At 43.5% G+C, this 111,911-nt stretch overlaps 6 protein-coding genes across 10 annotated transcripts; 3 read left to right on the top strand and 3 right to left on the bottom strand.

Annotated features, from left to right (window-relative positions):
• The first annotated feature begins 6,107 nt into the window (after positions 1–6,107).
• Positions 6,108–14,411, top strand: slc18b1 (solute carrier family 18 member B1). The gene is made up of 13 exons (XM_056295426.1): positions 6,108–6,224; positions 7,034–7,129; positions 7,224–7,297; positions 9,078–9,225; positions 9,473–9,629; positions 9,759–9,895; positions 10,816–10,917; positions 11,298–11,389; positions 11,530–11,625; positions 11,731–11,805; positions 12,514–12,607; positions 14,141–14,190; positions 14,354–14,411. The coding sequence occupies exons 1-13, from the start codon at positions 6,126–6,128 to the stop codon at positions 14,409–14,411; spliced, it is 1,278 nt and encodes a 425-aa protein (XP_056151401.1). The 5' UTR covers positions 6,108–6,125.
• Positions 14,412–16,559: 2,148 nt separating this feature from the next.
• ahi1 (Abelson helper integration site 1) lies at positions 16,560–38,115 on the bottom strand. Its single transcript, XM_056295425.1, has 27 exons — positions 38,047–38,115; positions 37,802–37,875; positions 37,590–37,717; positions 35,075–35,661; positions 34,862–34,944; positions 34,586–34,772; positions 34,064–34,256; positions 33,606–33,701; positions 33,301–33,486; positions 31,649–31,801; positions 30,683–30,815; positions 29,945–30,068; positions 27,115–27,344; positions 26,692–26,798; positions 25,560–25,678; positions 24,803–24,933; positions 24,575–24,715; positions 24,083–24,270; positions 23,937–23,982; positions 23,728–23,780; positions 23,098–23,215; positions 18,676–18,734; positions 18,293–18,358; positions 18,035–18,197; positions 17,155–17,240; positions 16,922–17,001; positions 16,560–16,740 (listed from the first exon to the last, which is right to left on the bottom strand). The coding sequence occupies exons 2-27, from the start codon at positions 37,815–37,817 to the stop codon at positions 16,560–16,562; spliced, it is 3,654 nt and encodes a 1,217-aa protein (XP_056151400.1). The 5' UTR covers positions 37,818–37,875; positions 38,047–38,115.
• A 1,349-nt stretch (positions 38,116–39,464) lies between these two features.
• LOC130126058 (uncharacterized) lies at positions 39,465–44,647 on the top strand. The gene is made up of 13 exons (XM_056295424.1): positions 39,465–39,681; positions 40,055–40,174; positions 40,849–40,968; positions 41,445–41,564; positions 42,390–42,509; positions 42,709–42,917; positions 43,018–43,063; positions 43,164–43,300; positions 43,390–43,521; positions 43,632–43,746; positions 43,929–44,063; positions 44,171–44,296; positions 44,472–44,647. The coding sequence occupies exons 1-13, from the start codon at positions 39,465–39,467 to the stop codon at positions 44,645–44,647; spliced, it is 1,773 nt and encodes a 590-aa protein (XP_056151399.1).
• An 857-nt stretch (positions 44,648–45,504) lies between these two features.
• On the bottom strand, positions 45,505–52,723 carry map7a (microtubule-associated protein 7a). Its single transcript, XM_056295422.1, has 15 exons — positions 52,591–52,723; positions 51,661–51,771; positions 51,384–51,458; positions 51,114–51,277; positions 50,866–50,968; positions 50,561–50,677; positions 50,097–50,248; positions 49,269–49,426; positions 48,906–49,144; positions 48,021–48,198; positions 47,455–47,623; positions 46,857–46,961; positions 46,562–46,612; positions 46,166–46,394; positions 45,505–45,761 (listed from the first exon to the last, which is right to left on the bottom strand). The coding sequence occupies exons 1-15, from the start codon at positions 52,715–52,717 to the stop codon at positions 45,751–45,753; spliced, it is 1,989 nt and encodes a 662-aa protein (XP_056151397.1). The 5' UTR covers positions 52,718–52,723; the 3' UTR covers positions 45,505–45,750.
• An 844-nt stretch (positions 52,724–53,567) lies between these two features.
• Positions 53,568–58,231, bottom strand: LOC130126398 (pre-mRNA-splicing regulator WTAP-like). Of its 4 annotated transcripts, XM_056295892.1 has the most exons (8): positions 58,126–58,231; positions 57,621–57,669; positions 57,362–57,417; positions 57,195–57,253; positions 56,941–57,068; positions 56,633–56,811; positions 54,927–55,081; positions 53,568–54,575 (listed from the first exon to the last, which is right to left on the bottom strand). In XM_056295892.1, exons 2-8 carry the CDS (start codon positions 57,648–57,650, stop codon positions 54,061–54,063), a joined length of 1,122 nt encoding a protein of 373 aa, XP_056151867.1. In that variant the 5' UTR covers positions 57,651–57,669; positions 58,126–58,231; the 3' UTR covers positions 53,568–54,060. The 4 variants fall into 4 exon arrangements, with proteins under 4 accessions (XP_056151867.1, XP_056151868.1, XP_056151869.1 ...); XM_056295893.1 differs by lacking the exons at positions 57,621–57,669; positions 58,126–58,231 and having other exon boundaries at positions 56,941–57,046; positions 57,362–57,401; XM_056295895.1 differs by lacking the exons at positions 53,568–54,575; positions 54,927–55,081 and having other exon boundaries at positions 56,271–56,811.
• A 10,643-nt stretch (positions 58,232–68,874) lies between these two features.
• Positions 68,875–107,552, top strand: LOC130126142 (otoferlin-like). Of its 2 annotated transcripts, none has more exons than XM_056295515.1 (41): positions 68,875–68,920; positions 70,049–70,175; positions 71,121–71,175; positions 71,367–71,498; positions 72,190–72,252; positions 72,372–72,456; positions 72,551–72,710; positions 72,892–73,078; positions 74,456–74,642; positions 74,981–75,204; positions 77,223–77,331; positions 77,659–77,842; positions 78,690–78,810; positions 86,014–86,114; positions 86,220–86,310; positions 86,398–86,514; positions 87,241–87,393; positions 87,516–87,705; positions 88,555–88,679; positions 89,552–89,686; positions 91,224–91,385; positions 91,514–91,633; positions 92,661–92,822; positions 93,132–93,294; positions 93,478–93,551; positions 93,834–93,866; positions 93,983–94,117; positions 94,371–94,437; positions 97,178–97,266; positions 98,895–99,032; positions 99,168–99,305; positions 99,525–99,652; positions 99,749–99,919; positions 100,760–100,920; positions 101,542–101,684; positions 101,807–101,895; positions 102,920–103,018; positions 103,225–103,466; positions 103,766–103,944; positions 106,464–106,564; positions 107,372–107,552. In XM_056295515.1, exons 1-41 carry the CDS (start codon positions 68,875–68,877, stop codon positions 107,550–107,552), a joined length of 5,367 nt encoding a protein of 1,788 aa, XP_056151490.1. The 2 variants fall into 2 exon arrangements, with proteins under 2 accessions (XP_056151490.1, XP_056151489.1); XM_056295514.1 differs by having other exon boundaries at positions 94,371–94,443; positions 97,148–97,266.
• Positions 107,553–111,911: the final 4,359 nt, after the last annotated feature.

Genomic DNA, 111,911 nt, shown 5'->3' with positions numbered 1-111,911 from the left:
ATAGAGCAGTGTTTCTCAACCGGGGGTCCGCGGACCCCTAGTGGTCCGTGGTGTAATTGCAAGGGGTCCGTGAAAATAAAATATCTTTAAAAAAAGATCCTATGACATTTATAGAAATAGGATTATTTTACTCAAATGTGACTGAGACCTTTATCTACCTAAACTATAAAGGGTAACAGGACTTTTTTCTCTAATTACATCTGTTTCACAAGTGTAATTTATTGTATTTTAATAAGAGATCTCGCTCCCGTTTGCATTGTTAAAAGTTACTGCATAAAAATTCTGTTGTTACATATATCTGAAAGTTACTGAATACATATTCTGTTTTGTTAACTATATATAAGTTACAACTGAAAGCTCTTATTTTTGCCCCAAAGAGTGAATAAATGCTATAATGCAATTTAAAATGCAGTTTCTACTGTTTCTATCAAATTGCAACCCCCCTCCCCCAAGATCAGGTGGAGGGGTCCTCAGGGTAGATCAAAAATACGCAGGGGGTCAAGGACCCCAAAAAGGTTGAGAACCACTGAAATAGAGGATGCCCATATCATGTGTTTCAGTAGGGCAAGCATTTTGTGATGCTTAGTCCAATGTTATAAAAACGCATCAGTGAATGCGTTTATCTATGCTCGAGACAAAATAATGTTTGTTTGTTTGTTTGTTTGTTTGTTTGTTTGTTTGTTTTTGTTAGCCTACTTTACACTGGTCCCAAAAAGGGTCTTCGGGCCCCCAGCTTGAGATTTAAGAAGTGAAATTAAACATTTAAAAAGTAATAAGGTTAAAATTTAGGGTACATGCAGAGCACTTGCAAAACAGCCATTGAATGAAATGTTTATATGACAGTCATGAAAGAGACATTTATAAAGTATACTGAAGCAGATCTAATTCCTTACTGACATGTCAAGATAATCATTGGAATAAAAAGTTACTATGCTTTCAACAGATATGGCAAAAACAAATTATTAGAATTAGTGCTAATCACACCAAAAGGAAAGGCCACGTCAAGCCTTTGGTGGCAATCCTAAGTGACACATTTTCCGCTTTCAAATTGATTATGAAACAAGGATTACATAATGTGAGTTAAATGCATGTTTTTGATTTATTTCAACTCTTTATATTTATATTTGCATGTTTTTTGTTTTGAAAGGAAATTACACAGGGATCTCACATTGTGATTAGATTAATTTTCAGCAGTAAATCACACATTTTTTTGATTCACCAAAAAAAAAAAAAAACAGATGGGGGATTTAATCTGTGGTGAGTTCGCTCTATATTATTATTGGGCCAGTTTAACATTATAAAAACACAGCAGTTAACTTTTTTCCTTTAATCAAATAAAAGAATCTGAAGCACACTCATCAACATGCCACTTAGATATGTTCATTCGTGAAACTGGAATTTTTGGAACATGTGAAGTTTTTCATTGTTTCACTGTGCCCAGGAGGCACCTGAGAAAATGTAGCTTGGTTGCCTTTGGGGCAACCATGAGCAGACCCTTCACTGGGGGTCAAAGTGATCTCAGGCTGCTGGAAAGGGTCATCATGGGATCAGAAATACATTTGTACCCCACCCCATGGAATTATACCTCATTTTGAAGATTATGACCTCATAACTTGAATCAAGTTCTCTCACAATTGACCATGATTGGAGGGCACAGGTGCCTAGGAATGAATCAGAAGGACCTTTCAGGCATGTGTAGAAGGCTAATGGCCATTCTAAAACATACCCTACCATGCAGCATCTTGTTTTAAAGATTTCACCCTTAGGAATTCCATTATAAGGCTTCTCTTGGGATAATTCTCCACTGATTGAGGCAGGCAAGAGTTTCTGGCCTATTTCCAACCGCTCGTCCTGAGTCACATCAACCTCAGAACTGGAAGGGCAAAGTACTCTGCATCAACACCACTTGCAAGAATCTCCATCCCAAGGGCCTCCAGCTCCTCTGTGTCCCCGGTCTCAGTGGATCTGATGCATCATCATACCCATATGCCAAGGGGAAGCTCACTGCATTGAAAATCCTGCTGAATGCTGACTTTCTGGGCCTCTATACAGCCTTGAGTGAGGTAAATGCAACTCAGGATGAGCTGATGGAGGTGGGCAAGAACGTCTTCTGTGACTTGTATAGCTGTGGCTCGTTCATATGTTTGTTTGTTTTTTCGTCATGTTTTTTTAACGTAATTCTTTCATTCAAAAGCCTTTGGATGGCTCTTTTGGTCATTTAGGAATGATCGGGTATGCTGGATGTGCTGCTGTGGATGGTAGTTATAACTATCTTTTTTTATTATTTCTTCAAATAAGCTACAGTGCACAAAGTTACAGAGGAAAAAAACAGTTCAAAGAGTTATTAATAAGTTATTACAGCTAAACAGCACTAGGCAGAAGATCATTAAAGTAAATACATCACATAGAGTGCATTAGTTGAGAGATTTCAAAGCTTTGTTATTTTTGGAGGGGGAAATTGTTTTAATGCATTGTTCGGTTTCAATACGACAGTGGTGAACCATGACCCTGGACCCTGGACCTTCAGTAGGACCACATGTGGCAATAAAAAAAAAAACATAGCAATAAAGATAATAGCCAGAGTTCTCTCACACGGAAGTTCAGCATATTAAAGGTTTCTTTGCCCTAACTGGCTTCACAACACACAAAACCTTATAATCCAGCTTCTAGTATACCCCTCTGGCCAGTCGTTTACAAACACACTAAGCAGACGTCAGAAAAAGTTGCATAATTTCGAGATAGAATAAAAATAGGGAAAACCAGCTGATTATTGAAAAAAGCTGGTAACTCATCAAATGAAGATCACTTGAAAACAAAGTCCATCCTGCGACCCTGTTTAACAAAGTGTGCAATTGCTGATCGTGCAGTTTGTCCTTTGGCTTAACTCCATAAGAAGTTCTTTCTCAACTGAGATTAAAGTCAAGGCTGACAGACGAGCCTGTCCAGTGCTGTTTCTTGTGTACGTTTTTATCCTTTTCCGTGCTGAGAATGTTCTCTCCGCAGAAGCTGTGGACACAGGGATGGTTAAGACCAGACAAGTGAGAAGGTGGAGTTGGGCCATACTTTGGTCAGTCCCTTTTGCTGGAGAAAGTGGAGGAGATCAGAAGGGCTCTGTCCTTTGAAGTCAGACATAGCGTACATTACACCTCAGTCTTCACATGGGATATGTTGAAGTGCCACCCATAACTTTCCTCCTGACTGCAGAGAGCCATATTGGAGAAGCTCTGCCTATATGCAGTAAACTGCTGTGGGTCTAGTAGTGCAAGAAACAAGAGTCTCTTGTGGTCTTTGAACCTGTCCCTCACCTGTGTTTGCAGGTTGTTCCTTATTCCACTGTGTAGTTGTTGGTAATGAGTGCGCACGTCATACTGCACTCCAGCCTGCCACCTTCTGGGTACTCCAGTCTCACCAACTGTTTCCTCATGGAAGCACACCTTCTTCCTCTCAATGACGTCACAAAAGTCACTAATCCTCTTCAAACAAAACTGCATGTCCAACACTTAAGTCTGCAGAATGTCAAACAGTACATCTGGGAGTGCAGAGATGGGGTTGAAGGCAGCCAGAAGGAAACGGAACTCAAAGCTGGACATAAGGTTGATATACCCATCTGCTCAGCAAACGCTGTCAGCATCAAAGTCCTCGGGATGATCTACAATGTGCTCAAACACCTCTCATAGCTCTCCTCTCCCCTTGTACACTGTGTTGACCAAGCGAGATGAATACGTCCACCATGTTGGGGCAACTCTGGGTAGTCAGTGCTGGTATATGTCATCCAATAATTTTGTGCATTTAGGTGATCTTGAGAAAAACGCTGCCAGGCCACTGAGGGGGGTACTGCAGGAGTATGGGGTACCGGGGAAGTTGCTACAAGCCGTCCGGTCCTTGTATATTCAAAGTGAGAGCTGTGTCTGCATTCTCAGCACAAAGCCAAACATGTTTTCAGTGGGTGTCGGACTCCACCAAGGTTGTCCCTTTTATCTGAATCTGTTTGTGATATTCATGGACAGCTGTGATGGCCTGGCGGCCTGTCCAGGGTGTCTCCCCACCTGCCGCCCAATGCCTGCTGGGATAGGCTCCACCATCCCCGCGACCCTGAGACCAGGATAAGGGGTTCAGATAATGGATGGATGGTTCTCTACTGGAAAATGGTGGACTGCTCCCTCCAGCTTGGGGATGAATTGTTGCCTCAAATGAAGGAGTTCAAGTGTCTCAGGGTCTTGTTCACAATTGAGGGTAGGATGGAGCAGGAAATTCACAGGCGGCTTGGTGCAGCATCAGCAGTAATGTGGATGTTGTACCAGACCATTGTGGTGAAGAGGGAGCTGAGCCAGGAGGCAAAGCTCTCAATTTACCAGTCAATCTTCATTCCAACCCTAACCTATGGTCATGAGCTTTGGATAGTGACCAAAAGGGTGAGGTCGCAGATACAAGTGGCTGAAATGAGTTTCCTCCATAGGGTGTCTGGGCTCAGCCTTAGAGATAGGGTGAGGAGCTCAGACATCCAGAGGGGGCTTGGAGTAGAGCTGCTGCTCCTTCACGTCGAAAGGAGCCAGTTAGGGTGGTTCGGGCATCTGGTTAGGATGCCTCCTGGGCGCCTTCCTTTAAAGGTTTTCCGGGCACGTCCAACAGGGAGGAGACCCCAGGGTAGACCCAGAACTCGCTGGAGGGACTACATGTCCAATCTGGCCTGGGAAAGCCTTGTGATCCCCCAGGAGGAGTTGGAGGGACGTCTGGAGTGCCCTACTTAGCTTGCTGCCACCGCAACCCGACCCCGGAGAAGCGGCTGATAATGAGATGAGATCTTTGAATTTGAATTGCTCAACTTGAATAACTGCATTATAAACTGAATTTGAATCACATAATTTGTGAACTGAATTCCAATAAACTTGAAACTGAATGTAATATTATCAAATTGAATTCGTTTGCTCTGAAACTATTTGATCCTCACTGAAAAATACTGTAACGTGCATGGATAACTGGACACGCTGGCTGCTAGTTGGCGGGTCTGACCCTTTAGTCGAGCGGTTAGCGACGTCTGCTGTGGTGCGGGCGACACAGGTTCGCTTCCCGGCCGCGGCAGTTCCTGTAGTTGCGTTGTCCCCCGAGTTCGCTACAACACAGTTGAATGTCCAGTGAGAATGAGGATCAAAGTTAAGTCCAGACGTTTTGCGACCATTTTTTTTTCAAGGTGCGAGTGATTTTTTTCAAGAATGTAGCGTATTGAATACGCTATATTCGTAGGGCAGCTTACCAGATCAACGTAAACCTCCCCTTACCCAAGGGGACCGTCTCTTAAGACAATTTTTCGGAAACCACGTGATCACCGTACAGCCCACACGCGTTGTTTTGCTTTCTCCACAAACCGCGCCCTGCTGTAGCAACAGTTGAAATCGGGGTTAACGTTAGCTACTGGTAAAGTTTAGGCATACGTTTAGGCAGTGATTAGCGTTACAACCGTTTATAACAGCTTGGCACTTGATTCAACTCCTTTGGATAACCATGACCTGGATGAATGAGAACGTTCACAGACAGCTTGGCTAAAGCCGTCTAATCACGTGGTTTCCGGGAGAACGTCCACACCGACTCTTCGGGGGTGGAGTTGAAACTCAGCGTTGTGTACACGCCCTCCATGTGTCTCTGCTGCGGACACTCCACGACTCCGGTGTCTGATCTGCGTGATTGGTGACATTTGTCATAAATACGTTTCCTGTCTTATTATGACTCTGAGAACGTGAGTCTCTTCTGTTAGTACCGGGATTTGCGCTTTGAATAATCGAGAGCGAAAACATTTTTAAAACTTTTGACTTCAGAAATGGATCCGCACGTTGATCCTCAGCAGACAGGTTGGTAACGTTTGTTTGTTAACGTGATGATTAATCAGTAATGTTACAAAAGGTAAACATTTACTTTGCCCTACAACAACACATCTTAAGGAGCTTGCCATTGCTTTTTGATATGTTTATTAGCTTTGGAGAAAAAAGTGATTTCTTCATATCAGCCCTTGACAGTTTTTGTTTAAATGGCCAGTCTTTATATATATATATATATATATACATGTATATTTTCTAAATATGAATTAAGCTGGGAGCAGTACTCCAGATGATGCAACAAGTCCTCTTCCAAGGATGTCACGACACCAGATCCTCACATTGATATCAATGGCATCTGTCAACTTCAGTTCAATGATCTGCTATTCAATATTAGGGCCGTTTTTCCCAAATGAGGTAAGTTATGTGAAGCAATTTCGTTTATTTGTGTCGTCATTGCTTTGTCTACGTTGCACTGGTGTGGTCTTTCCTATAGGTCAGAAGTTAGAACAAGGCACTGACGAGGAACAGGGATAAGTTTACAATTCCCACACGGTCCAGCCGAGTTATAGATTTAGCTAAGAAGTCATGGTATTGTACAATGTTTTGAAAAAAAAACGTGCAGCAAATGGCGATTTTGATGTAACCCATCACTAATTCTGTTTAAAAAATATCTAATTGGAAGTGCTATATAAATTAATTGTTATTATTATTATGTAACACATGGAAAGTGATAGTGGATAACTACCCCCCTCCACACACACACACACACACACGCACAATACACTGCAATAGTTTGTTTTGTATGAGGGAGGAAAAAACCTAACCAACAAGTCTGAAGACCTTTGCAGTGATGGTCATCGGCCCATCAGATCCTTCAAAGTTGATAGACTGCATTTCTTAATTTGCCCCTAACTTTCCAGTGCTTCTATTTGTTTCCTTTTGGCCATTTAGGATACACACACAAAATAAAATCTCCTTACGTGAGAGACATTCACTTGACATGTCATTCATATGAGAATTGTTTGAGGGGTGTGCCTGGCATTTGTTTTTTGTTTTTTTGTTTGTTTGTTTTTTTGATGGGTGTGACTTGGTTCAGTTCAACTGCTGCAAGTCATGGCAGTCATTCAGTGTTCATTTTTCATCTGTGCAGTGAAAAATCATTGTGCAAAATCAGTTTTGTTCCTTCAACCTAATGTCTATTCCATTTTTACTCCAATACGCAGGCATTAAAAAAAGGAGCCAGCCAGACTGTTGTCGGTCTCATTTTTGGCTGCTATGCAATTTGCCACTTAATTGGTTCATTGATTATGGGGAAATATGTAAGTATGTGTCACTGCTGCGAGTCAGACCATCTCATGTGTAGTGTGACTCGTTGCACAGTCATGCTTGACTCATGCTCTGTCTTCACCCCAGATTGTCCAGATTGGCACAAAATTCATGCTTATTGCAGGCTTATTTGTGTCATCGGGCTGCACTATTCTTTTCGGGTAAGTCCATGTTACACGCCAACATGCAGTGTGAATAATGATGGCCACACTAACTTTACTGGCACCCCCCATTTTGAATTAACCACTTGTTTATTAGACCAGTAATGATGTATTTCATCATTAATCATGTTGTGGAAAAGCCCAGTTGAAAAATTATTTAAGAGACTGTGGTAATTACAGAGTAAAGCCTTTAGGCTTGAAGCACTGAGGATGAACATTGAGTCTGTCACCATGGAGAAACTTGTGTTTGCCCAACAATTTGTTTGTTAAGGTTTGTGGCTGATAGAGCAAAGGTGCATCTTCAACACTATTTGCTGAAATTTTGTATCAGAAAAAAAGCATACTGTTAGTGACGAGTAATACAGCACTCCTTAAGTTCTTAAAAATACCAGAGGAAATATTTCCCTGGTTATGTGGCAGTAGTAAGCCAAGTAACGCAAATGGGATAGGAGACCCCAAAATGACAATTCTGTCACTATCTATTCCCCCTCATACCAGAAGGAACCCAGGTGACAAGCAAAGGTCCCAGCAGCTTTCTGCCAAATAATTGCAGTGGATGGTGGCCAGTTTGTTCGACACCAACAAAAAAGAAAAAGAAAAAGAAAAAAGAGAAACGTACTCCAAAAGGCTTGTGCAGTACAATCCAAGTCTTCCCAAGCCAGCCAGTAGACTTTGTGAGTCCTTTGCTTTCAAAACGAACTTCTCGCGGGCACGTTCAAGTTCAGAGCTGTTCAAACAAAGATGTTCTCGCATGAAACAGATGTTCCTGTGAGAACACGAGAAGTTGATCACGTTGATCACAGCCCAGTGGTTAGCGCTGTCACCTCACAGCAAGAAGGCCCTGGGTTCAAACCCCGGGGTTGTCCAACCTTGGGGATCATCCCAGGTCGTCCTCTGTGTGGAGTTTGCATGTTCTCCCCATGTCTGCGGTGGGTTTTCCCTGGGTGATCCGGTTTCCTCCCACAGTCCAAAGACATGCATGCATGGCAAGATGAACTGGAGTTGGTACCCGGGTGCTGTATGGCAGCTGCCCACTGCTCCTAGCTACACAGCTAGGATGGGTTAAATGCAGAGAAAACATTTCCCCATGGGGATTAATAAAGTAATAAAAAAAAAGGCACCTGCTATCAGATGACCTTTATTGTATCTCACTCTTAAAAAACATTGACATGGGCATCCGGGTGGAGTGACAGTCTATTCTGTTGACCACCAACACAGGGATCGGCGGTTCGAATCCCCGTGTTACCTCCGGCTTGGTCGGGTGTCCCTACAGACACAATTGGCCGTGTCTGCGGGTGGGGAGCCGGATGTGGGTATGTATTCCGGTCGCTGCACTAGCGCCTCCTCTGGTTGGTTGGGACGCCTGTTCGGGGGGGAGGGGGAACTGGGGGAAATAGCGTGATCCTCCCACACGCTACATCCTGCTGGTGAAACTCCTCACTGTCAGGTGAAAAGAAGCGAGTGACAACTCCACATGTATCGGAGGAGACATGTGGTAGTCTGCAGCCCATCCCCCAGATTGGCAGAGGGGGTGGAGCAGCGACCGGGACAGCTCGGAAGGGTGGAGTAATTGGCTGGGTGCAATTGGGGGAGAAAAAGGAGGGGAAATCCAAAAAAAAGATCAACTCTTTGGTTGTACTATAATTCTATGTTTATGATTTTCTATGGTAAGAAATTATCATCAAAACAGCCCCAAACTTTTTTAAATTAATTTTGCTTAGGACATATATTTATATGACGTAAGCGCTTGTCTTCTCTCTTTTTCTTTTTTTTTTTACAGATTACTCGACAGAGCGCCTGCAGGAAGGGTTTTTGTTACTCTCTGCTTTGTAATCAGGTCGGTCGACGCTGTTGGTTTTGCTGGGGCGATGACTTCCTCTTTTGCAGTGTCTGCAAAAGTATTTCCAAACAATATAGCGACTGTTATGGTGAGTGTAGCGAAGGCTTGTCTGAATGGCATCTTGTTTAGACATTAGAATCATGTGCCAACACAAATGCATTACTCGCTGGGCTGTTTTGCTGACGCTTTCCTCCTAAAGTGAGGGAAAAGTATAAAATAGCTGCACAGTTATTGGTTTGTTGCGGCGACAGGAATGCTCAAATTCTCAAAGAAAATTGCCCGTCGGCTTGTATGTTTGAAAATGCACATTTCAAGTGTTGCATTTTCCCCCACAGGGCAGTTTGGAGATTTTTGCGGGTCTGGGTCTTATTCTGGGGCCACCGATCGGAGGCTGGTTGTACCAGTCCTTTGGATATGAGATCCCATTTATGGTTCTTGGATGCTTACTTTTGATTATGGTCCCTTTCAACATATTTATTTTACCCAGCTTTGGTAAGAGATTTCAGCAATGGATTTTGTTCATTTTGATTATATATGGGACTCTTTCTGGGATTGTGGCTGCACTGTAGCTAGGCGACTACACTGGACTAATTGGGAATGTGCTTGTTTGTCTATTCTCAGATGCCGAGCCCTCCAAGGACTCATTCCTCCGACTGCTCAGGCAAGTGAAAATCATCCTTATCTGCTTCGTCATCTTCACCCTGAGTGCGGGACTTGGCTTTCTGGATGCCACATTGTCCATATTTGCTGTTGAAAAGGTAATGACATCTCCTCGGAAATGTGAGAACGGCCTCCCGGAAAACCCATTTAGTCCCTCTGTTGTTGTGTTGGTTTGTAGTTTCTTGAAATAATGGTCACCCCTCATATTTACCTTCCCCCAAGCCCAAACCAAACCTCTCATTCCACTGTCTTGATACATGCTCCATAATCGAGGTCAGTAAATCCCAGAAAGTTGAATCAGTTCATCTGGACACGTTTATTGACAGAAACGTTTCATCACTCATCTAAGTGACCTCTTCAGTCTCAACAGAATGCAGGTATCCCCACCCTTATAAACAATACAGTGGCATAAGGACCGAACTAAACAGACACCAGCCAAGAGGACGGCACAACACGAGAGCGCTAACGCGTCAGGCCAGGACTCCACAGTCTACACCCGTCTACAGGTCAGTGGCCACTCTTTCAAGGATGAGGATGTGCACATCCTTGATAGGGAGGAACGCTGGTTTGAACAGGGTGTCAAAGAGGCCATCTATGTGAAGAGAGAACAACCATCCCTGAGCCGGGGGGTGGGGGTGGCTAAGAGTACATCTGTCGCCATCTTACAATGCTGTGCTTGCAACCATTCTCCAACCCTCTGTGAATAGTACAAATGGCCACTGAAACTCTAGTTAATGGTCATGCCTGTTTGCATATGAAACTGGTCGTTGGCTGCGGTCGTTATGCAACTGTGCTGTTTATAAGTGTGGGGATACCTGCAGTCAGTTTAGACTGAAGAGGTCACTTAGATGAGTGATGGAACGTATGTCAACAAACGTTGTGACCAAATGAACTGATTCAACTTTCCAGGCATTCATTCCGCTGTGAAAGGCTAGTATACCGAGTGTTAAAAAAACCCCCAAAAAACCCCATTACTTGTTAATTAGAAAAAAAATGATGCTTCTTTCCTTGATTTTAGTTTAATCTGTCCTCTGGCTTTGTGGGACTCATCCTTCTTGGTTTGTCATTGCCTTACTGTCTGGCATCACCGCTTCTTGGATTTATCACAGATAAATTTCCTGTAAGTATGAAATTAGATTTAGACGATCAGTTTGAGTGATTATGTCAGAAATAAGTCCTAAATGTTGCACATTCAACCATTAATACCGGATTTCTGTTGTGTGCACAGAGGTACCTATTGTTTCCTTAATCCTTCCCTCCCTAGTCCAACTTGATATTTGTAGACATGTAGTCTCAGCTTCCTAGACACTTTTCCTTCGATATTCTTACACATTCGTAGCCTTCCTATGTTGAAATGTTGCATTATATCTCTTGTGTTTTTACTGTGAGGATTCCACCAAGATTAATTCCTTTCCATGGGTAAATGTGCTGTTGGATAATCAAACCTCAATGTACTTGGCACAATATCCACGGTAATGTTTCCATGCTGGTGCTCAACAGGCTGCCAGGAGATGGTTCATAGTGCTCGGAGGCATCGCCGCAGCGATGGGATTTTTTTTCATTGGCCCTATACCTATTCTTCACATCCAGAGGTAACCAAGGGGTGTTATGTTCATGTTGCCTCTGGAGTTTAAAGAGTCACAGAATTCGTACCTTTGTTAATGATGATGATGATGACTTCCCCTCATTTTCCCAGTAAGAACTTTTTTTTGCTGTGCTTCACTGCCCTTAGTCAGCTGTGGATGATGGTCTTAATGCTCAGCGTGATCGGGTTTTCTCTAGGCATGACTGCAATCCCCACCTTTCCAGAGATCCTCACCTGTGCATAGTGAGTGAACAAATACACTGTGTTCAAGATCAAGTATAATGGGGATATTATGCGGGATACTCAAATGACAATATAAATAGAAACTGTTTTTTTCTTGCACAATAGTGAACAAGGATTCAGTGAGGGACTGAGTACTCTTGGAATGGTGTCTGGATTGTTTGGAGCAGTTTGGTCCCTCGGGTAAGTCCTTACTGACTCTCGGGGATGGGGATCTACATCCACACACAACATGGGTTCTTGTTGCTGTCAGGGTATCATATGCTCACTCCCTCCACTGCCGCTGTTGTCTACTCTTTAGAAGCAGAGTAAAGACACCACACCCTGCATCCACCAGTAACAACAGCAGCTGACTGATACCAGAATTCACCAGCCACTTGCACTACTTAACAAAGCCAAATTTCAATACGATCTGGACCTGCGATGATACAAGATATCAAAGTGGATGGCAAAGTGGGCATGCCCAGCAGCGATCCGAGTTTGCCAATATTTAGCTGGTATTTTTTTCCCACCATTTCTGGAAACAAGTCAGCCTAGCGAGCTCGACCAGTCTTTCGAGTCAATCACATCGATCTGTCTTCAGATTAAGCCTGAACCGCAACTTATTGAGAGCGATTTGAAAAAGGTAGGAAATCGTACAATTTTGTGTTTAAAATTACGCTGAGTAAAATGACAACTACGTAGACCATGCAAGCACCCTCCAAAGCTGTGATTGGACAGTCAAATTCTTGGAAATCACTCTCAATGAGAGAACGGCAAGAGCCAATCACAGATCATAACAAAGTGATCAACTTGAAATTTTGGTCTGGTCTGCGAGGCAAATGAGCAAGTATAAGAGTTGGCTTAATGTTGTGAAATTTGGATTCTAATTTACTTTAATGATCTGTTAAGGATGTTCTATGGCCCGACTGTGGGCGGGCTCATCACACAACATCTGAGCTTTGAGTGGGCAGCTACAATCCAAGGAGGCTTGGGGGGCTTTGCTGTAAGTATCAGTTGTTCAGGTATTTACTGTGCGTATTACTTTAGTGTTTCCCTCAGCATCTTTCTAACAGTGGGTGAGGTTGGTGGGGTGTCACTGGGAAGGAACGTGGTTGAAATTCCTTCCTCTACTCTGTTTCATTATCATACTAGACTACCGTCAAACTTCCCTGAGCCGGATGTGGGTATGTGTCCTGGTCGCGGCACTAGCGCCTCCTAGCGCCCACACAAGGGTTAGTGCAGGTCAAGACGCCTATTTGGGGGGAGGGGGAACTGGGGGGAATAGCGTGATCCTCCCACATGCTACATCCCCCTGGTGAAACTCCTCACTGTCAGGTGAAAAGAAGCGGCTGACGACTCCACATGTATTGGAGGAGCCATGTGGTAGCCTGCAGCCCTCCACGGATCGGCAGAGGGGGTGGAGTAGCGACCGGGACAGTTCGAAAGAGCTGGGCAATTGGCTGGACACAATTGGGGAGAAAAAAAAAGGGGGGGACAAACCTTCCCTGAGCTCTGTTACACCACGCTTGCATTAGTCTTTTTTATTGTGGTTAAATTATGTTCTTTAAAAAACATGCGGTATGAAAATACTAGTCTTGCCAAAAAGTTGGAAGTCTCTACTGTGTGGAATGTAAAGCAGTCTTTATGGGAAACGAATACTGAATTTGAAACATAACATGTGGTTGTCACTGTGTTAAAAGCCATCCACCGCCATCCGATGAACACAAAAACATACCAGACAGTGAGTGACATCTGTGCTTTCAGCAGTGCTGCAGCTCTCCTGCAGGGATTCATCCCGAGACTGAATCACATTTCATGGACAAAATGTTAAACAGTCAGAGAGCTACAGATTCTTCTTCTGAAACCCTGTAACTCTATGGTGCAGTAAAACAAACTTCTGCTGCACATCTGATTTCCTTTTCATCAAAAAGGAAAACATTAATTTTCACATTTCAGTGTTGATGGGGAGATTGGTGGGTGGTCCACTCACTAATGGCTGGAGGAAATGCTGATTACTGGGAATGTCATCCAGTCACAAGGGGCCACGTGTCAGAATGTGAAGCGATGACATTTTCGATGATGTTATTATATTGCCTTTTCAAAAACTTGTGATTTGAATTGAATCGTTACATTCAGTGGTATCAGTTGTATAATCTGTCATCATGAATCACTGGCCAATTATAAACTCATGGGTCCTCGTGCAAAGAGTTAGCATGTGGTCATAAGGTCTAAATTTTGAAGTCTTTGTCATTTTCCCCACATCACAGATGCTATTCTTACGCTACGGCATGGAAATTGTCAGGTTTTCTCAATGCGCCTGGGTCTGAAGTGAACAATTTACAAATCCAAGTATATTACCTTAGTCACCTTTACTGTGACTGCTTGGTAAAGGCCAGCAGGAGAACCAGCTCTGATTCATGTCCAGCAGTAACAGACATGAAACTCCTGGAGCAATGCAGTACCTGTGTAACAGAAATGCAATAACTCCCGGTGAAAGTTTGACAGATGTGCAACTCATTCCTCATCCTCTCAACAGGCTTTCCTTCTTGGTTTGCATTATCGCTGCCAAGGACCTCAACGGCCAAGGTAAGGACTCTTCCTCCAGAGGAACCCATTTCCAGAAATCACATATGCAGATTACCAGTAGATTATCGAGGGATATTTGCCTTTTTTTATTGTCTGAATCTAAGAACATGCTGGATGTGACATTAATCGGACATAATACTAACCTTTTTTTTTTTAACTTAAGAATTGTTCAGGAAAATGGGATGCGACATTCAGATGAAACAACTCCTCTACTGGAATAACTGAAATCATCAACGAAACGACGTCACTTTTGGATGCCATAACAAACAAAGGCCTAGTGTGTGTGTGTGTGTGTGTGTGTGTGTGTGTGATAGAACTAGGAGTGGAAATTAAATTTTAACTGTACATAATAGGTAAAAAATTATCTATTTATGCAACTATCATTCATGTAATTCCATATGAAAGGCAAGGATTTTTAACATGTTTTCTGTTTGTTTTATTGTTGTTTGCTTTATGTAATAATCTTCTGAATGTACGGCGATCAGCCAAAACTTTAAAACCACTGACAGGTAAGTGAGCAACCCTGATTATGTCGTTACAGTGGCACCTGTCAAGGGGTGGGATATATTAGGCAGCAAGTGAACAGTCAGTTCTTGAGGTTGATGTGTTGGAAGCAGGAAAAATGGGCATGCATAAGGGTCTGAGCGACTTTAACAAGGGCCAAATTGTGATGGCTAGACGACTGGGTCAGAGCATCTCCAAAATGGCAAGTCTTGTGGGGTGTTCCCAGTATGCAGTGATCAGTACCTACAAAAAGTGGTCCAAGGAAGGTCAACCGGTGAACCAGTAACAAGAACATGGGCGCCCAAGGCTCATTGACGCATTTGGGGAGCGAAGGCTAGCCTGTCTGGTCCAATCCCACGCAAGAGCTACTGCAGCTCAAATTGCTGAAAAAGTTCATGTTGGCTATGATAGACAGGTGTCAGAACACACGGTGCATCACAGCTTGCCGCGTATGGGGCTGTGTAGCCGCAGCCGGTCAGAGTGCCCATGATGACCCCTGTCCACCACTGAAAGCACCTACCATGGGCATGTGAGTGTCAGAACTGGACCATGGAGCAATGGAAGAAGGTGGCCTGGTCTGATGGATCACGTTTTCTTTTACATCAGGTGGACGGCTGGGTGCGTGTGCGTTGTTTACCTGGGTAAGAGGTGACACCAGGATGCACTATGGGAAAAACATTGTTGCAGACCAAGTACTTCAAGGCAAGGGTATTCCCTTATGGCACTGGCCTCAGTTGGTTTTAATGTTTTGGCTGATCGGTGTAATTTTAGATAAGAACAATCCACTTAACAGATTTGTTGTATTTTTAGTAGATATTGCCTTATTAACCGCAACAACAGTAAGGCAAAGAGGTTGACTGGTTTAACCTCTGTGGTTACTCTAAAGTTGTGTATTCGCAGGCGAGTATTTCGCATTTTCATATCGTTTATTCGTCATGTCCCCGGTGTGTAAAGGCCTTAAATCCTATAACCCTATGGAGATGTATCGCAGGGATCTGAGAAAGGCTTGTTTAAAAAAATACTAAAATGATTATAAAGGGAGGGCATATTGTTCATTCATATTTTACACTTTTTTGGCATTTAGCTGCCACTCTTATCTGGAGCAGCTTTCAGATTTTGGGAACAAGTGACCAACACATCATTGATTTTTTTTCTATCCTGTGAGGTAATTTGCATGAAGTGACACCTTGTTGGACAAATCCTACACTACAATACTGTACATACCTCCACAACTGTCTCTGGAAGCTGTAGAGCAACAGACCAACAACACAAATGGCAGCTAGCAAATTAATATATATGGTATGATAACACTAGATTTTTTTTAATCGAACTCACATTCTGTAATATTTATATCGTTTTCAGGAAATTGAGCTTACAACCTTTTCTAATCTTTTACAAATATATATTTATATATACTATGATAAAAATATCATGTTAGAGAAACACTTCATCTACATATCCAAGAATGAATGTATGTAAGTAGGTTAAAATAAATACATATCCAAGAATGAATGTATGTAAGTAGGTTAAAATAAATACATATCCAAGAATGAATGTATGTAAGTAGGTTAAAATAAATAATCTTGAAACATACAAAAATCCCCAGAAATGTTGTGATTCTGTGTAAGAACAAGACAAAATTACTTTTTATAGTACATACCAGTAACTGATAAATTCTGCATGGAAAACACATCTCAACTCTTCAAGGCATTTTATATTTATGTATGTGCATATACTTATATATCTCTACAGACACACATACATATACAAAAAACAACAAATGAGTCTGCTGTCCTTACAAGGGAATGTAGCGCGATGGCACTGAGGCTGCACACAAGTCATGTCAGTGTGTGGTGATGCTTAGTCTATGCATCAGGCTCAAAGCCGCTGTTGGCCCAACCAGCTGGTCTCCTTGGGAGGGGCCTCTCTGTTAACCTGGCTCTCCTCCTTGTGCTGGATTTCCCTGAAGCATCTTGATCTGAAGATGTGACCTGAGGTGGCGAGGGCGGTGCCCTGAGCTTTTTAACTCTCTTCTTCCTTTTTGCCCTTTTGGACACAGACAAACAAACAGGGATCTCAACATGTCTGTAGACAAGAACTTGTGGACTAATATACAGGGTTTAACAGTGTGCATTAACCAGCTATTTTCAGTGTTTGGGAGTGGAATTGGATAAGTACATCATGAGTTCAGAACACATCAAAGCAATAATGAAAGAGCGACCCTTACTTGGCATCACCCGACTCAGTGTCAGTGTCTTGCTCAGAAAGAAACCGAAGTTCCCCCGAGGAACTAATGGCAGCAGAAACCTTGAAGAAAAACAAGAGGTAGTACAAAATAAATAAATAAATTGATAACATAAAGGATGGACATGCTTCAGGTAAGCCAAAATATCACACGTAGAACGTTTTTAAAAGGGTTCACAAATCCACAGGGATGGTTAGATCGATATTACTCCTCACCCTGGTGGGTGTCGACCTTTCAGCCATTCCCTCAGACAAGGCAGCATGTGTCTCAGTGGGGTGAGCCAGCTCTTCATTGAAATCCCCTATAACGAGAAAATTCATTAGCATCTAGCGCCAGATTCAGTATGTTCATACCCAGTATCCAGTGGGGTAGAGGGTTAATGCAAATTAGAAAATATTTACCACCACACAGGATATTACCATCCTATGCACCCTCCCTTTTTTTGGGGGGGGGGGTTCCCATGAAATTAAAAATGTACTTTCATTCTTGTTATCTCTTTTATCTGTATTTAATTTACATGTATTTATTAATATATTCTAGAAATTCAAACAAAAACATTCTATTTTTTTGTTAAGAAGAATAATATTTCTCTTCTTGACAAATACAATTTTTTTTGTGACATGATTCTGAACCTGCAGCCGTAGACTAACAAATAAATTCAATGAATGGGAGCAAGCTTGAGAGAAGACAAGTGATCCTATACCACCAAACAGAAGCTAGCTCATAGCATATTGCTATCCTTGTTCTTCTAAATTGGCATTATTGGCTGTTAGCCAAATCCAACTCCCTCCGCTCAAAAAAAAAAAATCCCACCCTACTATTCCATTTTATTTGGATATTTGTCAAATCATGGAAGTTTGCAGTACTCTAAATGCCATTTCATGGGACCTTTAAAGAACAGATGGCGAGACAATTCTATCCCCTCTCTTCTATTCACTCCATTTGTTCTTCAAAAAAATCCCTTCTACCTTTCTTCTTATCAATGATTCTTTCCTAAGCAGCTCTCTCTTACCCGGTAATTTCATGGTGACAGGATTTTTGGTGGTCTGGGAAATCAAGTTAACATCTCAGTCCCAATAAAAGACATTCACTCACTCTCTTCTGCCACGTAAGTAGCTGGAAAGTAGCCCTGCTGTCCATTGGCCAGGTGTCCAAACCACCAGCTGTCATTGTCTTTGTACAGCACACGAATGACATCACCGCGGTGTATGGTCAGTTCATCGGACCGGTTGGCACTGTAGTCATAGAGTGAGACAACCTGAGAGAGGAGCAGAAAGGCACAATCATTGAGCAGGGGCAAGGAAGAGACTGTCTGTGATTAGGCGAGGGTGGTACAGTACAGTGGGTACGTACCGTTTGTTGAACTTGGTCAGAATCTGTCTGTATTCGGCTGGCAGGAGAGACAAGCTCAGCGAGGCTCTGATGTGACAAAAGACACATTTGTCAAGTTGAAGCAACAAGTGACACCACTGGTAAACATTCACATTAATAGGAGATGCTTCAGTTCAAAGTGCCTTGCTACCGGGGTGGCCCTCCATAAGAATCGGGCTCCTGACCCTGGTATAGTTAGTGCCACTTCCACCCAATAAGCAAAACAATGAGTATTAGCAGCTGGCGTCCGTATAATTAGTACAGTAATGTTGCTGACATCTAACAACCACTGAAAGGAACAAAACACAAAGGATTCTACACCTAAGAAGTGCTCAACATTTATTCAACTGTTGCAGCAGCCTTACCGTCTGTAAGTGGAGAGATGGAGTTCCTTTCAGGCGATGTCCCACTGGACTGAAACCACCTGAAAGCAAAGTAAAAAACATATTTTTTCAATTTTTTTCCTGACAAAACATTATCGTGTTGACTAACATACAGATCACAACACCCATCTGCACTGATCACCTACAGACACAAGTGAAGATTACAAGAGGTCCATCTTTGTCCCTGTGAACGGTTCATCCATTATCCTAACCGCTTATCCTGCTCTCAGGGTCGTGGGGATGCTGGAGCCTATCCCAGCAGTCACTAGGTGGCAGGTGGGGAGACACCCTGGACAGGCCATCACAGGGCCCACACACACACATATTCACACCTAGGGACAATTTAGTATGACCCGATTCACCTGACCTGCATGTCTTTGGACTGTGGGAGGAAACCAGAGCACCTGGAGGAAACCCATGCAGACACAGGGAGAACATGTAAACTCCACACAGAGGACGACCCGGGACAACCCCTAAGGTTGGACTACCCTGGGGCTCGAACCCAGGACCTTCTTGCTGTGAGGCGACTGTGCTAACCACTGCGCCACCATGCCGCCAAAGCATACATAAGCATGTACACCTGTGAACAGTGTACATGCTTATCGAGATTCTTGAAGGGTAATTCCAGTATTTCTAAACCTGGGCCCTAATTTTCCATCATTTGTGGTCTAAATGACTAATAGGAACAAATTGTTTGGTAAATGGTCCAGTATTGAGCGAGAATGCTTCATTCGGCAGCCATGAAACAGGATGCAATGGGTGCAATTGTGCCCGTCAAAGTACGTCCACTAAAAGTGCTTGTTTTTGCCACTGACAGTTTCAGATTGTTAGTATAGGTTTTTTGACAACATTATGGAAAGGATCCCTACAGAGACAGACCTTTTTCTTTACATTTAGCTTCTTCTGGTCTCTGTTGTTAAAATCCCTTTTACTGCTGCTACTTATTTGCAGGGTGTGGTTTCGAATGTTTACAAAAGAAATCACGCCAAATCTTATCAGAGCAGACCATTCATTTGAGGTAGCACACCCTGAGACACAGAGGAACTGCTAGCAATAATTTATTTATGAAGTCATGGCTGGTTTCAACAATGTGGATGAGGCATTTGAATTTGATGGCCACCCGAATTTATTTCAGCCAGAGTACATGGATGACAAGCTCCTAGAAAGTGAAGAGAGGATGAGGAGAGAGAGAGAGAGGCAACAGGCAGAGGAGGGGGAACTAGTTGCTGCAAGGCCACGAAGCGTAGCTTCTCCTTTATTTTATATTTCCTCTTTCTATTCCTTGTTTTTTTTATTATTTTTTATAATGAGCGGAAGGGAAAGGAAGAATTTCATTGTACAAGGAAAATGTATTCTTTCTTTTTTTTTTGGTAATTTTTTGGATTTTTTTCTCTCTTTATCTCCCCAATTGTATCCGGCCAATTACCCCACTCTTCCAAGCTGTTCTGGTCGCTGCTCCACCCCCTCTGCCGATCCAGGGAGGGCTGCAGACTAACACGTCTCCTCCAATACATGTGGAGTCGCCAGCTGTTTCTTTTCACCTGACAGAGAGGAGTTTCACCAGGGGGACATAGCGTGTGGGAGGATCACGCTTATTCCCCCCCCCCCAAACAGTTGCCCCAACCAAACAGAGGAGGCACTAGTGCAGCAACCAGGACACATACCCACATCCGGCTTCCCACCTGTAGACACAGCCAATTGTGTATGTAGGGACGCCCGACCAAGCTGGTGGTAACACGGGGATTCGAACCGGCAATCCTCATGTTGGTAGGCAACGGAATAGACCACAATGCTACCCGGACACCCACCGGAAACTTGTTTTTAACTGTGCATATAACAATTAAGGCTTTGACTTGACTTGAGTTTCACTGTGGACATTATTAGAACAGACTATGCATAGGGACTCATTGAATAACTACCATCATCATCATTCATCACCAGTATCTCTATGAGATCTCCTAATGTATATGATATGCAAATGTGGGCATAAAAATGGTCTTATAGGTCATATAATAGGTAAGCATAAATATGACATTTTTACACCACGCACACACACATTGGCAACAGTACACCGATAATGTCAGCTTGTAGATATCACTTGTTCCATAATTATGAATGTCAACTGCTGAAAAGGGGAAATGAATCTATATAGACATTTTATAATCAGTCATGACTCAGTTGATATTTTGTACATACTTATTGAGTGATTGTTTTTGCCATTATCCTGCCATGCTTTCATGTGTACTGATGCCAGGTCAACACAATGACTTTAGCTAATATCATTGCCTCCACTCCATCTGCAGCAGGTCTCTCCCCTCTTGGAACAGCATTGTTCTTCAGGAAAAAGTGCTTCGGTATAGGATTTCTTCTCTTCTTTAGCTGGCAGTGGTCATCCCGGTCAAAACGGTCACTGCAGATCCGATGGTCTGCAAGGCGCAATGTACGAACAGGAGTGTTTGGATCCATCTGTAGCACAACTAGTCACAACTTCGGTGTGTCCCTATCCAACAAAGGTAGTCTATGAAAGTTGCGCGAAGTGTAACGTTGAATTCTTTTGGCACAATTTGGAAACACGCAAAAACGAACCATTGTTTGTTTGTTTGTTTATCTTTTAAATAACACTAAGCTACACTTTCTGTACTCCAACACAACAAAATCTTCCCGGCACTCCTCTCTCCTACTATCACTCACGTTTCCAGCATTGTCTTCATGCAACAACTCACCCAGGGCTCCGGACTAACTTTTTTAACCACCTTCCCGGAACCATCCCAAAAACTAATTTGAACCATCCCAAAGTCAGTGTAACTGTCCCAGATTCTAAATGTTGTCTTTTTGCTTTGTTATTGTCATCTATAATGGTTACTTGCATAAAAACCCACTATTCAGTTGATTAGGAAATGATTGTATTTTTATTTAAATAATTGCTTTGATTAAAAAAAATCTGGACGTTAGTAGTTTAAATTATAGAATAGAATACTCTTTATTAGTCATTTTGTGCATACATACAAATGAAATTTACTCTGCATTTAACCCATCCTAGCTGTGTAGCTAGGAGCAGTGGGCAGCAACCGTGCAGCACCCGGGGACCAACTCCAATTATTTCTTACTATTGGCTTAGTCAGGGCACAGACAGGAGTATTAACCCTAACGTGGATGTCTTTTTGATGGTGGGAGGAAACCAGAGTGCCCGGAGGAAACCCACGCAGACACAGGCAGAACATGCAAACTCCACACAGAAAGGATCTGGGATGGCCTGGGGTTCGAACCCAGTGACACAACAGCCCTAACCCCTGGGCCACCATGCTGCCCCATTATTATGTATTATAAGCTGCTTAGAATTAGTGTTAGGAAGTTAAACAGGTTACAAACCCCTCTCTAATATCGCTTTTATATTGCTGTGAAAACATCAACAAATTTCTCCTGACAGCTGTATTTATCTTTCTTCGCAAAAAAAAAATTTTTCAAGAACATTTGAACACATCATAATAAGGTAATAATTTACCTTTGCCCAATACTCACTTTTACTGAAAAGACCTTAAAGCATCATAATGCACTGCTAAAAATACACGCCTAGTTGATTTTTGACAGAAGCCACGTGCACAGAGGAGATTGAGCCCGGCAGAAAGTCAGACACAGGAACAGCATAGAGCATCAAGTCAAATGAGAAGACGTGCTCTATTGTAGTCAGAGCTCGGTTCAGTTTGTCATATGCTAAGCGATAGTTTAAAACAAATAAATAAATAAGAAATTATACATAAAAGCCCTTTCGTTCCAGAGGTGTCCCAAGGAAGATCTGTTCATCCCAAACATATTTTCGTTTGTCCCTGGGATGACGGGACATCGTTAGTCTTGAGCCATGAGATTTCAGAGCGAGACTGCTCCTTGAGCTAGTCTTCTGTTACGGGTTAGACACAAGTCTATTTCTGTAGGGGTCCTTTCCATAATGTTGTCAGACACTTACAATAACAATCTGAGCCTGTCAGTAACAAAAACAAGCACTTTTAGTGGATGTACTTTGACGGGTGCAATTGCCACATTGCAGCCTGTTTTGCGGCTGCCAGCTGAAGCGTTCTAACTCAGTACTGGACCAATTCCAAAAAATGCTGTCCCTATTAAGTCATTTAAACCTCAAATGATGGAAAAGTACCCCCAGGTTTAAAAATACCAGAATTACCCTTTAACCACGATACAGAGGCTGGGAATGTTAAGTCTCCCTAAATCCCTGCAGTGCTTTGTTACTGGACTTCTCTGCAAGTTCGGCCCTACGTGAACTTTTTCTAAACGCATTTGTATAAACCAACTTAATTTCTCCATAAATATTTGACCTCCTACCCCTTTGGCCTGGAGTAGGTCCATTCACAAGCAAACGGCAAACAACATGTGATTAACTGTAGAGCAACTCACGGTTTTGGGTGCTCATGGCTGCCTGAGGAATTAACTGCTCTGCCAGGGAAGCTGAGATCTGCATCTTAGCGTGGGGCGACAGGAGAGATGGAGGAGGCAACGAGGCATTCAGTTCCGTCTGAAAAAGGGATGACTCAAAGTTGCATACCCATAATTTCCATTTAATTATTAATACCATATCCAGTCCATCTTGTCTTGCCTCGAAACAGGTTTTTCATAGTCAGACTTTACCTCTGTCTCTATTGCTCAGTTTGAAGTAGGGACCGAAATTAAGTAAGAGATTTCAAATGATGACATTAATAGCAAACAGTTTAATGGTAAAAGGTGTACCCCTATAACAAAATGGCACGAGTTTACATTTAGATAAGACTAGATGAATTTTAAAGATTCACATGATTAAATCAAATTGTTAATTGTTGCAGGAAAATATTAAAAGAAACAAAATTTAGATGATGGGATTATATAAAATGACAAGTGCAAATAGTGCATAGTGTTTGAGCATATCAGTCAATATGAATATCATGTATATTCAATATCTACTAGTGATTCGCTGAAATGGCCCACATTTGTGAAGAGTTGTGTTTGGAAAAAAAAAAGAAGAAAAAAAAAGGTCACATTTCAAATACTCACCGTGCCAGAGTCCAACGTCAGGCTCCTCCCAGTGTGACTCATGCCCACTTTGCCTAAGAATCAGAAACACAAAAGACTTGGCATGTCTTGTCAAGAGTAAGAGAGCACCACAGAAGAGCACAAATACAGCCTAACCCATACATGATACAGCATACTGTTCTCATGGCAACACTAACAGAGCAGTAAGAAAACTTTTCAAAAGCTCATACCTTGCTCATACATATATCCAGGAATTGAAGAACGCCGATATGGCTCCTAAAACACAGGTTGACAGGGTTAGTACTTTTTATTCCTGAGTGACATTCAGATTTTAAACTGTTATTGACGTCCAGTGGACCCTAAGGTGAGTATTTACAAGAACTGAGTCCAGCTTCTCTTTGACACGCTGCATTTTGAGCGCCAGTCTTGTTGCTTGGGCATACTGATCCATGGCCAAGGATGTGTTGTTGAGAACTGCAGGTTCAGACAGATCTCTGAGGGGTTTGGTGTCCTCAGAGGCAGACTGGCTCACTCCTCTTATGCTCTGCACCTCCAGCTGGGAAACTGTGTAGAATAATTTGACACTAAGTCATAGATAAACAATATATAATATAGTTATGGTGATTTCAATGCCTGTTTATGACTAAAAACTGTCTCTGAGTAAAAACAAACAGAAAACGCAGACAATTACTTTTAGTGTGGAAGGTAACACTGAAAACAATCCTCCAGACTTATCTTGAATTACAACTGTGCTTTTAATTTCAAGGAAATAAACAAGGCTAAGGGGCATTTTGTTTGACTTGACAGAAAAAAATATCACTCACTGCTTGAAATATCAGTTTTATGGCCTAGAAAATTAAGAGCTAACCTTTGCGGTCATAAAGGTACACATGAATAGGCTGGCTCTGACCAAAGGCACAGAAAGCCACCATATTCTCATGTGGGTGAAATGCCACACCGCGGAGAGCTGTGGGGTAACACAGTTCTGAGTAGACCGCCACCTGGTCACCTGAGAAAACCATCCACAATACAGTTAAAACCGTTCGAGAGCAGACCGCTTACAACAAGCTGCTCTATCGGCACATGATGTCCTCACCAGTCTCAACGTTCCAGACATAGGCCATCCCATCCTCGCTGCCAGAGAATATGAAGTTCCCACAGGGAGTGAACGTGCTATAGATCCTCTCCCTGTAGTTTGTGGCCCCTGTATACTTCTTTACTGCTAGTCTGAATGACATGCAAAACAGTCCAATGAGATGTTACATACCTTCACTCCAACAACAAAAAAAAAATTCTTAGAGGTTTTTTCATTTTCATTTTCAAATTCTATATTCTTTTACATTTTGTGGATACATCTGAAAATTTTTGGTTGTGTTCAATATTTCTAGGAGCATTTTCATTACCTAACAATGGCTCTGTAATAAGACGAAGCTTGGTCACACCACTATAGCTAAAGATGATTCTTTGTTACTCAACTATCTTACTATGTATGACCTGAAACTGGGTTTTCAATGTCAGAAATTTGTTATTATATATGTAATTATATGTGCACTCCTTGTTGTAAAGAATGCAAACATGCAATATATTCCTGATAAACAAGGCAGATTAAGGGATATCCTGGGGGCTACATCAGTTGGGCACATGCCACAATGGCCCAGACCTCAGCAGAGCAACCAGCAAACAATCCAGCCAAAGATGTTTGTTGCCTGTCCTCTACCCTCTCTTCATCTTATCATTCCTGTCACTCTCCATTTTCCTTCCCAACTGGGGCAAAATTGCCCAAAATATTCTTGAAAAAAAGGACCACAACAACAACAACAACAAATGTAGAAGAAAAACAAAATGATAATCACATTCTCAAATCCATCACCCTCAGGACGCTGTCCTTGGCATGGATGAGCAGGCGACGGCCGTTCGGATGGATCTCCAACATGTTGATGGGGATACTTCTGAGGTCACTCTCCTCAATTTCCTTACAGGCGAGAATGCATACAACATAATGATTTGCCAAGTCCGAATGTTACCTTTATTTTACAATTATTACCAATCCTTTTTTTTGTTGCAAAAAACAAGTTACATTTATTTCAAACCCATCTGTAACAACTGATTGGAAAAGTTTTCATTTATTTATTTATTCATTTTCACTCCACCCTTACTACATTGATGAACCATAATATCAAAACATGCAAGAACTGCTTTTCCGTTCAACCTTCACTGATATACTCAAATCCTGCTGTGAAGTGCCTCCTGTGCAGTTGAAATCCTTAGCGTCTGCCTCGCTTATCTCTCATCAACCTGCACTGTACGCAATGTAACTCCTTAAACACTAATCTTATGATTATACTGAGGTAGAAATAACCTCATGAAATATAATATTAATCTGGACTCCAGAAAAAAATTTTTTTTTTAGCTGTTTCAATACAATGATATCACACATCTGTTTGCTAGAGGAACTACGTCTCACAGATGCAGAATATTGAAAATTTACAGCCAGATGGATTAGCCAGATTTATCAACATTAATATCGATATCGTGATATGAGACTTGATATTGTCTGGTATTTTGGATATCTTAATATCATGATCTGACGTTAATTTTATTTTGTCCTGGTTTTAAAGGCTGCAAGATGACATTTTCTGAACTTATCAAACTGTTGTAGCTGTTCTATTATTTGCCTTTACCTGCTTGGTCATCCACATTACTAATGACTGTTTATCAAAAATCTCTTGTGTTTAAATATCTTTTGAAAATATAGATAGAGATATGTGGTAGGGCTGTGACAGACCAGTAGGCATGTCACAGTTTATTTCCTTCCATTGTCTTTACACTGCTTGTTTGATTCTTTTTTTATTTTTTTCACTTAATGAAATTTCTTCCAATTTCTGAATTGGAAAAAAAGATTCCCAACCTATGGTATTCACATGTAGAGTAAAAGTTTGGAAAATTGGGAGGAATACACTTTTTCCCTGAGAATTTCTCCCTTACCTTTTCTATAACCCAGTGTTGACATGGCTGCCGCTGCTTACTGGTGTTCACCAAGGTTTTCCACACAACAATTAGACCAGTGTTGTCCGCAGAGAACATTCTCCTTCCTATGTGAGATATTAAAGGCAAGATGGTGAACACCTTGCATCAGAATGTAAAGCTGAATATACAAAATCAACAGATTAGGAAGAGTTCATTTCAGAAAGAATATTTTTACATTACGCAAGCAAAAAACATCATTACATGCCTCAATATTTAAATGATACTGATTTGTTAGCCAAGGAATTAAATTTACCTATTGCCCTTTGTAAAAATGGCACAATTTTGTTTAATGTTTTAACTTTCAATCAGTGACAGCAGGCATCATTTACTGTCTTATTAGCAGGTATGTCACATCATCATCAGACTTGGCCAACACTACACCTTCTGAGTCAAAACATATTGTGTTGATGAAGCTGTTGTGGCCCTCCAACTCCTGAAGCAGCTGGCCATTGACGTCGTCAACATCCAGCCTCCATACCCGCACCAGGCGGTCGTAGCCCCCCGTCACCACCAGGCTCTGGGCCGCGGGATGGTACTGGGCACAGTACACAAACGTAGGATGCGGGAGCACCTTCTGGGCTATACCCAGAAGCCTGTCCACATCCCATACCCTGTGGAGGAAAGCCAGAACCTATTATGTATTCCATGGCGAGTAACAGAACAAGATCAACACTTTTCACATGAAAAAAAAAGAAGAAAAGAAATGCTGCAGCTATGATAAATAGTTGCAGTTTGTTGCAGATTATCAACACTGGCTGTGTATGCTTAATCACTGGTACCAAACAGAGCGAAATACAGGGTGCCTGCAGGTACCAAAGAGGTAAATCTAATATTTTTTAAGACCTTTTAAGACTAAATAAGAGGGAATTCAAGACCAATTTCCATGCTGGCAGGTACAAGTAGTAGTAGTAGTAGTAGTAGTAATAGTAGTACTACAAGATAAAGACCACCCATACACAACCACACAAATAAAAAAACACATATAGAAACGGGAGTAAAAGGTGAGCAGATGAAGTACAAAAGTTACAATATAAGTGAAAAAAAGAGAGAAACAGGAATGGTTGGAGATGTGCTGATGCTACTTGTACTTTACAGAGTTGAGCAGTGAAATGGCAGAGGGTATGAAGGAGAATTTATATCTGTTAGTTTGATGGTTGTGTGAGGCAGGAACCAGAGGGCAGAATCTTAAATTCTAAGTGCAGGGGGTGGGTAATGTCAGATATAATGGACTCTGCTTTCTTTAACAACCGTTTGCTTTACAATTCAGACAGACTTTTCTGCTGAGTGCGAATAATTTTGCTACTGACTTTCGTCACCCTTGTTCATGAGTTCTTCTGTTTGAGGTTGAGAAATGCATACCAATAGATATAAGAAAAAGTGAAAACTGACTCAAAAGATTTATAAAACAATGTCATCGGGGATCTGTCAACCTGGAAATTGGCTAGCTTCCTCAGACAAAAAAAAAGAAAAAAAGACCTTGCCGGCTTTTCTTACACAGCATAACTGTATGTCTATCAAAGGTCATCTTATTGTCAATTATAATGCCCAAATACTTGTAAGACTCAGCAACCTCAACCTTGTCCATTAATTACAGTGTTTGAAGGAGTTGGGTAGAGACGTCTGAAATCAATGCACACGTCCTTGGTTTTTGTCACATTCAATTATATAAAGGCTTCTTTATACCAATTCAAAAAGTAGATTATAGCAGGACCGTGAGACATTTCATCATTCTTCAGCAGAATCATTATAACTGTATCATTTGCAACCTTCACAATGTGACGGTTGTCAAACTAACTATGACAGTCATTGTGTACATAATATAGTATAAAAGAGGAGAGAGGACGCATTCTTGGAGGGAGCCAGTTGATGTTCTAGACCATCCAGAGAGATGTTCATTTACTCTCACTCTCTGAGTTCTATTAGTGAGGAGGTCCAAAATCCAGCCCACAATGTTAAGAGCCCAACCCAAAGCACTCGGTAAGCTTTTGCACCAGCAGTGGGGTTGTACAGTGTTGAAACCAGATATAAAGGCCACAAACAACAATCTAGCATGGTTTTTACCACCCTTTAAGTGCTTGCATATGAAGTTGAGTAGAATTATACCCTTTTCACACTGGCCGAAAACCTGCAAAAAAACCTGCTAATGTTCACCTTTGGTCAATGTAAAAAGGCGGATGTTAGCGGGTTTATTTTGGCCAGTGTGAAAGGGGTATTATAGTAGCATCCTGCAGCCCCGTTGGTTCGATATGCAAATTATAGAGGGTCAAGGGGATGTTCAGTCCTCCCCAGTAGTTCTTTTTTTATTGAGTAGGGGCAATTCTAGGATGGGGGTTTTTTTCTTAACATGGTGGGCACAAAGAAGCCATAATTTTTTGAGAGTGGTCAACTTAATGTCTTGTACATATTTGTTCTAGCATATTCTGCTCCATAAATATTACATTGGTGAAAATTTATTTATTTCCCAAATTGTATCTGGCCAATTACCCCACTCTTCCGAGCCATCCCGGTAAAGTTGTAAAGGTAGGAACTGTATATTTGGTTCAGTGCAGAGGTAGGTATTAGATAGAAAATGGAAGGTTTAGATGCAGACCCTTCTAGTTTCCGTCAGGTCAGGCAGCAATTTCCTTCTTAATAGGTTCCTTTAGGTCAGATACTAATGCAAGTGATACCCTTTTCCCCCTCAGTGCTTTGTACAGGTAAATGTAAGCGTTTGCTTAAATTTATCTCTACAGGTTAGGTATGACAGGTAATTGAAGGGAATTGGGATAATCTATAAAAGGTATTTTCCGCACCAAGTAACTGTAGCAGGCAAGTACAGGTTCTGCGTAGAAGAAAGGATTAGGCTTAGGGTTTTACAGGCTATCAAACATTCTGACTCTGCTTCAGAAGAATTTGATTAATACTGATAAAAATAAACAAAATTGTAAAATTTTAATGTAAAAATTAAGACCATAAATTGAAATTTAAGCCAATTTAATGACTTTTAAGACATAATATTTGTGAGATTGTATTTATGACATTTAACCGCAGACACCTGGTAAAAATATTAGAGGAGTACTAACTCCCCCTAGAGGCGGTAAAAATACCAACTGTTCCTGGAGCTCAAACACTGAGTTTGACAACTTATAATACAGCATTGTATTCAAATTACTATAAACTTCACTGATTCATTTGCCTGATACATATTGATATATACCTGATGTATATTTACCTGACAGTGCCGTCAGAGGAGGCGGACAAAAGGCTATGGTCATCTCTGGACCAGCAGAGATCATACACAATACTGAGATGGCCACTAAAGGCAGCCAAAACCTTGCCGGAGGGGATCTCATACACTGAAACAGCAAAAGACCACAGTGTTATTTCTAGGAATCATTTTTTCAATCCTCACATACATTTTGGGTGTTGCACACTACTGTGGTCCATCACCTGTGCTATTTATTACTGCTATTCATTCTCCACAAGTTGGAGGTCCTTGGTGTAATCTTCCCGATAACAGTAATACATGTTGTGATTGCTTAACAGCACTGATTGGAACAACCTTCTCCGTAAACTGCCGACAAAAACCTCGCTCCCCAGATATCTACATTCAACAACACAAGTGCTTGGCTTGCTGTGTTTTTGTTGTTGTATCAATGCTCCATGTACCAAATGACTTGGCACGAATTTGCAGACTGGAGAAATTTTCAGTGATCACACTGAATGAAATCTACTGAATTCTTTTGAAAATGACAGACATCAACAAACATACTGGTTAACTGCTGCTTTTTTTAAGAGCTTGTTTGTTTAGGTTGCTTGTATTTTGTTTTTATTCATATGGCTAAATGATAGACATCTAGATCCAAGTAGAATACACTCAGTGCCTTTAATTAGTGGGGATCTTCTGCCGAGTTTGCCTAGTGGGGGGTGCAGACAGTGAAAGCAGGTGCACCAATAAGGTGTTGCTTACCTACAACAGGGAAAGCATCTCTGTCAGCACAAGCAGCAGCAAGCACAGTCCCAGCGTGAGAGAAGCGCAAGGTGAAACAGCCCATCTGACCGCCCCGGAACGACAGTACAGGCTTGTTGGGAATCCGGCAGATCTTCAGACATAAAAATGCCACGTTAGATTTCATGTATGTATGCCTACAACCTGGTTAAATATCATTTGTTAATACTCTTAGCTAGTTTTAGCCCACTTAAGAGCCTGAGTAGCTGGGTTTGCAAATTGGAAAAAAATACAAAGTTAAGAGAATCACAGGAAACTGAAGTCAGTTTAGTTTTCTGTTTAACAATAGATGGGACTCTTTCTGAATTTTCCTGATGTACTAAACCCCTCCCTTCTAGTAGTTCAAGTTGATTTAAACAAACAGTAAGAATTATTTATAATACTATTTTCTGCAGATGTTTGTGTTCAGAAAATCCCAAATTACAGCGTTTGCTAGCTTGTAATGCAAAAATGCATGGAACTCAAGAGTCAAGGCCATTTGAACATTTACCTCTATTCAGTAATTCCTTTTTCAAAGAGCCTTTCATTGAGCTTCACTTGATACTATCAGAATATTAACCAATCATCAGTTGAAGTCATTTTAAGAAACACGGCAAATAGTGTGAAAAAGATCTAAATTGTTAACAACACAGTGAGACCATATGACTCCTAGAATATAAGGCTTGATGCAGTACTGCTAGACTGGGCTCATAGCACAGCTGGTTTTCCACTCTGCCAGGTGTTCAGTTACATTCTCCTGCTGTCTAAAGTATTCCAGCCCCCAATCAGAGAGGTTTTAGACCTAGAACAACAGATGAATTTGCATCTAATTGCATTTAAACCAACGTACTGGGCAACCCCGAGGACCAGACTGAGAACCACTGGGCTAAATTAAGGCAAGACTACACAAAAAAAAATGTTTAAAAGTTTTAATTCTACAGTACAAACCTGACCAGGCACCCTGCTCCATTTTAGGACAGAGGGTTTGCTCTCTAGAGGCTGTGACAAGCTTCTCTTGGTGACCTCACTCTGGAGTTCACTGTAGGAGGTGCTCCCCCGCTCCTCCTGCAGTGCCATCATGGAGCGCATACTGGGGTCCACCTGCCAACAAAAACCAAAGCATATAATAAAGAGCCTACTGGCAACTTGATATTATTTACATTAAGACACCTACATGGCAGAAATTAATATCACCTCTACCATTTTATCCGCAGTAAAAACCATTCACTTAGTATTTTATTCATTGGCTAGAAGGAGAAAAACAAGCATGGAAAAAGATAATCTGGAATACACTTGAAAATGAAGTACTAAATAGTGGGCAGCATTTAAAACAGCATTCATCAGTTCTACAATATTCACAATTAGGGTTGGGTACCGAATTCGATACTTTTAAGGGTACTGACCAAATTCTGTCGGTACTACCGATTCATGTTCGATCATCCATCCATTCATTATCCCAACTGCTTATCCCGCTCTCAGGGTTGCGGAGATGCTGGAGCCTATCCCAGCAGTCATTGGGCAGCAGGCCGGGAGACACCCTGGACAGGCTAGCAGGCTATCACAGGGCCGACACACACACACACACCTAGGGACAATTTAGTACTGCTGATTCACCTGACCTACATGTCCTTGGATTGTGGGAGGAAACCAGAGCCCTCGGAGAAAACCCACGCAGATACGGGGAGAACATGCAAACTCCACAAAGAGGATGACCCGGGACGACCCCCACGGTTGGACTAACCCGGGGCTTGAACCCAGGACCTTCTTGCTGTGAGGCAACCACGCTAACCACTGCACCACTGTGCCGCCTCATGTTAGATCAATCGGTGCCAAATTTCGATACCTTGAGAGCAGGTTGTGTTGTGAATTATAATAAATATGAATAAGATTCCTTAAGAGCCTTTCGAAAAATCCCTCCTAGTTTACTGCTTGTTGCAAGTAAACATCTGGGTGACAGAGTATACGTTAGAAAGAAATAGAGAGAGCAAGACTGATACCCCTCCCCTTAACCTACAGCTTTTTCAAGTCCAATACAATGAGGCAATGGTGAGCCGAAAATGGTCGTACTTGACACAGACAACGCTCGCTGCAATATTTGTGATGCAAAATGCAAAGCTGACTTATTTTTCCCACGACACCGGCACCATGGGCTATGCGTCACAAATTGTGGTCACTCACTCCTGGACGACCTGAGAGGGACAGTTAGTACGTGCGCTTGTTAGTCTTCAAAATTCCTCAGATTAATCATAATCTAACTAAAACGGAAGGAGTCTCTGTCTGTCGGTCCTTCCATTCTCTCGACAACCATTCATCTGATCAACTTTACACATGGCGGGTACACTGTGGGTCTGGACAGTTTTGTGCTTGTTTACTTATTTTTTACTACTGAAATTACATTCTTATCATTACAGAGAGAGTAAAGTACCAATAAAGGTACCGTTGGGTACCGGTACCCAAATTCCAGGTACTGGTACCCATATTGGTTCAAATGTGAACGGTACCCAGCACTATTCACCATATTGTCATCAATCAGTAATTAATCTAATTACTGATAATAATGCCCGAAACACTAAAATACAACATACAGACAACAAACTTACATGCTCAGGTAGTTTGATGCCCTTCACTGTAATGTAAAGGGTGGATGCATATTTGTTTCGAGGGTATCTCCTCCACCAGTCAACTACTTCGATTGTTTTAGGTTGCCTCTTTGCCCGGGCTGGGGGGGAAAAGAGCTGAAGGCGTAGTTTACTGTCGATGTTCAGCATACCATTAGTGCCTACAAGCTGAAGGAGACAGGATGAAATTAAAATCAGCAAAAGGTTATTTTTAAGGAGACAGAATTAAATTAAAACGAGCATTAGGATTTTTTTTTTTATTTCAATGGCAAACCCAAATTCAGTACCTTAAGGAATGCCCATGCTATTTTTCTGAAGCCCCGCTCATGCTTGTCGACAGCAACATTGGCTCTCGCTTCTTCCATGGTCATGAAATCCAGCACCTATGGGACAGAATTAAATTAAAACCTTCTTTGCTTTGCTAAAACCTGCTTCATAAATAGACCGTTGTTATGAGTGTATTGGTTACCCAAGAGTTTGCAATGCAAAATTAAAATTTGAAGACTGGTTGCGATGTCCAGACAGTCTGTGAATTGCTAAAACTTGCCCATTCCTCAAAAAGTACTACCGAGTTGCCCCTGAGCAAGATTATTAGCTCTCAACTATTCCAGTGGGGCTGGTTAGTAGACAAGAGCAGAGGAGTTTGGTACTAGGGGACTTCTGGGTAAGACTGTGTATATGAATCATTTGAATATGAAGCAGAGAGTTGAACATGAGCACATACATAAGCAAAATATACTTTTACCTCAAAAAAGAGTATAACCCTGGGGCTTTCATCGTCATTCTGAAGGAAATAACCAAAGCGCTCATTGAAGATTATCTGCTCCCCCCACTCAGGAACTGTTGATTTATTTTTCTTGAAGTCAAAAGGCTGAGTCATGATGGGAAGAATATGGTCAACATTCTCCTGCTCATAAAACGATGAAACTGGTCTGTGGCTGAAAAACAGAAGGACGCGGCCAATCTCACAAAATTAGAAAATTTTCAGTCATTGCACATGCAGATAAAACATTGTTTGGATTGTATCACTACAGCAGTGGTCCACCACTGCATCAACAACATCACAGCTGTTGTCAGATATCACAGCACATCATCAATCAAAAATACAAGAAAGCGTGAACCTACATTTGGAAATTTTGCCTTGCTGTCTATGTGAGCAAATAAAAAAATTTTGCTTAGCAACCTTAACCTGGACAGACACGGCACCCTGTATTTTATCAGCAGAAGCATACTGCATTTTAGTAGGGTGGAGACTATTCATCCTCACCTGTCCTCTTTCCTCACATACTGCCCTGTCGTCTCATTGACCACATGAATCTTCAACATGGGGTGTGATATCAACAGGTCAGTCTTGAGACGGTCTGTCCTGTGAATGTACACTCCGAGCACTAGGCTGTCATCAAAAACAGGTTTCTGTGGTGTTTCTGCTTCCTGTTCACGCTCCTCCTTCATGACTAAAACAGGAACATAAGATATGAAAATCAATCACCACCAACACCATATGTGGGTCTTATGGCTTTTTATGTGACAGAGTCCTTATTACCTTGCTTTCTTTTCTTCTTCTTTCCTTTGGATTCAGCTTTATTTTCTGTGTCACCAACGTGTTCCATACTTTCATCTTGATCCCTGGCGGTATAAAAGGGATTAGATCTCTCTCCCACCTCTTCATGTTATGTACAAATATGGCTATATCAAATAAATGGACTGTGAAATCAAATCAAAATAAATCCAACATTGTACATGCAAGTGTATGTACCTAATTTCAGACTCTGTATTCACTGATTTAAGCTTCTTCTTTTTCTTCTTTCCCATGTCATTATTCAACAAGATTTCTTGGCGGGTAGCATTCAAGTCAGATTTTTTGACCATCTTCTTCACAGTTCTTTCCTCCTGCTGTTCAATCTGCTGCTGGTATTCATGCAACAGCTCATCCTCAGCATCTGCCACCTGCCTCTCCACCTCCTCCTCCACATCCCCTTTCCGCCTCCCCTTCTTAATTCTCTTCTTTGGTTCCTTTCCAGTAGCCCCGTCTGGCTCAAAGGAGATCTCTGACTTGGATGCCTCTGCATCGTCAGCACTATCATTCTGAATGTAGCTTGGTGTGTCCTCCTGCACAGGCAGAGAAGGAAGTTCCCTTTTACCCTTCCGCTTGCCTTTGGATGGCTGAACCTCCTCCTGGTTCCCATGACTACTGATGTTAAACTTCTCTGCTAGTTCCTGTTCCCTTCTCCTGTTCTTAGTGAAGCGAGGGCTTCCCTGTTCATGGTGGTATGTATTCTGGAGGATGGTCTCATCTTCCTCGGTGTCTTTCTCGAGGTTGAGATTTCTGCGTAGTGTCTGTAGCTGGAAGAGACAGGGTACATGAAGTGGCGACAAAAATACTTGCAAAGTTTAATGTTGGTTCATGTGAGTGTGCAGAAGACTTTGTGGTGCGCAGATTTATTTTACCTATTTTATCATACTACAAAGCTCCAAAAGACAAGGTTACATCAAACAACAGGCAAAAATGTGAGGGTGGGGCTAAGATGTTAGCCTAACAGGTTGCAATTTACACGCTCTTGCACCAAGACTTTCAAAATATATGAAAAAAGCTACGTTTTGATTTTTGAATTCATTTTATGCAAGTCGTTGACACTGGGTTCGGCTGCAATGGTCATAAATGTGAGCTTTCATCTCTCTTGGCTGTGGAAATTAAAAAAGCTAATTCAACCTGTGCGCTGGTTAGTGGCAGCCATGACTACAAAGACGTGGGGGAAGCAGAAGCCTTCTGCCTCACTGTAGAGCAATTCCCGTCACTGCCAGTGACTCCAATTAAGTCTCCAGCTGCAAAGAAAAAGTCTTCGGAGCTGAAAACTCTTTTCTCAGTGAGATCTTTTCTCAACTTGCCAACCTACAAGGCTTGTTAATGGCAGATCTGATAAGATAGAAAGCAAGATCGTGGCCCTATCTGACAAGGTGGAGATTGTTTCTGCTGACCTCAAAGCAGTCACTGAAAAGGTAACTAGCCTTGAGCAATGTTTTCATTTAACTAGTCTGTCTGTATTTGGATGTACTTATTTTTGTGTTCATTACTTTTATTTTAATTATATTTAACTTTTTTCTTTCTATTTCTTATATGTCTGTAACCCCCCCTGGCATTTTATTCAAATTAATATATATCGTTCTTTAGTGTATTCAACAAAGTTTTAAAAAAACGGGGAGGGGGGGCAAAATGTCTGTTAATGTTACACTGCTTGCTGCAAAACTTCATACATCAAAGAACGTTATTGTATGGCTTTTTTCAAGCTGTTAGAGTCCTCTTGTACATTGATTCATCTTGAATATGTTTTGCCTAGTAGTGTTGATTTGAATAAAATGGCAAATTTCAGGACTGATATACAGAAATATACAGTCCACACACTGCTCGTTACGCTTCAGTTGGGTGCTTACTGATATGCCAACATTTGCAAAACATTGATGTATCATTAAATCCCCATATGGGATCATACAAGTTATTCATTTCTCCTCCACCTGCCTATATTAGTATGATACACAACTGACCTTTACTACTTTCTAAGATCACTATGGTATATTATGATGAAAAAGACGAGACAAAGCAAAATTTAACTTGTATTGAAATGCAGCTAAGTGAAACATATTTATGAATGATTCCCATTAATCATGTGAAAAGAAGTCTAACATTTTGAAAACGATTGTTTAGGAATATGTTAGGCAATCTTCACAGATAGCAAAATTGCTGTGGCCCGGACCCATCCTACACTGACACTTTCATCCGGCCCACATACTGCGTGGGATGGCACTTGGGCGGTCCACTTCTGTTTGCCAGATCTGGGCCAGAACCAAGCCATAGCAATGCCGCATGTGCCACATATTTGCAAAAGGTGGCCCATATTTGTTTTATGATATTTAGGCCATATTCACCATTTACCACACAGGCCACTTCAGGGTCACATCCAGATTACATGATGTCGAGAGCGCCGCATCTTTGCCAAAAAAGGCCCACATTTGATTAGGCATATTTGGGCCATATTTGCTATTATACATGCGGACCACTTCAGGCTCACATCCATTTTGTCAGGGCCAGAAGAAGGCCATCAGTGTCACATCATTGCCTGAAGTGGCCCACATCGGGATGCTATCTGGGTTGAATGAAGGTTGGAAAGGAGTTCAAAGTGACGTTCTACCCCATACGAAAACCAAACGATTTATTTACATATTTGAAATAATTCATTCATTCATTCATTCGAATAGCTAATGTTAGAGCAACATACCACAATGCTCTCCTGAGGTTCAGAGGTCTTCTTTTTCAACTTATTTTTCTTCTCTGATGGAGGGTCTGTGTATTTCTTGAGGACCTCATTGAATCTGTCCCTGGTCTTTGCCCGGGCTTCACTCTCACCTGAAAATTGTGTTTAAAAAGCAGCTTAACAGTAAGCAATCAGCAAAAATATGCGCGTGCAGTTGTCTGTGGCAACGAATTTACCTGCCGGCATTCTCATACACCGAAATGTCTTTCATTCTGTGAACTTGACACTCGGCCAATGAGTTGTTTTCATGCTAAACAAACATAAATAAAATGAGATATGAGTTACTGTAAAACAAAACAATGTCCAAGCAGTAAGATATTTAGTGTGCTGGAGAGCTATGTGATAACTGGTTCAACATGAAGACACAAAAATATTATCTTCTGAATCGTCTTCCTTAGCTGAGGCTGAAAACAAAACGTACCTAGCGTTAGATTAGATAGAAACGGACGGTCACGCAGGGTAACGTAAACCGGCTGGCTAACGACAGCTAGCTAATTACAGTTTTATCATATTTACGTATTTAACCTTAAGTTCAGGATGCACGTGTGCTCTAACAAATGCTTTATATTTGTGAATTAAGCTTAAAAAAATATATCTCGAAACAAACTGTGTCCTGCAACTTTGCTACCCCGCCTGCAGCGATTGGAATTTACTCCAAACCATGGCTGCCACGGTCTCCAAGACAACAATAACCATGTAAGCGGAAGTAGAAGGGAGGGAACGGCCTTAGTTTTCCCACCCGCATTTCGCGCAGGACCCACCCTATTCTGCATTTGATTGGCTAATACTCGTTGCCTCTTTGGTTAGATTGGCTAAGGTTAGGGTGGGGTTAGGGTTAGTCAATCAGAAGCAGATTAGGGGCAATTCTACGCCAAATGCGGGTGGGAAAACATAACGCAAGCGTATGCTTTACCTTCTTCTTCTTCTTCTTCTGCGTTTCTTCTTTTTCTTCAGATTATAGGCGGTCCACCTTTATAGTACATTACCGCCACCTACTGGGATGTAGTGTAGAGACTCAGAGCCCAAGGTAGCTTCTTTTAAAAAAAACATAAATTCCATGACTCCAGCATCCCCGCGAACCTGAGAGCAGGATAAGCGATTTGGATGATGGATGGATGGATGGACATAAACTCTACTCACTAATCCCACCTCCCTCAAAAAAAATAAAAAGATAAAAAACGTGCTCTACTACCTCTCACTGGCTTCAACTGTAATAGACTCCGTAGATTAATTTGTTTAATTCCGTTTTCTCTTCAGTTTTCCTTCCAACGTCCCTCTCTCACTCGTGTCACACTGCAATAATACATGTTACCCTGTTTCCATTTCCTGGCATCTCCCCGTATTGTGTTTCCCTATCAAGTGTGGTGTTGGGTTTAAACCTGACCATTTCGTAGCCTGCTGTTATCTTCTCTCGGCCTCTAACTCTCCCTCTGCACGTCGTGTCGAAATCTCCTCACCCAGGTCCCGGGACGTGTGACGTGGGTTATACAGTCACGTAACTCTAAATTACTTTGCAAAGACGCATCTGTAAAAATGCAATCTCGTCCAACGCAATGTAGCGACGCGCATCAAGCGTTAAGCAATGCCCATGAATTCATTTTCAGCTTTGACTTTTAATCTGCATGATTTGCTTGACTTGGATTTTTTTTTGTTGCGACGATTTATACTTGTATTCATAATTTCAAAACCCGTTTCAAAGGTGTAATATCAATCACGCAAAACAAATCGGGATTTGGTTGTAACGTGACGCGTCAGGTGCGCGTGTCTTTGTACAGGTGCGCGTGTCTTTGTACAGGTGCGCGGCCGTCAGGTTCCTTTGTCCAACCGAAAGCTGCAGACATGGCTTCTGGGCTGTGTGAGGGATGTGCCCGCATGCTCGCAGCCTTCACGGTTCATCTGAGGAAAGTAAGCGCAGAGTTCGAGCAAAAAATAAAAGACTTTGTCAGAGAGCTAAGCCGATGTCCCTGTTTGAGGACGACTACTTCGAAGGGTTTCAAGAGGAGGAAGGAGAGAAAAACCTCACATGAGTTGTCCTTATTGCACCACTTGTACACGGGTAGGGCAAGTATTCATGGCTATTTCCTTTCTGACCTCGAAGTGAGATGTGGTGGAGGGCATGGGGACCTATACTCAATTTATCAATTTCTTCGTGAAATTTAAATGTGAAACGTTCACCCCCTTTGCATGAAGATCCAAATTGGCTCAGAGTTTAAAGTACCTTTTAAGGGTAATGTATGCAATATTATACATTTAATGGTTAGACTCAGAAAATGGTTAGACTCAAAAAACCTCATGGTGATTGCTTAAGAGGTTATGAAAAAAATTCCCAACAAGAGGAATAGAACTAATAGTTTGACCTGCCAGCAGCATTTGTTGTAAACTGGGGCATATTTCTTAATTTCAAAATGTCATTATGTTTCTGTTCTTAGATCACAAAACCCCCATGCTCAGTCAAGAATGTCTGCAGGAGCTGAAAACCCTTGCAGCCTCAGAAAGCAGTGATCTACAAAAAGCTGCAGCCTTGTATTGTTTGTATGTTAGTCACCATTGTGAGTAATTTAAAAAAGTTTTTTTTAATGAATTCCCACAAACTGGGTGACGGTGATAACCTAATGACCAGGGACATGTAGAATGTGACTGTATTCTTTATAGCACAGGTCTCGTCATTGTTGTGCACTATTGTAGTGGTATGCCCTGCTAATGGTTATGACCAGCATTCATGCGCATATTTACCACAAGCATACAAAACCATGGATTCCACCCTTTGTGGTTGTGCATGCTTAAATAAGTTAGCACTGTGTAAAAAGCTTTTGCAGAATCACTCAACATGCATTATGCAACATGCATTTTAACTTGTTGACCATAGTTTGCAGCACATGAAAAAGGGTTCTGCTGTTTTCCTGTTTCTCCAAAGCCACATCACTGTAAGGATAAGCTCACTGACGGCTTTGACCAGTATTATGCAAATTTCAGACCACATACTTTTCCCAAGGGTGAAGATTAATGAATTCTCTTGCAGTGTATGCTTGGTTGACTCTAATGGAAAAGATATGTGACAGATTTGAAACCAACATCAGTTGATTGTCATCAACAATGTCGCCTGGGCCTGTCCATTCGGTTGGCCATGATAGCTGTTTGATGAGGCTTCACTGTGGCCAGTAGATGAAACATATTTTTTTATCTATCTATTTGTCTACATTTCATTTCCTGTTTGCTTTCACAGTGGAATTGCCTTTACCTGCTGCCTTCATGGATCCATTCATGGCCTTGCTTCTCTCAACCAATCTGGATGTACAAAAAACTCTCTCTTTTTCCTTAGTCAATCTACTAATCAAGAATAATGGTAAGAATCTTTAGGTAGCTCTGTAGTACCTGTACCTATATTTATTTCTGTTTCTATTCATATGTCTGTCTGTCGCTATTTCTCAGCATTTCTCCATTCCTACTGTCTGCACCAGGTACTGCACATGCCAACATTAGAAAACAAGTGTATTTGCATTGAGATGAAAGTACATAAGGAACGCTTTTCTTCTTTCTAGTTGCACTCTCTTTGGTAGCATCGGTGTTTAAGCTGCCAAGCATTTAAAAAGGTCCCTTTGAACCATTTCCTCCTCTTTTATTCTTCTCTTTCCTTCTTGACTAAAGACAATTGAATATGAGAAGGTACTACTATGTCACAGCTTTCACTTAAAATCGTCTAGTCAGTCCGTTTCATGAAAAGAGAAGGTAAAAAACAGGTCGTGCTAATATTCTGTGTACTCTTTTTTATGATGTGCATAGAAAAAGATCGATGCGTTTGTTTTTTTTTGTTTTTTTCAGTGTGTAAAGAGCGAGTGTTGGAGATGGGGATGCTGATGCCCATACTGGAGATCTTCCAGTCTGGGGACTCCGCTGCTCAGTGTCATGCCTGTGCATGTGTCGCCATCTTGGCCTCTACAGGTTCGGTCAGGCGTATGAAGTTTCTTTAAAATGCTAAATCCTGCCATGCTTTTTCCTGCTAACTGATGACCCATTTTTCTGTTCAAAAGCACAAATGATGAAAAAACAACCAGCTAAAAGGAATGGTAGGTGGGACATAAAAGAAAGCAAAATTGGGGAAAAACTTTTAATTGGGGCGGGGGGGGGGGGGGTCCAGGTAGCGTCGCAGTCTATTCCGTTGCCTACTAACATGGACCACCAGTTCAAATCCCTGTGCTACCTCCGGCTTGAGGGTGGGAAGCCGGATATCGGTATGTGTCCTGGTTGTTGCACTAGCGCCTCCTCTGGTCGGTCAGGGCGCCTGTTCAGGGAGTATGGGGAACTGGGGGGAATAGCGTTATCCTCTCACGTGCTACGTCCCCCTGGCGAAACTCCTCACTGTCAGGTGAAAAGAAGCGGCCAGCGACTCCACGTGTATCGGAGGAGGCATCCCCAGACCAGCAGAGGGGGTGGCGCAGTGACCGGGACGGCTCGGAAGAGCGGGGTAATTGGACGGGTGCAATTGGGGAGAAAACGCAGGGGGGCAAAAAACATGAAATTGGACAAAAATAATGTTGTATATTTGATGTACCTCATCTGATGCCTCACTACTTTTTCACTACTCAGGTTTTGCGTATCAGTCTGTATTAGGGCAATTTTCTGGGTATTTTCTTCTCAGTTATGGATAACAAACCAAACAGACATCTAGTAAAAGGGGAAAAAAAGGAAAAAAACAAGTGGTCTTTATGTGATCAAAGCAACATTGTGGAGGCAACCCCACGGGTACAGTTTTTGTCCTTTTTACAGAGTCTAACAGAGAGGCCGTTGTGTCAGATGCTCTGATACCGCTGTTGGCCTTGGCCAAGTCCTATGATCCTCAAGACCAACAAAATGCAGCGTGGGCCCTGTTAAATCTCACCCAATCAGGTAGGTTTTGTTTTGATGCTTGTTTAACGTTGTCACCAACAATGCGGTACTTTGTGTTTGCCTGCTAGCGCCTGAGCTTAACTTTAAACGTTGTTCACGTGTTCGTCAGAATCATTGGCGTTTTATTCATTTGTCTGAGAATGACACGTGAGTATACAAACACGTTGAAATGTCATGTTGTTTTGCCCCCCCCCCCCAGACTGTTCAACAAGAGTCTTGTGTGAAGTCGGAGCGATTCCAGTCTTGGTGCTTCTGCTGCAGTCCTCCCATCCTAAGGTCCAGTTTTACAGCTGCTCTGCTCTGTGCAACATTGCTGCCCTGCAGGAGCATCATCACAAGTTGCTTAGCATCGGGGATCATTTTCTGTTGAAGTCTCTGTTGACTCTTATGTCCTCTTCTGTGCAAAAGGTAATAGTGACCTTCAGGTACACCAGCAGCCCGTTTTTGAGGTAGCAAAGTACATTTTCAAGTTGGTCAAAATTCCCTTTTTTTTCAATTTCCATTGCAGAACTCATCCCAAGCATGCAGATGCCTTCAAATCCTCTCCAAAAGTGGTAATTAGAACAACTGTGACAGGATTAGACTTGATTAGTGTGGGGGGGGATCTGTGTTATTATTATTATTTTTTTATTATCATTATTTTTGTATCTGTAGTTCAAATCCAAGCAAAGCTTATGGTGTTGGACTGGGCGCTGCCACTGAAAGCACTGCTGCTGAGCTCCTCCACAATCGCGGGGCCGGAGTCGGCAATGAAGCTGCTGTCTACGTTGTCTGCGCACCCAGCAAATAACGTGAGACTCGCCAAAACTTTGCCCAAAGTCAGAAGGAGAACCGTTTCAGACAGTTTTGTTAAAGGCATGCTTTGTGTTTTTACCTGCAGGAGGTCCTGGTGGTTGAGGGGATGTTAGAGGTGACGGGGGAGCTGCTCCACCATCACCGCCCCAGCTCTGATGTCATCACACATGGCTGCAACACAATCAGCAACTTGTGCGACTCCCGGTTGGGTCAGGAGGTAGGAGAATGCCACAAGCCATGATATTTCACCATAGCAGTCTATTCTCATTTTCATTTTCTTGGCTAACCAGTCAACTCGGGACTGAATTGTTCTGTTCTGCGGTGTAGGCTGTGCTGGAAAGTCGGTGTTTATCGGGTCTTCTCCAGACTCTTGTATCTTCCATCACCTCAGAGGACACCTTGCTGTGTGTCACATCGTGTCTATGTCATCTGATGACATCGGGTGAGCGACCTGGGCGTATGAATTGAAAGTGAGCCGTTAACAATTGTTGGGGAACATGGTTCGTCTTTAATGAACGAGGACCTCCAGAAAACTTAAACATCGATATGCGGCCTCGTCTTGCTTCATTTATAGAAACTTGAAGAGTTGGCTACCAACTCATCACAAGTTGCTTACTGTTTCAGATAAATTTCAGTCTTATTTGTCAACAATAATAACATCGGAACAAGTTCTTCGCCTGGTGGAGTTGTCTGGAAAAAATGGAAACCTCAAGCTTTCATACAGCTCAGCTGCCATCATAAGCAAACTGGAAATGGATGGTAATATAATTTCCAAGTTACCCCCCCATGTCACTCATTTAGTCGCAATTAAAACTGTGCATAATGTATTTGACTCATCCATATGCTAATGTGACCGCTTCTCCAAGGGCAAATCATCCAGTTACTGAGAAGTCACTTCACCGCTGTGTCAGAATACCTGCTGATGTTTCTCAAACACCAGGAAGTGACATTCCAGCAGCTGGCCATCACCACGTTAGGCAGCCTCATGAAAGGTTTGTACTGTGCCCGTCTGGAGCTGCAGCTGCGTTGATCTCAGCCAGTTGAAACGACTGCAGCTCTTCCACTTGTCTGAACTTGGTAGCGCTAACTCTTCAATTTGGGTTTAGTCAGCCATGTCCAACTGAGAGTTGCCAACCCGGTGTGTGCTATGCGGCTTAAACCCTGCAGATGGAGACTTTCTAGCCCTACTGGCTGGCTGTGAGCTGGAGAGACAGCTTTCCAGGGTGCATGCGCAGACGGAGGAAACACGACGGCTGCTGCAAATGATAGCGCCTTTCTCCATCTTCCCTGGATCCGAGTCTAACACAGTACAGATACTGAGAGATCTGCGTACTGTGAACTGAACTGTGGCAGGTGTTTATACTTTTTACATTGCATGAGTGAGTATCTAATGTGCATTATATTTGATTTTTTTTTTAACAGGTCTCTATGCAGTCTCATCTTGTTTTTTAAGTCACTATAGTCAAAATGACTGTGGAGGCAGATATGGTGCTTAATATCAAGTTTAATCAAAGATGGCATACTGTATATTTCAAGTTTTAAAATTGTTCAACAAGTTACACGCTTGATTTACACAGATTTATTATTTCATACAGAAAAAGTGTGTAGCGTGAAGGTAAAACTATTAGCTATATTTAAACTAGAAGATTAGGACATACAAGTTGTGACCAATCATTACGTTTGTTTTTCTACTTTTTTTTTATCCCAATAAACTGTTTTAAACCCTATATTTGAGATTCGCTTTATAAAATGATTGCAGTTTCAAAGAAACCAACTGTCAACACGATAAATAAAGGCTTTGTGCATGGTATTCTCTAACGACAACACACACACACAACATGGAAAACAAGGTCTTTGGGAACTAAGCTCTGTAGCAGCGTTCACATATTTGATTTCAACACTCGACAAAATCAAGGAGAATAAGACAGGAGGTGAACTTTCACCAACACCCTAAATGCTGGCTTTAAAACCTAACACTTGTGCAAAAAGCCACAAAAACTCACTTAATTCTGCAGTATCCCAAGTAAGGAAGGAAAAGTGCATGAATAGCAGCACTGTCACGAGAAATCGAGAATAAGCTAAAGCATATGGCTGATGTGAATTGGTGCTATTGTTATAGTCATATGCATTGAGACAACTCTTCCCACAATCAATACTGTGTACTGGCAGCAACCTACACTAGTCATTTGACTGTCTTAAATCTACTGTACATTTCTGACTCTAGCTGTGCTGAATGAAGTATACTGCAACTTGGTGTAGATATTTGTGGCACTGCTAAAGCAGAAAAAGGTAAGCAAATATCGATATCCTACCTAGAAGTCAAGGATTAAATAGTTATTATACATGCGCTTTCGAAGTGCAGGGCAGGAAAGTCGGTCTTCTGCAGTAATTCCTGTTTCCCAAGGAAATACCAGCTCCTTCAGAGGTTTGCCTGCTTTCAAGGTGCTCAGATGACTTCTGAAGAAAGCGAAACAGGAAGAGAAGAGATATCAAACGAAGTATTTTAAAGCAAATAAGGAGATGAACACAACTTTAACACGTTTCATATCTATAATAGCTTTCATTCGTGTCAAGATCAATGCTCCATAAAAGCACGAGACAAACTTTATAGTCTACCAACCACTGTGGCGAAGGTATTCCAAAACCACCCGTGTGTTTCACTATCTTAGCAGGCGAATAGGATTTTTTAAAATAGAAAATCGACCTCCATAAAATGGCTGATTACCTGCCAGCTTGGGTGATGGAGCAGAAATTACAGACAAGAGCAAAAATTGACATGACCACATTTCGCCCAGTGGCTTGTGTTAATTTCCCACCCGGAGCACCATAGTTGTTGCGGTGATCCGCTGGGTGCTTCTCACCTGCTCGTTGGTGTGTCTGAATCTCCTCCAGGCCTGCAAGAGCTCTGAGGGACCTGCGCTCCTTGAAGGCCACAACAGGAACCATGTCCTCCACGCCGTTCAACCCCAGCTGAGAAGGTTTGGACCCCACCAGGAGTTTATCAGCCTCCTCTATGGCACCATTCTGCGCAGGCTCAGTGTTTTCCTTTGGCTCGGTTTCCTTTGGCAGGATCCTCACTGGCACAGACTTCTGGGGAAAAAAAAAACCACAAAAAAAAAAACCCCAAAACATTCATAATTCCCTGAAACTTATCAAGGCTATGGTTTTCACACTTTGGATTTACTGATGTGTGATGTGCATGAGAAGTGCTCCAGGGTAAAGTACACTGTTTTTTCAAACAGAGTCATCAATCTCACCCTATCCGTGGGATCAGACCTCCTTGTTCGCCGCATGATCTCCTCAAGTCGCTAGAAAAACGAAACAAAACCAATAATCTTATAGAGATGGACTTCACTAACTGGCTTTGCAATCATCATTTAACAGCAACATACGGAAACCGGGACAGAATATCTGCATTACAGCTCTCTATGGTCCCATACTGCCTAGGATTCATGCTGGCCAGATTTAGCTTGTTTTGGACAATTAGAACCAGTCCTCTTTGCATATTGTAATTTATCACTGAAATTCTCTTTCTTCTCAAACACTCGTCACCTTTTTCCTTGCTTGGCGCTCCGCCTCCTCTTTCTGGACGAGCAGCTCCCTCTCTTGCTTCATTTGTTCTTCCTTCTCCCTTTCTTTGGCCTGCTCCTCATCTCTCTGTGTAAAGGAGAGATGGGCAAAAAAGAAAATTTAACAGGAATGTAAAACAACTAAATAAATAAAACAAGAAAAAACAATGAAATTGTATGCACTCATTATCGATTCGTTTTTCGATGAATCGATTCATCATTTAGTCCATAAAATGTTCATTCAATATCTATAATCTTATGATTTGGAGAAATCAAGTAAATCTAAGTATTTGTAAAGTTGTCAACAACAAATATTTGGCATTTTTACTTGATAAATGACTAAAACTATTAATTCATCCATCCATCCAAGCAGCTTATCCAAATTTAGGTCACGGGATGCTGGAGCCTATCCCAGCAGTCATTGGGCGGCAGTCATTGGGCAATTAATCAATTATCAAAATTACAATCGACCTTCTGTTGATTGACTAACTGATCAATCGACTAGCTGTTTCAGCGCTAACTGCAGCTCTCCATTCATCTTCAGCTGTGTGGTTAACTGAACCCGTGCTTGCGTCACTCACCTGTTTCTGAAGGAGCGCAGCCTCCCTCATGGCCTGAGCTCGCTCTTCCTCAGCTCGTCTCTGCTCCTCTTCCTCCCTCCTCCTCTTCTCCTCTACCAGACGCTGAGCCTCGGCCTCTAACCGCTCTTGCTCCTCCACCCTCCTGCGCTCCAATTCCTCGCGACTCCGCCTGGACACAAGACACGCGAGGTCCCGTCAGAGGAATCTTTCCACTTCTGAGATAGTGCGGTTCGGGTAACAAGTAACTCCCGACTCTGATCCTTGAGGACCCAAAGTACTGCTGGTTTTCTATTCTGACAGATAGTTTACTGTGTTCACCTGTTGTGTCAGGTATTCCAGACATCTAAACAGGTAGACGTAATGACCTAACTGCTAGAACAGAAAACCAGCAGTGCAGGAGGTTTGCTGAAGACTGGATTGAAAATCAATGCCGTAGCCTTTGGCACAGAACTCGGTTCACAAAATAAGCCAGTTGTCTAACATTCATATCTTTCATAATATCAATCCCAGCAGACTGGTCAGCCTCTCCCAACCTTTCTGCCTCCTCTCTCTGCAGGCGTTCCTGCGCCTCTTTCTCCTCTCTCTGCAGGCGTTCTTGCTCCTCTTTCTCCCGCTGTAGGCGGGCCTGTCTCCTCTTCTCAGCCAGGAGACGTGAGGCCTCCTCTGGGTCTGTCGTCCCAGCTGAGGGCCTGTTGGTGGCAACTGGAGACTGGCGAGCGGCAGGGGCAGGTATCTGGAAGGAGCCTGAGGAGGGATCATATCGACATCAACTGTGGTACACACAAACAACGGTACAAAACCAACACCTCGAGTGCTGCACATTAGTTCTGGGCGATATGGAAAATACTATTACACACTATCAGTATATATCACAATATCTGCTTATATTTACATATTTAAAATCTAACGAGTTCATCACATCAAAATGTTTGGTATTGTAAAGTATATATAGTATAAAGTATACACTTTACTCATTCAGTCTATTTTCACACTTGTACTTAATTGTATTGTATATAGCTTACTTTTACTTGTACATTATATAGCAACTGCACATTGTATATATGCTCAGATACTTTTTAACTTTTTTGAATTGTATTGTATTTTTGCTGTATTTATATTTATTTATTATCATTCAAAAAAATCTTTTCACTGCTTATTGTACTTGTACATGAAGTATGTGACAAACAAAGCTTTGAATCCTTGAATCTTGAGTAATATCAAACCAAAAACAAATTTTCAAATACTCCCTCAAATATTTCAGACCTCATCTGAAGTTAGGTAGTAGATTCTCACAATCACTAATTTAAACAACAAAATTATGTTTGATATTGTCACAATATCCCAGTTTCATGTCGATACAATACCTTTTAAAGACAATTAACACTGATTTACTGCCAGGTCCTACTGCACATCCTATTTCCCAGATAAATGTTTGGTCTTTGGTCACTTACTTCTGTTTGGCTCTGTTCTGGTGACAGTTTCCCTATGAGAGCCCGCTGAGCCCGGGCGTGGAGTCTGTGTCGGGCTCGTGTCCTTCGTCTCAACTCTCCGAACTTTGGATGGCAGCGTCCTGGAGGGGCTGGCAGCGACTGGGGAGGGGTCACGGCAACAAGCAGGGGGCTCCTCAGGGACTGATGGGAGTTCCAGTTGCAGAGGTGTGGCATGCCGGCTGACTGGTTTTCTAGGAGTCCTTCAAACAAATCAGGTTAACTTGGGTTTATTTTTTTGTCCAAATAGTGGTTATTAAAACTGAATATGGATGTTTGACACAAACACACATGCAAACACCAAAATGAAGAGGTGTGCTTTCGCACCGTTCTGGTGAGGGGGGCCCCGTTCTGCTCTGGGTTTTTTGAGCTGGTTTCACTCTAGCGTTGGTGATGGGGGATTTACTGTTAATTTTGTTCTTGGTGGTGGTGGTGGTGTTTTTCTTGTTGACATTACTGCCGTCTTGCCGTTTTCCTGGTTTAGTCTGGATGGGAAAAAAAGAATAAAGGGAAGAAAAAGTGTGCAGAACTACTCCTCTATGTCAGTTTTGCAACACTTTTGGGTCTGACAATCAGACTAGAAAGGGTTCCCCCCCCCTCATTTCTCCCCAATTGTATACTTGGCCAATTACCCTATTATTCGAGCGGTCCTGGTCGCTGCTCCACCCCCCGCCCCCCCCCCCCCGCCGATCCGGGGAGGGCTGCAGACTACCATATGCCCCCTTTGATAAATGTGGAGTCGCCAGCCGCTTCTTTTCACTTGACACCAGGGGCACATAGCGCGTGGGAGGATCACGCTATTCCTCCCAGATCCCCCTCCCCCCTGAACAGGCGCCCCGACCAACCAGAGGCACTAGTGCAGCAACCAGGACACACACCCACATCCGACTTCCCACCCGCAGACATGGCCAATTGTGTCTGTAGGGACATCCGACCAAGCCGGAGGTAACACAGGGATTCGAACTAATGAGGCAATGGAATAGACTTCCACGCTACCCAGACGCCTCCGAGAGAGGGTTTTCAAGTGGGGAACCAAGGAGGAACCACTACAGTGTTAAAAATTGTCATCGTTGTTGATTCAATTGTCATTATCATCTCTAGTGTGTGAGAGCAGTATTGTGATGGTAGAAGACCCAAGGTAGCAGCTGGATTTACCTGAGACAGACTGATACTTCTGTGGCTGCTGTTGCTGGGGCTGGGAGAGGCAGAAGTCCTGTGATGAGCTGGACCAGGGTGATGCTGAGGTTTGTGAGGGGTGGTGGTATTCATGGAGTGACATGAAACTGAACGGCGACAAACATGGACAACTGAGCCAGTGTTTGAGCCATTTATTGTGAGAGAACGGAGAAATGCGTACAAATGGCGATGGACAGGATGTAAATGGAAAGGTGGAAAGGATGTAAATAGCGGGTAATGATTAAGCAGAGAGGAAAAAGGGTTAGAAATCAAAGCGCTGTATTCCAACGGCCTGGAGGTGTCAACTGTTGGAGCCATATTTGTTTGAATTGTGTGTTGCATTTGCATTAGAGGACAAGGTAGTTGCAGATTGCACTGAAACTCTGATCAGCCATGTAAAACAAGTGGGGACATACGGATTACATCAAGATGGAAGGAAGTACCTTCTTCTCCTGAATAACAAGCAGCACTCTTGCTCCTGGCCAAATAAGAGCAGGTGGGGGTTAGGAGGCGACTGACCAAATTCTTCTCCCATGTGGTCAGTGGTAAGCGGCGTGGAACTAGCATTTTAATCAGTTTAAAGAGCAAGATGAAGCACAAACAGCTTAAATAAAACCAGTCAACAGTGCTTGTGTTAAGACATGTTGGGTAGAGCAAAGCTAAGCGGGGTGTCAAGGGTTTACAGAGACGAAAAAGAAAGTTAAGGGCAGTTAAACGACTGGAAACCTGTCTCTCCATCCATCCTTACCATTGTTCTTGGCTGGCTTCCTTCCTCTTGCATTCTGAAGGAGGCCCTGCAGAGCCCTCTCGCTCTTCTCCTGGGTCTTGCGCACTGCCAATTCATATCGCTCCTTGATTCGGAGAAAAACAAACCTCAGTGATGCTACGGCTTGGTCCCCGTCATGGGAAACACTCGTGAAATTGTGGGCCTCACTGTAAACAAATTGTTTGTTTTGTTGGATTCCTTTTCTAACGTTACGAGCCATCCCAACTCACTATCTCCTCCTCGAGTTTTTGTTTGCGCTTCTGTTCAACGGCAGATCGCCTCCTCTCCTCTTTCATCCTCTGCTCCAGGAGCCTCTTCTTGCGTTCCTCCAGCTGCTGCTCATGGTACCTCTTGGCACGCTGTTCCCGCTCCAACCTGCTCAGCTCTCGAGAAGCTGTGAACAAATTGCAAGCCAGTATGAACGTCTTAACCATTTTGGGTGCATCTTCATGTCTCAGACTTGCATGTTGTGAAGGGTGCCACCTCAGGAGCCGACATACCGAGTACCTTCTCATGCTCCTCTCTCCTCTTTCGTGCTAACCTCAACCTCTCATCTATGTTGGTTCCACTGGCCCCTAGAACATGAGGAGAGGAATACTTTTACAGTGCAGTCACAAGTTTGACGCAGTTTGCTTGGTTTAAAAGTTGTGAATAAGAAAATTATGGTAGTCTGTAAGTCATTTCCTGCCAGGAATAATTTGTCAGGAAAAGAAATCCCATGACATCTGCCTGATAAAAGGACAAGAATGACTGCAGGCAAAAATAAAACTATCAAACCTGCAGTGATCCGAGGACCAGTGGTGTTGCACATTTGTGCAGATTTGACGACAGAGGGAGAACACACTGTTTTCTTTGTCTGTGGATTTGGTTTTACATCATTGCCTCTCTCTGAAATGGAGGAAAAAATGGTAAGCATATTATCTTATTTGGTGAGAAACAAAGAAATCCAACAATTTGGGATTAAGTTTCCTTATGATCCAAAACTGTCGATAGTTTACCATCTACAATTCTTTACAGAACACAAACCCTTAAAATGCATCTCAACACAACAGAGGATCCAAAATACAAATGCCTAAGCGACTGATGAGTTAGGAGTCTTCAATTTGAGAAATTTTTTACAATTTGTTTGTAAACACTACTTTATAAGAGACTCCTTAGATAGGCTGGCTGGGTCCTAAATGGTGGTTGTCATGGATGATGGCCTCGGGGGTCAAGAGCAGCTGAAAGAGCCATTATGAACTGCTGCATGCGAGATGCGTAGAGAAACATGCCAGCACCTGACCAGCCCTCGCGGAGATGACAGAACACAAACATCGAGTGACAATGAAGGCGTGGAGGCACCACAGGAGCAAAACTGAAGGGGGACTGGTATACACGCAAAAAGGGGGGGAAAAATAACAACAGAAGAACGATCCTCCTATAGGATCACACACTGAGGAAGAGACGCTGTCATTTTTCTCTGTACCCATGTTATGTAATCAGCCCCACGGATGCCCCTGCTGAGCATTCCCTCAAAAATGACAATAGATGATTAATTAAAGGAAATATGGATTTAAATCATTATGCTCAATTAATACATCATTGTATGATCAGACGCTGCTGCAACGGTGATAGTCCAAAGAAAATTAAAAAGAAGAGGCTTGTTTTGGTTTGCAAACCATACAGATCCTTTTTCTATGATAAAACAACAACAAAATGGTTACCAACCTGCTGTTGTTTTAGAGCCATTTTTCTTCTTCTGGCTGTCTATGGTATAGACAGAAAGTGGACCCCTCGGTGGAGGGATAACAATTTGTTTCTTCTGCACGGCCATGCTGGGCAGTGAGTCTGGCATACTGCCGCTCTGGTACTCAGAACTCCCCTCCTCCTCCTCTTTAATTTCTATTTCAAGATGCCTTTGGGTCCTCGCCTTCAGTGCGTGCTGTGCAGTGAACTGCTTTCTACATCAGCTGCTTGCTCATCTTGGCATCGCAAGCTGACATATAAAACTGAGATGAGGGGAAAAAAACAAAAAACAAACCTGTGGTTTGAGAGAGAAGAGCAGCTGACTTGCGTGTCTGTTCTAGTTATACTCCCATCTGGCAAAGTAGAGAGAAATTAAATCTATGTAATCCAGCAAAGGAAAATTTAAGGAATACAGGCTTCCTCTACCAAGGTCCTTGTAGGCTATGGGGAGTCTGGAGAGATTTGGATTCCTCTGCAAGTCTTTGCGAAAAAGGTTACTCCCCCTTAAAGATCTCACCCTTGTGAGCTGCTCTGCTTTACTTTCATGTGATAAAGCGGTGTCACTTTAATTCCTCCCACCACACTTTGTGCTAGATGCAGGGAGCTGAAGGGGATGAAGCGTTTCCAGGGCAGGAGGAGGGAGCCGGAGCCGAGGGTCCGTTCAAGTGGATGGTTACCAGGGCTACGGTGGTACAGTATGTAATAACATGTATTACTAGTGCATTAACCCGCTCTGATGCTCTCAGTGTCCTCAATAGATGTGAGGCAAAAAAAAAAAAACAAGATTTTTTTTTTTACCCATGATGCTCCTCTAGTGTCTGAAACTATAAGAGCCACTAGATGGAGGACTTCCCTTTCTAGTTGAATTCAACCATATCTTTCATGTGCAAGGGCTGGATTTACATCAGGACAAAGGTTAATTGATTTTTGGACCAACCAGAGACGTTTTTATTGCTTACTCAAAAGTTAAAATTTTTTATATATATATATATATATATATCCCCCCTCCCCATCAGGAATAAAAAAACAAATGAAAATATCAATTCTAGGTCATATTACGCTGGAAGTCAGATTTTTGGTTTCCATGTTAAACCTAGGTATTGACTCCTTGTTTCATTGACCCAACCTCCAACACATAACACCGAAATGCTGTGACAGAAAATGGCTAATTAACACAATACAACTACCATGGCCAAAGAAGTCCAACGTTAAATTTATTTTAAGTTGGTCGAGAATCCACCAACTCCACATATCGCTTTAATCAAAATCATAGAGAAAAATAAAAGGCTGCAGCACTTATTTTTGATCTGTGGTTGGTTGGTTATATCATTATTGACATGGAAACACCTTTTCTATAACTGAGAATGCTGCCTCCCCAATTATTTCAACCTAGAAGTTCATGTCCAAATATATAGAGATCCTAAGATTCATAGGGTCCCTGTAATTTAACATTCAAGCCATTCTGAGCATGTTGTGCATTTGTAGTCCTACTACATTTCCTGTAGGCATTCCATCTTCCTGATCTTCTTGCAAGTCTTGGTTTGAGTCTGTGCCAGTGGAATGTTGTGTGAGGGAGGTTTCACTACCAGTTGGGGAGTCAACTGTCTCATAAGCCTGGCTAAGCTGGTTCACATTCCCCAAGTGATTATAGTTGGAGAGTTTTCTTTCTGTGCTAGGGGAGGGGGACGGTTCAGCATGCTGCCCTGTGCTGCTGTTGCTCATCTCCCCAGAGGGTTCTGTTGCTGTCCTGTGAATAGGGCTGGTGTTTCTGGGCCCATTGGTCACTCCATCTCCAGAATCCTTGTTGTGGGCATGCTCCGTCTGACTTGGGACTGCCGAGCCCACTGCAGCGCTCTGAGCCTGGACCAGCTGCTGACGGGCCTCCCTAAGTTGCTGCTGGAGAACCAGGATGGTGCTCTGCATGCCCTCCACCTCCTCATCCAGCTGAATGATGAAATCGTTGAGCTCTGTGGCAGATCGTACACCAGAATGGGCCATCAAAGAAATGATTGGATAGAATTGACATGGACCAAACAACACTGACATCACAAACTTCAAAAAGAGAGGGAGGTTCTGGCCCTGGGCAACTCTGCAGGTGTTACCTCTATACACTATATTACAATTGGCGCTAACAGTGCAAACATAAAATCCAAGGACCCCCCCCCCACACACACACACACACTTAACTGTGAAGCAAATACTTATAACAGCTGCAGGTAAGATGATGATAAAGCTTTGTACAAGTACACACCCAAACATACATTGAGCAATTACATATGAAATTAATCTTATCAGCTGGACTTTGCAAGCCTACTTACCATCCTGGCTGCTCTTGAGCTCTCCGTTATACTTCTTCTGCAATGCCAGTTCAGCCTCCAGTTGGGCGATGCGCCCCTGGGACAGCTGCCGGCCCAGTTCCTGGTTCTCTTGGATCAGCATCCGACACTTGGCCATCAGCTTCTTCCCTGTCTGACTGCAATGAAAGTTAGAGATCTGATTAATAACATACAACAACATGGCTCAAAGGAAAAAATAACTTGTCAACTATAATTCCTGCAGCTTGCTATTTCATCGCTTTCATTCAGGCTTATTCAAGAGATTTAGATACACTATCATTTCTTCTAAATTTTGAAATTAAAATAAATATTTGGTGGGAGCTCCAATTGCAGTTCCCTGGTGTTTGTTTATGTTAAGTTCAATCAAAAATACAGTTCAATTATGCTTTTCTTTTCCAAAAGGAAATGCTCTGATCTACGTGACTTAAACCACTAATATTTTCAGCTGTTCGAGGCAAATTTACAACTCCCAATCTGCCCTGACCTTAAGAAAAACCAATATTCAGACTAAAATTCATGAACAGCTGAACTTATGGAAGGAGAATACTGGGATCTTTTAACAATATTACATCTCAAAATAATACATTTACATCTTATACTTTAAACAATACAAACATAGAACAAACAGTATGGGACATTTGGTAAAAAACAAAAAAACTTTTCCACAAAGATTTTAAATAGCTCTGTCTGAGCTGTCACAGTTAATCGTCTGTATATGTAGGAAATTATCAATTTAAAAATGAAGGTAAAAAACACCATACTGCTGCTCTAGCTTTCTATGTGGCCCGTTTCTTTTGCATATGGATTCAAATATCAACCATATAAATACAGTTTACCTTAATTAACCAGTGAAAGGAAAGAAACATCAGAATTGTGAACACACGAGTTAGAGAAAACAAAGCTTCAGAATTCATTGATAAAACAAAGTCGTACCTGCACATGGCTCAGATTACAGACAAAGTGATGCTCAAGATGACTCCTGTGTCAGCTCAAGGTGAGGCAAGCCCAAGATCACTTCAGAGACCAACAGTCTTTAGCATTTAACAGGTTCTGTCTGGACTGGGGTCTGATGGGCACTCCTCCCCATCAACTTAATGTTCAACATCTATACTCTTTGTGGATTGGAGGAATGAATGGCTTTTACCAGGAGCATCACTGACACAGTAATGAAAACAACATAACCACTCATCTGACAACTTTGTGAACAACAGAACACATTAGATGTCTAAAATGTTTGTGAACCTTAATAGACTGTTGAATGTACCAGTTTTGTTTACAGAACACTCAAGGGTGTGCACTGCTAATAACTGAACAACCATAGTAAAATGTAACCTTCCAACCCATGTTCCCATTCACAAAGAGTATAGCACTGTTGATACTGGGGTCTAATTCGGAGGTGGAGAGTCATCATCTCTTCTGAAGAGTCCCGTTTCCTTCAAGCCCCTTTGAGCTGTAATCAATTCACCTGACAGTCTTTGACAAAGTCTATGATGAACATCGAGTGAAGAATAGGGGGCACTGGATCGGGTAACCATATCTGCCTGGTCTCGCTTATTCTTTTTAAATTAAAGAGTCAGTCATTTTTTCAACATATAGCTTTTTCTGCCTTTTCCCCACCACACTTTGCATTCTTGCAGAGGAGAGTTGCCTGGGCCATGTCTTGGCTGGAGGACTTTGGTTTAGTTTACCTATCAGGTGTAAACTTCCAAGCACTGAGTTCATTTTTGGCCTGGTCCAGTTTGTCTTTACTCTCATCCAGTTCACGCTTCATTTTGAGGAAAAACAGGTTGACAGCAGGATCCACCATGGATGACCTCAGCTGGGCCAAACCTGGCTGTTGAACTTGCTTGAGGTACTGAATCTGGGTCTGGGGAAAGAACAGTGACGTATCACTTTCAATCCACTCAGCTCCCCATCGCTGAAGAGTTCACTGTTCCATTTATGCTTGACAGTGAAAGTGATAATAAGCTTGTACAAACGCATTGGGCATACTCACAGAGCATTCCTGCATTTCCTGCTCCTTGGTGGCAAGCCTCATAACAAGGATGTTCTCCCTCCGAGCTGCCTCCTGTGTTTGCTGCTTCAGTTTCTCCTCCGATTCCCTAAGGTTGGTGACATCATTTGCTATGGGATAGAAAGTGTTGCGTGACAAAAACTTCAATCTGGGTGCACAATAGTAAAAGAGAAAACCCACATTTAACAGTTCAGGTCATAATGATCACAGACGGGGAGAAACATGAGAGAACTTACAATTCAACTGGGAATATTTTCTCTCTAGCACTTCAATAAAGGCTTCCTCCTGCTTCCACCTGAAAGAAGATTGAATGTCATTTTCTCTCTAGTTACATAAAATAGAACAGCCCATGTTCTTTTAAAAAAAACTCAAAGACGACAGGTGTGCATTGTGTGAGTAATACCTTTCAAAGATTTCTTCACGAGTCATATTCTTAAAATCTGATTCACTGAGACAGACCTGCATCAAAAATTGGGGACATGTAAGTTAGGCGCTGTAGTATGCAGTAATACTTAAAAGTTATAGCATTCACTTTGTGCCCCCCCCCCCCGAGAACAAATGTCAGGAAGGAGACAGGCGTTAAACCGATATTATTAAAGCTACTCTAGCTTAAGGTCAACTGGGTCAGCAGATAAACAACCATGGTGATACTCTTGACCCACCTTCTTGGGCAAAGGCTCGTCGTCAGTCATTCTGTTGGCGATGGGGTGTCTGCGAAGTAAAAACGAGTTGATGAGCCGCAGTGAATTTAGCTGTCGTTAAAGTACTTGGACAGCGGTCTCCGAAGAAGCATGTCTACATGCTACATGTGGGTGCTAGCTAGCGTGCAACACACGCGATATTGTTTGCGTCTGGTTCGCTCCGTGTTAAGCATGAGGAGCAGCTAGCAAAAACACAACCTAGCTAGGCTAACGTTAGCTGGAGAACTAAACGAAAGGTGACGTTGGTGAAAAACTTTTAACACAATATGTATTACTTTGCTTTAGCTGTTGCGACTTTTTAAACAAATGATCAACAATCCCCAACCCACTCTTTTATAGCTAAACATGTAGCCGGACGGCAAGCGTACGGGCTGCCTATGTTGTTCAGCCAGGTGACAAATTGGCAGGGTATTTGATCTCGCAGTTAAGCTACTTGACGAGCTTGTTAGCTGGCTAAGTTACTCACCCCCAGTTTCTACAATGTCAGTTTGTAGTCGCGGTTGATCAGCTTGTCTGCAAAATGACTGCGGAGCCGCTGAAGACTGCGACCTTCGGCAAGCCCGACACCGCAGAGTATCCCACTAAAGCTAAAATAGCCTGGCCGAGTCAGTGTCAAGCCAACCCTGACATCTGTTCAACCGCCAGAGGGCGCTCCGGTACAACCCGTTTATCAGTAGTGGTGGAGGCCAAAGGCATCATGACTATGGTAGATCCATAAAACGGACTGAGTCAATGGGCGCCTGAGCAGGGACGCCTAAAGCCTCACCGCAATACATTCAGCTAGAGAAACAAAATACGCTTCTCTCAACCACAACTATGAGATCCGTTTTAAAGATACTTTTAAGGCTAAGCCATTGCTGCTTGTGTGCCGTCAGCTCAGCAGTAAACAGTCCCCACCCTTGTAAAAATTGCATCCTTTGACCGAAGCTAACACAGGCAATCTGATGTATTACAAACACTACATCAAACAATGTGGAAACACTGTTGTTCTGTAATACTGACTGTAGAACTGGTAGATTACAGCGGCATTGCCACATGGTCATCACGTTTCAGTTCCTGCTTGAATAGGAACGTGTTTGCCACTGCACCAGCGTTCGTTCTACCGGGTCAAATGTTTTATGGAGAGAGACCCCAACCATGCTAAAGGTGCTACTTATTATGTAACCTGGCCAAAAAAAAAAAAAAATTCAATAATGGAAAAAAAATCCTGCGTTTCAGCTTTAATATTAACATTGATGTATCCTTTAAAAAAAAGTAACCGTAAACTGTTGTTGACACAAATGACACAAATGAATGTTACTTCACACAGAGACTCTGGCTGAGCCCCCCTGATTCTTTGGACCCCAGGGGCCTGTGCCTGGAAGGCCCATTTGGTAATTCATCCATGCATAGATCCAAAGCTGGAAATCATGAAGGCACTGGGCAGATGACTGAGTTCTTTCTTCTAACTGTAATCTACCGAATAAAGTTCTGTTTCAGAGAGACTTCCAATACAGTCATTGTTCCACAAGAAGGGTAAATCTTAGTTTCCCCCATCTTATATGGGCTAAAACACCATTGGACAAATTTACTGATACAGTAGTGGTTCAAATCATAAATCACAATGAACAATCCTTTAAATTCTGAGTAATTCACTCAAATATGGGTATATTGGAATACCTCCCTTTAGAACCAGGGTCACCTTAGGTCAGACATACAGGTGCTACGTGTTGCTGTCCTCAATGGCCCTGACTTAGGCACAGGTATTAACATGAACGCCAATGATAACAATGGATGGTGTCTCCGTTTCACTGACTTAGCCAGCCAGACCCCACCCTCACAGGAGTCTGCAATGTGTCAAGTCGACACACTACACCACAGTCAGATGGTGTACCCACAAAGCCTCTAGAGCACAAACAGGATGGCGGTAACCCACATACAACCAACACTGCCAAAAGAACTCTCTGGACACTGGGCCTGCATGGGATAAGATTGCACAGTTGGTATCAGGTCATTCTGTGGCTTACCCTAGACAATATTGCAAAAGGTGTCACTTTAAGGGCTCAGTTGCATGCTCAGACGTATTCATTATTGTAACCTAAATATTCCTCTAAAATATGAATGCCACCCTTAATGTTCAGTTAATGTAAGAAATTGAAAATATGCTTGAAGTGCATGTTTAAAACTAATGTCTTGCATCGGCGCCAACAAATCTAATGAGTGTCAACTCAAATGACATGTGCACATTACATTTATTGCACTGGATCAATGCAGAGTGCTTTATCCAAACTGATTATTATTATCCAGCAGGATGAATAGAAAAGAGAGTTGCGATGGACTGGTCTGATGCACGAATCAACTCACAGCTCCAGAATGTCTCTCCGTGCTGCAAGGAATCACCCACTAGAGAATTAAGCTGGCATAGCAGACTTCAGTGACAACTGGAAACCACACACACACCGGTGGTGTCGCGGTTACCTGCGATGCTGGAGACAGCAGTACATCTCCTCAACCCTTCTCCTGTACCGAATCATGTAATTAAGAGCAGAATCACTCAACAGTACCACCAGGTTGGTGTCAGCATTAGCGTCACACATTTACATTGGATTCCTCTGCCTAAACAACGTGCAGCTGTTTAGTGGGATAGGACACAGCCAGTGCAGATATGGCTAATGATGATGCAACAGCAGTGATATACTGCCAATTACACAGTTTTGGTAGGGATATGTAACTAAATATTCAGTTATTCTGATTTGATCAGAGGTTTACATGAGTTACTTGCACGTCTGTCTGCCTGTGCAACTCTATTTTGACATTTTCAAAGGGGCAGACTTCTGACATGTGTCCCCCGCTTTCTAATAATGATTATATATGTCTCCCAGATATTCCTCATGCGTAAAATCTATTTTGTTGTGAGCAGTGATACCTTCACATAATGAGGATGACACACGCAACACTGACTGGAACGTGTAAATATTTGAAAACCTTGTTTCATCGGACACCAGCAACTTTAGACACTGACGTATGGCTTACAGGCTGGCTGCATGTGTAATTGATGAGATGATCAGCTGTACTTCACTGTTCAGCAGACGCTGTATTGAATAAAAGTTGCCAAAGCATGCCTCGGTTTAGTGGAATAACAATAATCAATGCTTTTACTCACTTCTCCTTTTTCGGTTTGGAGAGGGACGACCATCTAGACCACCTCCTGGTTTATTTAAAGCAAAGAAAAATCAGTAAATGTGCCAATTATGCAAAATAGTGAAAATGGTACTCTATCCAACCTCTGTGGTGTTTTCAAGCAGGTCTTAAAGATCGAGGATTTTGAAGACATGAGGTGATGTAAATAGGACTTGACACCATTTGGTTGCTCCACGAAACAGGCCAGTGTGTCTGCATCGAGGCCTGATTCGGGCCAGTGCACGATTAATGATTGAAACGGGAGCGTTCCTCCATCCTGGCTGGACTGACGTTTTGTTTACCTGTGTGAAATTCTATAATATGTGACACAGCAATTTATTAATTATCCCTCATTTGTTTCAAACACACATGTTCTAGTATTGCTTTTATATTCGGTCAAGATAAATACCCAATTGAGATATTAATGCATTGCATATGTTAGCATGTCTATTAGGAAACGACTGACACCAAAATTAACATTTTAACAACTATACTATTTTTAAACAATTTAAACTTCAGGGAGACATGGTAAAAAAAACTGAAAACGTGAAAATATTACCTGAAAAACAAAACAGAAAACACATATTGCTAACCTAACAAACGTAACAAGGCCTAACGTGAAATGTAAAAAAAATAAATAACTGAAAATAACCATTGAAACAGTCCCAAACAACTTAAGAACGACCATGGGTGGTCAAATTGCCCATCTGTCAAGATAAATACCCAATTAAGATATTAATGCATTGGTATATGTTTGTATGTCTGTTAAGAAACGACTGACACCAACATTAACATTTTAACAACTTTTAATACGGTAACGATCACTGATGAATAGGCTCGGTAGCCCTTGGCTAACAGGTCGGACCCTTTAGTCGACTGGTTAACGTTGGGGAGCCACGGGTTCGCGCCCCAAATGTGACGGTCTGGCCGGGGACGCCCTCCCCAAAGGAACGGGGCAATGTAGCGAGGGCAGGGCAGAGCAGAGCAGGGCAGGGCAGGGCAGAGCAGGGCAGGGCAGGGCCGCCCAGGAACCGTCGCCACAGCCGGGAGGCGAACCCGTATCTCCCGCACCGCGGGCGACAACGTTAACCAGTCGACTTAAGGGTCCGACCCGTTAGCCAAGGGCTACCGAGCCTATTCATGCGTGGTCGTTACAATACTATTTTTCAAACAATTTAAAATCGCCGCTGTCCAACGCCTGTAAATACTGCAACGCCTCGGTGGTAGTCATGTTGCGTCTGTAACGGCGTCTGTATCCAGACATGTTGGAAATAATCAGAAATCAAGTTTAGACTATTTCTCTGCACTGGAGAACGCTAGTGTGTTTCTAGGACAGCGCAATGAACTTCGCGAAGGAAATGACGCAAACAATACGTTGTGGCGATACACAAACTAGGGTAGATTCACCAGGGGCTGCTGCTCCTTTAAGGCGGGCATTCAGCGTGCTGACGTAGGCACTGCAGAGGGTTTCCGGGGGGAGCCATGTGTGCAGCAGCCTAGCGGTTAGCTGGTTGCCAGGAGAGATTGTGCTGTATCGGTGTTGTTTTGTGTGGCGAGTAAACGAAATTGACTCGACCTCTCCGTCTCCTCATTCCGGCACTCCCACATTGGTGACCCCGCACGCTGACAACGAACATGTCGACCCACAGCGATGACGACACCGCTCCGGCTCCGAGCGATGCTAACGGTATGGCTCATGTTAGTGCTAGCATCTCAGCAGCGACGGTGAAATTGCCCGAGTTTTGGCAGCACAGTCCCCGGCCATGGTTTCAGCACATTGAATCCCAGTTCGAGCTGGGAGGAATAACGGGGGACGTTACGAGGTATTTCCATGTGGTGGCGGCGTTGGATGCCCAGACGACGGCCCGAGCTATGGGGCGACTGGAAGACCCCCCCCCCGGCTGTAGGAAAATACGGCGCATTCAAGGCATTCCTTTTGCAGCTCTGTCGGAGATGGAGAAGGCGGATCGCCTGTTGTCACTCAACGGACTCGGCGATAGCAAACCTTCTGAGCTGCTGGAGAAGATGTTGGCCGTTTTGGGCTCGGCGGACCCCCCCTTCATGTTCACCCATATTTTTCTGCGGCAGCTCCCAGCGCCTGTGCGCACAGCGTTAGCCAGCTCCCCCCTCTCCTCCACCAAAGGCTACTGTGCTCTGGGTGCGGAAGCAGACAGGATTTTCCTTGCCAACCGGCAGCAGTTCGTTCATGCGACGCGCCCCACCCAAATCTCGCCCCCGCCTCTGGAGGACGCAGCGGGCACCGCGGCTGCGGTGGCTGCCCGGCGCCAGCGTGACAGCGGGTTGTGTTATTACCACAACAGGTTTGGTGCCAGGGCCAAACAGTGTCGCCCACCATGCAGCTTCAGCGTCCAGGGAAACGCCAGGGCGCCAGGGCCAGCCTGCTGTTATTTATCAAGGACGCCTTATCTGGCCGGCGGCTGCTGGTCGATTCGGGCGCTCAGCGTAGCATCCTGCCTGCATCGGCCGCGGACACCATGGCTGGCGGTCAAGGCCCCCGGGTGGATGCCGAGAACGGCACGCCCATACGTACCTACGGCACCAGGTATATGGAGGTGTGTTTCGGCGGGCGGCGTTTCTGCTGGAACTTCGTTATGGCCCCGGTGTCGGTTCCCCTCCTGGGCGCGGACTTCCTGTGCGCCTTCAGGCTGCTGGTGGATGTTACAAACTGTCGCTTGATCGATGCTGTCTCTTTCGCTACATACCCGTACACACTGGGAGGTGCAGGGACGCTCGGCCTGTCAAACATGCTCGCCGCCGGAGACACGTATCAACGACTGCTCACAGAGTTCCCTGACCTCACCACACCCACGTTCTCGTCAGCGGTGGCTAAGCACGGCGTGGAGCACCATATTGCCACCGACGGCCCCCCCGGTCTACGCACGTGCTCGGCAGCTCGACTCTGCTAAGCTCGTGATCGCCAGGGAGGAGTTTGCCACCATGGAACGCCTCGGCATTGTGCGCCGCTCGGACAGCCCGTGGGCCTCCCCCCTGCACATGATTTCGAAGGCTGACGGCGGTTGGCGCATCTATGGCGATTTTCGTCGTCTGAACAACGCCACAACCCCAGACCGGTACCCCGTCCCGCACATACAGGACTTCTCCGCCCACCTGGCGGGGGCCACCATCTTTTCCAAAGTAGATTTGGTGCGGGGCTACCACCAGGTACCGGTCCACCCTCGGGACATGCCCAAGACAGCGGTCATCACGCCATTTGGACTCTTCGAGTTCCTGCGGATGCCCTTCGGTCTCAAGGGCGCAGCGCAGACGTTCCAGCGGCTGATGGACTCTGTGCTACGGGATATGCCGTTCTTGTTTGTTTACTTGGATGACATTCTTGTGGCCAGCGCATCCGCGGAGGAGCACCTGATGCAGCTCCGGCAGTTGTTCGAGCGGCTCACTGCACATGGGCTCATAGTCAACCCAGCCAAGTGCCAGAGTGGCCTGTCGTCCATCGACTTCCTCGGCCACCGCATCTCCCCGCAAGGAGCCATTCCACTTCCTGCCAGAGTGGACGCCGTCGCCAGTTTTTGCTGCACTGTGAAGTCCCTGCAGGAGTTCTTGGGCATGGTGAACTTTTATAATAGGTTTATTCCCCACGCAGCTCACCGCATGTGGCCCTTGTACGAGGCCCTGCGGGGCAAGGAAGCCAAGGGCGAGGTAGACTGGTCCCCGGGGATGGACGTAGCTTTTGACGACGCCAAGGCTGCGCTGGCCAATGCCGCTTTGCTGGCGCACCCGTCCCTCACTGCCCCAATTGCTCTCATGACCAACGCCTCTGACTATGCGGTCGGGGCGGTGTGCGAGAAGTGAGTGGGCGGTGCCTGGCAGCCCCTTGCCTTCTTTAGCAAACAGCTTAAGGACAATGAGCGGAAGTACAGCACCTTCGACCGGGAGCTCCTGGGTCTCTTCCTCGCCTCCCGACACTTCAGGTTCCTGTTGGAAGGCCACCGTTTCACTGCCTTCGTCGACCACAAGCCGCTGACTTTTGCCATGGCCAAGACCTCCGAGCCGTGGTCTGGGCGCCAACAGCGTCAGCTCTCTGCCATCTCGGAGTTTACCACGGACATCCGGCACGTGGCTGGCAAGGACAACTTGGTCGCTGACTGCCTCTCCCGGGCGGTGGCAGGGTCCGTTCACTTGGGACTCGATTACGCTGCCATGGCTGCAGACCAAGCCGCTGATGCGGACATCCAGGCCTATCGGACAGCTGCTACTGTGCTCCGGTTGGAGGATGTGGTGTTTGACAGCGCCAACACCATGCTCCTCTGCAACGTTTCCACGGGCCAGCCCTGCCCCATGGTGCCCACCGGCTGGAGGCGCCGTGTTTTTGACGTTATCCATGGCCTTTCCCACCCGGGTGTGAAGGCGTCCACTAAGCTGGTGGGGGCTAAGCTCGTCTGGCCCGGCCTCAGGAAGGACGTCAAGGCCTGGGCTGACTCCTGCGTGGCGTGCCAGCGTTCCAAAGTACACCGTCATACCAAATTCCCCTTGGCGCCATTCCTGGTGCCCGAGAGGCGTTCTGACCATGTGAATGTGGACCTGGTAGGCCCCCTGCTCCCCTCCCACAGGTTCACTCACCTTCTCACCACGGTGGACAGGACCACCAGGTGGCCGGAGGCTGTTCCCATGTCATCGACCATGTCTACTGAGGTGGCCTGGGCGTTCATCGGGTCCTGGGTGGCCCGTTTTAGCACGCCGGCTGACCTCACCTCTGACAGGGGCCCGCAGTTCACGTCAGAGCTCTGGACTGAAGTCGCGGAGGAGCTGGGGGTGAAGCTCCACCACACCACAGCATACAACCCGCAGGGCAACGGACTTTGTGAGCGGTTTCATCGGTCTACGAAGGCCGCTCTTCATGCCAGCCTCACAAACAGCAACTGGGTGATCGCCTCCCGTGGGTCATGCCCCCAAGGAAAACCTCCAGTCCTCGTCTGCCGAGCTGGTTTACGGCCAGCCACTGCGTGTCCCGGGTGAGTTTCTCCCGGACGCTGTGGCCCCCTGGTCAGCAGCTTCTCGTCTGGCTGTGGCCCGGGACAGTGCCAACGCTTTCGCTCCGATCCCTACATCTCACCACTGCCTTCCTCAATCCTACGTCCCCAAGGATCTGCTGTTGGCCAGGTTCGTCTTCATCCACCACGACAGTCACCATACCCCCCTGCAGACCCCCTACGACGGGCCCTTTCACGTCCTGGAAGCGGGGCCTAAGAGCTTTGTGGTGGACATGGGGGCAAGCCGGAGCGGGTCTCGGGGGACCATCTCAAGCCTGCCCATATGGACCTGGGTGGGCCGGTCGAACTGGCCCTGCCCTCACGGCATGGACGCCCCACTTCTCAGGCCCCTGGCCCAGCCTCGGCCCCTGCCAGGGCTCCGGCTCTGTCCCCTGCCCCCGCCCCCATACCCATTCGGCAAAGCCGTTTTGGCCGCCTGGTCCGCCCTCCGAGACATTGACGGTTTCACTGAGGACTGTTCACCTGTTGGCTGTTTGTGTTTCGCTGAGTACTGTTGTGTTGCATTTTTTCGTGATGGTGAATTCTGGGGGGGCCTGTGTGGTGATACACAAATGAGGGTAGATTCACCAGGGGCTGCTGCTCCTTTAAGGCGGACATTCAGAGTGCTGACGTAGGCACTGCAGAGGGTTTCCGGGGTGAGCCATGTTTGCAGCAGCCTAGCGGTTGGCAGGTTGCCACGAGAGATTGTGCTGTATCGGTGTTGTTTTGTGTGGCGAGTAAACGGAATTGACTCGACTCGATCTCTCCGTCTCCTCATTCCTGCACTCCCACAACGTCATAAATAGTGACATGATGTGCACGATGATGCGCAAATTGCGCTCATGGTCGTTTTAGGTAGATCTTATAACGTTTTTGTGCAATTGATCTAAAACTCATTTTAATGCAAAATATATGCAATTTTAGGCACATTCAGGGAGCGACAGGTCTGTACCCCCCCCCCCACAAAGTTATTCTATTACTTTCGGCTGCTCCCGTTAGGGGTCGCCACAGCGGATCATCTGTTTCCGTTTCTTCCTGTCCTCTGCATCTTCCTGTCACACCAGCCAACTGCATGTCTTCCCTCACCACATCCATAAACCTCCTCTTTGGCCTTCCTCTTTTCCTCATCCCTGGCAGCTCCATATTCAGCATCCTTCTCCCAATACACCCAGCATCTCTCCTCCACACATGTCCAAGCCGTCTCAATCTTGCCTCTCTTGCTTCGTCTCCAAACCGTCCAACTTGAGCGGTCCCTCGAATATTTACAAAGTTATTAAACCCTAGAAAATCCAAAACCGGCAAAATGACCGCCTTGGTGCGCCGTGCAATTCTCATATTGTTCTCTACATACTTTTCTCTCATGTTTTCAATTTCTTTCATGTACTCAATTGGATGAGTAAGGGGGACACTTCTTCGTCTTTTTTCTTTTTTTTACATCACACATATACAACCTCTGGTTAATCTAACCACAGTTTTGTTTTGCAAGTTTAGCCAGTAATTGTGCAATTAGGGCACAAAGTGATGTCTGTTTGAGGGCGAGATCGTTGCTTAAAAATTTGGAGTCAAAGGATGACTCTAAGAGACCTGTCCCTGATGAGACGTATTGACTGACTGTGGATTTACTAGACAGTGCATATCCCGTCTAAGGCCCGTCTGGATTGGAAGACTCTGCTCACAGTGACGTCTCTCAGCAGTCCCTAGTTATAGTTACCAGTCTCGGGTTCAACACTCATTCACTATTCATTGACGTATCACATCACTCTTGCCCAACTTCAGACTTGGACGAACCAAATTATTTTCTGCACAACTTTAGTTGTGGCCTTATTGTTACCGCTATGTAAATGTGTAAAATGGTCATGTAGTTTTGTTGAGTCTCGGGGAGAAAGAAAAAAAAAGAAGCAAGTTAAGGGTCATTTTCCTCATAAGGGACCTGCTGGAGCTAGCCGTGGGAAGGGGAGACAGTACACTTCTCTTGTATGGTATGTATGGTATCATCATAACCTGTCTGCAACGCCAAACAGAGCACATCTGCGATTGGTTGTTTCTGACAATTTTTTTTATGCCTGCAAAAGGTTAAATCTGGTTTTTTTTGTGGTATGCGTTTTCAGCAGCTCATGATTGATTCATCAACATCCTCTATCGGTGAATAAGAAAGTGTTATTGTAAATCTGCATAAATATCACAACCTTTTCAATGCCTGTTGTACTTCGGCTGTTATCGCTCATGTATTTGTATGGATTACGTATTTTCGGACTTGCATTTTCCACTCATTGCCTTTGAACCAACCAGTTGACTATGAATTATATTCTAGTTATTTTACATGTCACTTCGTGGTTTCTACATACATATATATAGTTTAATTTAGTTCTGATTTTGTAGTAAATAGTCTGATTGTACACGTGGATTTTTTTTAATTATAGTGCCTTCTGTCTATATCTGAATTAAGCTTAACACGTACACTCAAAGTAGTAATATTTGCAGATAAAAAGCCTCGTTGGAGATGTCTGATCATTTTTAAGTCACGTGGAAAATGCACCATGCAGACTAATTATTCTGAGTGTTTTATTTTCCACAGTGAATGTGAAATGTATCCTCTTCTAATTGATGTATTAAGGTCAGCTGATTTGAATAATTAAAAGCCCCTATTGGAGGCTAAATGGGGGTGTGGTAGTGCAGACAACTCCTAGAAAATACTGGCATGTGTTCAATTGGATGAATGTAGCATATACGTGCAAGTTTTCACATTCAGAAGAGGTGCTTTTAATGACATAAATCATTGGTTTGCAATGCTCTAATTCAATAATTCACGCCGAGACTTGAGGCATAGCTTGTAACGGCGATGCTTCATGGACAGTTTTCATTGGCGTATACTTTCAAACGGTTGCAGCACCTAGAATGCAACACCGCATCCTGTTCAACCATTAAATGCATAACATGTACATGTGTGATATTTCCTCCATCAGAATGCAAACCTAACGAGTTTACGACGCTGCTGAACACAAACCATCAACTTCCTTTCCAGAACAAGGAAAGGGCCGCTGTGAAGCATGAAGCGCAGCAAGCACCGCGGACACAAGGAGGAGAGAAACGGAGGTATCAGCTGCATCTTCTCAAGGCGTCCTTTAGTAACGCCAGTACCTCCGAGCCCGGCCCCCGGCCCTTCGATCACCGATGCTATCCGTTAAAAGACACCCTGTCAACCCAAAGCACAAACGCGCATATCTCTCGTGCATTTGCGAGTGTGATTCCAATCCTTCACGCTACTATCCTGAAGACTTCCCATGCTAACAACAGGTGCTCTGCAGTGTTTTCTACTGCTGCCGCGTTGAGCTAATGCTGACCCAACAGCGCCATAGCGTGTCATTCTGAAGGGCTCCCTGGTGTTTACGGTGCAGTTACCACTAGGTGTCAGAAAACAAAACAGCAATGATGTGCAGGGATACAGCTTTAAAAATACGATATTCCAATTTACATATTTTGTTCTATTTACACGTGGGCTTAAATAGTTTCACTTTTTGAAGCACTCGGGTAGCGTAGCGGTCTATTCCGTTGCCTACCAACACGGGGATCGCCGGTTCGAATCCCTATGTAACATCCGGCTTGGTCGGGCGTCCCTACTGACACAATTGGCCGTGTCTGCGGGTGGGAAGGCGGATGTGGGTATGTGTCCTGGTCGCTGCACTAGCGCCTCCTCTGGTCAGTTGGGAGGCCTGTTCAGGTGGGAGAATAGCGTGATCCTCCCATGTGCTACGTCCTCCTGGCAAAACTCGTCACTGTCAGGTGAAAAGAAGCGGCTGGCGACTCCACATGTATCGGAGGAGGCATGTGGTAGTCTGCAGCCCTCCCCGGATCGGCAGAGGCGGTGGACCAGCGACCGGGACGACTCGGAAGAGCGGGGTAATTGGCCGGATACAATTGGGGAGAAAAATAGTTTCACTTTTAAACGACAATAGCAGTCTTTTTCATTCCAGTGCTTTTTACCACCTTTGATTACATGTAAAAGTTAAGCTGTATCATCCTTTTAGTCCTTGTATCACAAGCTCACATAAGAGTCTTCCATCCGATAAGATCCAATGTAAACAGACTTGATGGGGCGTGAACCAACAGGGGGCATCATACTGCAACTATAGACTTAAAGAGCTCCATTCTTTTGTTAAGAGTAGCTTCACTAAGTAGGATGAAGATTTTTAATATAGTGTATTTTTTTCCTGTGATTTCCAGATGAACCAGCTATCCTGGAGACAGAGGATTTGGATCGTCAGGGCATGTTCATGGGAGGAGGCCCACACGCGGACACCATCTCACTGGCCTCGGTCACAGCTGTCACCACCAATGTGTCCAATAAGAGGTCAGTATATTTCCCTTATCCATATGAATACGTCATAATCTTATGACGTCAGTCTTCTTATTTGACAAGTGTCTGTGTAGCTTAAGGTTGTGTTGGCACAGTTTGCCAAATGGTTAGCACTGTTGCCTCACAGCAAGAAGGTCCTGGGTTCAAACCCCAGGCCGTCCCAGGTCCTTTCTGTGTGGAGTTTGTATGTTCTCCCCGTGTCTGCGTGGGTTTCCTCCGGGTGCCCCAGTTTCCTCCCACCATCAAAAAGACATGCATGTTGGGGTTAATAATCCTGTCTGTGTCCCTGACCAAGGCAATGGAGAGAACTGGAGTTGGTCCCTGGGTGCTGCAGCTGCCCACTGCTCCTATACAATAGGATGGGCTAAATGCAGAGAACATATTCATTGTAAGAATACAATGACAAAAAGTGACTTTCTTCTCAAACGACCCCCCCTTTTTTCCTCCCCAATTGTATCTGGCCAATTACCCCACAATTCTGAGCCGTCCCGCTCGCTGCTCCGCCCCCTCTGCCGATCCGGGTAGGGCTGCAGACTACCACATGCCTCCTCCGATACATGTGGAGTCGCCAGCCGCTTCTTTTCACCTGACAGTGAGGAGTTTCGCCAGGGAGACGTAGCACGTGAGAGGATCACGCTACCCCCCCCCGGAACAGGCGCCCCAACCGACCAGAGGAGGCGCTAGTGCAGCGACCAGGACACATACCCAAAATCCAGCTTCCCACCCGCAGATACAGCCAATTGTGTCAGTAGGGACGCCCAACCAAGTCAGATGTAGCACGGGGATTCGAACCGGCGATCCCCATGTTGGTAGGCAACGGAATAGACCGTTACGCTACCTGGACGCCTCAAACGACTTTTATTTGCGACTGGATTCAAACGTTTATTTTGATTTAGTATATATAATGACTGTCTCCCAACATTTCGTCACTGTACACAGATCGAAGCCTGACATAAAGATGGAACCCAGTGCTGGGAGACCGATGGATTACCAAGTAAGAGAAAGTTACAACCCAACACCTTGAGGTTATCGTACACCATCCAATCTGTTCGAGTGTTATGACACTGACGCAAGCATATTTAATCTGAATTCAATAAGAGGGCAACACTGACGCATGATCAGTCAGTCATTCATTTAATAAAACAATCAATCAATGAGAAAATTCCTTAAATCATTAATTTACAGGTCAGTGTGACAGTAATAGAGGCAAGACAACTCGTGGGACTGAACATGGATCCAGTGGTCTGTGTGGAAATTGGAGATGATAAGAAGTACACGTCAATGAAGGAATCAACCAACTGCCCATACTATAATGAGGTGACCACAATCACAGTAGTAGTCAGGGGTGTACACAAGAACTGGGAATAAACCTTTCATGGGGGGCAGGGGGCAAACAAACTAAGTTAAACCACGGCATATTTAACGTTTGTTTAGTAAGCACTCACATTTTAAATGAAAGGAATTGTAGTACATTGGTATATTACAGCATTATTAATAGAATTTGTATACTAACACCATCTTCTGGGTGGGTTAGATAGAGAACTGCCTATAACCTGGCTATCTGTTGGGAACGTTGCATGAGTTAGGCCTATTTTGTATTGTGATAATACATCAGGTCAGATTGTGTGTAAAAAATATTTTTACACGTTTTATACGATTAAAGTTTTTTCCCCTTTTTTCCATGATTGCTGCCAATCATGGGGGGGGGGTGACCGCCCCCTTCACCATAATCAGCGCACGCCCCTGGTAGTACTAGTTACCTACATACAAATCCATCCCAAAAAAAACCCCACTACAGACCTACATAGACTATGTACACATGAATTCATACATTATATACACAATACAGAAAAGTACATCAGTCCTTAAAACATCATACATGGAAATCTACATCAGTTGTGTAAGCTGCTTTCTTTGTGTAATGCATTTCCAAGTAAACAAATCCACTGTGTCTTCAAAAGCAGGGAATTACATGTCCTAACCTTTTCTGTTTTTTTTCTTCCTTCAGTATTTTGTGTTTGACTTCCACGTCCCGCCAGATGTCATGTTCGACAAAATCTTAAAGCTGTCTGTGAGTTGACAAACCCACAACAGCTCAACTTGTTCATACAGTTACCATCATTACCACCGATACAAGACACTGGATTTCATGTTGTGTATCAATCTTTTATTCCCTGTCCCAATCCAAAGGTGATCCACTCCAAAAACCTGCTGCGCAGCGGGACATTGGTTGGGATGTTTAAGCTGGATGTGGGAACAATCTACCACCAGCCAGGTAGAGCATTTGACAAAGCTTAGCCTTACCGATACATAATCGTACAGATGATTGCATAGATTTTAAATGTCTTCGTTTCTTCTCTACTTTTCAGAACATCAGTTTTACCACAAGTGGGCCCTTCTGACCGACCCCGATGACATCACAGCTGGGTGTAAGGGCTACGTCAAATGTGACATTGCCGTTGTGGGCAAAGGAGACAATATAAAAACTCCCCACAAGGCCAATGAATCTGATGAAGATGACATCGAGGGGTAAATTCACATGCAAATGCACAAAAAATGAAGCTTTTTTTTAAATTACAACTTTACATTTCTTAACTCTCCACGTCAGCACGATACATGTAACGGAGAGGTTTGTGAGTCAGTGTGGATTTGTTAAGACACGTCACATTATGGTTAAATCCTGTTGGCGTTTTTTCTGTCTCTGTTACAGCAATCTGCTGCTGCCAGAGGGAGTGCCCTCCGAACGGCAGTGGGCTCGCTATTACCTAAAGATCTACAGAGCAGAGGGACTGCCCAAAATGAACACCAGCATCATGGCCAACGTCAAAAAGGCCTTCATAGGAGAGAACAAGGACCTCGTCGATCCTTATGTCCAAGTACAGTTTGCTGGCCAGAAGGTAAACAAAAGCACCAGTGGCTCCTTTTTTGTTTCGATGTTAAAGGGAAATGATCATGGTTTTTTTCTTCCCAACAGTATCTCTATTTTTACATTTTGGAAATAATACTCCATTAGCATCCATAATACTGAGCAGTCTTCTGTGTGTCTCTGAAACACCACCAAAATTACGGCCACTGGTGACATTACTGGCAATCTATGACTATGAAAACTACACTTCCTGGTTTGCCGCTACTTTCAGTGGGCTATATCAGAATAGGCTATATTGGGCGTGCGGGTAGCGTAGTGGTCTATTCCATTGCCTACCAACACAGGGATCGCCAGTTCAAATCTCCGTGTTACCTGCGGGTGTCAGGCATCCCTACAGACACAATTGGCCGTATCTGCGGTTGGGAAGCCGAATGTGGGTATGTGTCCTGGTCACTGCACTAGCGCCTCCTCTGGACGGTCGGTTGGGGCGTCTGTTCGGGGGGGGAGGAATTGGGGGAATAGTGAATAGTGTGATCCTCCCACGCATTATGTCCCCCCTGGCGAAACTCCTCACTGTCAGGTGAAAAGAAGCGGCTGGCGATTCCACATGTATCGGAGGAGGCATGTGGTAGTCTGCATTCCTCCCCAGATCGGCAGAGGGGGTGGAGCAGCGACTGAGACGGCTCGGAAGAGTGGGTGGCCAGATACAATTGGAGGAAAAAAGGGGAAAAAAAAAAACTACACTTCCTTGTTTGCTGTTGCTTCCGGTGGGCTACATTGGAATAGGCTATATTGTATAAGAACATGTAAGTAACAATGCTACATACAGATCTTTTAGTGAATGCCATTGAAGATGACGATTCACAGAGTGTTTCAGAGACACACAGAAGACTGCTCAGTATTATGGCTGCTAATGGAGTGTTAAAGGGACAGCTCACCCCAAAATCAAAAATACATGTTTTTCCTCTTACCTGTAGTGCTATTTATTCATCTCGATCGTTTTGGTGTGAACTGCCGAGTTTTGGAGATATCGGCCATAGAGATGTCTGGATGGAACTGGATGGCGCTCGACTTAAGTTGTTCAAAGTGCCAAAAAAACACTTTTGAAAAACAAAAAAGCAATGTCTCTTTACAAAAATCATCACCCAGTTACTCAAGATAATCCACAGACCTTGTTGTGAGCAGGTTCATGTAGGAACTATTTTCTTACACCTAACTACACCTCCGTGAAACTGCTCACAAACTGTGTGGATCTTGAGTAACCGAGTCATGATTTCTGGAAAGAGACGTTGGCCATTTCCATCTATGAAATCTTTGAAAAAAAATCCATCTCTTGACTGACTGAATTCAAAGAAAACTGAGCTTGTTCAGTTATATATATATATATGGTTGTCATATGTTATTACAGGGAAAGACCTCAATCCAAAAGAGCAGCTATGAGCCCATCTGGAACGAGCAAATCGTTTTCACCGAGATGTTTCCGCCGCTGTGCAAGCGCATGAAGCTCCAGCTCCGAGACTCAGACAAAGTAAATGACGTCGCCATAGGAACGCATTTTCTTGACCTGAGGAAGATTGCCAATGATGGGGAAAAAGGTGACCACCAATTGGTCCATTCTGATCTGCTTTATTTTTGAGCTTTCAGGTGTTTAATACTAAGAAGGATATTCCTTGCACTAAAACATCCAAAGAGGTTATGGCATTGCTTTAGTGCGGAAAAAAATAAACCATTCTTAGGGGAAACTAGACACCTGAAACACTGTTACCTATGCTAACTTGTTTGTTTGTGGTTATCCCACCCCTTCCACCACATTCAAAATACATAGAGATATATTTCAGCTTTACTTCAATCAATAGTTTCTTTGGATTAGTAATAAGGTTTATAATGCCTCTGAGATCCTTTTTTAGATGTTCATTTGCCCCACAACTCCCAGGTTTTCTCCCCACGCTGGGTCCGGCTTGGGTGAACATGTACGGCTCCACCCGCCACTACACCCTGATGGACGAGTACCAGGACCTGAATGAGGGGCTTGGTGAGGGGGTGTCTTTCAGGGCCCGCCTGCTCATCAGCCTGGGCATGGAGATCCTAGACACCTCCTCGCCAGACATATCCAGCTCCACCGAAGTGCAGGTGGATGGAGTGCCCAACATCTCAGAGGTGGGTCCCTGGATGGGCAGCCAAGCAGAGGAAGCCCATTGTTGCTGACAGTGACAGGTCATTGTGCTGTTCATACATTGAATTATTAATCATCTTTACTTAGCCCACCTGGTGCATTATTAAAGTGTCATTTGCTTTAATGTGGCCTTTTTTTGTTGTTAGTGGACAGTGGACAATGTAAGTCACACAACAGAATCAACTGAGCACAGACTGTAACCCCACGGCCCGGTGGGAGCCCACCTTGACGTACAGATTCACTTCTTACTAAAACGAGGCCGCCGAATAGCTCATATTACAGAATTATCATAGTAATAGTAATGCCCAGTCATTCAGAGTACTGTGTTGCATAATGTACAATTGCTGCTCAAACACTGAAAAATAACAGAAAACAAAAAATAAAACCCTTCTATATCCTTCCTTCTATCCTTTATATATATAGTGGGGGGTTTTTCTTCTGGAAACCGCCAATAGTGTTGATAAAAGTGCTCAACAAATGAGGAGCGTTACATACATACATACATACATACATACATACATACGTGTGTGTGTGTGTGTGTGTGTGTGGGTATATGTATGTGTATATACACTCACTGGCCACTTGCTAGTACCGGGTTGGACCCCCTTTTGCCTTCAGAACTGCCTTAATCCTTCGTGGCATAGATTCAACAAGGTACTGGAAACATTCCTCAGAGAGTTTGGTCCATATTGACATGATAGCATCACGCAGTTGCTGCAGATTTGTCGGCTGCACATCCATGATGCGAATCTCCCGGTCCACCACATCCCAGAGGTGCTCTATTGGATTGAGATCTGGTGACTGTGGATGCCATTTGAGTACAGTGAACTCATTGTCATGTTCAAGAAACCAGTCTGAGATGATTCGAGCTTTATGACGTGGCGCGTTATCCTGCTGGAAGTAGCCATCAGAAGATGGGAACACTGTGGTCATAAAGGGATGGACATGGTCAGCAACAATACTCAGGTAGGCTGTGGCGTTGACACGATGCTCAGTTGGTACTAAGGGGCCCAAAGTGTGCCAAGAAAATATCCCCCACACCATTACACCACCACCACCAGCCTGAACCGTTGATACAAGGCAGGATGGATCCATGCTTTCATGTTGTTGACGCCAAATTCTGAGCCTACCATCCGAATGTCGCAGCAGAAATCGAGACTCATCAGACCAGGCAACGTTTTTCCAATCTTCTATTGTCCAATTTTGGTGAGCCTGTGCGAATTGTAGCCTCAGTTTCCTGTTCTTAGCTGACAGGAGTGGCACCCGGTGTGGTCTTCTGCTGCTGTAGCCCATCTGCCTCAAGGTTCGACGTGTTGTGCGTTCAGAGATGCTCTTCTGCATACCTCGGTTGTAATGAGTGGTTATTTGAGTTACTGTTGCCTTTCTATCAGCTCGAACCAGTCTGGCCATTCTCCTCTGACCTCTGGCATAAACAAGGCATTTTCGCCCACAGAACTGCTGCTCACTGGATATTTTCTCTTTTTCGGACCATTCTCTGTAAACCCTAGAGATGGTTGTGCGTGAAAATCCCAGTAGATCAGCAGTTTCTGAAATACTCAGACCAGCCCGTCTGGCACCAACAACCATGCCACATTCAAAGTCACTTAAATCACCTTTCTTCCCCATTCTGATGCTCGGTTTGAACTGCAGCAGATCATCTTGACCATGTCTACATGCCTAAATGCATTGAGTTGCTGCCATGTGATTGGCTGATTAGAAATTTGCGTTAACGAGCAGTTGGACAGGTGTGCCTAATAAAGTGGCCGGTGAGTGTATGTATGTGTATATATGTATGTGTATATATATATATATATATACACTGCAAAAGCTCTTTAGTAATTTTAGGTGACTTAAAAATATATATATTTTCAAGCTCTTATTTAACCAACATCTTACTTAAGCAAATTGACAAGGAGCCCATTTTATTTCCATCCGATGGGGGTAGTTGCAGGTGGAAGCAGGATTCTTCTCATATAGATTTTTTGTGTGTCTAATTTCCCAGACTGCTGCTGGCAAGGTGGAGGAGTTTTTTCTCTTCGGGTCATTCCTCGAAGCCACCATGATAGACAGAAAGATAGGTGACAAGCCCATCAGCTTCGAGGTCACAATAGGTAACTTCCACTTTCTACCCATTATCACAATCTGAAGCAGTCTCATCATCATCATCATCAGGCCCAAACAGAATCTGCTTTCATGTTTCCTCCACTAATTTTGAACAAACTGTATGGTCAATTTGTAGCTTCCTCAAAAATCATTTCTTTTTATGGTTAAGAGCAGCTATTAGTTACTTTTTATACGTGAAATCCCAACATGGTTTTGAGTAGATAAGTGCAAAACACTTAAGGAGCACACAGATGTGATTGGGTCTACTCATCTCCATTGAAGATCAATGTGGCCCATAAAGCGGCAAATCTGACAACGTAATCTCTAATTGCCAGGTAACTATGGAAACGAGATTGATGGCGTCATCAAGCCAAAAACCAAAGGGAAGAAGGCCGGAGGAGACAGCGACGAAGAGGAGACTGAGCTGATCCACAACTCCAGTGAGGAGGAGATGGAGGACGACGGGGACCTGGCCTCGGTGGCCTCCACTCCACCCATGAAACCTGTCATCACTGACCGGTCAGAGTCAATATGAAAAAACAACAACAGACGACACAGAAATTATATGAAATTATATTTTAAAAATGCATTAGGTTTGCTGTCAAGAAGGGGTTGTTAGTAGCTTTGGGGCTTTCCTCTCAAAATATTATTTTAAAGGATTAAACGATATGTCTTTCTTAGAATACTGACTTCTGGGGGTTAGCGAGTCTATTCATCCGTGCACGCTACAAAGCCATTGTTGAAGAAAAAAAAAATAATCTAAAATCCTTCGCTCATTTTTATCGTGCCTTGCAGCGATTGGCATTTCCTGTCCGGTTGCAGCCTGCAGAGCGGGGCGGTGTTCAACATCGAATGTTTAATCCCACCCACTGTTTGATTTGATTGGTTTAACTGTCGAATTTGGGCAGGGTTAAATGTCAATTTGGGCAGGGTTAAATATTGATTTGGGCGAGGTTAAACATCGATTTCATTGGTTTGGGCGGCGTTAAACAGAGTTGGGGTTAGGGATAGGTGGGTGGGATTAAACATTTGACGTTGAACCTCGCCCCATTCTGCAGGATGCAGCCAGGTACTCTTGCCTGTGCACGAAGAAATGCTTACATCTCCTTTACTGATATCGCAATAATACAGTCCGTGTGTGTCACAGCAGACTATTTGAGGCGTAAAGCTCCAGAGGTCTCAATTCATTTTGTACGCACTCCAGATCTTAAAGTAAATTACAGTGTTAAATTACCAATCTGTTTACTTTGCTCCATACTGTGTATGCCAGTTGTAACCAGCGGGGCTGGTTTTCTGTCACTTTGCTTGATATTGTGGTATGTAAATAAAGTTTATCATGTTGTTGTAACATGGTTTGTATTGGCAGGAACTACTTCCACTTGCCATATTTTGAGAGGAAGCCATGCATCTACATCAAAAGTTGGTGGCAGGACCAAAGAAGGAGGCTGTACAATGCAAACATCATAGACAACATCGCAGATAAACTGGCAAGTTAGACAATTTACTAATGGGACTGAATGATGTAGCCCAAAAACAAAAAAAACAAAACAAAAAAACCCCAACAAAACATGGGTGTAAAAAGGAGGCACAGATCGAGTAGTTCTCCCAATTTGTTTACTGAGTTTCAAGGTGTTCTTTGACATGAATAGACTTTTAGTCTTTTCTTCATTACTACTACTACTACTACTTTCAGCTGCTCCCGTTAGGGGTCGCCACAGCGGATCATCCGTTTCCATTTCTTCCTGTCCTCTGCATCTTCCTCTGTCACACTAGCCACCTGCATGTCTTCCCTCACCACATCCATATATGTACCTTCTCCTTGGCCTTATTCTTTTCCTCTTGCCTGGCAGCTCCATATTCAGCATCCTCCTCCCAATATACCCAGCATCTCTCCTCCACACATGTCCAAACCATCTCAATCTTGCCTCTCTTGCTTTGTCTCCAAACCGTCGAACCTGAGTGGTCCCTCTAATATACTCGTTCCTAATCCTGTCATCACTCCCAATGAAAATCTTAGCATCTTCAACTCTGCCACCTCCAGCTCTGCCTCCTGTCTTTTTGTCAGTGCCACCATCTCCACACCATATAACATAGCTGGTCGCTCTACCATCTTATAAACCTTCCCTTTAACTCTTGCTGGTATCCCTCTGTCGCAAATCGCTCCTGACACTTTTCCACCCACTTCACCTTGCCTGCACCCTCTTCTGCACTCCCCATTACTTTAGACAGTTGACCCCAAGTATTAAAACCCATCTGCCTTAGTCACCTCTACTCTTTGCACCCTCACAATTCTGCTGTCCTCCCTCTCGTTCATGCATATGTATTCTGTCTTGCTCCTACTGACTTTCATTCCTCTTCTCTCCTGTGCATACCACCACCTCTCCAAGCTCTCTTCAACCTGCTCCCTACTCTCGCTACAGATCACAGTCATCCGCGAACATCATAGTCCACAGACACTCCTGCCTGAGCTCATCCGTCAACCTGTCCATTACCATTGCAAACAAGAAAGGCCTCAGAGCTGATACTTGATGTAATCCCACCTCCACCTTGAACCCATCTGTCATTCCAACCGCACACTTGACTACTGTCACACTGCTGTCATACATATCCTAAACCACTCTTACATACTTCTCTGCCACTCCCGACTTCCTCATACAACAACACACCTCCTCTCTCAGCATCTTGTCATATGCTTTCTCTAAATCCACAAAGACACAATGTAAGTCCTTCTGACCTTCTCTATACTTCTCCATCAAGTCAATTTTATTTGTATACATTACATTACATTACAGTCATTTAGCCGACGCTTTTATCCAAAGCGACTTACGATAAGTGCATTTAACGTAGGAAATCAGGAGAACTACTAGTCATCAGAGGTCATAAGTGCATCTAAACAAGCATCTAAGAGCAATACCAGTGCTAAAGTAAAAGTGCAAGAATGAGATTTTTTTTAAAAAAAAAAAGAAGAGTGAATACAATAAGTGCTAAGAACAAGTAACAGGGTAGTAGTTCTTGAAGAGGTTGAGTTTTCAACCTGTGCTGAAAGATGGGCAGCGACTCCGCTGTCCTGACATCAGTGGGAAGTTCATTCCACCACTGTGGGGCCAGGACAGAAAAGAGCCGTGACCGAGTTGATCGGCAGCAAGGGCCTCTGAGCGATGGGGCAACCAGGCGTCCTGAGGCAGCAGAGCGAAGTGGTCGGGCGGGGGTGTAGGGCTTCACCATGGCCTGGAGATAGGAAGGAGCTGTTCCTTTCACTGCCCTGTAGGCTAGCACCAGAGTCTTAAACTGGATGCAAGCAGCTACTGGGAGCCAGTGTAGGGACATGAGAAGGGGAGTTGTGTGGGAGAACTTAGGGTGGTTGAACACCAGACGAGCTGCAGCTTTCTGAACAAGCTCCAGAGATCCGACGGCTGACGCCGGGGCGCCAGCAAGGAGGGAGTTGCCGTAGTCCAGCCGGGAGATGACCAGAGCCTGGATGAGCACCTGTGCCATCTCGTCGGTGAGGAATGGGCGAATCCTCCTGATGTTATAGAGGAGAAATCTGCAGGAGCGAGCCACCGATGCAACGTTTTCAGCAAACGACAGTTGGTCGTCCAGGATCACATCCAGATTCCTCACAGTCCGAACTGGCGTCACCACGGTGTTGTCAATGGTGATGGCCAGGTTTCGGTGCAGGCAACCTTTCCCCGGGAGGGACATCAGCTCTGTCTTGTCCAGCTTGAGCTTCAAGTAGTGTGTCGCCATCCACTCCGAGATGTCAGTCAAGCACGCAGCAATGCGTGTCCCTACTTGTGTGTCAGAGGGAGGAAAGGACAAGATCAGCTGGGTGTCATCGGCATAACAATGATAAGAGAAGTGATGCGAGCGAAAAACAGAACCCAGGGATGTCGTGTACAGGGAGAAAAGGAGAGGACCCAGAACCGAACCCTGTGGAACGCCTGTAGTCAGTCTGCGAGGCTCCAACACAGATCCCCTCCATGTCACCTGGTAGGAGCGACCCGTCAGGTAGGTTGCAAACATTGAGAGTGGAGGATCTGGTGGTTCACTGTGTCGAACGCAGCTGACAGGTCCAGGAGTATCAGAACAGAGGAGACAGAGTTTGCTCTCGCAGAGTGCAGCGATTCTGTCACTGCAAGGAGGGCCATCTCTGTCCAGTGACCGACCCTGAAGCCAGGCTGGTTGGGGTCCAGGAGGTTGTTCTGGTGGAGGTACAAAGAAAGTTGGTTAAAGACAGCACGTTCGAAAGTTTTGGATAGAAAGGGTAGAAGGGAAACTGGTCTGTAGTTTCTGACGTCAGAGGAGTTAAGTGACGGTTTCTTGAGAAGTGACTCTAGCAGTCTTGAAGGCAGATGGAAAACATCCTGCCTGGAGGGAGGTGTTGATGAGGTGGGTTAGACAGGGAAGGAGTTCAGGTGCTATAGACTGAAGAAGAGGGGAGGGGACCGGGTCAAGGGAGCATGTGGTGGGGCGACTGGATGTGATGAGGTTTAGAATCTCATCGGGGGAGAGGGGAGCGAGGTGGGATAGGGTGGGACTTGGAGAGGTGAGGGAGGGTACAGAAGGTGGGATAGTGCAAGCAGCACTAACCGGGTGGTGAGAAAAGGAGGATCTGATGCCGTTTACCTTCTTGTCAAAGAAGTTAGCGAAGTCATCAGAGAGAAGGGAGGAGAGGATTTTAGAGCGATAGAAGGCAGCCTTAGCAGCAGAAAGGGAGGAGGAGAAAGTGGAAAGAAAAGATTGGAAGTTGAGAAGGTCATCTGGGAGTTTGCCTTTTCTCCATTTGCGCTCTGCCACTCCAAGGCTCCGTCTGTCAGTACGTACTGAGTCGGTCAGCCAAGGGCCAGGTGGAGTTGGACGTGCAGGCCTGGAGGTGAGGGGACAGAGATTGTCCAGAGAAGCGGAGAGGGTAGAGAGAAGAAGATCAGTAGCAGTGTCAGGGGGTAGGAGAGAGAAAGATTCAGGTGTAGGGAGGATAGACGTCACAGAGGAAGAAAGATCAGTGGCGGAGAGAGAGCGGAGGTATCTACGGGTGGAAACCATGTGGGTAGAGGAAGGGGCTGAGGGGGTGAAGAGAGGGAGAAAGAGTAGGACATGTAATAGTGGTCAGAGAGCTGGAGGGGAGTAACAGAGAGATTGGAAATAGGACAGTGTCTAGTAAAGATAAGGTCCAGCTGGTTGCCGGCCTTGTGGGTAGGAGGAGAGGGTGAGAGGTGAAGGTCAAAGGAGGAGAGGAAAGAGAGAAGAGGATCTAGCTTGTTAGTGTGGATGTTGAAGTCACCAAGAAGGATAAGTGCAGAGTCATTGAGAAGGATAAGTGCAGAGTCATCAACAGGGAAGTGCGAGAGAAGTGTGTCAAGCTCCTCCAGAAACTCACCAAGGGGGCTTGGTGGGCGGTACACAACTACGATGGTGAGTTTGACTGGATAAGAGACAGTAACAGTATGAAATTCAAAAGCGGGCGGAGAAAATTGTGGAATGGAAACAAGAGTATTTCCATTTCTGGGAGATAAGACGGCCAGTACCACCACTCCGCCTCCCAGCTCTGGGGGTGTGAGAAAAAGAGTAAACATCAGACAGAGCTGCGGGTGTGGTAGTGTTTTCTGGCATGATCCAGGTCTCAGTAAGAGCAAGAAAGTTTAGGGAGAGCAAGGATGCGTAGCCTGAGATAAACTCAGCTTTCATCACTGCAGACTGGCAAGTCCAGAGCCCTCCCGTCACCACTTGCTCAACGTGAGTGGAGAGAGTGGGATAGATGAGATTGGTAGGGTCACAGGTACACAAAATACAGATGACTGACTGGATCTAAAAAGAGCAGTCCGTGCTTGACGAAGTCTTGGCTTGAAAAAGTTGTGCTTTCCTTTGTTCACTCTAGCCTTCGTTCAACCTAGGCTTGTTTGCCTGACGCTTCCAAGTAGCAGCAGTGATTTAAAGAACACTGATTGCTGCCATGAGTGCAGGCCACACCCTGGCCACTTAACACCCAATTGGCCAAAGAGGTACACTGAAAATAGGCTTATTGCCCAGAAACTGGACACTTATGTAAAACTCTATCAAACCTCACACAATACTATTAAAACTGCAAACAGCAAGTTACCAAGGAATATATTTATAAGCTAAAAGGATAACTAAGTCAAAACAGCTAGGCAACAAGAAATATTTAAGGGCACACTAGGTGAAAAAACAGCTACAGCTACATTAAGTAAATAAGTAAACAGAATAAGACAGCTACAGGTAGAATAAGATCCCACTAGGAACCAGCAGCAGATGTATAGAGAAAAGGACTAATGCTCAAGCAGCTTGAATAAGACTAATAGCAACTTGTTAAGCAAGAAAGATGATACTTACTCTATACTAGATGAGCCAGCAATTCAGAATCACTCCAGAAGTTAATATGCACATTGTTTAGCCCAATATCACAAATTACAAATTTGCCTAAGGGGGCTTTACAGCAGCACAACATCCTGTCCTTAGACCCTCGCATCGGATAACAACTCAATAGGAAAAAAACCTTTAAAACCCCATCAATATTCTCAAAGCAAACATGGCATCTGTAGTGCTCTTTCATGGCATGAAACCATACTGCTGCTTGCTAATCATCACCTCTCCTCTTAACCTAGCTTCCACTACTCTTTCCCATATCTTCATGCTGTGGCTGGTCAAATGTATACCTCTGTAGTTACTACAGGTCTGCACATCACCCTTATTCTTGAAAATCGGTACCAGTATGCTTCTTCTCCATTCCACAGGCATCCTCTCACTTTCCAAGATTGTGTTAAACAATCTAGTTAAAAACTCCACTACCATCTCTCCTAAACACCTCCATGCCTCCATAGGTATGTCATCTGGACCAAACACCTTTCCACTCTTCATCCTCTTCATAGCTGCCCTCACTTCCTCCTTGCTAATCCACCGCACTTCCTGATTCACAACCCCACACCGTCCAACCTTCTGTCTATCTCATTTCTTCATTCATCAGCCCCTCAAAGTACGCCTTGCATCTTCTCAACACACGCTCCTCGCTTGTCAGCACATTTCCATCTCTATCCCTTGATCGCCCTAACCTGCTGCACATCCTTCCCAGCTCGGTCCCTCTGTCTAGCCAATCAGTACAAGTCCTTTTCTCCTTCCTTAGTGTCCAACCTCTCATACAACTCAACATACGTCTTTTACTTTGCCTTTGCCACCTCTCTCTTCGCTTTACGCCACATCTCCTTGTACTCCATCTCTCTGACTATCCCATTTATTCTTTGCCAACCTCTTCCTCTGTATACTTTGCTGTGCCACCTCCAAGTCTTCTTGTCTTCCTTCCTCTGTCCAGATGGCATACCAGGTACCTTCCTAGCTGTCTCCCTCACCATTTCTGCAGTGATTGCCCAGCCATCGGGCAAGTCTTCACTACCACCCAGTGCCTGTCTTAACTCCTCCCTGAACTCCACACAAGTCTTCCTTCTTCAACTTCCACCATTTGATCATTGGCTCTGCCTTCACTCTCTTCCTCTTCTTGGGTCTCCAAAGTCATCCTACAGACCACCAGCCGATGCTGCCTAGCTATGTTCTCCCCTGTCATTGCCTTGCAGTCTCCAATCCCTTTGAGATCACGCCTCCTAAAAAAGGTATAGTCCACCTGTGTGCACTTTCCTCCACTCTTATACATCACCCTGTGTTCCTTCCTCTTTCTGAAATATGTATTCACCACCGCCATTTCCATCTTTTTTTGCAAAATCCACTGCCATCTGTCCTTCCAAATTCCTCTCCTTGGCATCATACATACCCATCACCTCCTCATCACCTCTGTTCTCTTCACCAACATGTCCATTGATGTCTGCTCCTATCACAACTCACTCCTCCTTGGGTACACTCTCTACCACTTCATCCAACTCACTCCAAAGTTCTTCTCTCTCTTCCATCTCACACCCAACTTGTGGGGCAGATGCGCTGATAACATTCATCATCACACCTTCAATTTCCAGCTTCATACTCATCACTCTGTCCAACACTCTTCACCTCCAACACACTCTTGACATACTCTTCCTTCAGAATTACCCCTACATCATTTCTCCTCCCATCCACGCCATGGTAGAAGAGTTTGAACACCCCTCTGATGCTCCTGGCCTTACTCCCCTTATACCTGGTCTCTTGCACACACAGTATATCTACTTTCCTTCTCTCCATCATATCAGCCAGCTCTCTCCTTTTACCAGTCATAGTGCCAAGATTCAAAGTTCCGACTCTCACCTCCACACCCTTACCCTTCCTCCTCTCCCGCTGCCTATGGACATGCCTTCCCCCTCTCCTTTGCCCAACAGTAGCATAGTTTCCACCAGCACCCTGCTGGCCAACAGTACTGGTGTCAGTTGTTGGTAACCCGAGCTCAAGTGATCTGGTATGGAAATCTAATTAATGATCCGCATATTTGATTTGGCAAAGGTTTTACATTGGATGCTCTTCCTGGCACAACACTCCCCATTTATCTGGACTAGGGACCAGCACTAAGAATGCACTGGCTTGTGCATCCCCAGTGACAGGGTTGTTTATATATGGTTGTTTATACATGTTTGATTATTTTCCCTTTGACTTTGTGGTAGTTTGTAACTTTGTTGAGAAAAGATGCAATCAACAATATAAATCTAAAAACATAAATTAAAAAAACAGTTATTTTGTGTTTACCTCTTCCACTGCCTTTACAGGAAGATGGTCTAAATGATGTGCAAGAGATCATCAAGACAGAAAAGGCTTATCCTGAGCGTAGGCTCAGGGGTGTCCTGGAGGAACTCAGCCAAGGATGCAGGTCTGTAATGGCACACTTTACTGTCATATTCGAAAGAAAGTCTTCATTGATGTCATCTTGTGATCACTGTAGACTTTGAAACTGACTGAGCCCTAACTCTTTCAGCCAGTTCCTTTCACTGGCAAACAAGGACCAGAATCAGGCTGGGAGGACCAAACTTGACAGGGAGAGACTGAAGTTGTGCATGTCAGAACTGGTACGGTTAACTTAATAAGAGTCTTTTCCTTTTCTCTTGTTGACTGTAACGCTATCTCTAGCCATGGTAAAATGCTTCTGTTTGTAGGAGAGCATGGGCCAGCAAGCTAAGACCATGAGATCACAGGTGAAGAAGAGTACGGTGAGGGATAAAATCAAGCTGGCCCAGAACTTTCTCCAGAAGCTGCGCTTCTTGGCTGATGAAGTAAGACGCGTTACACTATCTGTATCTGCCCCATGCAAATGGTACTGTTTTGTGTGTGTCAAATGTATAAGGTGTGGATAGGGTGGAATATTTCATTTGTAGAAATTTATCTCACTGCACATTTGGTACCACTTTACAGTAAGGCATACTTTATTAATGTTAATAACACATTCAGTAATCTATTATAAATCAGTGATAACATGTTATAACACATTAATAAAACTACTTTTTTGGGTTGCCATGTCGGAAGCCCACATTTTATCAATATACGAGTCTCCATAGACATTCTCTCAGAAGCCACGTGACTGGTGAGGAGTGCTGATTCATATTGTCAGTGAGCAGCATAGAAATAACATGACTTGAAAATGTCATACAATACATATACAAAAATTGGTTTTTACTTAATATCGAAAGTAACCACAGTTACAGCAGTTAAGTTTAGGGTTAAGGTTTGGTAGTGGTTAAGTTTAGAGTTAAGGTCAAGTAATGGTTAGTGAGGTTGCCATACTATGGTTTTCGAGAGAATAGCTATGGAGACTCTCCGCCCAACTTGGCAACCCAAAAGTCTTATTAATGCATTATAACATCTTATTACTGCTGTGTGACACATTAATAAATACGTTATTAACCATTAATGAAGTAGTTACTCACCACTTATAAACCCTTCATAAAGTCTGCCTTTTTGTAACGCAAATTTTTTATATAATAAGTTCTTTGTTGTTACAGCCTCAGCATAGTGTTCCTGATATCTTTATCTGGATGATAAGCAATGGCAAGCGTATCGCTTATGCCCGCGTGCCCTCGAAAGACATCCTCTATTCTAATGTGGATGAGGAGACTGGAAAAGACTGTGGCAAAGTCAAAACAATTTTTCTGAGGGTTTGTCTGTGTTCAATACTTTCAAATACTCTCAAATATTCCATTAAGATGCATTCAACATTTGCCAAGCAGTCTATGCAGTTTGTTCACTTTCCATATTTATTTTTTCTCAATTATGAAAGATCCCTGGTAAGAAAGGCTTCGGGCCTGCTGGCTGGACAGTGCAGGCCAAGACAGAGATTTATCTGTGGCTGGGTCTGAGTAAGCAGCGCAAAGACTACCTGAGCGGCCTGCCCAATGGCTTTGAGGAAAACAAGTTGACAAAGGGACCCGGCCTTCCGTCCTCCCCTCCAATCAGCCTCACCTATATGAGTACGGGTGCACAGCAGCACATATAACACCCTACTATGTCTTCACTTTCCATTGTTTTCCCATTATGAAATGAAGACCTTCAATTCAGAATGAGCTCATCCACTATTTGATTAAAGTGGCACCTAAAAGTGGCACTTTTAGGGTTAGGGTTACCGGTGCCATGCCACTTTGATTAAAGTGGCATGGCAGTCTATTCCGTTGCCTACCAACATGGGGCTCGCCAGTTCAAATCCCCGTGTTACCTCCGGCTCGGTTGGGTGTCCCTACAGACACAATTGGCCTTGTCTGCGAGTGGGAAGCCGGATGTGGGTATGTGTCCTGGTCGCTGCACTAGCACCTCCTCTGGTTGATCAAGAGCGCCTGTTTGGGGGGAGGGGGAACTGGGGGGAATAGCATGATCCTCCCATGCGCTATATCCCTCTGGCGAAACTCCTCACTGTCAGGTGAAAAGAAGCGGCTGGCAACTCCACATGTATCAGAGGAGGCATGTGGTAGTCTACAGCCCTTCCCGGATCTGCAGAGGGGGGTGGAGCAGTGATCGGGACAGCTTGGAGGAGTGGGGTAATTGGCCTAATACAATTGGGGACAAAACAAGGGGGAGGGGATCATGATAGTACAAAATGAAATCTTAGTGCTCTCTAAGTCATAGTTATCAAGATTTTTAATTTACAAAAGAATAACAGTTTTATCAACTCGATGTGCTGTATTTAGAATATAGTGAATGTTGAACTGTAGGCATTTTTTTTAACTTTTCAGTACATCATCAAGGGAAATTAACTATTCAGTAATACAACATGCATCATTTGTTATAGATTGGTTGATTTTCAGTGTTGTCTAACCCTCCCTTAGTGAAACAGATCTTCCAGCTGAGGGTTCATATGTACCAGGCTCGAAGCCTGTTCGCCGCTGACAGCACGGGCCTGTCTGACCCCTTCGCCAGGGTCTTCTTCTCCACGCAGAGCCAGGTCACCGAGGTGAGAAGGTTAAATTTACAGGATCAACAATCTTCAACGACCTCGCTCTTTAACTTGTATTCCAAGTAGGTCCCACGCATTTATTAAGTAACTCTATAGCTGCTAAAGGTCCTGTGAAATACCATTTAGAGCAACCACAATTTAACGCATGTGAGAATGAAACTGAACAGTTGGGTGGGGTTTAGTGAAGGGAGGGAGTTTGATTTAACTAACAGTCAAACTGACAATGCTGACAGGTTATTTTCAGAAGAACGGTGGTAAAAGATTTCTCTCTCCTAGTCATTGGACATTTTTGTTAGTGTATGCTCACAAGTACAGGATGATCTAACTAAAAAATTATTGTAGTAGTCGGGAAGAGAAAAAGTGCTATTCTTATATACACAAAAATAAAAATAAATATTGTTCTTTTGTGAATTTCTAGAACATCTTGTTAAACAGATGTAAAGTAAGTTGAGATAAAACGGGTAGCAGGAATGAAAATATATTCTTCTTTTCTCGAGACCTTTAAGTGTATTAATGGCGTTGCAGGCTCAGGGGTTTCCATTGAAAAGGTCCCATTTTGCTGTTTATGGGTCTAACTCACTACCTAAACATTGCTTACTTATTCAGTTTAATTTATCTTGGGCAGTGGGTGAAGCGAGAGAACTCAGAATAGTTATTTTTCTAAAAAAAAATGGGACAGTGTGGTGGCTCATCGGTGAGCTTGCGTTTGTGTGGGTACGGTGGTCTTCCACACGCAGTCTGAGGACATGCAGGTTAGGTGAATTGGACACACTAAGTAACCAAATGGTATGAATGGTGCATGGTTGACTGGTGTTTGGGGTCCTGAAAGGAAACGATTAAGCGGATGTTGACAATGTGTTTCTTCCCAGGTGCTGGCTGAGACTCTGTGCCCTACCTGGGACCAGCTACTGGTTTTTGAGAACGTGGAGCTGTTTGGAGAGGCCAGTGAGCTGCGAGACGACCCCCCAATTATAGTCATTGAAGTCTATGATCAAGACACAGTGGTAAGGGACAATTTTGGTCAGAGTTACTTCTGTTTCCATATGAAGTAATGGAAGTAAGCAGTCTGACTTCACACAGGTTGAATTTCCAGATAGGGACGGTCTCTCCTTGCTCTTCAGATTACCCTAATGAATAGTTTTGTCTGTCTTCCACATGAAATGTAAGTAGTGTTGGGCGATATGGAAAATATTATTACCGCGATAACCATTTTACAGAATATCAATATATAAGTATATATCACGATATCGGCTTACAAATACCAAAAAAAAAAAACATATCTAGTAATCCAGCTGAGGTTCATCGTGTTGAACTGTTTGGAAATGTAAAGTGTAATATCAAACCAAAAATTGTTTTCAACTATTAATTTCAGACCTCATTTTATCAGAAATTTTAGGTTATAGAGTCTCGTTATCATTAATTTTGACAACAAAATTTTGTATCACCATATGACAACATCTACATTTCATCCCGATACAATACCATTGAAAGACGGTAAACAATGATGCTGAAGTAATGAGCAGCCCTACCTGTAAGGCTAATAAACATGTCACTCAAACACAGGACAGTCAGCATTTGAATGACAGATCACAATTCTATGAATAATGATTTGGAAACTTGTATTAATCTGTACATAATACCACTTTGTGTACTGTGTTTTTTTTTTTCATTTTTACTTGAACTCATTATAGTTTAAAGATATATGACTTTTGTTTGGTGTTATTAAGTAAGTTGATATGAATTATATTTGAAAGAATGCTTTTGTTGCTTAACAGTTCTATATTTGCCTCTTTCTTTGACACCATTGGTTTGGATGACTTCTGGGATAAGTAGAGTGTGGATTCTTATGGTTTGAAGTACTGTAGACGCGTACTGCATTGTGTGCAGAGTAAAGACCCACTGTCTGTCCAAAGGCATGCAAGAGGAATAACACCCTTTCCGTGGGCTTTGCGTTCATTTGCGGCTCACGGGGGCCAGCGGCGTGCCCTCCGCCATCTTATCCCTGTTGCATTCCTTGAAGTGGCAGTTGTGCTTACTGTATGTTGTCAAGAGAGCACTTGGACTCCTCATAACCGCTAACTGCAAGAGAGACGCAACGACACTTTGCAACAATCCTCAAAGATTATCCGTCGCTCGAGAAGCAGCACTGTTTTGCAGTTCACTGGTTATGTTGGGTGTCTTGCTGTCATTTTGTTTCGTTTTGTTTTGTTCATCTTGTTTCTTTAGCTTGATGTCCTCATTGCTCTTTTGTGTACACTTTACCTGGAAACATGCGTGTCTGACGCCATGTTTCTTCTTGTGGTTACAGTATGTCAAATGATTGATGATGTACCATATACAACTTTATTAAATTGACATTAATTTTTCCTACAAAACTGTTGTAAATAAAACCCCCAATGACCTGCCCTGGATTGAAGATGGTAGGCCAAAAAGATCATTCTTTCAAATAGTTGAAACCATAATTCATACGTGTGGGCCTGGTCCTTGATCCAAGGTTCAAACCACCTGCTAATGCTCTCATATCACATCATGTAACTCCAGGGCAAAGCTGAATTCATGGGCCGAACCTTTGCCAAGCCCATTGTTAAGATGGCGGACGAGCACTACGGTCCCCCGCGCTTCCCTCCCCAGCTGGAGTACTATCAGATCTACCGTGGGAACTGCACTGCTGGAGAAATGCTGGCAGCCTTTGAACTGCTGCAGGTTCGTGTGTCCAAAGTGATGAAACACAACCCGATCGTACGATTAATGCACTACGTGCCTTGCTGCTTTGAGTCAGTCATCAAATTGGAGGTTTGTGTTTTGTGATGGATGCTTTTGCTGTGCGTCAGATCGGCCCCCACGGGAAAGCTGACCTACCTCCCATAGATGGTCCCACAGACATGGACCGCGGCCCCATCCTACCCGTGCCGCTGGGCATCAGGCCGGTCCTCAGCAAGTACAGGATTGAGGTGAAAGATTTCTTTTTCTGATCACACACAGAGGAAGTACTTTACCATGATATGAAATGCATAACATTAAAAGACCTCAGCTACTGCAATTTAACTAACATTATAGAATAAGGCACAAATGGGCATCCGGGTAGTGTAGCAGTCTATTCCGTTGCCTTCCAACACGGGAATCGCCAGTTCAAATCCCCGTGTTACCTTTCAATGTTCTTTCAATGTTGTATTGTGTAAACACAACATCAATTTCACATTGTCCGTCTTGGGAGAGAGAGCCCTTGCTCTCCCTGAGGTTTCTTCCTATTTTTTCTCCCTGTTAAAGGATTGTTTTTTTTTAGGGGGTTGTTCCTTATCTGATGTGAGGGTCTAAGGACAGGATGTTGTGTTGCTGTAGAGCCCCTTGAGGCAAATTTGTAATTTGTGATATTGGGCTATACAAATAAAACTGACTTGACTTGCCTTACCTCCGGCTTGGTCGGGCATCTCTACAGACACAATTGGCCGTGTCTGCAGGTGGGAAGCCAGATGTGGGTGTGTGTTCTGGTCACTGCACTACCGCCTCCTCTGGTCGGTCGGGGTGCCTGTTCGGGGGGGAGGGGGAACTGGGGGTAATAGCGTGATCCTCCCATGCACTATGTCCCCCTGACGAAACTCCTCACTGTCAGGTGAAAAGAAGCGGCTGGAGCAGAGATCAGGACAGCTCGGAAGAGTGGGGTAATTGGCCAAGTACAATTGGGGAAGAAAAAGGGAGAAAAAAATTTTTTTTTTAAAAAGAATAAGGCACAAATCTTCCCGTATCTACAAGAATGATATCTTTTTCAAGAATGGAGAAGTACTCAAGGCATACTTCTATGTTTTTATGATAATATAATGATATTTCTATACATTAACAGGTGTCGATGTACTTTCAAAATTATACAACAGGGTTTCAGCAGGAATCAAAGGGCCCGGGGCCCAGCCACTATGTTGTCTGTGGTATCAGGAAGATACTGAGCGGTATCATTGTATAATAATGAATGTCCTTAATTCTTAGGTGTTGTTCTGGGGCTTGAGGGACCTGAAGAGAGTTAACCTGGCCCAGGTGGACAGGCCTCGCGTCGATATCGAATGCGCCGGCAAAGGGGTCCAGTCTGCCCTCATCCCAAACTACAAGAAAAACCCCAACTTCAGCACTCTCGTCAAGTGGTTCGAAGTGGTATGTTATCAGACTAATCGTCACAATAACATTCATTTGTCCACCATCAGATTTTACAAAGTTTTCATTTATATTTCTCACACTTTTCAAAGCCCTTAAACCTCCGAACTTGAGTTTTTGCATCAGGTATAGAAAGCTGAATTTATCAAGATTAAGTAAAGTGTGCAATTTATTATTCATAGTCTCTATATCTGTACATTAAGTGCATATATCCTTCTACCACCTGCATTTGAGCACTGTGCAATGTGCACTGAAAGTGATTTCAAATTGTTTTTGCTTTTTTTTTTTTTTTTGTTGTTTTTTTGTCAGGATTTGCCTGAGAACGAGTTGCTCCACCCACCTCTTAACATCCGCGTGGTGGACTGCAGGGCGTTTGGACGCTACACCCTGGTTGGCTCCCATGCTGTCACCAGCCTGCGCAAGTTCATCTACAGGGCATCAGACAAGCAGGCCAACAACTGGTCTACTACAGGTCGGTTAACCCTTCATTAAGTAACCTCTCGAGGAAGCGCAAGTTATTACAAGGAACTAATGCTAGCGTACGTACAACAAATTCATGGCAGAATACAAACAAAACCACTCATTTGGGACTTTCTGTACCTTTGTTCAACTTTGTTGTTCATGCATTTTATCATGTCCCTGTCTCCTCTCTCAGAGGAAATTGTTGTTGTCAGTATGGAACCAGAAACTACTTTTAAGAAGGTTGACACTGTGGTCAAGCTAGACTCAGTAAGTTTCCATTTTTTCATTCTATATTATATTCAGTTAACCAAGGTGTCCCTCGAAGAATAAAAAAAAAGACATACCTTTTTCTAATAATACTTGGCTAAGGAAATAAGAAAACAACACAATGATGAAAATCAAATCTGGATGCTAAAAACATACAACAAACATAGCATTTCACATTCACATACTAAATACAACATGAATATCTGGATGAACATTCAAGAGTTATAAAATATTCTTACACGATTTCATAAGATATACATTTAATTTGGCTTTTCCACCTAGGGTTCAGAAGCCGTGGTGAAAATCGAGGTAAGTGTGATGTGAATGTGCCTCTGTTGCTTTACAGTATGACAGAAATCAGAACTGAAGGGTTTTAAGAAAGTGAAATGTGGTGATCTTGGACATTTTTTAAAAACATTTTTGCATGGAAGGACGATGACAAGGATGGAAAGGGGAAGAAAAAGAAGAGGAAGAAGGGGGGTGATGAGAATGAAGAAGAAGAACTTGATGAGAGCATGCTGGATTGGTGGTCGAAGTACTTTGCCTCCATTGAAACTCTGACAGAGGTGAGAGATATGAGCATGGTCATTTGGCACACCTTCAGAGAAGTGTTGTGAAGTAAACTGGGAAAAAAGTCTAAGGATATCCAAAATAAATAATTTTGTCATTTTGTTTTCCTCACTGTTCTTTCAACAAGTGTAGCTGCTTTCCTCCCAGCCTACTTTGCTTTTTCACTCGTTAACTTTTTCAAAACTGTCAAAATGCAATTCATCGTGCTTCAGAGAAATAATTCAGGGAAATTAAATGTCAATCCCACAGCACCTGAAGGCTCAAGAAGCAGCTCTTTCTGATTCAGAGGACAGGGATGACATGGACCTTGCAGATGGTGGAGGTAAAACTGGATGAAGGTCTTGAATAAGACTAGAACAGGGTTTTTGATGTCAAGCGCGACAGGAATGGGTGCAAGTCTATGAATACTGGGATGGCATCCAGTGCTTTACCTGTGCCTCCATCCATAGGGTTAGTGGTTGTATCAGGAAGGGCATCCGACATAAAATTCTGCCAAATACTTATGCGGATTTAGTAGACCATACCGGATCGGTCGAGGCCTGAGTTAACAATGACCACCATTGGTACTGTGCTCTCACAGGGTACTGATAGAAACTGTAAAATCCACTGTGGTGGCCCCTGAGAAACAGGGAACAAGCTGAAAGAAGGAGAAGGGTTTTTGATGTCAAATGTCAGGCCAAATTCAAAACTGGGTTGATATGTAGTGTTTGTGTGCTTCTCTACCAGACCAGGTCTAAAGAGTAGCAACAAATACTTTTGGGCTTTTTCTTTAACGATTAATTTTATACCTGCTCAGAGTACCAGATGGGTGAGGTTTACTGCATGATGACGATATATATTGAATTGTTTAGCCTGACCTGATTCACATAAGCTCTGAAATAATGAAGTTTGTTAGATGACCTGATTTACTAAATTTTCCTGTCACTGTCTGTCTCAAATACTACTATCCTTTAGAGGGAAACCCCACCCATTTGGCACCAAATAAGGAGGAGGGAAAAAAACCATTAAAAAGTATCTTCAAATAATGTTTTACCTCGGTTGGCTCCATAGTGTTCGTTTCAAATCAAGTAAATGCAAGTAAATGCATTTTAACTCTCATCGACTCACTAATCTACACTCACTGGCCACTTTATTAGGTACACCTTGCTAGTACCGGGTTGGACCCCCTTTTGCCTTCAGAACTGCCTTAATCCTTCATGGCATAGATTCAACATGGTACTAGAAACATTCCTCAGAGAGTTTGGTTCATATTGACATGATAGCATCACGCAGTTGCTGCAGATTTGTCGGCTGCACATCCATGATGCGAATCTCCCGGTCCACCACATCCCAAAGGTGCTCTATTGGATTGAGATCTGGTGACTGTGGAGGCCATTTGAGTACAGTGAACTCATTGTCATGTTCAAGAAACCAGTCTGAGATGATTCGAGCTTTATGACATGGCGCGTTATCCTGCTGGAAGTAGCCATCAGAAGATGGGAACACTGTGGTCATAAAGGGATGGACATGGTCAGCAACAATACTCAGGTAGGCTGTGGCGTTGACACGATGCTCAATTGGTACTAAGGGGCCCAAAGTGTGCCAAGAAAATATCCCCCACACCATTACACCACCACCACCAGCCTGAACCGTTGATACAAGGCAGGATGGATCCATGCTTTCATGTTGTTGACGCCAAATTCTGAGCCTACCATCCGAATGTCGCAGCAGAAATCGAGACTCATCAGACCAGGCAACGTTTTTCCAATCTTCTATTGTCCAATTTTGGTGAGCCTGTGCGAATTGTAGCCTCAGTTTCCTGTTCTTAGCTGACAGGAGTGGCACCCGGTGTGGTCTTCTGCTGCTGTAGCCCATCTGCCTCAAGGTTCGACGTGTTGTGCGTTCAGAGATGTTCTTCTGCATACCTCGGTTGTAATGAGTGGTTATTTGAGTTACTGTTGCCTTTCTATCTGCTCGAACCAGTCTGGTCATTCTCCTCTGACCTCTGCCATCAACAAGGCATTTTCGCCCACAGAACTGCCGCTCACTGGATATTTTCTCTTTTTCGGACCATTCTCTGTAAACCCTAGAGATGGTTGTGCGTGAAAATCCCAGTAGATCAGCAGTTTCTGAAATACTCAGACCAGCCCGTCTGGCACCAACAACCATGCCACGTTCAAAGTCACTTAAATCACCTTTCTTCCCCGTTCTGATGCTTGGTTTGAACTGCAGCAGATCGTCTTGATCATGTCTACATGCCTAAATGCATTGAGTTGCTGCCATGTGATTGGCTGATTAGAAATTTGCGTTAACGAGCAGTTGGACAGGTGTGCCTAATAAAGTGGCCAGTGAGTGTAGATTGTTGCTTTCCTATTCAGTATATTAACACTCATAGGACTAAATCTCAAGGATATTTACAGGTAGACGCTGACATGAATCCAAACTTTCATGTCGATTCCTCCCATTCTTTCTATGGTGCATATTATCCATATGCCTGCCATGAAAGTTGTCAATTAGCAAGGCAAGACACATTTCAAAAACCTAATTAAATATATTTCCAACAAACATGCATAGCGTATTCCTTGTTTAGTTTCCACGCAAACCAATTCTGACCTATTTATGGGATTGTGCCCAACTATTGTGCAGCATCCATATACTGCACCAGCCAGACTACACAGGATCACGTGTGATCACATGCTAATGTGCTGTAAATATATTACTTTGTGTATTCAGTATATGTTATGTAAAGTACTGTATGGTGTGCTAATTGGACAATACCTGTAAGGAACGTTTCACTGTGTTTGATAATGACAAGCACCAGCCAAGGTGTGACCTATAAGCCTTTAGTCAGGCTGCACCAGCTGTTACCTGCTACCTAGAGGGCAAGTACCCCTTCTGTTCAATAGTATATGCACTGTATACTATACAAACAGTAGCAAATGGTTTGGCAACGTTCATGTGGAATTCATGTCTCGAGTGCTCTGCTCTATTTCCTCTGCATCTCTCCTTCCCCCTCCATTCCACTCCTACTGCTAACCTATACTCAGACATCAAACCTGACGACTCTCCCGTGAAAGGGAACAAAAGAGGAAAAGGGAGGAAGGAAAAGAAGAAGCCTGTGGTTGATCCATTTGAGAAGAAAAAGCCCAAACTGGATGAGCTTCAGGTACTGACGTGTACTCAGCAACCAGTTCCATCCATTGGCAGGCAGGACCATCGCAAAGCTTTCTCAACACGTAGTCACATCTTTGTAGATATGGAACGGAACAGAACAAACTCAAACAGAACCAAATGGAAAAGAACAGAACAGAACAAAACAAAACATAATAGAAAAAAACAGAACAAAAGAACAAAATAGAACATAACATAAGAAAACAGAATAGAACATAACAGAATAAAATTAAACAGAACAAATAGAACATAATGAACATAACGGGACAAAATAAAACATAATCAAACAAAAAAGAACACAACACAAAATAGAACATAGAACAAAATAGAACATAACAGAAAAAATAGAACATAAAACTACAAATTAGAACATAACAGAAAAAAATAGAACAGAAAAAATAGAACAGAAAAAATAGAACATATTGGGTCAAAATAGAACATAAAACTACAAATTAGAACATAACAGGCTAAAATAGAACATAACAGGACAAAATAAACCAAAATAGAACATAATGGAACAAAGTAGAACATAACAGGACAAAATAGAACATCCACCCATCCCATTATCCAAACCACTTATCCTGGTCTCAGGGTTGCAGGGATACTGGAGCCTATCCCAGTAGTCATTGGGCGACAGGCGGGAAGACACCCTGGACAGGCCGCCAAGCCATCACAGGGCTTCATTTAAGTACAATTCATTTAAATACAATTCATTGAAAGCTCACCACCATCGGACCAGCTAATAGAACGTAATACAAAATAGAACTTAACAGAGCAAATTCGAACATAACAGGACAAAATAGAACATAAAACTACAAATTAGAACATGACAGACTGAAATAGAACATAGCAGGACAAAATAGCCCAAAACAGAATAAAATGGAACAAAATAGAACAAACCAGAACATAACAGGACAAAATAGAACATAAAATCACAAAAAAGAACATAACAGACTAAAATAGAATATAACACTAAAACAGAACATAACAGAATGAAATAGAACATGATGGAACAAAATACATGACAGAACAAATTAGAACATAACAGAATGAATAGAACATGATAGAACAAAATAGAACATGACAGGACAAAATACAACATAAAACTACAAAATAGAACATAACACACTAAAACAGAACATAACAGAATGAAACAGAACATGACAGAGCAAAATAGAACATAACAGGAAAAACTGAACAAAACAGGACAAAATAGAACATAATAGAACAAAATAGAACATAGACGAAAATGGAACATATCAAAAAAGAACAAAACAGAACAGAATAGAACAGACTCAAACAGAACAACATGGAGAAAATTTCACAAATAGTATACAAGTATTCAAGAACAAGACATAAGCAAGTAAAAACCACAGAAATTTTACAGAACAAGGTAAATGGCATCATCAACAAACCTGTGTGTATCTGTGTTTTCTTCTTCTTCTTTTTTTTCATAGAACAAAGTTGTGAGGTCTGACACTGAAATGCTCCCAATACTTATGTTTTCGGCAACATTTACTCCTTTGTTCTGTGTTTTGCTATTTTTGTCTTGGGTCTAAATATTCTTTTCTGGATGTGCACGTACTTCTTTTCTCATCAATCAACTTCAACCTCCCTCAAAAGGTGTACCCCAAGGAATTGGAGGGTGAGTTTGACAACTTTGAAGACTGGCTCCACACTTTCAACTTGTACAGAGGAAAGAGTGGCGACGATGATGACCAAAATGTGGCAGACGAGGACAGGGTCATTGGAAAATTTAAAGTAAGAATTGGTAGTGTAGCGTGTCATACATATAAAGCATTTGTCTTTGTGTTACGTTATCAGTTGGTTTTTATCAAGCTGTAATCCATTTTGTTCCCTCGTGTAATTTTATCTACCTCTATTACTCTTTCTCAGGGCTCACTGTGTATGTACAAAGTGCCCTTGTTGGATGATATAACCAGAGAGATGGGCTTCGACTCCAACATGGGCACCTTCCAGAACATTCCACATAATGACCCGATCAACGTCCTCGTCCGTGTCTATGTCATCAGGGTATTGATGTATTTTAATGGTGTTAGAGTTACAGATGTGATGCCGCTGTATGCTAATGAAGGTGGTCTACGATATCATTCTCATAAGCAGAATTTTGTTCATCATGTTCAAATTGTTAAATAAATGTTATAACTTTTGTACAGTTTATGAAATAACACAAATGCACCTGAGCCCTATCTTAACCTACCCTTTGAACACAGTTTTAAATGTCTTTGACAGGCCACTGACCTGCATCCGGCAGATATAAATGGGAAAGCAGACCCGTACATTGCAATAAAACTGGGAAAGTCAGAGATTAAAGACAAAGAAAACTACATCTCAAAACAACTGAATCCTTTGTTTGGCAAGTAAGGAGAAAGCTGACTGTGACTAATAATGTAATTATTCATACAGGAAGCAGGTATTTTTCCTAGGAAATTAATGTGATTTTTGCCTCTCATCAGATCATTTGACATTGAGGCCACATTCCCAATGGATTCCACTCTAACCGTGTCGATTTATGACTGGGACTTGGTGGGAACCGATGATCTCATTGGCGAAACCAAAATCGACTTGGAGAACCGCTACTACAGCAAACACAGAGCCACATGTGGTATTGCGTCTAATTACGCCATGTAAGAATCAAAAAGGACCTTCTGGAAGTCAAGTGTTAGCTGTTGATATTTTTTAGTGTCGGTTTAGGTCTCCTTGCAATATGGGATAGGTGGACTTTACAGCATCAGGTCATTTCAGACAGTATCAGCATGTTGGCTATCACAGAAACACTAAAATGACTTTCAAATGCTTCCCTGTTATTTATTAAATCTTCTGATGCTAAGTGCCTCATCCTACACTGCAAACACATGCACAATATCTGGCACATAAGACAGCTCAAACCAACCATTAAAAGTATTTGCTATATGCATCCAAGTAGTGTAGCGGTCTATTCCGTTGCCTACCAATATGGGGACCGCTGGTTCGAATCCCCATATTACCATCGGCATGGTCTGGCGTCCCTACAGACACAATTGGCTGTGTCTGCAGGTGGGAAGCCAGATGTGGGTATGGGTCCTGGTCACTGCACTAACGTCTCCTCTGGTTGGTCGGGATGCCCGTTCAGGGGGGAGGGGGAACTGGGGGGAATTGTGTGAGCCTCCCACATTATGTGTTACATCCCCCTGGCGAAACTCCTCACTGTCAGGTGAAAAGAAGTGGCTGGCGACTCCACATGTACAGGAGGAGGCATGTGGTAGTCTGTAGCCCTCCTCGGATTGACAGAGGGGGTGGAGCAGCGACTGAGAAGGGTGAGTAGGGTAATTGGCCAAGTACAATTGGGGAGAAGAAAAAAAAAGGGGGGGGGGAGTATTTGCTATTAGTATATGGCCCGAGTCTTGGTGTGCAGTCTACCCTTTTGATATGACACATCAAATATGACAAGCGAGTGACATTTCTTCTGTTTTTTTCTTTTTCTGTAGTCATGGCTACAATGTATGGCGAGACCCAATGAAACCCACACAGATTTTGGCTAAAGCATGCAAGGATGGCAAGATGGATGGACCTCACTATGGCCCTGGAGGAAGAGTGAAGGTGGCGAACCGCGTCTTCATGGCTCACACCGAGATAGAGGATGAGAATGGTATGGCCTACCCTTCACTCTACCACTGAATTAAATTGAACATTTTCTGGGAGACACAAAAATGCCAGCTGCTGAAAATGTCTGTCAGTTTTTTCCCCCTTATTTTACTATTGCACCAAAATTACATGTACACTGATCTAAATAACAGCATCAGTGAATGCAAAAATGCAACCACGTAACTTAAGTGAAGTGAAAGGTAGCCAGATATTAACATTGGACCAATGTGGCCTCTTGTGCTAGAAACAGTGACCATCATGTGTGGCTTTGCATTGTATTGCCCTATCAAACACAGCCCCAGATATCTGGTTTAGGGATTTTTTTAGTTATGCATTTGCACCATATAACAACAATAAAAGTGAGAACATAACTGGTACTGGTTAAAGTATATAAAATCAAGGTGTTGATATCACAGATAGATGCACAATTACATCTGCCACCTCTTGAGTCCAACTTGCGTCTGATCTGGTTTAGGATTCACAACTGCCTGAATGAATAAAAATAATAGTAGAAGTTAAATGGACTGCCCTCGTTTCAAAAAACGTCCCATTTCAAAATCAAAGACAGAAAGTTCGATCGTCTATACTTGGATCTGAATTTGATTAATTCAACAATGTTTGCCAGGCTTGAAGAAGCAGACAGATGAACATCTGGCCCTGACAGTGCTGAAACACTGGGAGGAAATCCCACGGGTGGGCTGTAAACTCATCCCAGAGCATGTGGAGACCAGGCCTCTCCTCCACCCCGATAAGCCGGGAATCGAACAGGTACGTGGCATATCCATGCCGGCTTTGCTCCCAGCAGCCGTGACCCTTCGAACAGTCTCTGTTGACACAGTTGACTGAACCAGCGGCGTTTGCCAACTCAGGTTTTCCCCATTGTTTTTCAGGGGAGAATTGAGATGTGGGTGGACATGTTCCCCAAAGACATGACGGCGCCCGGGCCTGCCCTTGACATTTCACCGAGGAAGCCAAAGAAGTGTGTTTGCTGTTCCAATATTTATTATATTTGAAAACACTCTGGCATTCAGCCATGTAAAGGGTCAGAATTATACACAGATATTATTGCACCAAGGACTACTGCTCACTAATGCATTTTCCGACAGCAATGTCCAGATGTTCATGAGAATCAGAATCAGATTTAATGCCAAATGTGTTTCCACAAACAAGGAATTTGATTCGGTTTGGCTCCCATGGATCAACATTAGACAATACACAGTACAATAGCAACAAACAAGGTTGAGGCTAGGGCAGGGTTAACCAATAATAGTAAAGGTTGGGTGGGTTTAGGGAATATTGTAAATTAACAGCACCCGGGTGGCGTGGAGGTATATTCCGTTGCTTACCGACACAGGGATCGCCAGTTCGAATCCCCGTGTTACCTCCAGCTTGGTCTTGCGTCCCTACACACAATTGGCCGTGTCTGCGGGTAGGAAGCCAGATGTGGGTATGTGTCCTGGTCGCTGCACTAGCGCCTCCTCTGGTCGGTTGGGGTGCCTGTTCGAGGGAGAGGGGGAACTGGGGGGAATAGCATGATCCTCCCATGTGCTATGTCCCCCTGGTGAAACTCCTCACTGTCAGGTGAAAAGAAGTGGCTGGCAACTCCACAAGTATCGCAGGAGACATGTGGTAGTCTGCAGCCCTCCCAAGATCAGCAGAGGGGGTGGAGCAGCGACCAGGATGGCTCGGGAGAGTGCTGTAATTGGCTGGTTACAATTGGGGAGAAAAATGGGGAAAACAAAAGAATACCAAAAAAACCCACAAAAAAAAAACAATAATAACATTGTAAATTAACACTGTTATGTACTGAATTAAGTGACATTGTACAGCAGTATAGTGCAGCTAGTGATATAAATATGGTATTGTAAGCATAATAATATAAACAGGATATTGACTATTGCACTGAGATAATTTCACTAAAGTAAGTTATTCATCTGAAGATGAACCAACGCAGTGTCATGTCATACATCTTGTTGGCGATTGTTCTTTCTTCCTGTTTCCAGGTTTGAATTAAGAGTGATAATCTGGAACACCGATGAGGTCGTCCTGGAGGATGACGATATCTTCACGGGCGAGAAGTCCAGTGATATATTTGTTCGAGGGTAACTATCACAGGCTCCTTGTTCATGTCCTGTCTACTTATGCATTTGTTTTGCAATGCAATGCCATTGCAATGACTCACAGCAGGGAAAATTCATTTTGCACTATGGCTGAAATTAAAGCGATTTTAATTTTGGATGCTGATATAGTATCGCTCATTCAGCTGAAGTCTGCGCTCAAACATCTGTTGTCTACTTGTTGGGAACAGTTGGCTGAAAGGACAACAGGAGGACAAGCAGGACACCGACGTCCATTACCACTCCATTACGGGGGAAGGCAACTTCAACTGGCGCTTCGTCTACCCCTTCGACTATCTCATGGCCGAAGAGAAGATCGTCATCTCAAAAAAGGAGTCCATGTTTGCCTGGGATGAGACCGAGTACAAGATCCCAGCTCGCCTCAATCTGCAAGTGTGGGATGCCGATCATTTCTCTGCAGATGATTTCTTAGGTGTGGTGGTCAATCCATTACAGTAACATCTGCCTTTTTCAAACCACAATCCCAAATATAGAGTTAGAAAAAATATGAGGATTTTAGTAGGGTTGAGAATATGACATTGAATATCTGACAATCAAATAATGTCTTAATATCTTAGAGACATCAGATAATGAAGCTTCCTTGTTTGTTTGGTTGTTTTGTTTTGTAAAATTGATGTTTTTAGAAGATGGTTTCATCAGTATCTTTGCTGTGCTGTTGACTTTACCTGATGTATATTCTCTACAAAACTATTAAATGCGTTGTTTTTATAGGTGCAATCGAGCTGGACCTAAATCGTTTCCCACGGGGCGCTAAGACAGCAAAACAGTGCACCATCGAAATGGTGACAAATGAGGCAGAGATACCCACGGTCTCCATCTTTAAACAGAAGAGGATTAAAGGCTGGTGGCCATTCGTGGCCAGAGATGAAAATGATGAGTTTGAACTCACGGTAGGTACCCCATTAGTCAAAATTAACCAAAATGGTAGCCAAGATTGACCAAAATTAGAATTGCATCATCCTGTAAATAATCTGGATTTATGAATCAGTCTAATGAGTCAAAATGGCCCTTATTAATGTCAGGTGAAAGACTAAATTGGTCAAATGAGTAAGCTGAAACTCAGTCTGGGGTATGGTTTGCTGTGGCCTATTGGCTTTCACAGACACTGTTAGAAAGCATAAAATTGGACTTTAATGTTATGGAGGGGACGGTTCAAAAGTAAACTGTTATTATTGTATTACAAAAGACTCATGTTGCAACAAAGCCATAACCTGGACTTCACCAACTGGGATTGATTTTATGATGTATGGGGTTAAGTGGTAGAAGTCTATAGGAGATGGAGAAGTTGATTAAACTCACTCTTCTGGTTAAAATGCAATCCCTTTTCTTATTAGACAGCACATTTTTATTTTGGCTCAGTTGGTCATGGGCAGTAGTGTACCATGGGGCTTCAGTCAGGGCCTTCAGTAACTAACTGTACCCCCCCCACACACACACACACATTTCTCGTATTGGTGCCGAAACAGCCAAAACAGCCACATACAAAATACACTAACATGCACTATATGCACCACTGGATCAACACCAACCAGACAGCTGATCTTCAAAAATCACAATGCACACCACTGTGCACTGTAGCAGCCATTGCAGCATCACCATCAGATCTTCCTTTATGTCACTCAACAACCAGATTGGACACACACACACACACACACACACACACACACACACACACACACACACACACACACACACACACACACACACACACACACACACACACACACACACACACACACCTTGGCACAAAAACAACTAGAAGAGTGTGCTCAGTAGAGTACAGATCTCCACCAACCGTATCTTCACTTCTCCAGTCCTTGGACTTGCCGACAAACCACCCCTTTTCCCGCCTACTGGGAGAAGGGGCCCTTATTAAAACACTTCAAATGGGTTTAACCATCACGGTTTTCATGGTATAAAATGAATGTAGTCAAATGAGTTTCACTCATTCTAAAGCAATAAAAAAGGTAAGAAAACATAGCACATGTTTTATTGTAGCTACTGAGGTGATTTCCAGCTGGGACTGTGATTAGTCCTACTCTTGAAATTTTATTTTTATGGCGAAGTTTTACCATTGGAGACTATTGCACCTCCGTGTCTAATCTCCCTCCTGATGTCAGTTAAGCAAACACGGTGGTGAATAAAGCCAATTATTTTTGGCTTTTCCAGTGTTCCTCCAGTTCTCCTGTGCTGAGATCAGTAGTGAGTTATTTGCTGACTTGCGAAATACGATCAACATCTCGTTTACTTTCAACACATACCCGAACACATCATGGGCACTGTCACCTGATCTAACCGAACAGTGCGCATGCGCACAGCAACAGAACGCAACTTTGGTCAAGCGAGCTAGATAGTGAATGAAGATAGGGAGCGGCTATAGTGGGAACAAACATTTTCCAAAGGGTTTTTAATTACCGCAACCAGGAAAGGTTCTTGATCATACAGTCATAACTGTGCACAAAAAAAAAACAACAAAAAAGATTAGGCTGACAGGTCCGGTAGTTTGCGAGATTAGCCATGGACAGACATACACGTGCAACCAAAGGCATACCACCTGGTGGAGATAACGAACAATTCCCACAGTTATAGCGTTCATCAGTCACCCAATTCAGTTAAGTATAGTCACAATGTTATCAGTGCACCGCCTTCAATTCAATAAGAAAAATGTGTACACCAACCTTGAGCTGAAGTTCCACCTCACTTAAGAGACTCGTGGCAGCCTTCTCTCGCAAAATTCATCTAATAATTTAGTCCGTTTGGGAAAACGTAAAAAAGATGCAGACAATCCTACCAGATTCGCAAAAAACACGAAGTAGATCGGCAACAAGATCGTCAATATCCGAGTGAGGCAGCCATTGCACTTAGTTCACTCACAACCCGCCAAACGCTCAAACTCAACGTTGCTGACGACACCGTGGCCAACACCGATACACTGCTGAAGCCCTGGCCCCTGGGGCGCTCTGTCACTACACATCAAAATTTGATTGGCTGATGATACGGTCACTCAAGATTGTCAGTTTGCAGCTTCGGGCTTCAACAAAAGGCTAGCGATCCAAGGAGCTGTGATGCGTTTAAATGATATAGGAAATCCCTGCTCAGCTCCAGGAGAAAACATTTTAATTCAGACACATTTCAGTTTAACTATGAAAAACAAATTGTGATTTTAGATTTTGACAGGGCCAGCAGAGAAGGCCCTGATGGCCCTGACAGCCCGCCACTGGTCATGGGGCCGTCTTCTATTCTGACCAGTACAGCAAAAAAGACAAGGATGGGGACCCAGTGTGAGGGAGAGCTGCAGTCCTTTGCTAGCAATGAAACCTATAACATTAATGCAGACTGCAGCTTATATTGTAAAACCAATAAGCGTGAAAGAGTAAGAACAAGAACGAGAAACTCTTTGTCTTTGCAGGGAAAAGTGGAGGCCGAGCTGCACCTCCTGACCGGAGAGGAAGCAGAGAAAAACCCCGTTGGCGAAGGACGCAATGAACCAGAGCCGCTGGAGAAACCGAAGTATGGAGGGTGTTCACCCATGACCCTTTCCTTGACATCCTCACCCTTTTTTACATTTTCTGCCTGTTATCCTAAATGTTCTTCAGTCAGTACTAATTGTTTCAACTTATTCTTTGTCTGCCGCTCTTCTGCCACACATATGTACATATATATGCATGCATGCAGGCACACTTTTTACACACACACACACACACACACACACACACACACACACACACACACACACACACGCGCATGAATCCCAATCCAGTCTCGGACCTAATCAAATTAACTGCAATAAATAGCAAAATAAATTGACATAATAAAGTTATAAATTACTCATAAACATAACTATGAAATGACTTTGTAACCGAAAATAAAATAAGACATAAAAAATCATAAACACAAAATAAATGTGAAAATAAACTACATAAAAAAATGAAAATACATTTTCTGAAATGAGGAAAAACATTTTCATGCATTTACTACAACCGATTTCTGGACTTAGACCTAGGATCTACTTACTTTACATGGTAAGTTGCATTTCCTCTTTCACCTTTTTTTTAAGTGAATACCCAGTACCTTTGAGCTCTAGACTGTATTTTATCTTTCTTACTGAATCTGGGTCTTTATTTCAGCAATTTCAGTTATATTTACATTAGACCACCTTTTCATTCAGAGTATTTATTCAGCTATTGTCTAAAATAGCTTCGTAGCAAAAGTTAACAGTAACAGCGACGGTTGTCTAGCTCTATCAGGACATATGACATTTTCTATATGGTGTGTGGTGGTCAGCCTTGCTAAACGCGTCTGTTTTTGTCCTTCCAGTCGGCCAGACACCAGCCTCCTCTGGTTCCTCACTCCCTTCAAAGCCATAAAACACTTGATCTGTGACCAGTACAAGTGGCTGACCATCAAGATCGTCACCGTTCTCCTGCTGATAGCCATCTTGGCCATTTTCCTCTACAGCATGCCTGGTTACATGGTGAAGAAGATGCTGGGCGCTTGACATGTTTTGCACACAGACCTCCTCAGATGATTCCCAGCAATGTTCATAACCAGCTAGATGACGGCTTCTGGCTTGAGCTTCTTTGTCTCCTCACTGTCTGCGTTTGCTCTGCGCTCAGTCTTTTTCAGCACAAACAAGAAAAACAAGTGGCAAGTTCGAGTACACGTTGCACCAAAAATATTCCTTTGAAAAAACTTCTTCCCTAAAATATTTTTGCACCAAAAAAATCTAAAAATCACTGTTTAAATGGGCACATTTGTTTTCATCGATCAGTTTGTTATAATATAGCTACATCTCTGGAGCCCATATCAGGGGTGTTAATACTGGGATGGTGATTGATTTGTTTGTTGCTGTGTATTTACTCCATTAAGTTTTCAGACCAAACGTTGACTACTCTGTCAAAGAAGGCTGAAACAGTTCATCTGGATACAACGTTTATTGACAGATACGTTTCATCACTCAACTAAGTGACATCTTCAGTCTAAACTGCCTGCAACAGGTAACCCCATCCTTATAAAAAAATACAATAGTTTTATAATGACCAAAACCAACGACCAGCTTCTTAATTAAGCAAGTATGTGTGTGACCATTAATTAGAGCTTCAAGTGCCATGTGCACTATTCACAGAGGATTTGGGAACGTTTGCAATCACAGCATTGTAAGATGGCAACAGGTGTACACCCCCCCCCCCCGGTTCAGGGATGGTCGTTCCCTATGGCCTCTTTGACTCCTCATTCAAACTACTGTTCCTCCCTATCAAGGATGTGCACATCCTCATCCCTGAAAGAGTGGCCACCGGCCTGTAGATGGGTGTAGAAAAGAAAAAAAGGCCATCTATGTTAAGAGGGAAAGACCATCCCTGAACTGTGTGGGGGGGGGGGGGGATCCTAAAAGTACATTTGTCACCATCTTACAATGCTGTCAAGTCAATTTTATTTGTATAGCCCAATATCACTGCAAACATTCCCTGGTCCTCTGTGACTAGTACACATGGCCTTTGAAGCTCTAATTAATGCTCACACCCATATTTGCATATGAAAATGGTCGTTGGTTTCGGTCGTTATGCAACTGTATTGTTTATAAGGGTGGGGATACCCTTAGTCTGTTTAGACTGAAGATGTCAGTTGAGTGATGAAACGTATTTGTCAATAAACGTTGTATCCAGGTGAACTGATTCAACCTTCTTTGATTTTCTTACCTGGATTACTGAGCATGCATCAAGACATGTTGACGACTATGTCATCATGCAGAATGCCAGTTTTCAGTTAACTGATCTTTTTTTTCAGCCAATGTTTTTTAACGGTCCAGGGAATGCACCACATTTTAAAGGTTATAGTTTTATAGCCTTATAAGCCATTAGAATAGAAATGAAAAACAATGAACCAAGATGAAGATGAGAGGTGTGCATTGAAGAAAAAAAGTTTTCCAATCGTTGAAAAACAACGCTTGGTAAAAATACTAAACAACATCTGAATAGGAGCTTATTGAAGACTAATCGGGGTCTTTCAAAATCAACGATAATGTGTTTTGAGGAAGGAGGAACCTCCTTGGGGAGTGAGCGGTCAGCAGTCATTCAGGATCAAACTGTCCAAGGGAGAAATCCATGTCCAAATACACACAAAATAACGACAGCTGTGCAAAAAACACCTCAAAAAAAAAAGAAACAAATTAGCTCCACAGATGTCACGTCATCTCCAAAGAGCACTGAGGGAAATGCGTGACAAACTGTGTGCATTAAGGAATGAGGAGGAAAGAGTCAAAGATGACCCCTCATCACCTCCAGGAACAACAGCCAGTTTGGGCACAAAAATGCAAAAATAAAAAACAGGAAAATAAAAGATGGAAAAAAAATATAGGCCTGATGAGATCTGGAAGCATGTTTTATGCACACTTGAGACATGACTCTACCTTTATCACCATGGTGGACAGGCGAGAGTTTATGGAGAGAGGAGGCTGCATATGAAGGAGTGGTGTGACCCTGAATGACCCTATCTGGATATGGTTTCTGCCTGCTGAGGTAATCAGTAATAGTATAATGATAGAAAAAGGAAAATGATAAGCTACAGGTGCCCAGGCCGTACTTCATATGTAATCGTGGAGCTCATCGAGAAGACACACTGAGAAAATCCGAGCTTGCTCCAGTCCATACGCTGGTATCAAACCTGCTTACTAGCTGACTTAGTCAAGAGGAATCTGAGGTAAGGAAACCATCAACTGACAGCTGAAAGAGGACACGGGAATAAAGGCTGAGCAGGAGTTTCTCAAAGGAGCACACCATCAGACTTCACCAAACCTGTACTACCACCGCTCTCTATTGGATCATATGCAGCACTCTTGCAGTTATGTGTTGGTTTGGACTTGATGGTGTTTAAGTTGCAATTTTGATGCTTTTGTCAATCTTTCAATGGCAATACATCGATTATTAGGTTTGCAGCTGTTAACGTGAATTTTTATTGCATTTTTTGGTCAAAAACATGAAGCATATGAACCTGTGAATAAAATGGCAGCAACAAACATATATCATATATATCATTTGTGAGTGAGCGGGAGAGAGAGGGAGAGGATTCATTTGGTAGTTGACTAGATCTGGGTTAAAGACAGGATTTGTGGGAGTCCGGGTAGCGTAGCGGTCTATTCCGTTGCCTATCAACACGGGGATCGCCGATTCGAATCCTCGTGTTATCTCCGGCTTGGTCAGGCGTCCCCACAGACACAACTGGCCGTGTCTGCGGGTGGGAAGCCGGATGTGGGTATGTGTCCTGGTCGCTGCACTAGCACCTCCTCTGGTCGGTCGGGGCAACTGTTCAGGGGGGAGGGGGAACTGGGGGGGAATAGTGTGACCCTCCCATGCGCTACGTCCCCCTGACGAAACTCTTCACTGTCAGGTGAAAAGAATCGGCTGGCAACTCCACATGCATCGGAGGAGGCATGAGGTAGGCTTCAGCCCTCCTCGGATCGGCAGAGGGGGTGGAGCAGCGACCAGGACGGCTCGGAAGAGTGGGGTAATTGGCTAGGTACAACTAGGGAGAAAAAGGGGTAAATTAAAAAAAAAAAGATAGGATTTGTTGCCGGTGACCACTGTCCACATAACCAACTCTAACCATCTGTTCATTCTGTTATTTATCTGTGTGCTCCACCAGTCGTCCAGATATCGCCCTCCTCTGGTTCCTCACTCCCTTCAAAGCCATAAAACACTTGCTGTGCAACCAGTACCGGTGGCTGACCATCAAGATCGTCACTGCTCTCCTGTTGCTGGCCATCTTGGCTCTTTTCCTCTACAACACGCCTGGTTACATGGTGAAGAAAATGTTGGGGGCCTAAGTTAAAACCAAAAGATAGCAACGTCTTTAAAACAATGCGCGTTCATTCCGCAAATCAGTATCTCTTGTGATCTCGGGAAACGTCTCTGCACCTGTTTAATGAAAATGTTCTGTGTTGATACGTGGTATTTTGTAGAATAGCAGTACTATAAGAAATCTTTGGTGGGTTTAACAGCTGGATACTACATGCAGGCTGTTGTTTGAACATCTCAGGGTATGGCCACCCTTGTGTGATATGATTTTTATATCCCGCTTTTACTTTTTTCTCTTGCATTGTGGTTTTCTATAAGGAATGTTTTGTGAATTTAAGCTGATTAAATCCTTTCAGCACCCACTGCTTAAAGTCTCGTGTGTTGTCTGTCAAAAAAAAAAACAAAAAAAAAACTGCATGTCTGTTGACTGGAGAGAGAAGGTTTGCTTCAGAATGATGTGACGAGGAGGAGTAGCTTTGATAGATGGTGGAAATGGAAATTCATCAGTGATTTTTTTTCTTTTGCAAGTTGAATGTTGAGTCTGAACTGATTTATTTTGTGTGGTTACAGCCACATTTAGTTGTATTTGTTGGGCAACAGGGTGCAGTCGGCCCTAGAACAAGACTTGGAATTAGCTAATTAAAATATTCGGATGTTTCTTGTTGTGTGTGTGTGTGTGTGTGTGTGTGTGTGTGTGTGTGTGTGTGTGTGTGTGTGTAACAGGTTTTTCTATCCTAATGGGGATGGGGACAACCACCTATCTTGTGGGGAGATTTTATGGGACCAATGAGGAAAAGGGTCTACTTTAGGCAGGGCCGGTCCTATGCTATTCTGGGCCGGGGAGCAACCGTCGCTCACCGCGCCCCCCCCCCCCAAAAAAACTGCAGACATGTACGACCATGACAATCACCAACACCCATAAAGCCTAGGCCTATGCATACACCACACAGGCGTGTGTGGGGTGAGCACAGGCTACCAGAAGAAAACAACCAATTCAAAATAATATCAACCACAGGACACAGTTACAAGCAACCATGCCACAGCGAGCTATTGTGAAGTCCTCCTCA

The sequence above is a fragment of the Lampris incognitus genome, chromosome 16, assembly GCF_029633865.1.
Source record: "Lampris incognitus isolate fLamInc1 chromosome 16, fLamInc1.hap2, whole genome shotgun sequence".
Lineage (NCBI taxonomy): Eukaryota > Metazoa > Chordata > Actinopteri > Lampriformes > Lampridae > Lampris > Lampris incognitus.
Note: the sequence above shows the minus strand (reverse complement) of the source record. Positions and strands in the feature narration are given on the sequence as shown.

Excerpts from the sequence above, each read along its gene's own strand:
- map7a (XM_056295422.1), bottom strand. The coding sequence starts at position 52,717 with ATGCCAGACTCACTGCCCAGCATGGCCGTGCAGAAGAAACAAATTGTT. Across the intron at positions 47,624-48,020 it reads CAGAGAGAGGAGAAAGAGGC|GCGGAGTCGCGAGGAATTGG; the intron begins GCAGGAACGCCT and ends TCTTGTGTCCAG. Across the intron at positions 46,962-47,454 it reads CTGCGCTCCTTCAGAAACAG|AGAGATGAGGAGCAGGCCAA; the intron begins GTGAGTGACGCA and ends TCCTTTACACAG.
- LOC130126142 (XM_056295514.1), top strand. The coding sequence starts at position 68,875 with ATGAAGCGCAGCAAGCACCGCGGACACAAGGAGGAGAGAAACGGAG. Across the intron at positions 70,176-71,120 it reads ACCAATGTGTCCAATAAGAG|ATCGAAGCCTGACATAAAGA; the intron begins GTCAGTATATTT and ends CACTGTACACAG. Across the intron at positions 87,394-87,515 it reads TCAAAACAATTTTTCTGAGG|ATCCCTGGTAAGAAAGGCTT; the intron begins GTTTGTCTGTGT and ends CAATTATGAAAG.
- LOC130126058 (XM_056295424.1), top strand. The coding sequence starts at position 39,465 with ATGGCTTCTGGGCTGTGTGAGGGATGTGCCCGCATGCTCGCAGCCTTC. Across the intron at positions 39,682-40,054 it reads ATTGCACCACTTGTACACGG|ATCACAAAACCCCCATGCTC; the intron begins GTAGGGCAAGTA and ends TTCTGTTCTTAG. Across the intron at positions 43,747-43,928 it reads ATGTCATCTGATGACATCGG|ATAAATTTCAGTCTTATTTG; the intron begins GTGAGCGACCTG and ends TTACTGTTTCAG.
- slc18b1 (XM_056295426.1), top strand. The coding sequence starts at position 6,126 with ATGTCACGACACCAGATCCTCACATTGATATCAATGGCATCTGTCAAC. Across the intron at positions 9,226-9,472 it reads ACAATATAGCGACTGTTATG|GGCAGTTTGGAGATTTTTGC; the intron begins GTGAGTGTAGCG and ends TTTCCCCCACAG. Across the intron at positions 11,626-11,730 it reads GAGATCCTCACCTGTGCATA|TGAACAAGGATTCAGTGAGG; the intron begins GTGAGTGAACAA and ends CTTGCACAATAG.
- ahi1 (XM_056295425.1), bottom strand. Across the intron at positions 30,069-30,682 it reads AGATGCTTTCCCTGTTGTAG|TGTATGAGATCCCCTCCGGC; the intron begins GTAAGCAACACC and ends TTGCTGTTTCAG. Across the intron at positions 18,359-18,675 it reads CATCTCTCCACTTACAGACG|AGCCTCGCTGAGCTTGTCTC; the intron begins GTAAGGCTGCTG and ends TTGTCACATCAG.
- LOC130126398 (XM_056295892.1), bottom strand. The coding sequence starts at position 57,650 with ATGACTGACGACGAGCCTTTGCCCAAGAAG. Across the intron at positions 56,812-56,940 it reads AGGAAATGCAGGAATGCTCT|ACCCAGATTCAGTACCTCAA; the intron begins GTGAGTATGCCC and ends TTCTTTCCCCAG. Across the intron at positions 55,082-56,632 it reads TGGAAGTTTACACCTGATAG|TCAGACAGGGAAGAAGCTGA; the intron begins GTAAACTAAACC and ends CTTTCATTGCAG.